This window comes from Hypomesus nipponensis, chromosome 5, assembly GCF_054491055.1.
Source record: "Hypomesus nipponensis isolate SF chromosome 5, ASM5449105v1, whole genome shotgun sequence".
Classification (NCBI taxonomy): domain Eukaryota; kingdom Metazoa; phylum Chordata; class Actinopteri; order Osmeriformes; family Osmeridae; genus Hypomesus; species Hypomesus nipponensis.
The window spans coordinates 14,315,594-14,451,039 of NC_140365.1; the positions used below are offsets into that span (position 1 = coordinate 14,315,594).

Consider the following 135,446-nt stretch of genomic DNA (forward strand, 5'->3'; position numbering starts at 1 on the left):
TCACCAATCCTGTTGCAGGAGAGCTCCCTTTGTGTATAGGTTTCACTCCACACGGCCTTAGCTGCCGTTAGTGAGTGGTTGCACAACTAACTAGCACACAGATGGTGTACTTTTCTCTGTTCCTTTGGGATACAACATTCAAGTACCATACAAAGTCAAATACATTTCAACACCTAACTGCACCTTCTCTTTCTGCATGAAATACTGTATCTTACATATATCCAGATACATGTGTTAGTTATACTACATTCATTTAGGAACTCTGAAATCCAAACAAACATTCATGCACTTAAACTTTGTAAAAAATGTCATTTCTGAAGAAGGGTCATTTCAGGTTTCAAATCAATTTAATTACAGACAAATGAAAAAGGGCAACATGGCGTTAAACTTGGAGCTTTTTTATATACAAACTGTATATGTCAACACTTAATAGGGCAACAAGGAACAGAGAAAAGTACACCATGTGTGTGCTAGTTAGTTGTGCAACCACTCAGTAACGGAAGCTAAGGTCATGTGGAGATAAACCTATACACAAAGGTAGCTCTCCTGCAACAGGATTGGTGACCACTAGTCTAAGGAATAAAAAGGTCTATATCCTTGACCCAGTGAGAGCCCCAACCTATATCCAATGAAAGATGTGTGGCATGTCTTGAAGATTGTTCTCCATCAAAACTACCCATGCAACTTGACACAGCTTTTGTATTATTAATAGTGCAACTTATTTTTGACACTTAAAAGTAACCATTCAATTAGTGGAGTATGGTGTGTAGATGACTGGGGGGAAATTTGAATGCATGAAACTCTGTGTCAGTGACAGACTACAGGGAGGTCAAGTTCAAGTCTTTTATTTGTCAGGTACACAGAACAACACAAGGTTAGACTGGGCACTGAAATTCTTAAGACAAGACAACGCAAACACCTGGCATAACATAACATATAAGTACACGTAACATAATTTACATCTATGCTGAGCTTAAATAAGTGAAACTTCCTAAATATACAGCTAGCAATAAATAATTGACTATACTAATACTAAAACTTCCTCAATTACAGATAACAATAAATAGTACACTATACTAACCCTAAATGCACATAAAACCTGTTTCAACCCTATAACCTATTTTGACCTAAGTGGAGTACAGTACAAAAGTGCAAATTTGCAGATCAGTGACTATGTCAATGACCATACAGGAGCCTGGTGGCGAGGTACAGTGAGGTACAGTAGTGCAATGTTACTGATAGTGCAACCAGTAGCTGAAAGTGACAGAGTATAAGTGACTAGTGTGCAGTAAATCAATGTCCACATCCGTGTCCATTCAGAAGCCTGATGGCCCTTGGGTAGAAACTGTTGTCCGGTCTGCGTGTGCGCAACCGGATGCTGCGGTAATGCCTGCCAGAAGGCAACGGGGTAAAGAGACTGAAGGATGGGTGGGAACAGTCTCTTACAATCCTGCAGGCTTGCCTTAGGCAACGTGTGTGGTAGGTGTCCTGTAGGGCTGGGAGCTTCCTGCCGATGATGAACTCAGCAGAACGGACCACACTTTGTAGGGCCTTGCGGTCCCTGTCTGTGCAGCTCCCATACCACACTGTAATGCAACCGGTCAGAATGCTCTCTATAGTGCATCTGTAAAAGTTAATGAGGATGACTGAGTCCTTACCAAACTTCTTCAGTCTCCTCAGGAAGAAGAGGCGCTTACGGGCCGCTTTGACCACCTTGTCCGTATGAACAGACCAGGTGAGGTCGTTGCTGATGTTCACCCCGAGGAACTAGAAGCAGCTGATCTTCTCCGCTTCCGATCCATTGATGAGTAGGGGTCCATGCTCCTCCTCCTGCCGCCTATAGGTCAAGCGCCTAGCGGCATGCATAAACTGTGTCTGAGCAGGGTGCACAGGATCATCAGTGCATAAGAACCTCACATGCTGCTATCCCTGCATTTCAGTTGCACATTCCATTTTCCTCTGCACATTTATATTTTTACAGTTGTGTGAAAGAAGTTCAATGGAATGTTGAATCTATAAGCACTATCAGTTAGCTAACAATTTACAGCAACACTACCACACTGAGGGGCCAATAAAATTGATTGATGTGATTTTATAATATTACTAATACAAATATAAATGGAAAAACACAACTAAGCCTACAGCATTTTGACATTAGTTTATTTAGCCTGTAGATATCAGTAGGCCCTAAAAAATTAGATGCATTGAATGAAGTTGGAAGGGTGAACTCCCAAGTCAATAAAGATTAATTGGCAAGTTTATAAACGTGAATACCCTAAAATGTAACTGATAGATAACCCATATTAGGCTAATCGAGTTAGATGGGGGAAACTTTTACTTTGAAAGAACAGGTAGTGCTGACAACACATTCGGCCAATGACAGGCATTTCACGCTTACCTCCACCCACGTGAGAAAAATCCAAATATAAAGTTGTTTTATGGTTTGTGTTTAAAAAACGAGAAAACAAAATAACACGTCAAAATCCGTTTTTCCGTTTTTGCAGAAAAACGAAAAAACGGACTGACAAACGTTTTTCGTATTCATGCGTGTTCCGTTATAAGGATATAAGGAATTAAACTCACGTACACGGACCGACAACACAGTTGACAGGTTAGGCTCTCCCTGTCAATACATATGCTAAAAATAGTTTTGGCTTTCTAATGTTGTTGCTTATGTTGCTAATGCTCTGACATTCTGGTTCTGCTTCGGATGCCATCAAGCGGGATCTCTGGTCGTAGTCAGTCCTTCACTAACCAATCAGCATTCGTTAGCAGAATGCTAGCATGTTATGGGCAACAACGACTTACCCGGTAAGAAATCGAAAGGACATAAGCACTCGTTCATTCAATTTTTGACATGTAATCCATATCGAACATGCAAAAATTACAATCAAATCAAATCAAACGACAATCAGGCGAAAGCACTCGACCGCGCGATCATTCCCAGAGGAACTGGTGGAACTGCAACAAAATTCGGTACAATGGAGCTTAATAGGGAGTGGCAAGGCTCTCCTTAAACAGGCTCTGGTTGTACAGGAGGAGAGTACATTACACATTAACGTGTAAGGAAAGTAAACAGGACATTGAAATTATGGAATATATTCAATTATTCAAAGTATAGTTGTGTATATAAACGTCTATTCAGAATACACCGTGTTGTCATTAACACATTGTTTCTCAATTAAATGTTCATATGCCTCTAATTCTGGAAATTGCCTGTGGAGGCTTGTACAACCCTCTGGTTGTTTTTTTGGACCGTTTGCAGTGCGCCAGCCAGGTACTTTCAGTGCACTGAATTCTGCTGTTTTTTTTGAGTGAAGCGCCCTAAGCACTGAAAGTCAGTGCTCGAAGTGCGCAAGTGCGCGGTAGTAGACACAGCTTGTGTTTGTCCAGTAAAGCAGGCTTCAGTCAGTTAGGATTTGTTGTCACGTGACAATTTGTCACATGATCGTAGCAAGGAAGTATCTTTGCGAAGGAAAAGGATTGTCCTGCGATATCTAACCTTAAATATGAGTGCTAGTTTGGATTTGAGACTGAAAAGAGCAAACAAAGTTTATTACGAAGGGGTAAGAGAGCATTCGATTAAAACTATTAACGTGAAAACATTTAAACTGATTATTCAGCTATAAAAATAAAGAAAAAATTCTAGTTAGGAACTGCTTTCTCGCTGTGTTGCAGATACTGTAGTGCTGCAGTAATACGTTAATACTATTAGTGTGCATGCTTCTTGTCACACAGTGACAGTGGCATTGTCTTTGGCGTTTAGCTAGCTAGCTGACCAACTACCTTGTAACGCCTATGTTCATATTTTTCACTACGTAAGATTTAATCTAATATCGGATTTAAAACTTAAATGTTGTCCTTGCTAGCTCTAACTACAAGTAGCAAAAAAATAATCAACTACAGTACCTAAAGCTAGCCTTACGTTGAACACCCTGCAGGAATTTAAAACTGTCTCTGCATCTTATTTTTTCAGAAGGCTATTTCCGACTGATTTTACTTATAAGGCAACACTTTCTACAAATGCGATGACAGTAGGCTACAGTTTGTCATTCTCTCATATATGCAGATTGGGTTTTTTACTCCCCTCTAGTGGGGATCTTCAGTGAATGCACCGCAGTCAGCCGCTGTCTCTCCAATAATGAGCAGGGGTCTCATTTATAAAAAATCTCTAACCCTCCCGTAGGCCTACGCACATTTTGGAAACAGTTGGAATTGGCGACGCAGATGACCGTAGGCCTAGTCAGACTACAGAAATTGAATGTGGGAAGAACATTACTCGTAATATATATTTTGTTTTACACACACACGTTTTTTGCGCTTGTACTGAGTGATTCTTGTTCCATAAACACCTTGTACAATCCAACTCAAATTTTAAATAGGCTAATAATTCAGCGCTTCCTCACCATCAGATTGTCCACTACGGGAGTTCAGGAGAGGGAGATTCCCCGACTGCATGGAATATAGGATAACATCACATAACCTACCTTTAGATAACTGCAGAACACAGCGTATAACTAAATATATTTCTTTAATACTGTGCAAATATCCTCATTTTAAAAACTGGAAATACAGTCGTTAAGCTCCCGTGCAATCGCTACACTCTACGTCCTCGTTATCAGTCCAGACTTTAGGCTAATAGATTACTGTTCACAACAAAACGCTTTTGTTTTCAAATTGTATCTCGACTCGCAATATCACTGCCACAGTTGACGCCACTCGCACAGTTTTTTTAAATTGGTGATCTACCGGCCACCACATTTTCGGAGTTTTCGGGCTCCACCAATAGGCTAACAGTGTCTGAGAAGTTGTCATGCGCTATGATTCACCGTAAAGAACAATCGTATTCCAGGATCATGATGAGATACTAGATTAGCATTCATGAGGTGCTTTGCATTGACTATTTATGGTTAATAATGGGCGTGTTCAGGGCGGGGTACAATGCTGATTCATGTACGCACACTTAATCTGTGATTTATAAAGGGAACATTGCGTACAGGTGTGCGTACGCACGGTTTTATAAATCTGAATTTTTGTGTGCGTACACCATTTTAGGCTTTTGGGCGTACGTACACTTTTAGTAAGAATCCTACGCAGTTTTATAAATGAGACCCCAGGTCGTTAATTTCCCTCTAGTGGGGTTATTGGGGCAAATGCGTTGTAGCCAATCAAGTAACACATCGCCATACAAAGAAATAGCTACATTTCATAACCATAGCTTCTCCATGCATTGTGTGTCATCCTTGGCAGGAGGTCCTAGCAGGTGTTGTTGTGTTAATGAGTAAAGAGGCAGTGCAGCACCAGGGTATCTCTCTCACCATGGAGGGCCTGGTCAATTTACAGCTCAGCTCCAAGAGTGTAGGAGTCTTTGAGGCCTTCTATAACTCTGTCAAGGTAAGGACTTAATGGTATACTTAGCCACTGTTCGCTAGTTGAAACTGTGCTTTCTTGTGACAGTATTATTAAGTTGATCTAATTCATTATAAACGTGTCAAGTCCTTTTATTGGCCTTGCTCAAAGTTGTGCTATTAACAGGCAAACATGCTGCTTGTGTTGTTGGGTTGTATTACTGTTTCTGTGTTGGTTGCTGCATAGAAGCACATGATACATGGTGTCACACTGAAAGATGTTGTGTATGTATATAGCCCATTCAATTGATCACCAGCAACATTGAAGTGGTCAAACCAGGCAAGGTTCCAGGAGGCAAGACAGAGATTCCCTTTGAGTTCCCCCTCCACACAAAGGGCAACAAAGTTCTATATGAGACCTACCATGGCGTTTTTGTCAACATTCAGGTAAAGTCTGTGAGACCATAACCTTCAAGCTTTATTATACATTCTATGTAATGTTTGTTTCTCCTTGGCTTTCTCCTCAGTTAGGCAAGGGCCTGACTAAAATTCACACACTGTGGTGCACACCACACCATTTGGTTACATATGTTGGACAGGAGGGGGTAATGTTACACACCACTGTTTTCTGGGTGTGTGTCCGTGTGCATGTGCTTGGACGAGACCTTCATCAGCAGATGTTATTTCTAAAGTCTGAGAACTTAACAGGGCTATTTTGTTGTCATGCCATCTGGCAAACAAACAGGGATTGTAACCCTTGCTTTATCTGTGGCTAAATTTAGCTATTAAGGGTGTAATTATGGACATTTTACCGTGTTCCATTTGAGCTTTCTTTGAAGCACCTCAGAGAAATTGTAGGGAAAGCGGAGTTGACCATTTAGTGAAAATTAATACAATTTTTTTTACCCTAACTGCAGTATTTCTGAAGAGATCTGTAATGTTTCTATCTTCTTCAAAGAAGGATTATTCCATTGTTGCCTTCCTACCTAAAATGGAAGCCATCTTTTTGCCCCCAGAGTCAAGATGAAATAAAGGGACCGAGACAAATAAAATAAACCTAAATAGATGAGACCAGCAATATATTTTCATCCTTAACGTTAAAATGTATTTGGGATTTGATCTGCCAAAAGAATAGCCATGCTCATGTATTACCATCCTGTTTTCCAGTATACCCTGCGCTGTGACATGAAACGATCCTTATTGGCCAAAGATCTTACCAAGACCTGTGAGTTTATGGTACACTGTCAGGTAAGCTCAACCTGTTTGTCAGTATGTGAGTCAAATATGTTGTGTTTTACACAATACAGCAAACAATGTAGTTTGTAGGCAACATATTTTACTGTATAATTGTAAAAAAAAAAAATCCTATTTCCTTGTTAAAACAGTCCTTGTGTCGTTTCTCTAGCCACAGAAAGCCAAGATAGTTCCCACACCTGTAGACTTCACCATAACTCCTGAGACTTTGCAGAATGTACGCGAGGTACCCAAAAATCCTCTCCAGTCATATCAACATCTTTAAAAGTTGTGATGGCTTTAGCAAAGTCATTAGCCGTTTCCCAACAATTTTCTCTTTTCCAGCGGAGTTCACTGCCTATGTTTCTTATTCGGGGCAACCTCGATGCCACCAATTGTGTGATCACTCAGCCCCTGACTGGAGAGCTGCTGGTGGAGAGCTCAGACGTAGCCATCAAGAGCATGGAGCTCCAGCTGGTCCGGGTAGAGACCTGTGGTGAGCCCCTAGCTGCCAACCTGGAGACACTGCCTCCTCAATCTGTGGATGCACCCTCACTACCAACACGTTCTTTCTTTATAAAAGTTTATTTTAAAGAGACAAAGGTCCCAACCAGAATCTTCTGTGAAAATAAGGGTTTAGTATCGCACACTTGTTTTGTGAATTCTATTGTTTGTAGAAAATGACTCTTGTACTCTAGGCTGTGCCGAGGGTTACGCCAGGGACGCCACAGAGATCCAGAACATCCAGATAGCAGAAGGCGATGTCTGCCACGGTCTCCCCATTCCAATCTATATGGTGTTCCCCCGGCTCTTCACCTGCCCCACCCTGGAGACCACCAACTTCAAAGTTGGTGAGTACAAGCCTCCACTGGCAAGTTCCAGAATTAGGGTCTATGAACATTTAATTGAGGAACAATCTGTTAATGACAACACGGTGTATTCTGAATAGACGTTTATACACACAACTATACTAATTGTATATATTCCATAATTTCTATGTCCTGTTAACTTTCCTTACACGTTAATGTGTAATGTACTCTCCTCCTGTAGAGTTTGAGGTGAACGTGGTGATCGTGCTACACGATGACCACCTGATCACAGAAAACTTCCCTCTCAAGCTGTGTCGGCTGTAAAACCATCCACAAGCGAAATGGAGTGGATAACACCGGAAGCTTAACACAAGACAGTGCTTCAGTGTGCTTAGATACAGATGGGACTACGGACTGTAAATTAGAGATCACTGAGGTACTAGCTGGACGTCAACCGTATCCGAAATGCAAAGCATACATGGAGGACACAGTCTGAAGGACCTGCACCATCAAACCTTTGACATCAAGACCTACACGTAGAGTCGGTCCCATTATGTGGAATGTTTGGTGGAAGAACTTGTTACGGCAAATAATGTTTAACAGCTGCAACTAATCAAGTAAATATTATCAAAAAGGATTGATACCTGTATGTTTGTGTGTGTTATATATGTTACACCTCAGCTGAATGCAGCAACAATGAAGAATAATATGTGTAAAATCCTGCTGGTGTACCCTATTTTGTGTTATAGCCTACGGCTCTAGTGAACTTCACTTCTGAAACACAAGTTGATTCATACACAATTAAGTTTTTAATTAAAAATGAATTTGAATTTAAATGTGAATATAAAACTGATTACATTGAGGAAAAAAAAAAGAGAAAGCCAGTCCGAAACATTAATTTTCTAAAAGCCTACATTAGTCTGGTAGCATTTTCTCAAATACCCAAAACTTAGCACAAAGTAACTAGTCATCAAACTTTATTACTTTGAGCATAATAGCATTAAGACTTTGAAAGTGGGAACAAATCTTGATGAAAGGATAATAAACAATGCCTTTGGTCCAAATTTGTTTGTGTGCAACAAGCATGAGTAAAAAAAACAAAAAAACAGTACTGGCTGTTAGAAGGGACTCCAGTGAACAGAATGTTGAGAATAAGGATTTTCTGGATTAGTTCCAGTATTAGAGAGCTTGGAGGGCAGAGGCAGAGCGGCTGGTTCAGGAGAAGGGAGTGTGGCCTCTGCGGGGCCTGCCAGGAAGACTTGGGAAGTCTTCAGGCAGGAGGGCATGCTCTCTGCAGGTGGGGCAGGTGCTCTGCTCCTTCAGCCAAGACTTGATACACTGGAGGGACAGAACATGAACCATGAGAAGAGCGAGGACAAACCCTCAGCTCAGACACAAGCGTGACAGGCGTCCTGCTTGAGGTGATTTAATGTGTGTTTGTGTTGAGGCAGAGCCTCCGAGCAGGCCTGAGATCCAGTCTTACATGTCTGTGGAAGCTGTGTCTGCACTCCAGCACACACATGTTCTCCTGGGTCATGTCATCGTGACATATGATACACGGGTCCTCCATGTTCAGCTATACAGGAAACACCAACACACATCACTCAATACAAACAATCCTCCTCAACAAGAAGTTAAAAATCCATATTTCAGTCTCCTGTTGGAAAATTCTGAATTTAAGGCACTATTCCCTAAATGAGAAAATCATTGATTAAAATAGGTGTCCTGCTGCCTAAACACATCAAATTGTTTCTTGTTAAAGAAAGGGATGAAGAATGGATGTAACATGAATCAACGTTCACGTGTTAATGATGCCTGACAGGCTGTGCCCAGCGTCTACCCACCGCCTTGGACTGCTGATGTCCGTGTGAGCCCAGGCTCTTCCAGACGGGGGAAGGGGTGTCTGCGGAGCGGGCTGGCACGGGGGAGGCTGAGCTCAGGGCCGTCACACCCAGGCCCTGCCCCCCGAGGAGGTTGCCCCCATCACCACTCACATCCTGGGCAGAGGGTTTAGTAAAACACAGGAGGCTAAGCCGAATGCAGTGTGCGTACGTATCCAAACATATAAAGAAAAGGAAGGGATGAGATTTCAATTCGATGTATGAGTCAGATGACCATAGACTGTGTGTGTGAGTGAGTGTGTGCAGTGTTTCCCACAGAATTTGATTCTATTTGTGGTGGTGGGCAGGGGCAGAGATAGATGTTGTAAACATCTTAGCCCAAACCTAGGTCCTAGTATCTTCTTGATGTAAGTGTAAATAGAGACCTCAACAAGTAATGCGAGCTTGCGCAAGCAACATTTTTTTTGCATGTATTTGAGCGAAAAAAAGTGCACAGAATTATGATACTTAGGCCCAATGTCCCCCCTAAACCTTAACAGGGCGTTCACACTGCAGTGACGCGAATCGCTTGCCATCGCTCGCCTTCCCACAGTGCACCAAGCTCGGGGGTGTCAGACAGATTAATGCAAAGCTGTAGTTCTCTAAAGTCACTGTTGTAGTTTGTATAACGTCAAGTGTCCAAAAAATCCGATATGCTTTAAAGATCTGACATGATATTATCTACTGCACACTATAGATTATTTTTTTCTACACTTTTTTTTGGGCCAAGTGAAAGATAAAATGCCACCCGCACTCTAGGTAACCGGTCTTGCCGGCTGATATAATAATTGTAACTAGAGACTCGTTATTTGTGTAAAACTTGGAATTTGACTGAGACTGTGTCTTGTTTTGACGTTAGCCACAGAGTCACAGACTCTTGTGATTCTAATAGTACCGTCTGCTAACTGAAAATAAGCCCCCCAAAACGTCAATAAGTTAGATATTAACTTAGGGAGACATGGCTAATTCAAAAGCAGTTTGCGAGAGGCAAGCGACTTTGAGCATTATTTAGGCTTTAAATTAGCTGACGTCGCTAAGCAACAGAGTACGCTAGGGTTGAAAAGTTACCGGACTACTTGCGGAGTGCTACGGAAGAGGTGAATCTGAGGCAAAAAGGCCACTTCCCTTGACAGCGGCCAAATATGCATAGCAACGGTCAAATATGAGAAAATTGTTCACCGCAGAACGTTGGGAAGCCCCATTCAAGTGAATGGAGCATTCTACAGCATTAAGAACAGCCGTGTAATAAGACATAATAAAGTTTACCTATAGCTGTGGCATTGAAGACAGTACTGTAGCCTACTACACTGCCAGTGGGCGAGCAGAGTCTGTGACTGTGTGGCTAACGTCAAAACAAGACGAAGTCTCACTCAAATTCCAAGTTTTACACAGATAACAAACTATGCTGACCCGCTGGCTGTCTTCGCAATCGCCATATCTTTAAACCACTGCTGTCCATTTAGATGTAGAATTGACCCTGGTACAAAATTAAGAAAATACTCACCAGACGCATATCGACAGTTGAATGGGCCTCAACACTGTTGTTGCTGCCGCAATCGTCAATGGAGGCTGACAGGCTCTCATGTAGCAAACAAATCAAAGTTTTTACAACAATCTATATTAAAATCTCACCACCTGGCTGTTTTCGCAGTCAAGACCTAAATCAATAATGCGAGATTGCAGTTCCACTCGAAATCGCTTTCCCTTACGCAACGGAACGTAAATCCAAATACAAGCAATGCAATCGAGACCAAGAAACATAACACAACCGTTGTCAGTGTAGTCCAAATATTGACTGAGCCTTAGGGGGGCAAAAATAATAAATAACGAAATAAATAAATATATATGCGAGATAACAATGGTTTGTGCTCGCCGAAGGCAAGCACACCCCAATAACATTATAAAGATGGAAAAAGTAGAGTTGAGGAGGACACAACTACGGCAGCCATATCTCCGGCGCAGATGTCACGCTCCATTGCAACACCAGTGCCCAGTAGCAGCGTTACGTTCCCGCCATTTTGGAGTGAAAGCGACTAGGCAGTCCACTAGCTTGCTGTCGCTTTTGGCAATATCAGCTGCTTAATAAATAAAAAAATAACTCAATGATGACAACACTGAAAAACATTATCACTAGACTAGTGATCATCAAATCCCTTTAAACAGTTTATTTCACAGACAGAAGTCTTCCAAGTCTTTTTTCCACACAAAAAAGCTTCTGGTCTTTCTCCCATAGACCAGAGTTCTGGGGGTAATTTTGTTCAGTGTCTATGCTTTGTGTCATAGTGACGTTTCACGTTAACTCTACCAGTTTCGACAAGGGCAACCGTCTCATTGCAGATTAAACATATCGGTTTTGTGCTCCCCACCGGCAACACAAATGCGTTCTTGTCAGTCCATTTCTGTCTGAAATTTGCGATTTTTCGGAATCAACATTTTGCTGGGTTTTGTCACGCCATTTAACAGGTAGGCTAGCTAACGTGAGCAACTCGATTAGCCTGCATTGTTGCGAATTACAAACACAACCTGCGTGACCCACAGAGGTTGTGGCCAACGTTGAGTGAGTGAGTTGTCATGGTGATTGCTATTACAGCTCCTGATTGGATCTTTGGATTGGACACAGAAGATAGAAACCACATCTAGTAGGAAAACCATAGACATAATAAATAGCGTAAAGGCTATAACAAAATTTGCTGGTTAAAATGGAAACGTTCTGTCAAAATGAATCAATTCCATTGGCTAATAATATATTGACTAAAGGTCCGGGTCCGGATAGGAAGCCGCCTGGGTCCGGACTCGGACCGCCATTTAGTGACCCCTGGCCTATACTATCAATGTTTTAGGCTTTTTAGAACTTTTTAAAATTGCATACAAAATCGGAAATGCAATTACACCAAGGTCCACAAGGGCCTATGCTAGAAACCAAGGAGTGTGGGTGGGGGCGTGGTCAGCCCACCCTTTTCAGAAAAGCTTGGGTATGTGTGTCTTAACAAGCACGCGTGTGGGTCAAGGGGCTCTGGCCCCTTGTGTGTGAGAATGTGGACAGTTTCAAGATGGAAGAGCAACTCATCGTATGTGTGTCTACACACAGTCTTGTTTTATACGCCTCTGTACGATTAAAGAGACGTTAACAAAAAATGTATACCTGGCGCAGGGTTGCCGAGGTTGTCCGTGTCCCTGGTGTGTTAAATTCAGTCTCGTCACTTTAGCTAGCTACAGTACGTAACCTAGCTCTAACTTTCTTCTGTGCTAGCTGCATACTGTACTAGTCTAGCTACAGTAGTCTAGTTTCCCCGGCACACGATTGACATTCAACGTTGAAATGCTGCTTGGCAGTCACTCGCTAACCATACAGTAAATGATAGTGGCCATAACCTAGCGAATGTTACTGAAGTGCTGTACAGTAATGTAGCCTATAGCCTAGTTAACAAGATCATGCAACATCTAGTCAGCGTATCTGATTCCTTGCATCATGCAGTGTAAAAGCTGTATTTTCATCGAGACAGGAGCACCTATATTTATATCAATAATGATCGATATTGTAAGTACATGAACCCAAGTCTGCACACCGTTTTACACAAACAGTGACCTTAGAGAACTACAACTCTGTATTAACTTTTCTAACACGCCCCCGAGCGTGGAGCACTGCGGGAAGGCAAGCGGTGCAGAGCGTTAAAAAACGCTGCAGTGTGAACACACCGTAATTATCTGTTACCTATAACTACCTGGTATGTAACTATCTGTGCTGTTGTCCTGTAACTCCAGTTGGAATATTCACTCCACAACCGCGGCGTGCAACCGAAGCGTCACCTAGTGACTGTTACCAAAAAAGCATCAGAGTTTCGCCTTGTGCTTCTATACTCTTTGCCACAGGTCTTACCCGGCTGCTCTCCTGCTTGTCCAGGATGAGCTGAGCCACTCGGTTGATGACTTCCTGGTAGGATAGGAAGTTGAGGTCCCCTCCATTGGCTGTGCGCGTGTCCTGGACATACTTCATCAGAACCGGTCTGGAGCCAAGTCACACAATATTACTGACACGTGCACAGCCACGCCATAAAAGGCTCTTGTTAGAGCCATAAACAATGGATCTGCTGCCATAACAGCTCTGTTTTAACATAATTTAATTGTTTCTTATAACTAGTTATTTCTTGCACATTTATAGCCCTAGTTCATTGTGTTTGTGAGTATATTACCTGCTGAAATGAGGGAACATGTTGCCAAGGCGCTCCAGGATCTTGTCAAACACAGTGGGCTGAGGGGCCGGGTGCCAGGGTCCCTGGTTGGGCAGGCTGGCCTGGGCGTGGGGCTGGGCGTGGTGCTGGGCATGCCCGCTCTGGCTGCTGCTGCTGGCTCCAGCTCCATCTGGCTGCTCCCCAGGAGCCTGGGACTGGACAGCAGGCAGTCTGGTGGGGCCCTGATGGGGGTACATGGGGACCCTGACGGGTACGGGCCCACCGTAAAAAATCTGTGGGATCAGCTGATAGGGAGGTAGCTGCTGGGTGGGATGCAGCAACTGTTGATAGAGCGACAAGGGAGAGGAAATGTGTGATTGAACGTCTGGTAAACCATGTTGATTTGACTAACAGTTAGCAAGTGGATGGAATTAGGTCGGGGGGTCTTGATCTTAAATATCAGTCACAAAAGAAATGTTGATCACGTCACACACCCTTCCCTGACATGACCCAGCCCTGGGCCCCTGCCTGCTCTACCTGCACTGGTCTCCAGAGGCCTACTCTGACTGGACACCCTGCCTGACTGTGTGCTCCTGGCCTGGGCAGGAAGCCTAGCCCCGGGGGAGGCCTGATGGCCATGAATGGCAGGATGAAGGGGAGGGTGGGGTAGCGCAGGAGCACAGGGAGGGGTAGCTTTAGGAAGAGGTCATTGCGTATCTGAATAAAGGGAAAGCAGAGGGGTTACAATACACAGGCTTGATTTTTTCCTGCTGACTTTTTGACATCAGGCATCAAAAGCTTCAAGCTGTACCGTTGTACAAGTGTATCGTTAGCAAAAGTATGATTCTGTCATTCTATAGGCTTTAGAGGTCTTGAGATAACCAGGTTCCTATGTCGTTATCGTTGCTGAATAAACTTCTTCAATTTCTCCATTTTAAGAATCCGTCTGAAGGGAAGCTGCTTCAGCTGGATGAGGAAAACTGAGCTATAGAACCATGTACCAACTGTACACTAAAACAAACCTTTGTCAACCCTTGTGCTGGTCATGTGACCCGAAGGTTCACAACGAACCACCAATGTGTTGCCACACCTTTACCCAATACAAAAACAAATAAACATAAGAATTTTTCTTTTAACCTTTGCGATGTGGGGGGTCTGAGACAGCCCGACGATTAAAAGAAAATACTTCACTTTTTTGGGGGTATGCGGTAAAGTTGTTGCAATATGACGGTGGGTCACAATTACTGATGGGTCAGAATGACCCAAAGATAACACAAGGGTTAAGAAATAGTACAAAGTAGACACCTGAGGGTTGGGGCGTAGACATATGCAACACTGATCAGATAAAGAATGTAATTGAATTTTAGGTTTAATGTCAAATTAATGTGGTTTGGTTTTTAGGTTTCTGTGTTCATTAGTAACACATGTTGAGTCGCTTACAGGAATGTAGAGGGGGGATCATTTTAATTGTGGTCTTAGGTTAAGTGTTAGACTGTTGGGGGATTGGTTATAGTAGAAAAGATGGCTGCTCAACTAGTAATGAGGTAGATTACCATTAGAAATAGATACTCCTGACAATTTTAGGTGTGGTCTTAGCTGAAAAGGAAGCCCTTGGAGGAAGGATGAGTGAGCTTGGAGACACCAGAGCCCTATACTACTTTATTTTTTATTTAACTTTTATTTAACCAGGAAGGTCCCATTGAGATTAAAAATCTATTTTTCAAGACAGGCCAAGACAGGCAGCAACATAAGAACACATAGCCGGATAAGTCTGGATAAGAGCGTCTGCTAAAACGATTAAATGTAGTTACAGACAGAAGAGACTGACAGAAGATCACACAGAGACAAGTTAAGTCAGGTACATAACCTGGTTAATTTAAAAACATTTACATTTTAGGGAACCGCCTCCATTTCTTTCATTTTAGATTTAAAAGCAGTAAGTGGTATCAGTTCTGGCATTTGGGACAGCGAACATAAAGAAGTCCTGAGAACGCAAGGAGTATTGCCCGGCACTTTTCTGCATAATGAAAACACACAGGTAGTTTGGGAGCAGACCATGGGTTGCCTTATAAATGAAGGTGTACCAATGTTAGAGCCTACGGGTGGCCAAAGCTACCAAAACTACAAAGCTGGATTTAGGGTTAAGTGAGGTAACTTCAGGTTTAATTCTGGATTTTCAGTGTCACAACGGTGGTTCACTTCTTACCAGGATAGATCACCATGGTAACTAATGCTGCACGCATACCTTATTTTTCGGAAAATAATCCGCACCCCACCAGAATGGGAGCTTTGCGTTTATAAATTGGGAGTACAGGCCGCGCCGGAATATAGGCTGCACTTTAAATGGGGCCAACAATACCATAGCGCTGACTAGCATTAAGCGGAACAATGCTCATAACTGTTTGTTTGCTCAAATACACTTTCCCATTGGACAGCTTGGATAGCCATCTAAATAGACAACATTCCCAAACAGAGTGAATACTCAAATTATCTTAACTAAAGACGGTAGCATTACACATCAAAACAAAACGAACACAACAATAGAACTCCAAACAATGATTATCTAACTAAGCTAATGCCCTTAACCTAAGAGTATAGAAGCAATGTAATACAAGTTCTTGGCCTTAACTTAGTAGCTTTTCAGCTTGCCGCAGGGCATTCTGGGTACCAAGAGCATTGTCGCTACAATACCAAAGAATTTATATTGACAAGAAGTGAAAGCCAATAGACCAATTATCACCCTACGTCACACAACGTCAAGCAGGCTCAACTGCGCATGTCGGTGGCAAAAGATGAACTTCTCCCGGGTATATACACTTGGAGTGTCAATCAGGTAATTAAACTGGATTGCAGGGCTTGACATTAACTTTTTGAGGCACTTGTCATTTGGACAAGCACATTTATGTTTCACTTGTCCGTGCACAGAAGTCACTTGTCCCCCCAGACCTTTAAATAGCCTGACGAGTGAAACGGGCAAAACTAGCCTGGCTAACGGAGGTCGCTATCTCAGGCAAATGTTGAATGAAACAGGTTTGGTTAAAGACATGAGAAATGCTGGATATCTTCAGTAGGCTCGTATCTACATAAGGCAGTCCTCCCTGACGTTTCTGGTGTAGAATGGAATGAAATACAACATTGTGCACACTACCGGTGAGTGACCCGAGTCTGACTGAGGCTAACGTCAAAACAGTGTAACGGGGGCGCAGTCTCAGTCAGATTGCCAGTTTTAAACAAACCAAAAAAAAATAATCGGGACCAGCTGGCTTAAAGCAGAATTCCCACATCTCTTGAAAGCTGCCCTGCTCGACTTTTGGTGTAGAATTGACAGTAAAACTGTAAAACTATTAACTTTGAGACATGACGTGAAGACATGGCTGCCGCCTAAGACAATGCGGTCCACCGGGCGACATTCTCATTCAAATTTCAAGACTTGTGACCCAAATAAAAATTCTGATGTGACAGATCAATGGGGAATCGCTTTCTCTCTTTAAGGCTGTCCTCCTCGACCAAATCAAACTATTTGTATAATCTGTGCAATTCTCTAGCCGTTATAAACGCTATCATTTCTCGGTTTTCTGCCCACTAGCTTGCTGTCGGAAGTCCACTAGCTTGCTGTCGCTTTTGGCAATATCAGCTGCTTTGTTTAAAAGAAAAACTGAATGATGACAATGCAGAATAATGTAATCACTAGACTAGTGATCATCGAATCCCTTTTAACTGTTTATTTCACAGACAAGTATTCCACTTCTTTTCCACAAAAAAAGTTGGGTTTTGAATTCTTTAAAACACATTTTCTATTGCGCTGATTTGGCTTTGAGATTCGCTGATTTTGGATGTCCCAAGATATGATGGATTCTGATCTGTATCAAGAGTCTAGCCATGTACAGGGCTCAACATTAAGGCTTGTACGGGACAAGTGGATATTTTATTTTTCATGCAGAATTCTGTCAAATAAATAAAGTAGACGTAATGAGTGGCACATAAGGTGAAGTAAAATTTTATTTTGTTTGAGTTTAAACTTGTCCAGTGGGGCAAGTGATGAAGAAAATTACGTCACCCTGCTGAAAATGATGGAGATGGGTTACATTTATGGAACTATCCGATTGAAAAGTGAATGTCTCAGTTATTCCTTATATTATGCTCTAAGTTGTATTATGGGAAATTTGATGCTAAGCTGTGACTGAGTAAAACCAAATAGAAGTGTGAAACGTTGGTTTTAGCAAAGGAGGGTAGGGAAGTACCACTCCATGGAATGCAGAGGCCTAGCCGTAAATTAGAACGTACACATATGGCCAAGCTGCAGGAAAACTACCAACCAAGTCTGAAGCTGTCACCCAGGTCAGGCCTAGGTCTGTGTCTAGGGGTTTCCTATGTTTATAAAGCACGAGCATCCCATACCAACTAGAAAACAGCCTAAGATGTGTGTGCACCCAACACGAGCCTGGACATGGTCAGATTTATGTAAGGACAGAGATGCCAACGTGACCCAGCTTCTGTAATCAGAAACCCTAGTATAGGGGCCAATTGGGTGACAAAGCGTAGAAATGGTCATCAACAGAAAGGTACCAATAATGTGAGGATGCATAATGTATCTGTGACCAACAGTATTGTACCAATAGCAAAAAATGACACAAATAATAGGCAGATACAGTATATAAGAGGATGTTTGGAGAGAACTTGCCAGTCTGCTCTTGGGAGCTTACTCACTAGGATACCTTTTTTACCCTGTGTTGGAATAAACTTTTGCATCAATACTCTGAGTTTCAGTGCATCTGTTTGGACTTAGCCTGATTTTTGACTGGTTTGGACTTAGAATAATTTTCATCGTTTGGACTTAGTTTATTTTCCACTTGTCAACACTTAGAATAATTTTCAACCTTTGGACTTAGTTTATTTTTGACTTGTACGGACTTAGGATTTTCTTCACTTCGACACTCTGATTTATTTTCACTATACACGGGAACTTGCAAAAATCATTTACGACACAAGTACATTTCTCTTCCAGACTCGCCCTCCCAAAAAATCCACTTGTCCCTGACAAACGGACAAGCCTTACTGTAATGTCGAGCCCTGAATTTTTTCTTGTATTGTATAAACATGACAAACATTTTATTTATAGTTAATGTTTGTTAGCAATTACATCCAATGAATTTCTATATTATCAACGTTCAATGACTAGCGAGTTCAATTATCTCCAGCTTATAGGAATTTGTATAAGATCCTCTAGAAGACGATGGCGCAGCTACAGATTCATCGCGAGACATTTTTTATATTTAAACTTTACTTTTAACACGAGGGAATGTGAATATAAAGTGACTGCTAGGTTCAGTCTGCAGTATTTATACAGAGAAATGTAAATTTAACATTATCGAAGAGTTGAGGTTAAGTGTGGCCCACAAACTTCTTTTGATCTCTATAGCCAAAACTAGCTTATTTCATGTCAGCCTGGAAATGGCAGAGCGAGTGAAACAACGTCTGTATTAATTGGTTCCACCTTTATTTACACGGGCGGTGTAATTCTCCCTTTCAGGCACATGGCTTAAATTCGAATGCGGTTTTGTGAAATTGATTGAATAGGGTTATAAAAGTGTTATAACCCCCTAGAGTGTTTCTGTTTTGTTCTAAACACGGGCTATAAGCCGCTTCAAAATATAAGCCGCACAACCACAAGAAAAGTGGAAAATCGGGGTACAAGCCGCGGCTTTATTTCCCAAAAATATGGTAACCTGTTTAAGAAAACAGAAGAACACGCACAAAAGCACCTCCTATGGACCAACCGAAATCATCTTGGAAAATGGCATCACCATTTGCCAAATATTCCGTGGATCTAATTGGATGGAAAACATTATTGAATTTAGAGTCAGATCTATTACTGCCTTAATGAGTGATAATGAGAAGGCCATTAACTTTTGTATAGTCTGCAATTTTCTCCCAACATTCCTTTCTTTTATTGGAACACAACAGTGTGGCATTTCACTAAAATTATTCTCTTAAACTCGTTTTTGTTTTAGATGAATGTTTGCTCTTTTTTTCTTTTCGGTCATATTTTGCAAACACGCCCCTTTTTATGTGAACGTGCTCATTGCTCAAAAGTGGGGAATCCTGGGAGGAGAGTTGATAACCACCGTGGTGATACTGAACCTGTTGTTACAACTGTGATGATCCTATTTTAGGAATGAGCTGAGGATGGGGAAACAGGAAGCTGCATGACCGTTCTCCAGGAAGGGATCCATTATGGAACTGATTAGTTATTTAGTGATTGACTGATTAGAAAGAACAGATGCTATTAGACTATAAGACACTACATTTAATGATCTTGGTCACTTCTTGAGCAACCCTCCATTTGGTGTCCTCTGACGGACTCAGAGGACTCTTAAAGTATTTTCGGTAATGAATAAAGTTCTTAGGTTCTTAGTTGTATCACAATTAGAATTGCAGGAGCTTGACGAGATCCTTTGGAATGCCTATCCATTGTCACTGGACTTGCAGTATCAATGCACTCAACAAGTGATTGTTTGTTGTTGGTTTTTATACTTTGAATGAAAGGGAATTGTCTTGATGCTGGTGAAACAGGTCATTGGTCAGTTCCTTGACTTGAGTGTTTTCCCAGGTGGTTCCTAGATAAGTGTGAAATGGAATGTAACTTTAGGATTGTGGCCTTAAAATGTTCATACCTTGCATATACTTCATAATGTATCTACACAACACTGCAAAATGGTTTTGTTAGTACATTACAATAAGTGGGCCACTTGGCTGGTCCTTCTCCCCCCCATGGGGATGAGACACCAGGTCTGGTATCAACCCTTTGAAGCTCATCCAGAAAGATAGTGGCATTGTGTGAGACATCATCATTTAATGTTGGGGTTCTTGTGCTAATGTGGTCTGCAGTACTGTGTCTCACTAAGGTGATCAGGTTATCTTCACGTTGAAGGTTTGCCTCTGTGTTACAGTAGACAGTTAGGCTGCCAGCATTTGACATCGAACACAATGAGCGGGTTAAAACATCACTCGCTACAATGTGAACCCACATAATTCTAGGAAGAAATATTTACTTCAGTTAGATCATATCCACCCTACATTCGCTGTTCTCTTCTCTCTCTCTCCTCTTCTTCTGACAAGTCCTGACTAAATATACAGGTATGGTGACATATGATTAGGTTGTAGGTCTTACATTTACAATTCACTTTTTTCTGGGTTGGATGTCAGGGAGGATCATGTTAAAATAAATTCAGCTGAAGACCAACACGGAGGAAAGCAAAAGTGCAAAGTTGTCGTCCACTCACAACACTGATTTAAAACAAATGTATCTTTCTAAAACATGGATTTTTTTATAACCACTAGACCTAATTATAAAACCACTGATACAGTGCACTATAGGCCACTGTCTTTAGAGCCACCTCACAAACAAAGATTCTGTACGACAATCAGGGCTCCAGACTGCATTTGCAACAATATTTTGTAAGTGCGCAAGCAAAGAATTCCTATGGTCGCATTCATGCCAGTCCATGATCAAGGCATCAGATTTATGTTGCTTGAAAGTGTTGTGAGGAAAAGCTAAACGCGTTTAAAGTGTTGAGTGCTACCAGTGGAAACGTTCGTCTGGAGCACTGAACAACACGCAACGTTTCACCAGAAGTTTAGGAGCATGTATGTAGCGAGTTGATGGAACTTCTAACTTTAACTGAAGGTATCCTTCTGATAGTCAGTCAGTGCAGGCATAGTGTAGATAACCTACCGGTATGGGTGGAGGCTGGGGGGTGTATGGGATCGTGATGGGGGGCAGGGTGTTCAGCCTGGCCCCCTTCTTCACCTGCTCCAACTGCTCCTGATACTGAGCCTGTGGGGCACAACCATGAGGCTGGAGACTCACACACCTTCACCTGTGTGTGTGTGTGTGTGCTCACCTCCGTTGTTGAGATCTTCTCCTCAGACTCACGCAAACAGGTGCTCCAGGCCTCAATGGCAGGCTGAAGCAGATGGGGAGGGTACCTGTGTGCGCGCGTGTGTGTGTGTGACCAATGACAGAGGTTTCAGCATGTTCCCCAATAATTAAACACTATCAAAGACATCACGTTGCACTGCATGTTCCAGGTACAATACCTTGCCTTTCAAAATGGTACGATACCCCCATTTTATTAGTACCGGTACTTTAAGAATAACTGTGATAACATCCTAACTGATGTTGACACTATTGAAACAAAAAATAATTCTACATTTTGTGTTGTGTCCTTTTTTATTCAGTTACTTTTCCTGATGTTTGAGGTTTTTGCTGTGGTATAGTTTCAGCAGGGGTATTGAGACAGCAGGCAGTGCAGGCACTGTATCAAAGTCATAATATTGGCATTGTGACAACACTAACTAGGAAATGTGACTAAGAGTTACTGAACAGATTAGTGTGCAATAATAGCCACAGCTAAACTGTGCTCATCATAACTGCCAACTCACCTGGGAGCAACTTCCTGGAGTTTGGCCAGGATGGCCCTGGCATCAGTTACTGATCGAAACAGGCAGCGCAGCCCTCTGCCCTTCTGGCTTTCCAGGATGAAAACCTACAAGGGGAAGAAAGGGGGCCAGGAGATTCAGTGCGTGTGTGTGTATAAATGAGGGCCTTGCATTGCTGAAAGTAACCCAATGGTAAATCTAGATCTAGCTACCAAGCACAGACGAGCCCCAGGTAGTGATTGAACATGAGAAAGCACATTCCATTGACACAATAAACCCTGTTCAGGAATGCTCGTTTTCTCCATTGTACATATGTTCGCCTCCATCCCACACACACCCACAAACCTGTGACGTGTGAGATCTTAGGGCAGTGCTGGAACACAGGTCTCTGCATCTCTTGATCTCATCCTCCAGGCTCATCTTCTCACCTGCTGATTGGTTGCTGTGGGAAGTAAAGTGTCTGTTCATTAAAAACAGGACTAACTTCCTATTCAAAACAATGACATTCATAAGTAACAGGACACAGAAACTTCACAAGGCACTCGGGTTGGGCGATGGGTTAAAATTATTGGTAGGCATAGATTACTTTTTTAATGTAGATGAATCTCACTGTAATCTTGGCATTAATCTAGATTAAAATGGCTCATTTGAATTCCGCTGAAGGGATTCAGAATATGTGTGCTACCCAAATAATGACTAAAAGTAAGTCTGTGGGAACGGGTTTCTCAAGCCAGGTGAGCGAGGAGATTAGTTAGCTTGGCTGATACAACTGTGCTGACGGACTTGCCTCGGTTGCATTCAAACATATAGGTTTGACAACGACTCTTCCCCTGCGCGACATCAGTGCTTGGCTCAGCATCTTCCACATTAGCTAAGGGATGCTTTGCGTTTAGGTTGGATTTGAGACTGGAAGAACTCGTACAGTAAGCTAATTCTGCATTGCACAAGGTGCAAACAACCTTAGTCTTGTCAAGGTTTCCATTGGGAAGCTTCTTAAAAATACATTTTCCCTGAAGCAAACCCGGCAGCTTCATACCTACATCCATGTTAGCACGTCACGTTTGATGTGGTAATTTTATACACAAGGCATACACACAGGTTCAAAGACTCGTTCTCGCCCCCTACAGTACAATTCGGCTAAGTATACGTCCATGCTAAAATGTCAAGGTGAAAGTCATCACAGCTTGCGTAGTATAGACCCAGCTCCCAACCCAACTTTGAGAATAGATTAATGGCGATATCTTTTTTTAATCGCCCAATAAGAGTTTCACATTAACGCAGCATGTTAACGCCGATAACGGCCCACCACTAGTTAAAATATTCATATTTTTATTAACTGGACCACCGAACGACCAAGAGGGCGAGTTAGTTGCACCTAAATTAAAAAGCCGTTGAGTATTGTGTATAGGGCAAGTAAATCTTCAATCAATCTTCAATGCTTTTGAAATGAACATATACTTAAAAAAGGACATATTTACATTTAAATAACCAAAACAAAGAACTTTAAATTGGCAAAATACAGGCAAAAAAACAAAACATGGATTGAGCCCACCGCCGATATTCGGCATATCATCCATCTCTCGAAGACATCACACGTTCGAATAGCGAGATGCATGTACCCAAGACTTATTATCACTTGCCTCAACTCCAAGAAACTGTCCAGTTGTGTCTCATACTCCTTCTTCTTCTCTTTGATGGCTTTGGTTAAACTGTGGGAGACAAAAAGGTCAACACTCATAACCCCAGACACTTGTTCCATTTGAAATTGGTGAAAAGGATCAGGGCACATGAGGAAGTTCCTGGAAAGTTAATGCGAATTTACTTGCATATTCAATTTTTTGAAGAAGTCACTCAATATAATAACCAACATGTTTTGGATCACTAAATACTAAGGTTGGGTATCGAGAACCAGTTCAACATTTCTAAGAATCGTGGATTCGATAAGACACGTGCATCTCGATCCCTCACTTTGGTTCTTAACTTTATTACAAAGGGTATTATGATCCTTTGGTGGTATCTTTCCGTAGATGAAATAGCTAATTTGCGAGAGGTTTCTTCTGCACTGTCGCTTGTACTCTCCCGGTTAAGCCTTTCACATGGCTACAGGCTGATTGGTTGGTTAACATAACCATGGAAAGCCTATTCAAAATACAGTCATCCATGAACTACCACTGGAAACATTGATATGATCCTGAACTCAGCCCTTTCAGATGGCAATATTATCAGTTTTGGTCAGCTCTGACAGGTGGCCTATTTGTTCATTCTCAGCATAAGGAAAATAGGAGAATGTTGAAATCAATTTCCAAAATCTTCCTGGACATTTGACTTTTTCCTCAAATCTTTCCATGTTGTCCATGACTGGAAAATTGGTGAACCGTGTTCCAGGATACCTGGGAACCCATGGTTAATGCTGGACTACTGCCATACCACTGGTGGACATGCACATGTCTTCCACAGTGACTACTCAGGTTTACCAGATGGGACAGACTAAAGCAGAAGTGATTCCACTGCCGTCTAGTCCCATTTCCTGGGACATTCCAAGACGTACAAGCTACCTCTCCTGGGACTCCAGCAGCTCCTTCATTTCACCCTTCATGACCTTCAGGGTCTCCTGGTTGTCCCTCTTCTCCTGTTGATCTTTCTTCACCTCCTCCTCCAGCTGTTTCTGGAACAGGGCTAGCTCTCTGTTAGAGATCTGGCAGAGAGAAACACACAGAAGTTCAGCTCATTAACCTACACGTTGGACTGGCTTTAGTGGTATTTGAAGGTTCTCTGTGGTTACTGATGCAAAATGGAAAAGCAATCCTCACCTTTATGTTTTGGTTGATGTTGTTGTATTCTTCTTTGAGGCCAGAGATTTCCTCTTGGCGTCTTAGCTTCACAAAGCTGTAGTTTTCTGTCATCTGGTGGATTTGTTTCTTGAACTCAGTGTTATCCTTCTCCTTCCTGCTCATCTCCCCCTGAGGAAAAAGATCAGTAAACAATTGTAAGAAGATCTTTTTGGGTTGTATTTCAGTTACATTTAAGAACTTTGTGTGAGGAAGTTAACTTGAGTTATAGACATCTGGGGTTTATAGAGAACTTGACTATAACTGACATTATTTATTTCAAAAGGCTCATATGGCTCTGTATTAACTGCCACATCATTGTTGGAGTCACAGGTTGCCTAGAGAGGAAAAAAGAGATACATTAACAGTGAGATACGCAACAGCCTACAAAATGCGGTGCATTTCAGCTCCGTCTTGATTTCTTGATATTTACCAGAGGTTCTCTGGCTACAGGATACATTATATACCTGTACAGCTGAAGTTTTAACAGACAACGATGTACTTCCAGAAGAGATTAGGGTTTCCCACACACTGTTTTCATCCGCTTCGCTAACAAACTGGTCCAAATTCCCACAGTCACTGACACTGTACTGTTCATGACCTGCTGTACAGGCATTAGTCCCAACATAAAGCATAGCTTCATCTACTCCTTGGGTACTGAACACACCTGCTAAACTGCTGACATATGGGTTAGGCTGAGGTGGACAAGGGTAAAACATATGAGGATTATAAGGAGGCCGGTGATAGCCTGTCAAAACTGGCTCATGCCTCACTGGGGCCGTCATCCCTTTGCCAAAGCTGACAGTCTCGCTAAAATCATCCATTCCCATATCCCCACTACAGGGGTGAAATTCCCCAGCTGAAGGGTTTAAGTCCAGCCTGTACGAGGGGTCTCCTATGTAGTCCAGGTGGTTGAGTTGTTGATGTGCAGTGGCGGTGTACTGCAGGGTTACGGCATGCTTCATCAGACAGATGAGGTCGCCGTTCATGACGAAGCGCAGTGAGCTGAGGAGGAAGGGCTGGAGGCCCCCGGCCTCCTGGATCTTCTGCTGGGCCTCGGGGGGGAAGCTGTCCAGCAGGCCCACCAGCTGGGGGTCCTGGGCCCCCAGAGGGCCATGCTGCACCAGGATCTGGGAAAAGTAGCTGATGGGAGGGAGGGCGAGAAGGGGGATAAAGGGAGGAGGAAGAAACGGATGGGGGACAGAGGGGGGAGACAGAAAAAGAGAAAGGAAGCGAGTGTCCGAATAAAAAAGGATTTTGAGTCTTTGAATACTAATTTTTCATCAGTGTATACATGTTTCAATGGAGAGCCAGCTGAACATACTCGTATAAACTCTCTTTAGTTGGGTCAGGGTTGTTGTCCAGTATCTGTTTATAAAGGGTACTGTGATTACTGCTGTTATACTGGTCCTCAAACTCCGCCACTCGATCTCGAAGGCGATTGGGTACACTAAATGGATCACTAGGGTCAAGTATCATTCTGTAGAGAAAGGTGGACAGGTGAGAATAATTCCAACAGAGCCCCCAATTGGAATTCAGAATTTGTATGTTCTTTGGACCGGGCACTCACAAAGAATTCTCATCGTCAAAGAAATCCTCCTCATCCTCTTCTCTAGTACTTCTGACTCCCATGTAAATGATGTTCTGATGAGGAAGGAGAGTGACTTAGTATGATATTCACAATGTAGAGGGCACACACAAACACACCAAAAGGCAGACTGTTACGTGCACGCCTAGTGGCAGGGTGAGAGGGAGGTTTATGGTCCTTTCTGAAAGTAACTTTTTAAATATAACACTTTAGTGGCGCAGCGGCCTTGCACATGGTGGTGATGGAAAGGGGAGTGGAACGGTGTCCTGATTGGGGCCCGGGTAATTGAGGGGAGGAGTTTATTGTTTTTAAACTCCCGGATGGCGGAAAGGGGGGAACCTCCAGAGTGATGTTGTGAGAGAACGTCACGATCAATGCGACCGGTTGTCTCCCTCGGTTTCCTGTTCCCCACTCCTGATGATCCATCGTGCTGTGGTACAAAGCCGTGCTCAATGTACAGAACATCTCTAAACTAAATACTAGCAACCGCGAACGAGCTGTTCGTCGAGACGAAACGGTGGCTTGGGCTGTCCTGGAGACCGGGGTGGGAGTCTACTTGAATGGGGTGAGTGTTCCCGTCTTCTCTTTCCACTTTCCACCTGTCGGGGCCTGCCGCTGTTTAGTGTAGCATCTGGTCTAGCCTTAATATTTCCCCCTAGACAACGACGACCTAAACAATTGGGGAGCTCGTCCGGGATCGGAATATGAAGCTGTTGGTATAATTATATTAGCTAGTAGGGATCCGTTTTCTGACTTTAGACCAGACTAGTATCGCGGTGTGGAGCTCCGTTTGTTTTGTCGGGCTTGTTGCGGGACTAGGCCGTGAGGTTAGGTAGTCTTGTTAGCCAATTGTTAGTGATTGAGCTTGGTATTTGTGACGGCAGGTTGCGGACTGTGCATGTCGAGTTAGAGTGGTAGCTAATTAGGTGGTAGCTAAGCTAGCCAGCTTTGGGTTGACAGTCTGTGACTGTCGGTTTGGTTTTGTACTGCCTGGCTATTATTGTGCGTAAGTTTTGGGAGAAGCTTGTTTTGTGGTGCAGGTCTCTTTGCCAGTTGGAGATTTTCTCTCGGTTTTGTTGCCGTGATTACCGCTGTCATGTCAAATGATGGGCAGGGAGATGAGCTAGGGGGGAGGATGGAGTTGCCCTCCCGCCGAGAGTTCCAACAGTCTACAGAAGCTCACATGCTGCAGTTAGCGGCAGAACAAGAGGTAGAGGTGCCGGAAGGTACCCTGAAACCCGCTCTGGCTGAACTCCTTATTAGCATGCTGGAGTTGGAGTTGTTGTGGGCTGAGGAGGAGCAAGACAGGGACCGTCGGGTAAAAAGGGAGGAGCGGCAATCTAGGGTACTGGTGGCCCAGTTGGTGCTGGTGGCCGCCCTGACCCAAGGCCTTGTCGGGTTAGGCTATGGGGGACCCAGAGAGGTACCCTTGTCCCTCCTGTCCACCTACAAGCCGGTCACCTCTATGGGGACTGTGTCCGTGACTCCAGGGGGAGAGGAGAGGCCGATCACCATTCGGAAGGATACTGGTACGGCCCAATCTCCCTTGCTTGAAGGGGTGGTGGAGCTATCCAAGGCTGCCTCCACCCGGTTTGCCCTAATTAAAGGCCGAGGGGGGCAGTATGACGGTGTGCCACTGCACCGAGAGTCTTTAAGTTCTGGCATGGTGTCTGGGGAAGTGACTGTGGGGGTGGTGCCCACGCTGCCAGTTCCAGGCATTAGCCTTTTAATATGCCATGATCTGGTAGGTTCCCAGGTATGTGTGACACCCGTTATGGTTTCGCCCTCTGCTGGGGAGGAGGACCTGATTGGGTTGGCGGACACAGTGTTTGCTCAGGCTGCATGTTGTGAGCACCCGTGTTCCATTAAGGAAGACCCTGGTTCCCCTCTTGGGAACGGGATGATGAGTTAGAAGGTTGGGTGATCGCAGAGGGGGTTGGCCCTCTGCCCCGAACCAAGAAGGGGAATGAGTATTGGTTGACCATTAGGGGTGTGGCCACGCAGTTTCCAGAGGTGGTGCCTTTGCCCGATCTCTGGGCGCCGACGAGCAGTGAGACACTGCTGCAGTTTGGTTCACTGGTGGAGCTGCCTAAAGAGGTTCAGTCAGGTAGGGGGACCCATTTTAAATCTGGAGTTTTCCCGAAGGACCGGTGTGAGCTTGGGATCACTCTGGTACGGTCCTCTGCCTATCATCCCGAGTCACGGGGGGCTCTTGAGAGGGGCCATCTGACCCTGAGGGCAATGGTGCAAACCTTTGGGGTGGAGTGTCCCAAGGACTGGGATGTGGCAATGCCTGTCCTTTTGGGTGCTAGAAGTGATAATGTGAACGTGGGAGGTGCCTACCCTGCATTGTTCAAGGATCCTGTGGTGATGCCCATTGATGACAGTGGTTGAGGTGAAGATGGGACTCCCTTGGCCATGGTTTCTGAGATACCCCAGTTACCTGACGTGACTTTTACCCAGCTGTGACAAGTAGGTTTCTACTCTCAAGGTGTAGGGTGGTTAGAGAAAAGAGGTAGACCTGCTACTACTACTGATGATGATGATTATGGTGATAATGGAAATTATTTTATTGGACTCCTCTAGGGTAGGGGAGTGGATATGCGAAAAGTAAAAAAAATATTTGGTGTCTTGGTAGTATTTTTGTTGTCCCTTTCTCTTGAAGGGGGGAGGACTGTTACGTGCACGCCTAGTGGCAGGGTGAGAGGGAGGTTTATGGTCCTTTCTGAAAGTAACTTTTTAAATATAACACTTTAGTGGCGCGGCGGCCTTGCACATGGTGGTGATTGGAAAGGGGAGTGGAACGGTGTCCTGATTGGGGCCCGGGTAATTAAGGGGAGGAGTTTATTGTTTTTAAACTCCCGGATGGCGGAAAGAAGGGGGGAACCTCCAGAGTGATGTTGCGAGAGAACGTCACGATCAATGCGACCGGTTGTCTCCCTGGGTTTCCTGTTCCCCACTCCTGATGATCCATCGTGCTGTGGTACAAAGCCGTGCTCAATGTACAGAACATCTCTAAACTAAATACTAGCAACCGTGAATGAGCTGTTCGCCGAGACGAAACGGTGGCTTGGGCTGTTCTGGAGACCGGGGTGGGAGTCTACTTGAATGGGGTGAGTGTTCCCGTCTTCTCTTTCTACTTTCCACCTGTCGGGGCCTGCCGCTGTTTAGTGTAGCATCTGGTCTAGCCTTAATATTTCCCACTAGACAACGACAACCGTAACACAGACAAACAAACAAACAGACACACAAATGCTCACCTTAGGTTCTTTTTGTTTCCTTTTGCGGTTTCTGTTTTTATTCTTACTAGGAGAATTCTAAAAGGACATAGGAAGTAGGATAGTAGCATCTGGAAAAGTACATTTTAAAAACTATACTTTTAAAAGCTATTTAACCCTTGTGCTGCCTTCGGGTCACATGACCAAAAGGTTCATAACGAACCATCGTTGTGTTTACCCAATTTTACCCAATACAAAAGCATTTTTTTTTTTTACCTTCGCAATGTGGGGGGTCTGAGACAGCCCAACGGTTAAAAGAAAATGCTTCACTTTGTTTTAGTATGCGGTAAAGTTGTTGCGAACAACAGTGGGTCACAATGACTGATGGGTCAGAATGACCCGAGGAGAACTCAAGGGTTAAGTAATACTCACATTTAGATTTTCATTCTCTGTCTTTCTAATGACTACACAAAGGCCATCTGAAATATGAACAGGGAAGTACAAAATCATTTACTGGGAAAAAATACATAAACACAAATAAAATCCACAAATTGAGGATTAAAGTCTTACCCATCATTTCAAAATATTCATCCAATAATGAGTGGCAGGATGCATACTGCTCTCTGTGCTCCTCCAGAGTCCAGATAAACAGTCTCATCTCTTGATGCGGGGCCTGCTTCAGGTACTCTGTTACAGTCAAGCCCCCACGGCTGAAAAACTCGGGCCTACTGCCGAACTTCTCTATGAACATGTCCTGTAGCGGGGGGAACAGTAGCAGGGGGGACAGGTCCAGCTGCTCTAGGTGTTCAGCATGTCGCTCGATGAACATGCACGCTGCTTTCATGCCTGCCAAGGGGATGGGAGGGTTAGCCAGAAGGAAAGTTCATACTAGTGTGATATTGTGGAGACGTTTAAAATAGGGTTGCAACAAACTATTATTTTGATAGTTGACTAATCTAACGATTATTAGAATGACTAATCGTTGAGACATTGTCATTCACCATTTAATTAACTGTATCAAAAATTAACTGAGTGATGCAGCATTCTGCCAAATATCTCCTTTTGTATGGAACAAAATAAAGGTGAGTGATAAGACGTTTTATTTTTGGATAAACTATAAAGAATGTAATTGTTGGAATGCTGCTTCAGCATGCTTCATAATATTATTCTATTTCTTCCGTCGCACCTTTCAGCTCCTTCAGATTTTTGGCTATTAAAACTGTTCATAGTTGCACGCTATGACTTTGCAGCTTTCTACCTCTTATGCTTGAATTTATATAAATCAATATTCATAATATTTTTTACATGGTTTTCCAATTGAGTTCTTTCCAAATCCTTCAGCTTCAAACTTTCAAATCCTTCTTCTTCCTCAATCTTTCAGCTACAGCCACCCTTTAAAATGTTGATTGGTATTGTATGTTATATCGTTGGAAAGCCTGATTAGTCACCTTTACAACGAGGTACAAGTTGTAAGGATCGTCCATTCATGGAATGAGCAAAACGGCTAACCGTGTGGGTAGCGCCCCCCAAAAATGTGCCAAAATCCCCTGCAATATTCTTCTGTTGGTATTCACTCTCGTTTTGAGGTTCAAGTGGGGTCATGGGCGGCACTAGGAAGGGGCTAGCAGGTGCTTCAGCACCCCCAAGAAAGACCGAAGTACCCCGATAGCACCCCCTAAAATATTGCTCATTTAGTATAAGTATTCAGGCCCGGAGTGGCCATCGGGAGAATTCCCGGTGGGCCCTCTGCCCGCTCATAAATTGGGCCAGCATATCGCCTGCTTCCTCTTTGTTTTTTCACACACGGAATAAAATGATGTGTTAAGTTTGTTAAGTTAGCCTACTGTGTGACTGATGAGTAGCCTAAGCTAATAGGCTACACTAGGTTTAATTTAAATAAGCGCATGATCAGACTGTTCATTAAAAAGTGCCCTTTTTGCGCTTCATCTCTTTCTCAAACAAGTGCGTGTACCTAGGTTGTTTTCATGGAGGCCAGGGTTTTTGCTGCAATGCATGTCGGCGAAAATGTTCTGAATAGTATGTCTCAAGTAGGCTACAGCCGAACCCTCGTTTTGATCAATAGTAATCGAGTTGATAAACGTGTCTTCTTGTATGATCAATACACAACTGTGAGGTGCGCGAATGGACAGAGTGGTCACTAAACTGTCGTTCCGCTGCGAGGGCCAGCCCGACGTGCACGAATACACCTGTACAAATGCAAATGAAACTTCCACTCAAAATGCTGACAAAAGTTTGATTTACGATTTCCAACGCAGTCTCCGTTGGTATTCTTAACCTGGAATGATAATATATAGTGCAGTGTTTCCTCTATGGTTACATTTCTGCCATAGGCCGTCTATCGGCAGTGATTGTTAGAGTGCATGTCGGAGAATTTCACGGACTAGGGATGGGAATTCAATTAAATTGTCTTAATCGATTGTCGGGAGAATTTACACTTGATTTTCGATAAATCATTAAAATGTTTATATTAAAATTCACTATTTATAGGCTGTATTAAAATGCAGTGAAAATAGAAAAAACATGTTTCCGCATTGAGATCTGTAGCTATTAAAAGAAGAACAACTATTTCTGTAACTCCTAGAAGCGGAGCCGACAGCTAGAAGCCGGTGCTCAAACACAACTGACCCTTGTTTTTTTTCCGGCTAATTAACAAAGCTTCATTAAAACCTTCGCCCTCAACAATACTTAAGGGTAGCATATCCATCTCGATGGACTTACAGATCCGTTGGGTAACTTTCTCTGCTCGTTGTGCATCACAGCTCCTCCGTGCTAACACCAAGAGCAGGATGCACCGCCACTAACCAGGGTCGGATATATGTTCTTCAAGTGGTAGGCAACATCATTTGAGTCATGGAGGAGTTGTATTTATACTCAGCTTTGCAGTGTTGGCAGGGAACAAAGTAATTTTTAAGTCAAAATGGTCTCACGCTACACTTCACCGTGACCTGTTCATGTTTACTTTTGAAATACATGGAAACTCGCCGGCAACTGAGTAGGCCTGTGGCGTTTTTTTCCCAAACATTGGCTTCGTTTGGTAAAATGTTTAATTGCTGCCACATAGCAAAATCCATTGCATTCCTTCAAGACTCACACTACACAACAGAACACGCATTAGTTTTATCGATGAACAAATAATGTCATTGACTAAATTCTTAATGATCGATAATCATTCATTGATTAATTATGCCCATCTCTAACACGCTTACATTTACATTTAGTCATTTAGCAGACACTCTTATCCAGAGCGACTTACAGTAAGTACAGGGACATTCTCCCTGAGGCAAGTCGGGTGAAGTGTCTAGCCCAAGGACACAATGTCATTTGGCACGGCCGGAAATCAAACCAACAACCTTCTGATTAATAGCCCAACTTCCTAACCACTCAGCCATCTGACCCCGCTTCACACACCGCAGTTGAGATTGGTGTGTGCGTCCTTGCGTGTGTGTGTCCTTGAGAACTGTAAGTTGTATAACTTATGTTGTCAGTTCATTTAAGCCTGTTATTGTATAAGTCTATAGTTCTTGCAAATTGCAAAAAGTTAACTGGTGATTTTCGTTGTTTGTTTTCTTTCCCTGCTAGCTAAATTGCACATTTGTTGATTCGATAGCAATTGCTGCCCTTGCTCAGGTTTGTATTGTAGGTGCATTATTATGCTTATTATGTATTTTTAATTAATAAAAAGTGGGTTTACTGTTATTATTTGCTACAGAATGCTTAGCCTATTGAGATCAAATGAAGCAGGCAGTGTACATGCTTCAGAGTGGCCTACCTTAATCAATAGGCTAGGCTACTGACCATTTACAATAAGTTGTTACGTCAATTATAAATTGGCAGCATTTATGCCATTTAGAACATACTTTATGAGTGTAAGGTGTCTTTAACCTTTAGAGGAGTGAGTTCTAAATGTTACCGACGCTGCCACCAGAGTGAGTTATTTTTTCCAAAAGAAAGCTAGCTAGCTTTAGTTAGCTTCCGTTACCTAGCAACCTAGCATAATACTCGTAGCATTGCTACTACCTGCTAGAGTTACTTATTAGCCTCCTAATTGTACATTTTGAAGCCATACTATAGCGTTTGTCATATAGTTTTTGTCTATCGGAAAATAGTCGGTTGGAATGTTCAGAATCACATGTGTGACGGTACTCTGTGGGGCCCGCTTTCGAACAATCACATATACTTGACGCTACTAATTAACGGGTTAAGTAGCCTAACTATTGCTAGCAGAAATAGGACGAAAATATGTGCTTACATCAGGTTTTAGACTATTACATTAACCTGTTCCGAAATATAGGTTTAGTTTTGGCGGCAGGGGGGGGGGGAAATAAATACCTGGGAATTAATACATTGATTAGAAAAAATTAGGAAAAAAGAATATATATACACTTTTTTTTTTTTTTTGAGCACCGAAGACCCATTTTGACCCAGGAAAAACCCTGGAGACAACCCTAAACCATCATTTATTGTTGTGGAAGGAGTTAGCAAGATTAAGCTGATTCGAAAATAATAAAATGGATGGGAAAAAGATGCCAGGAGGAACTGAAAAGGCCATGTTAAAAAAAGAAAGATCTGTCACTTCATAAATCTAGGTTCCTGCAAGGGTGGGAAAAATATGTTTTCTCAGAAGCCCTGAATCTTTCAGATAAAAATGTGGGTTTTAATTTACGGAAAATGTAACAATACGAGTCCAATGTAATGTTTATATTACATAAAGTTCAAAAAACTATTTTGCACTCACATCAAAACCTTAACTGCGTCCTAGGTTCATATGTTCCATGGCCATTACACTCCCGGGCTGAAAATGTGTCCCACTCTGGCACTCTGGCACGATTAAATCGATTAAAATTATTATTAAAAGCGTTGACAACGAATTTCGTTTTCGATTCGTTGTGTCGCGCGATCTTACACCACTCAATAAGTCGCGGAGATGTTTGAGTATTTAAAAAGTTTAGTTGAGTGCGGAGCAAAGCGGAGGTAGAGGAAAGACCATCGTATAGACGTTGTTGAGTAACGTTGTTCTGAAACACATGGCGGAGAAATCAGTACGACCTAAGTCATCCAAGGTGTGGGAGCATTTCACACTAAATACGTCGAAAAGGTGTGTTAATTGACCAGGGTGAAGTTAGTTTCATATTCGACATTCATCTCACATTCGGAAGACGTTAATTTGCAACGTCGCGCTAGGGACCGGGTGAAAACTACCCATACCATTTTGAAAAATATAGACTTTTATAATATTTGTATGAATATAAAACCTCTGACAGACACCAGAGTATCTTAATGTCTGGTATACTTCCACAGCCTTTACTTTTTCAATTAAGTTTCAAATAAAATGATAGAAAATCACTGATCTTTGAAAATAGTTTAATCCTCGCAAATCTTAAAGGTCACATGACATGAAAACTTAAATTTAGGAGGTTATTTAACATTAATATGAGTTCCCCTAGCCTGCCTTTGGTGCCCCAGTGGCTATAATTTTTGATAGGTGTAAACTAAGCCCAGGGTGTTCTTCTCCGCCTTGGATAAAATGAAGGCTCAAACACTCTGCTCCTTTTGACGTCACAAGGAGCCTGTGCACATATTTTCGCTGGAAATGCGCCGACACAACCTGTTCAAAGTTTTGCATGTCTGCGCCAAACATTTCAGCCACCACTGTTTCCTTAACTTGAGCCAATACAAAGTTAGCCATGCTGACCGTCTGAAATTAAATTCTGGATCAGTAGCCAACTCCTTGGTCCAGATTCAAACCTCGGACAAGTAAGTCAACTAACGCTATATCATTTTGTTGCTTGCGATATGGTTACCTATCTTGCTACCCTTAGAATCTGGCTGTAACATTAGCTCTGCAGCCATCAGCTGAGGTACTTTCGCTAATGTAAAGGTAGATAGCATCAAGTATGTGTGTGAATACACATTCTGTAATGCAGTGTTGTACGCTTCGTTGTTATGTGGATAACGTTCTGCTGTTGGTGTTATGGCGCATGCGATATCCGCCTTTCCCCACATTGAAATGACTGAGTGTGCAGCTCTGCAAACCAGGGTTATTAAATGAGAATGGGCAAATTCGAGGCATCTTACAGCAACGGGTCTACGAGCCATTTTGATACAACCACTGTAAACATTAGCGCATGGTGCCACCTCTCTCCTCCTCATTAGCATTTAAAGCTACAGACACAGAAACAGCGCGTTCTGAGGAAAGCTCATTGTGGGACTACCCATGGTGGCTATAATTCTGCACCAAGGCTGAATTTTGGGAAAAAGACTTCAGATACAGTATTAGGGAACCACTAATTCCTATATAAAAGCCTCCAAAAACAGCATGTCATGTGACCTTTAACTTTTTTCAAATGTATCAAAAAATCATACATACCAGATTATTTTAATAAAGTCTGGCCTACTTCCACAACCTTTCCATTTTCAAAAATGTTTTAAACAAAACTCAAATAAATTGCTCATCTCTGAAAATAGCATTAAATCCACGCTAATATTAATAACTTTTTCAAAATTGTGTGCCTGTTTGTGCACATTCTGAAGATGTTTTGCACTGTGAATTTGCACTGTCAGTTCTGTTTTTGAATAAAAGGGTTGGAAATTAATGCTTTGGTTTTTTTTTATCCGATTCATCAATTAATCAAAAAAAGAATCAACAGATTAATCGATTACTAAAATAATCGTTAGTTGCAGCCCTATATACAACTAGCCTGTTTTAATCAACTGGTGTCGCTAACAACGGCTATCCTGCCTAGTTGTATACAGTTTCCTCTTGTGACTGGATGTTTACACTTTAAATGCTCCAACATGCACATTGTGCTCATATGACAGGCATGTATAACACACGGCAGCATTTCTTGTTTAAAGTGTGGTAAAAAGTTCCCACACCCAGCTAGTTCAGCTTGGTTTGCACTCCAATATTCTCATAATCACTGTGTCGCATCTTCTATTGAATTGCATACGGGAGCGTTACAGTCTAACGCTAAAGCTCCACACTGAGCAAATTGCGTTATTGCAGGCCCTTAAAGTAGGTTATATTATATCAACTTTCTGTTGTGGAAAGTATCCTACGTTTGAGCTGAACAGCTTGCGATGTGAACACACCAGCTGCAGTAACACAAGTGGAGTTGTGCTTACCGGCGCTGTCCAGTTGAAGGGCCCAGTCGTGCAGCCTGGGGCTGGTGTTAGGGCTGCCACTAAGGGAGTGGATAAACACACGGCCCCACACCCGGTTCTTTCTTTCCAGCAGCAGCTCTGCCACCTCCCACAGGCTTTCAGGCTGGGGCCTGTCGCTGGCCCCTGGCACCAGCGCACTGCCCTTCTGGTGGTCCAGGTCTATCCATGGCTTCAGGCTCCTCAGTAGGGCAGCTACGTTGTAGCTGTTCTCGTCCTGGAGAAGCTTGCGGTTGTCATTGATCTGCAGGAGGATGTGGTCCCTGCATAGCAGCCACGTAGAGGAGGGAGCTAGGGAGGTAGAGGGATGATGATGATGTTTTAATTCTACTTTCAGTAAAAAGGCATTCAACAACTGCTGCACGTGGATGAAAGTGATTACAAGTGCGGAATGCAAAGACAACATCTGGCGTGCATTTTACAGGAGCTGGGTTTAAGATACACATACCTTTCTTTTCAGGCTCCACTGCGGTGTTGTCATTCTTCTCCAAAGGTGTTTGGTCATTCTGGTCTGGTTGAGTCTGAGAGTTTGCTTGTTTGTGTTGCTTCCTCCTGAGTTTACGATCCTCTTTGGACTTCAACTTCTTGAGACTGAGGAGTAACAAAAAAAACAATGATGGAGGATACCACAGTGTGAAACCACAAGTTTGGTGAACAGCAATGTAATGACTCCACCCACCTGGTACATGTCTGATTTACTTTGACTTTTACCGGACCCATAGGTTTTGTGACAGGTGCCTCAAACTGGAATGAAAGGGAAGAGATTCACATGAATGCCTGTTTCACGACAATAACAACAGTAAACTACAGTGTTTCCCACAGATTAGAAAGCTGTTTGTGGCGGGTGGGGGGGGTCAAAATAATTCATTTGTTAATAATTCCTTACACAGAATTTTATTATATAAATGTTAATCCAAAATGATTCACACCTTCAACAACAACAAACACATTTCTGCATATGCAGGTAGCAACGCTAGTGCTAAATAACTATTTAACTGGTCGGCTCCATGACACTGGGTAAGTAGCTAGGCTCCTGAGACTTCTCACCAAAAGAACGAAGGGGAACCTTCGATAAAGACATGTTCGTAGTTACCTAGCAAAAAGTAGCCTCAACTTTCCTTGATCTTTAGCTACGGCACTAATGCTGAAGGCAAAAAGCTGTCGGTCTAGAACGGCATAGGTATGCATCGTTGCTAACGTGTGCTGACGTTGTGACTGTGCGTGAGTGACAAAGAGATAGAGGGATAGCAGGGAAAGAAATGCAGCTGAACGAATACGCTGCGTGTTTTAACCTAAATAGTGTTAAATATATTTTTAGGAAACGCAATGTGGCGGCCGGTGTTGATTCTGTGGCGCAACGCCACAAAATTAGTCTGTGTGGCAAACACTGCACTATCCAGTCCAGAGGGACACCTTACCTTACACTTCAAAATGCCTGTTGAACCATAGATTTGAATATTACAGATGACACCCCTGCAGTCAGGTGTAAAGCACATGTCCAGCAGGAATTCCTGTGGATGTTAAAACAATCCCAATGGTGAAAGATGTGCCCCTGCAAGTGAGTTTACTCAATCTGAACTTCCTTGATTCCTGTTGAATGTTTACAACTTCAAAGAGGTAGTACTTTACCTTTTCATTCCTATCAGAGAAGGAGGTGGTTTTCACCGTCTTCCAACAGCTGATATGGTACTCAACAATGCAATTTTGGCAGCAAAAAACACGAATAAAACCCTAGGAAGTAAAGACAGATGTTAAGTGTTGGATGGATTGTTGACTTGAAAACCTTTTTTCATGATTAGAAGTTGGATTGAGCTGTATTCTACTTGGTTAGCCTGTTTACCTTAAAATCTGGATCCGTAAAGAAGATTTCCAGTTTTGAGTGGCCAGCACAATTGGAATACCGGCAAATTGCATCTGGTTTAGGGGGAAACTTGCACATCTCAATATATGTCTCCAGACTACCCTGATGGATCAAACAAAGAAATCAACAAAATAAGTTTATTCTCAAATTGGTGTCTTTCCAACTCCACTGTAATAAAGGTTTTACATGAACTTTCAATCCTTGTACTGTATTTCATCTAATGATGACATTGGGTCTCATTCACAACATTGAGTACACACAAATCTGTGCTTGAACCGTGCAAACATTTGACAAAATCGGGATTCAACAACATTTCCTCATCTGAATTTGTTCAACAGCCTTACAGCACGAGTACACATAAATGATAAAGGCCTTTCATTATGAAAACAAAGACACTCCTTTTTCCCCTCAGTACACCATATTAAAACTACATTTATTAAAAGGCTTAAATCAACAATATAGAAAACGGTAAATGTATTCATGCATTGGCCATTTAAAATAAACATGAAATTGATTTTAGCCTTATCAATTTTGGTCATCATTTAATCAACTAAAAACTGTCCCAGTCCTAGCTTACAATGGAGTATGTGACAATGTCATTAATGAAGTGTAATTGTTTGGTTTTCTACAATTTTAGAGTGCCTTTACTGGCTTCCACCTTGGACATAGTGTTTAAATTTCTTCAGTCATAAATTTTTGTTTGTTGATATTTTGCTTTAGGGGCATGCTTCTCTTCCAAAAATGTTCCCTCTTTTACCATGATACACCTGTAGGCAAACATATTTCTGTCTATGGAGAAATGGGGGCGTGGCAGTTTGCTGGTTGCAAATAAAAGAGTGTGCGTCTATCAACTTAGAACAATTCAGAATCATTAACAAACGCACAGAGGTCAGAGCAAAATTGCCGGTGTGCACCTGTCATGAATCCGACGGTACTTTAGAGTGGACTAACTTTGTGCGCAAGTAAAAACATTTCTCTGGACCCATTAGTAAATGAGGCCCAATGTGAGCCGTTTATCACCAACCTTGAAATAGTCTGGTTGTGTATCTTTCACAATATCCTTTGTTGTGGGCCAAGACAGTTTACCAGGTGTTATCTGCTTTCTTATCATCTGCAAAGAATAAGAAAACTGTTCCAGAGCTTTTGGATATCTGGGAAGGAAAAAACAGAGGGGTTCATGAATTACTATTCACTGCTCCAGCACACCAGTTAACCCTGCATGTGCAGGGTCTCCCGGAGAAAATGTCTTACAGGGTGTCTACAGGTATAAACAAATTAAATTTAAGACTTAAGACCTTTTCATACCACTTCTAAATTAAATGTAAGACCAAATTTATGTAAGAGAGTTAGAACCGCAAAACTCGCTCCTCAGGTATGTAACAGGCCTCCCGCGTCAACGAAGAGCTACCTTTTCTTTGGCGTGATTGGTAGTGGTCACGCTTGGCAAGTCGGAGGTTGTGCGTTCAAGCCCAGTGAGTGGCGAACGAGCCTTGTCGTGATGGAGTGTGGCTACAGCTGTTACATACCAGTCACATAGGTGCCGTGACCCAGATTCACAAGGTTAGCGCAGCTAGCCGCTGGAGTGAGTTTCAGAGGGGTGACGGTAACGGAGTTAGAACCGTGAAACTCAATCCTCAGGTATGTAACAGGACTCCCGCATCAACGAAGGTCTAGTTTTCTTTGGCATAGTTGGTAGTTGTCACGCTTAACAAGTCGGAGGTCGTTTGTTCGAGCCCAGTGAGTGACGAACGAGCCTTATCGTGACGGAGGATGGCTACAGCTGTTACATACCCGTCACACTTACAATGAAAATACAAATCAAAAGTGGAAATATACAGTAATCTTTCCAAATAAACACACTGATGTCTGTTCAAAATGAACAGTATAGTAAAATGACAATAATCGGTTGAGTTTAGGAACATTGACTAAATGTGTGTAATTGCTCAGAGGTCAGATGGCATTGTTGGCTATGGATTTCCTATGGTAACATCTAGCGTTGACATCGTTGCTAGCGGTGGAAATGATGGAGCAGAAACTAGCAACTGCATGGGCTGCTGGCATGCCTTTACGTAGTCTTCGTGTTTTTTGCTCTGCACGTGCAATTCCATCGCTCTGGGCTGCGTTTCCCGAAAGCGTCGCAAGCCTAAGTTGATCGTAGAATCCATCGTGGGACGAATCTTAGTTTTACGGGCCGTTTCCAAAGACATTGTAGCTAAATTGTCAGCGCAGTAACGACGCTCTGACTTAGGGGTGGAACGGTACACTGAAGTCGCGGTTCGGTTCATACATCACGGTTCGGTACGAGTTTGGTACAAAGGAGAGAAAAGCAAAACAAAAATGCAGAAGCAGGGCTCCAGACTAACTACTGTACATGCAAGTCTTAGTTAAATGTCTTAAATGTGTGATGCACTTGTCGATCAGTCAGGGGCGAAGATAGGTTCCCACTCCTACACCACGACACGATAGGCTAGTGCTACTTAGCGCAAACAGGCAGGGATACAGTAGCAGCAACGCTAGTGCTAAATAAGTAGCAACGCTAGTGCTAAATAAGTATTAAGACATGTTCATAGTCTAGGTATAGCGAAAAATAGCCTAACTTTAGACTTTTAGCTGTGATACTAATGATGAGGGCTCGCTGATATCGCTTTTTTACTAGAATGTGCATTATTCATGTATTTAGCAGACGCTCTTATCCAGATCGTCGTATCTATGAATCGTTGCTAACGTGTGCTTTTGTTGTGCACACCCAATAAATTCCACATTTGTAGTTCGCACATGCGCGAGTACGAGTAAAAAATTCTCGCACGGTCAAAAAAAAAAAAATCTGGAGCACTGAGAACTAGAAGGCAATTTTTTTAAATTGTGTATGTCTCAGGCTGTATCACTTACAATCTCTCCCCTGAGCTAGCTGCATATGGAGGACCAAACCTGCCATATTTACAAATGAATGAATGAATAAATAAATGTCCACATCCATGCATTTAGACAGAAATAAAAGAATATATATAGTAATTAATGCACAATTGTCAATCAATAGTTACATATATTTTACATTTATGTATTTATTTATTTTGTATTCATTTATCTATTGACTTATTGATTTATTTATTCATTCATTCATTTATATATTCATTTATTTATTCATTCATTCATTCATTGTTCCCAATATGATAATGAGAGGAGGCCAGTAGGCGTGGAAACTGATGTTCAGACATTGCAATCAATCCAGAGCCATAGATTCAATCTAGCTAACGCCTGGGACACACTGGCTGCGAAGCGCCCTGGAGCGCCACAATATACTACGAATGGCGCGATGCTGTTCACACTAGACGCACATTTCTCCACGCCGGTCACCAAGCCTTTCACCTTCTCTGAGATTTTCTTTTCTACATGTAAAGCTGACATGTACATAAACATGGCATAGGCTACAGGCTATTTAGGCAACTTGTTGCTCCAACAATAACCGTCGCAACGGCATCCCATTCCCAACATAACGTGGCAACGTTTGGCTTTTGTTGCCATAGTCTTTGTAAAATATGTGCTATGGGGCATACAACTCCATTTAGGACTAAGCTACTTTTCATCTTCGATGATTAACTTTGTGTCGTCAATCTTCACAAATTTCTTTTCTGCTTGATTGGGGGCTATATGCCAGATTGTCTAGCTCGCTCTTACACACAGGACAAATATGTTGGTTTGACAATCAACAATCAGGATTTTTATTTTAAAATGTTTACGTTTTTATCGGGGTAAACACATGGTTGGCCGGTCAGCGTAGTGAAGTTGGGTGTTAAGTGATAGCCTACAACTAACGTAGTAAAATCTTTATAACATGTTTGTTTATCCAAATATCATATATGGTGAATTAAATCTTTGTTTTCAACAAGGTCGGCCAGCCTGTCCATGTAGGCTATGTTGTCCATGACAGCAAGGATGGATGTAAGGCTACATAATCGAATACAAAGCGTGGAAAACGATTAGCCAATGGTGTGTCAAATACCGCCTACCTATTTTGATTGACACATCTCATTAACATATTGAGAAGAAGAAATACAGGAATGAATGAATAAATGAATAAATGAATGAATAAACGAATGAACACATGAATTAATAAATGAATGAATACATGAATGAAATATAGCTGCAAGCAGCAATGTGGTGGCCAAGCAGTCAAATGACCCATAAAACACTTTAGAAATCCTCAGAACAGGGTTCCGAGTGCATGCAGCAAGTTTGGTGTGAATCCATCAAAGATTTGCTGAGATACGACCCAACTTCCTGTTGTCTGGTTTAATGGCACATTTTGACTGCCTGTACCGGGCAAACGGTTCTGAAAATCAAAAAATCATGGGAAACCCTGTGTGAGGCTTGGTCTGAAGATACTCTCTGCCAAATTTGGTGAAGATTGGACAACATGTGTGGGAGGAGTAAAGAAAAAACGTTTTTCAATGAATTCAAAATGGCGATCGGATCAATTCGGCTATTATCACAAGTTATCATGTATCACACACGGGACGTCCCAACACGTGTTTCCTTAAAATTCAAAATGGTGGAAAATCTATATAACCGGAAATTGGCGTCATAGGGTGTTGAACTCGTCTTGATCCAGGGAATCCAATGGTACCTCATTTTTGAAAATCGGTCATACGGTTCAAAAGTTACGTGTGTAAACACAAGTCCAACTTTGACCAGTTGGTGGCGCTAGAGTGCTCCAATGAGAGACATGAAACTTGGTGAATATAAAGAGGGGACTGTGCTTAATGAGTGTGCCAAATTTCACAATTTTTTACCATACGGTTCTAGGGGCTGCCATAGACTCCAATGACAGAAGAAGTGTAATAATAATAATAAGAAGAAGAAAAGGTAGAATCACTTATGTGGCTTCGCCGCTTCGCGGCTTGGCCACCAATAATAATAAGAAAAGGTAGAATCACTTATGTGGCTTCGCCGCTTCGCGGCTTGGCCACCAATAATAATAAGAAAAGGTAGAATCACTTATGTGGCTTCGCCGCTTTCGCGGCTTGGCCACCAATAATAATAAGAAAAGGTAGAATCACTTATGTGGCTTGGCCGCTTCGCGGCTTGGCCACCAATAAATAAATGAATAAATAAATGAATACACAAATAAATACATAAATACATGCAAATTATAAGGTAATATTGATTGACAATTGTGCATTAATTAGTACAGGTATTCATTTATTTATGTCTAAATGCATGGATGTGGACATTTATTTATTCATTAATTCATTTTTAAATATGGCAGGTTTGGTCCTAGCTGCAACAGCATGAAGTGTGTAAAGTAGTTAACAGTAATTACCCCACATAATCTCCAGACTCCATATGTAACTTGTAAACAAAATAAGAGTTATAAAACTGAAAATACAGCATCTCTTATTTATTAAGTACATAGAATACCTCCTCACGAAGTCCTTGTCCTATCCACTACTCTCTCGCCTGTACTAGAGTAACGTTAAGTGACTGGAAAACCGAAATCGGCGGGTTCTTTAGCTCGTGTGTGTCGCCAGCACTCGCCATATTTGTCTGTATTGCTGCTGCTAGCTATCTCTGACTCACTCAGGCACAGCTCGGCTACACAGGTGGCGGCGACAATCAGTTTCAGAGCTAAGGCGGGGCTACAGATTAGGTGTTCCTAAAGAACACGAGTATCTAACAGTAGTTCCGCATTACATTAATTAAATTGCACGCGAGTTTTGTTTATTTTTATACCATGTATTCTCCGTGTAATTTCATGCACCGAACCGTGACGCCCGTACCATACGGTTCGGTACGAATACATGTATCGTTCCACCCCTACTCTGATCTTACCATAGATAACACAGCGCATATAGCCTACAAAACCCATCCAATCTGAATTTGAGACAATTTAATTATTTTTAATGCCTTATTTTGAGGAAAAGTGCTTTAAGACTAAGACTTTTTAAGGACCCGCGTCCACCCTGGTGTTAAGGTTGTCAGGGTGGGGTTTGCCGTCAGACCAGGGGGGGCTAGTTTGTGCGATCAACTAATGCAAAAAATAAATAAAATAATGACGTAGTTAAGTCAGCAGGCGTGTGTGTTGCTTAGGCGGCCGCCTTAACTGAAAATTGCCGTGGGAAACCCTGATGTGCATGTGTATGTATGAGGCCTGATTACCTGTTCCACTTCAGATACATCTTTCCAATGCCAAAATACACCAGGCACTGAAACGTTCTCTCTTCAAACAATTTGATCTTCTCAAATTCCCTTTCAGCCTCAGCAAGTTCCTACATTGAACATATTGTGTTGATACAACGCCAGAACATGATTTTCAGAATTGGACATGCACCTTAAATATAATCCCTGAAAGAAAATGTATTTACCTCAGGTTGGCCAATCTCCACAAGCGCTAATGCACGGCCATAAATCAACAATATTTGGTCAATAGTTGACAAACCGAGATCCTGAGGTGGAGAAGGTATAGAAAGTATTAGGACATTCATGATGTGCAAAGTTACAATGTTGCTTGCCATATAAAACAAGCTACAGTATAGACAATATTGTTGTCCACAGGTTCATCATTGAGCAAACTAAAGTTACTGCACTAATGTGCATTGTGTCTCACAGACTTGGCTAGCTTAATACTATGCTAGTGAAGTTGTCCCGATAGATATCTAGTAAACTAGTTGCCTTGCATTGATGAGCTCAATTAACCAGCTGATACAGTTTGTATGAGAGGCTTCTCTCCTTCTGAGGTCAAGGTCATGCTGTGAAATTAACCCCAGTATACATTTAGACAAAGGTCCCAAGGGTAAGAGGAACAGGTTTCACTAAGTTACAATAATGACAGTTATTCCCTTTAAAAGGTCAAACTTGCTGACCACCTGTTGCAACCTTTCAGGAAATACATACAATATTTGTACTTGTCTTTTTGTATGTAAGGCTGTTTGTAACCCATGGCCTGCATTCATCGGACCACTCTGCCCTGAATGGTCACATGATCCAGCATCGTTCTAATAAACAAAGTCAACCTTTGTAATTGTAGAGCATCTTTCTGGCCACCAACTGAAATTATCCATATATCTACCTAGTTAACGAGTTTTACTTAAATTCTTAAGCTAATCGACTGCCTAAACATAAGCGATATGCAATCATTGACGTGTGAATTCACACAAAAAGTTGTCTAATTGCATTCTATGACATACGATCTGGATGTAGCTAACTGATAAGATTTTTGTATCCAAGTCTGGTATGTGGAAACGTCAAGTCAACAAGGAGATGGCTGTGACTCGTGTGTGCAATCTATGTAAACCAAGCTTTTTAATAATGATCTGTTTCAGACCTTTTAATTGCATATCTACTTAGACTAAGGCCAAATCCCAATACTCCCCCTCACCCCTTCCCCTTAGTTTTGCGCGTTCCCGTGAGAGCTAGTGGTGTCCCAATACTCTTTTGGAGCTAGGGGTAGGGCTAAGATGAAGGGGTATACACCCCTTAAAACACAGTAAGATCGGGAGCTTACTTGAAACCTAGGGCTATGTGAATACTGCGCAACCGGCAACAATGGTGGCCAGATCATCCAGAGAATCTGATAAATGTAATATTTTCAGCTTAATTTATTTATAAAAAAATTATGACAGTGTTGTTTTGTGGTATACACAGTCCTGTACATATATATTTGCAACCATTTTCCTAATGGAAACGTTTAAAAAAATTGCTAGTTTGGTACGCTAATGTTACAGTGCTGATTTGCACAACAGTCCCGCATTTTGATATCAGTGCATAACACTACTTGCTTTAGAGATATCGATACGTGCTAGATGACGTACCCGTAACCAAGTGGCGTCCCATTTCTTAAGGATATGTAGCCCTTACCCCTCAGTTGAGGACCAAGGGCTTGGGGTAAATTAAGGGCTAGGGGGAAGGGGAAGGGGTAAGGGGGAGTATTAGGATTCGGCCTAAGTCTTCAATACGAGTTTTATCACAACACTAATAAAAGCGGACTTGATAGGCACCCAACAATTTGCTAGAGCAGTGGGTTTTATGCCAGTTCAAAGTACAAATAAATGCTTTACTAATTGATGTAACATTTTCAAATGGTTCCATAGTTTGTCTCAGGTGTTTGGCTGAGTGGCACCATGTGACAGCATATCATAGCCATGAACGAGCATGGTATCCTTGTTGGCGTACCTTGGCTGTGCTGAGGGCCAGTACGCCCAGGGCCCTGGAGAAGGCCTGCTCAGCGTTGCGGCCGCGCTGGTCAGTCAGGGCAGTGCAGGCGTCCTGCACTGCAGACCGCACTGCCTCGTACTGGCTGCTGCTGCTGCCCACCGCCTGAGGGGACAGCTGAAGGAAGGCCAGAAAGTTACTTGTGTGACTTTTAAATTGTTATTTTATATCCACACAAACGTGTATATTTATCTTTATATACACATATATATCAGAAATATTCAATCCCCCCCAGATTTTCATAAATTACAGTTTTTCAAAATGCAAGATTCAGCTTCAGATGTCTTCTTTATGAGTTGAGTGATAGACAAAATCAACACATAAAATGCAGGATGTAGTATGTGTGTAACAGTATATTTTGTTAAGATAGTCATGTCACAAATCTTCAACCCCTATATACTAATGTTGTTTTTAAAGCTGTCTGACAGTTTTTATGGCCTAAAGTGGAGTTGAAACATGAAAATGTATAGTTTTGCGTCGACGTTAACCTGTTTGAGGTGTGGATTCCAGCTAAATTTCTGTTAGTCTCTGCCCTCAGCGCGTTAGCAATCATAGCTGCACCATCACCATGGCAACGACAGACACGCACTACTCAGTCTCTCACACAGGTGATTGCTGATTAGTGGAGTCACAAGACAGTAGAATAGTGTCTGTTTATCAATCCGGAGACATAAGTACATTCTTTTGAAGAACATTCTTGCAAGCGTCCTTGCGAGAATGGTCTTGCGAGGACGCAAGGACAGAGAATGAATTGAGATGGTTAGGGTTTTCCTGGACTTGCAGCATTATGATAATACTGACGAACTACAAAAACTAAATAACAAAGCTAAAAAATGGTCCCCCTACCTGTAATTTTACATTTTCTGTAGCCCTTGCTAACTTACAGTACCTAATGTTAACTAGGTTATCGAAAAGTTGGAGCAAATTTACAAATTAGCCGTTTCATCAATAAAATAAGAACATTTTCAGCGACTACACTGCCTATTTCTCGTCACATTTTAATTCAGATGCTGATTTACAAGTACCGTTTAGCTGAAATATGAAAAGTAAAAAATTACAGTTGTGAGGTTTGTCCGCCTCGCTTGACATCTTGCAATGACTTCTGGGGAATCAGAAGCATTTTCGCTGGCCAAGTCACCATCTGATGCATCCTCGATAAAAGGGGCGGATCAAGAACATTTCCGGGTATTTTTGGCGTTCTTGGTGACTTGTGTTCTTTGGATTGGAACCATACTTGGGCAATGAAAGATTACGTCAAACGAGTTTGCAAGAACACAAGAACGGAAAAAAACGTGGATTGATAAACAGACAGTATTTCACCCTGATACAATTTACAAGAGGTGACTCTGCAGGTGCTGCTAATATCTATTTTACAACTATTGCTAATGGAACTGTTTTATTCTACTACGCCACTGAGTGCATTTACTTGACCATGAGAAATCTGATTACTAGCAATTGTCAGTTTATGCAAATAATACGATTACATGTGTCTTTTTATTAACCGTTGTATGCTCCACGGACAAAACTTGCAGCACCGTCATCCTTCTGCAACAAAGTGTCGCCGTGTCTTCTTGTATCGGCCCTACTGCTGTATGTTTCATTCAATCAACACATCGAATCCTACTAAGAAAGCCGAATAAACGCACTCAATGATAGGCTACATCTGCTACTGCTATTACTATCCCAACTATAATAACTCTTATATCTCTTAATAATTATTGTTACAACGATCTAACCTACTTCTGTTTAACAGCTCAGCTTTCAGCCCTTCCAGCATTGTAGGCTATTTGAGCTCTTAGCTTTATTAGATGATGCAGTTCAGCTTCCACACTGCCTCTTGAAATTCAACTACTTCTTCGATTCCTTCACATCGTTCAAAAATATTCTCTCGCATTGTATTTGAGCACTTAGCTTTGCTAGATGATGCAGTACAGCTTCCACACTGCCTCTTTTTTTTGTGACTCACATTTTTGAAATTCATTTCAGCTTGCGGGTATTTTTTAATTTCTGTATTTTCATCAATTAAAAATCAATAAATTCATCATTCCAACACATTTTCTGCAGGAAATGCACGTTCTAGTTATTATTAGGATTCCTCCTTATGGAGAAAACCTATTGCTATTGTTAGTTTTATTATTATTAGTTTTATTGTCCGAGCACTCCACCCAGCTGCTTGTCTAAGCACTTGTCCTCTCCAAGTTGGACTACTGCAACTCGCTGCTCGCCAGTCTCCCAGCATGCGCAACCCGCCCTCTTTAGAGGATTCAGAACGCAGCGGCCCGCCTGGTCTACAATCTACCCAGACACTCCCATGTTACCCCGTTCCTCATCTCCCTCCACTGGCTACCCATCGCGGCCCACATCAGATTCAAGACCCTGGTACTCCTTTTGTATGAAAATATGCAAATGATTAAGACAAAGACAAAAAGAGTAGCTCTTTGCATATAACGGGGTGTAAAGATGTATTGAAAATATATGAACTAAAGAGAATTTATTTTTGACACAACAACCAATTTATTTAATATTATTTTATCCAGTTAAATATTTAGAAACAATTATTTTAGTCTCCATTTTCGGTTTCACTTTCATCACCAGTTTCTCTTTTTTGTCTGCCCTCCGGGTTTTCCTACACCTGTTATGTAACCTCCCGCAAAATCTTTGCCTTGCACTGAGCAGGGTCCTCAAGTTTGATCAAAAGCCCCACAAGACGAGCTTTCGGGTGTGTTCCCGCGTCTATGTTGCTTAGCAACGAACGTACAGTGGCCGAGACTGTTTAACACAGGGGGAATTGATACGTGCTGGTTGAAATGTGTGCGTCTCAGTCACGGTCAATGCGTGAAGCTTGAGAACCCTGCAATGAGTTTATTATTTGGTTTTGAGAAGACTACAATAAAAAAAATTACAGCGAGAGATATGTAGAATTCCACCTGCCAAAGTGGCAAGTAAGAGTGACTGCTTTACCCACCACAGCCGAATTCTATCCGCATTTGGCGGGTGCCAATGTCATGCCCTGTTTGCAATGTTTTGGAGGAATCCGCCTTTGCTGCTTGTAGCTATATTTACGGTTTCTCCGGTAGGAGGTAACCTATTGTTTTTGTTAGTATTATTATTATTATTATTATTCAGGCATGAAAACGGGTCAAGGGTGAAAAAGGTGAGAAGGATATTAAGACTCTATTGACTAAGGGGGTCTGGGTGCATGCTCCCCCATAAGAACAATTTAAATGTTCCATATTTTAAAGCATCAATCTGATGAATTTTTTGATACTTTTTTGCAAACCTGGGGAGAGCTGGAGAAACGTAACTTAAGCCATAGTCAAAAATTATTATGGCCGCCTTACCAAGTATTATGCAAGCCATTTCATGCCAGCCTGTCACTGGGTCAAAAATTTACAGTATATGAGGCACAATGTGGTAAGGGCACCACAAATTGCTTAATGCATAACCCCCACAAGAGATGGTGGACATGCTGTAACGTAACTCGTCTACTCTTCCATCATGATTGACAGCCAATACAAGTACCAGCGTACTTTGAAGTCAAAATGCGTCTCCGCTACACAAATTGCGTACAGGTTGGCAGGGCTGGGAGTAAAAATAGGCCCTGGACTTTGATCCAGACCGGCCCCCCAGAACCGGCCCCGTATACGCCACCACAGCGAGCGTCCTCCTAATGCATGCAATTTCTGTGCCTGATGTGATGCTAGTTTAGGGACTTGAATGGTCTAATGTGAGCGTGCGTATAATTTTTTGGGCTGATTTGACTGAAAAATAGTTTTTGGTAGCCTGACGTTGTCATACTCAGAATACTCGTCAGAATATGAGTCTGATCACTCTCCGTTGGGCTGTGACTATAGGGCATGTTTCAACTGAACTCGTAAAACAAATGCTTCTTCGCTCAATTGGATAGACCTACAACCAATCAGAGCAACGTAATATGTGGTTTGTTGAAAACAAATTCAACCCAAGCGCTCTTTTGTGACGTTGTTGATTACGTAACTGTTGGTCATCTGTCCATCATCATATAAAGCCCGCCCTGACAATTTCATTGGTCCAAACAGCTCCTGTTCGGACATAGTTTTTCCCCAAACGTGCCCCACCAGTTTTTGGAGCTTGAAACAAACATAGCCATTTGTCCAATTGGTAAAACGTTGTCTGGTGAAGGTAATTACGTTTACGTTTCTTAGCCTGGTTTTTCATCTTTATATTGTCTCAAATTAGCACTAAGGGCTGCATACGTTAATTTGGAAATTTCCACCGGAGCTTAAGCTAGCTGGCTAACGTTGCGTTCTCTCCTGCTCGATGACTCAATTCATCAAGCTGTAGCTAACGTTAGCTAAATCTATGTCAACAAAGCTCCTGGGTAACTTAATTTATTTTAAAATATTAAAATGATTGAAACCATCATTCACCGAGGCCAGGAGTGCTTTCAGCTTCTGATGGTGGTTTAAACTGGTGATGCAAGGCCCTTCGCGTTAATATTTCCATGCACTCGCGCTCCCTTCTGACACATGGCGAATTTCGCCGAAAGGTGAGGGATTTTCATGTCTGATTATTATTAGTAGGGTTCCTCCGGTAGGAGGAAACCTATTGTTTTTGTTAGTATTCTTATTATTATTAGGGTTCCTCCGGTAGGAGGTATTAGTATTCTTATTATTAGGGTTCCTCGGGTAGGAGGAAACATATTGTTTTTGTTAGTATTCTTATTCTTATTATTATATTTCTCCGCTAAATGGCCCAATAGCTCAAAAAGTCCTGGACCCGATTTTTTTTCAATTTGGCCCAATGATACAAATCAAATCAAATCAAATCAAATTTATTTGTATAGCCCTTTTTACACGCAAGCATGTCACAGAGGGCTTCACATACTGCCCCTCAACCAACCTAAACCCTCAAGGACCTGATACAACAGGTCACTCATTACTCCCAGACGGCTAGTGGCCCATGTGCGCCCATAGGTGGCGCTATAAAACACGCCCAAAGTCTACGTGATTTCCCCAGCGCCCCATTACTCCAAAATGCCTGAAAATTGGTATACATGCCTTATTTCTCATGGGGGGGAAAAAAGCCTCATGGACCCATATTGTCAGACTTATACATTTTCTTGTACTGTCCAAATTTGGTACAACCTTCAAAACCCTTCTCCTCATAAACCATAGATCCAATCGACTTGAAATTTGTTACAGATGTGTAGAATACATGTTTTTATAAAGGGTCAAATTGAATAAGAAATGCAATACAAAATGGCTGAAAGAAGTGTATTTATGTAATTGTCCAAATTGACTCAATATTTTTTTTGTTAATAAATAAAATATAATTTTGACTGATTGTATTTCAAACCTAATAGGGTTCAAGACGACATCAATCTCTAGTACCATCTAGTACCATTTCACCTTGGTATGTCAATATCTGATTGAACTCAATTGAATTGCTCCATAGTGCGCGCGCTCCAAATTCTCACAGACTCATCCTGCTCCTTGTCACTAGGGTGACCACCTGCTGCTTTGCGTTGTGTCGCACAGAATTTTCACTCCTTGTTCTGCACGTCGCATATTGAAAATGCTGTGCTATACAGCACAAAGAGGAACAGGTGGTCAACCTACTGACACGCGCGAGCTTGGCGAGACGCACACACATCCTTTCTGGAAATGGTGTGCTGACCAAGCCCCACCCTCTTTTCGCTTCCAATCGCAGGTCGCCATTACAAATATAAATTCTTTTTCGGCGGCCATTGTTGTTTTCAACTGGAATCGCATGATAGCCGGTTTGGAGGCAGCCACGTTCGGTAAGTCCTATTTTTACACATTTTAACCTAGAATCAATGATTGGGTTCGTGAAAGTACACTACTCTTGAATTATGGTGAAGGTTTGAGCACTTTGAGACCTTTAAATCGTGAGTTTGAAGTGACGGAAAACCGAACTCCAAAAGTAGCTAGCTTTTTCCCTCTGTGTAATTACTGAATCATGTAGCATCTCGGCGATTTAATCCAAAAGGTAGAGGGCAGCTTTTAGGAAAACAAGCGATTCCCCACAGACCTGTCGGCTCAGAATTTTGATTTGGGTCGAGAAAGTCTTTGTAATATGCCTATGCGCATAGGCTCAGGTGGCAGCCATGTTTTGGTCGCGTCATGTTCACAAGTTCACCATTTCACAGTTCGATCGCCACCAAAAATGTCGAGGAGGGCAGCCTTTTAGGAGATGTGGGAATTGTGCTTTTAGCCAGATGCTCCGATTATTTTTGTGATTTGTGGAAATCTTGCAAGTGGAGTGAGACTGCGTCCCGGGGGTACATACTAAATTCTAGTCCTAAAACGTCAGGGAGGGCTGCTTTTTGTAGACAAGTGTCTACTGAAGATAGCCAGTATATAGGATCCTTCAAAACAAGCCTATTTCATTTGTCATTTTCCTGAGGAAGCGAACTACCTTAGCCAGGCTAGTTTCACTCGGTCAGCCTATAGGTCTCTGACAGACAGAATCACTGTTTACAGGCAAAGGTCGAGCTGGTCTTTGGTCAGATGTGTATATTGACCAGTTCGGAGCTCAATACTCTTGCTAGAGCCTGGAATCGAGCCAAATGTTTGGAGTGACTTTGCTTGGCCGGGTCTCCATCAGTTCAACACATTTGGATTCAAGTTCAAGTAATGCCACTGCATTTCACAGTCAACTGTAGTTTATGTCAAGTGTAGATGTAAAAAGGTTCATTTTTCACAACTGACATGGATCCTTTCTTCACTTTTACAGGTCTGGAGGGTCATGCAGAGGCCTGCTCAACAGAGGATGCTGAGAGAAAAACAGATCCCTTGCTGGACTACCCCCCTCTAGTTGGACAGCTTTTCTTCAGCCCTGACTCCAAGACAGCTTAATCCAGCTGGCCTGCCCTGACTGCCTGCCTGCAGGCCCTGCTTGCCCCTGCCTGCAGGCCCTGCTTGCCCCTGCCTGCAGGCCCTGCTTGCCCCTGCCTGCAGGCCCTGCTTGCCCCTGCCTGCAGGCCCTGCTTGCCCCTGCCTGCAGGCCCTGCTTGCCCCTGCCTGCAGGCCCTGCTTGCCCCTGCCTGCAGGCCCTGCTTGCCCCTGCCTGCAGGCCCTGCTTGCCCCTGCCTGCAGGCCCTGCTTGCCCCTGCCTGCTGGCCCTGCTTGCCCCTGCCTGCTGGCCCTGCTTGCCCCTGCCTGCTGGCCCTGCTTGCCCCTGCCTGCAGGCCCTGCTTGCCCCTCCAGAGACACAGTCACCTCACAGACACAGTAGCTCTACAGACTGCTTTTTTGAGGACATTGATGAAAAAAGGACAAACCAGCATTTTTTACTTTGATGAAAGTCTAAATGTTAAATCCTTTCCATGTCCCAGCATGCCAACCTGCTGACTTTTAGTGTCTTAAGTAATTAAACCAGTTCAAGTTATAGACTTTTGACCTGAATCCAATGATTAGTCATCTAAAAACCACTCAAGAGAAGTACTGCTTCTTGGATGATTTGTGCTCCACATCATTACATCTCACACATTTGCGTTCGTTTCCATGGGATTCCTGGAACTTCTAGTTTCTGCTCCACCATTGGGTAATAAAAAATATAATTTAGTACAGCACATTTTTGTGTTATCCTTTCGCATTACACACATGTTCTTAAACTCAACCGATTGTTGTCATTTTACCATATTGTTCATATTGATTGGACATCAGTGTTTGGGAAGATTACTTCCACTTTTGATTTGTATTTCCACTTTTGATTTGTATTTCCATCGTAAATTTGGTCTTTAATTTCAATTGGAAGTGGTATTAAAAGGTCTTAAAGTCTGAAATGTATCTTGTTTACATCGGTAGACACCCTGTGAAGCCCCCAGCTCCAGAGACAGTTGGTGACAGAGAGGTGCAGACATTAAGTTTAACATAGTTATGCCATAAGAGTAGAGTAAAAAATAGAGAATACATGTGTAAATGGATGTTGAAACTCAGTTCTCTGAGTTGGTGCATGTCAGTTTAGGCAAAGGTTGTCTTTTAAACCTCTAGGTTTAAAAATAATTCAGATTTGATTGGAACTCTCTCTTTTATACATTTATAGTTAGATTTTACATTTAACAGCCATTTAATTCATTAAGCAAGTTGTTTAACTCAAACAACCAAAACACAGTACATATGGTATACAAAGCTGCAGTCAGATCTGGCAAAATTGTTAGCTTGGATGTTATTTTGACATATACATGGGGTCTCGATGATGATGCGCATGCAGCTTCAAGGCAAAAAGAGGCGTTCCATTTCAGGAGACTCCGAGACCTTAGCGCATTCACTAGCATCTCGTCATATCACGCAGTCGGAGCACAGCTAAATCATCAGCGTCAGCGCTCTTGGGTACCCAGCATGCAGTGCGGCATGTCAGAAAATGCTAAGATTTGTGGAAAATTGTTTGGTTACAACAGCTATGCAAGGGATTTCAGTTGTTGCGTTTGTTCAGTTAGATGTTTGTAATATTGTTGTTTGTTAGTTAAAATAATCTTGTTGGTCACCCTGAGAGTGCATGTTGTATGGTTTAATGGGAAATGAGTCGGCCATTGTATATTAATACTTGCAAGGAGTTGACTATGGGCTGTGCCATAGACCTATTGCCTATGAGACTAAAGTTGATTGTAAATTGACTGTGATTATGGAAAGTGGTTTTAGAAGCCATCTTTGACAATGTGTTCTATTGTGGGAGGCAATGTTTGGTCGACATCTAAACCTCATGATTGAAATTGTTGATGGAAGTACCATCAACAATTTCACCTTGCTATGTCAAAATATGATTGAATTTGAGTAGTTTAAACTTTAGCTGAATCTAACTCGTACCACAGAAGAAACAACTTACTTTTTTATACAGTAACTGAACATAACATTTTCAACACTGAGAATCGCTCAATGGACTGGGACAGTGACCTGCAAAGTATACGGTTGTAGGCTTGAATCCAGCCGCAGTCTTTTAGCCTGTCTTAAATTTGAATATCAGTTTAGTTAAACAGGATGACATCATTATGAAATACCATGCGCAATTTCATGCAATTCCACTTTGAAATGTTAACCGTTTCTTAACCTTTGTCCCAAAGCTGACCAAAGGTAATACTAAGGTAATGCCCTTTCTACTCATACATTCTCAACAGTTGGTGTGTAAGCAGAGAGGATAGAGAGGCTGCCTTGTAACCTTATCCTCATACTTGGGCACTCTAGCACCACCAACAGGTCAAAGTTGGAGTTGCTTTACACAAGTAACTTTTGAACCGCATGTCTGATTGTCAAAAATGAAGTACCGTTGGATTCCTTGGATCAAGCAGAGTTCAACGCATATTATGGTGTCAATTTAAGGTTATATAGATTTTCCGCTATTTCCGGTTTTAACAAAAACCTTTGAAAGCCTTAAACTCCTATAATTTTTTTATAATCTTCTTGAAAATGACCAGATTGCTCTTCAGACCAAGCCTCACAAAAGTTATGGTAAAGAATTTTGATCCCCACAACCGTTTGTCGATGACAGACAATCAAATTCAGCAGAAAAGCCGCGTAACCGGAAGTGAGGTCCTATCTCAGCAGTTCTTTGAGGCAGTAACACCAAATTTGGTACACCAACTCAAAACCTTATTGTGAGGATGTCCCTCAAAAATTGTGTCATGTAACCAAAAGGTGGCGTGGCCGGAAGCATAAAGCGTGTTTTGGCTAATAACTGTTGAAGTACCTTAATAAAGTAATTTTTGTCTTTTTGTGTTGTGAGATTCTAAGCCTGACTATTGATAATATGACATAACCGAATTGATGCGGCCGCCATTTTGTATTTCATGGAAAAGTGTAAAAATATTTTGCACTCCCCAAATTGTTTACCAAATTTGGCACAGATGATCTTCCGACCAAGCTTCACGTTATCTGATGGATTTTCTATTTTCAAACAGTTTGTTCGGTAGAGCCGATCAACGGAGGCGGCCGCCATTTTGGATTTCATGTAAAAGTGTAAAAACCTTTTGCACACCCCACATTTTGTCCAATGTTTACCAAATTTGGCACAGATGATCTTCACACCAGCTTCACAAAAGGTATCAGATAGATTTTCCATTTTCAAAACAGTTTGTTCGGTAGAGCCGATCAAAGGCAGCGGCAAAGCCGCCAAATAAGACATATATAAGACAGGCATATCTCAGCAACCATTTGTCAGATTGTCTCCAAACTTGGGTTCACTGGTATGTTGGTAACTTGGTGTGTTGCATGAGTGCAACAGGTTGTTGTGACAATTAATTGTTGCACAAGTGCTATAGAGGCTATGGTGCTATGTCATGCTCTGGACTGCTTGGCCCCTCCATTGCTGCTTGCAGCTATATTTCTGATAGCAACTGTATCAGGGTATGCAGGAATCCTGAAATTCAATTCAATACCTTTTTAAGACTTTTTGAAGGCCTTCTAAAAATATATTTACTTAAATAATAAGACCTCATCGCCACTTCAAGTTCTAATCTGCAAAAAACCTTCAACTTAATAAACAGTTGCAGTTTGCAAATAAATCTATAGAGCACAACAGAACTCATAAGCTCGGAAGAAACAAAGCTTGAAGGAATAAATGTAATAAAAGGCAAGGTGTATTTAAATATGTGAGTTCAGTGGGTGGTGATTCACTGCAGTATTGAGACACCAGAGGCCTGTTCCATAAAGCAAGTTCACCGAATAAGCCAGACATATGTCTGTTAGTCGGACTCATTTCTAGTTCATTCGGTTCCATAAAGCGAGCTCAACATAGTTCGAACACGGTTACTATGGAAACTTTGGCTGCAAAACTAGTCTGGCCAGGGTCAGGCTGAGTGTGACTTGGTGCTTAACCAGACCTTCCTGTAACACTGACCCAACGGGAAAACAATGATTTACCACGTATATTCAAATTTTCTTATCCTCATCAGTTCAATATGTTCAACATTGATAGAAAATAAATAGCCTACATAGGTTACAACATTTAGCCTCATCCATTAAACGATGATGAACAATGATTTGATACACGCCACATTAAACATATGGCTATATAGCCTAGTTTGTAATTTCAAATGTTTAGGCATCAAGCATAGGCCTATCTAAATCTAAATTATCCAAGTATAATTATCATGGCTATATAGGCCTAGTTGTTAACAGTAGTCTACAATTGGAAAACTAACCTAAATCCATAAGCTACATCTATATCCTCCATTTTCCTGACACAACAACCATGTTATAAAGTTAGGCTAGGCCTACTGGGTAATGTATTGATTATTCGTAGGCTATTTATGTAACCCTTGTGCTGCCTTCGGGTCACATGACCAAAAGGTTCATAACGAACCATCGTTGTGTATACCCAATTTTACCCAATACAAAAGCAAATAAAAATAATTTTCTTTTAACCTTCGCAATGTGGGGGGTCTGAGACAGCCCAACGGTTAAGAGAAAATGCTTCACTTTGTTTCTGTATGTGGTAAAGTTGTCGTAACCGAAGGTGGGTCACAATGACTGATGGGTCAGAATGACCCAAGGAGAACACAAGGGTTAAAACAATCTCAAAAAAGTCAATTTACATTTGTTTAGAGAGTGCCTGTTTTTTAATCAACGACGTAAAGGTCTAAAAAGGACCTCGACCTACGATCGTTCACGTCAATCATGGCGTGTTGTTTCGTTTTGATGAAGCGGTGGATGAGGGAGCAGTCATAGTACAAAGCTTAAAGGGAACGTTCTTTTTGGAAGAAGTCGCTTGACTACTTAAATCAGACCTGAATTAGTAGGACTGCGTGAGCTGAAATTGGCCTTTATGGAACCGCTTTCGCCCCGCTTGACTTGTTAAGTTAATTCAAGTCTGGTTTGGGACTGAAAGTCCAACTTATTTGAGCAGCCTTTATGGAACAGGCCCCAGATAACCTCCACGTGCATCATTGATGTGCCGCCTATAGGCACCATGATGTCGGCCAATGATGGGGCAGAGATTGCTGTCGTAGCTGTTTTGACAAGTTCAGCTGTCCTGTTGGGTAGTGGTATTGCTGGTGGAGCACAGAAACTGGCGATGGACAGCTGTGGCTGCTCTCTGCAGCCAACAGCGGCCTTGTGGCTAGCACCATACATGTGGGACTTGACAACGTTGATGCCCATTGAGGCTACGCTAATCTTTTTACAATATGTACAGTAAGCCTCATGGTTGTTTTCAGCAAAAAGGTTCAGCCATTGTACAAACTCATCCTTCTCCATCCAGGAGTCCGCAAATTGAAATTTCGCAATTTTGGAGTCTGTTTCGCGACATCACCTGACCGCGCATTTCTCAAAATACGTGACTCGCTGACCGAGCAAGTTGTTGTTTAAGTCATGGGGAGGAAAATAAATATATTTATGCATACTTTTTGGAGTCAAACTCTTTGGACAAAGCTTGAACAAAATGTAATACCTCATAAAATCGGGATGGATTTATCAACTTTTAGTACTTTTTAAGACCCCGCGGATACCCTGTGTATATACAAACACAAGAAGAATTCGCTCATTAAAAACATTTGAGTTTTTGTATGAGAGGCTTCTTTCCTGAGGTCAATAGGTCATGCTGTGGAAATCACCCCAGTACACACACAGGTGCATCTCAGTAAATTACAATATTGTGGAAAAGTTTGTTTATTTTGATAAAGTAATTTCAAAAGGTGAGTCATATTATACAGCGGCATTACACACAGTGAAACACTTCGTGTTTATTTCTTTAAAATGTTGATGATTATGGTTTACATCTAATAAAAACCCAAAATTCAGTATCTGAGAAAATTCAAATATAACATAAGACCAATAAAATGAGAAATAAAACAAAGGATTTTTAATACTGAAAAGTATGTTCATATACATATGCACTCAATACTTGGTCGGGGCTCCTTTTGCATGAATTACTGCATCAAGCGGCATGGCATGGAGGCGGTCAGCCTGTGGTACTACTGAGGTGTTATGGAAGACTAGGTTGCTTTTATAGCGGCCTTCAGATCGTCTCAATTGTTGGGTCTGGTGTCTCATCTTCCTCTTAACAATACTCAGATTCTCTATGGGGTTCAGGTGGGTCGAGTTTGCTGACCAATCAAGCACAGTGATTCCAGGGAGGGAAGGGAGTCAGGTGGCTGAGCGGTTAGGGAATCGGATTACTAGTAATCAGAAGGTTGCCGGATCGATTCTTCGCTGTGCTAGATGACGTTGTGTCCTTGTGCAAAGCACTTCACCCTACTTGCCTAGGGGGAATGTCGCTGTACTTACTGAAAGTCGCTCTGGATATGAGCGTCTGCTAAATGACTAAATGTAAATGTAATGTAAACCATGGTCATTAAACCAGGTTCTGCTACTTCTGGCAGTGTGGGCAGGTGCCAAGTCCTTCTAGAAAATTAAATCAGCATCTCCCTAAAGCTTGTCAGTGGAAGGAAGCATGAAGTACTCTAAAATGTCCTGGTAGATGGCTGCATTGACTTTGGATAAAACAGTGGACCTACACCAGTAGATGACACGGCTCCCCAAATCATCTCTGTGGAAACTTCACACTGGACTTCAAGCAACTTGGATTCTGTGCCTCTCCACCTTTTTCCCCAGACTCTGGGACCTTAATTTCCAAATGAAATGCAACATTTACTTTCATCTGAAAAGAGGACTTTGGACCACTGAGCAACAGTTCAGTTATTTTTCTCCTTCGCCCAGGTAAGACGCTTCTGACGTTGTCTCTGGTTTAGGAGTAGCTTGACATGAGGAATGCGACAGTTGTAGCCTATGTCCTGGATACATCTGTGCGTGGTGGCTTTTGATATAATTACTCCAGCCTCTGTCCACTCCTTGTGAATTTTCCACAAATTCTTGAATGGCCTTTGCTTCACAATCCTCTCAAGGCTGCGGCTATCCCTGTTGCTTGTGCACCTTCTTCTACCACACTTTTTCCTTACACTCAACTTTCTATTAATATGCTTGGATACAGCACTCTGGGAACAGCTAGCATCTTTAGCAATGACCTTTTGTGGCTTACCTTCCTTGTGGAGGGTGTCAATGATTGTCTTCTGGACAACTGTCAGGTCAGCAGTCTCCCCCATGATTGTGTGGCCTACTGAACCAGCCTTAGAGACCATTTAAAGGCTCGTGAAGGTGTTTTGAGTTAATACTAAGTCAAAACACCTTATCATGCTAAATAGCTGATTAAAGTGGAACATCATGAGTCTACAATATTGAACTTTTTCAGAATATTCAAATTTCCTGAGATACTGAATTCATTAGATGTAAGCCATAAATCATTCAAATTAAAAGAATAAACACTTGAAATGTTTCACTCTATGTGTAGTGCCTCTGTATAATATGAGTTTCACCTTTTGAATTTACTTATCGAAATAAACGTACTTTTCCATGATATTCGAATTTACTGAGATGCACCTGTAAACAAGGGTCTCAATTGTTGAGGATTAGGCTTCAGTGAGTTACGACAATGACACATATACCCTTTAAAGAGTACAAACATGCATATCATCTGCTGTGCCATGTAGGGAAATATTTTGTGGAAACTATATTTGAAGTTCTTTACTCCAGGCTGTTTGTAACCCATGGCCTGCATTCATCTGACCACTCTGCCTTGAATGGTTCCATGATCTGGCATCGTTCTAATAAGGTCAATAGGTCATTTTGTAAACTTCCTCATATTATGTACACACACACACGAGGGCTGTCAAAACTGCAGGAAAAAAAACACATGTAATCGAATTTCTGGTTGCGCATTAGGTACGTCAATAACAGGACAAAATATAGCTGCAAGCAGAGATGCGGGTTCCTCCGCAAAATGGCAAAATATTATAAACATATACACTGTAGAAGATCGAGACTTGGACAACAAGAGAGCAAAACTACTACAGGTTTGGCCAACAACAATAGGCTGAACGGGGATTTGTACTCTGGAGAATAAGGTTACAAGTCAGCCTCTCTGCTACACACCAACTGCTGAGATTTTATGATTAGTAAGGGCTGAGTATTAACTTTTCATAGGATATTGAAACTTCTTAAGTTGATCTCTTTCCAGACTCAGTCAATGCACAACTAACAATAGTCGTGTGGGTAACTGGGCTAGGGCAGAGCTCATATTCAGCTCCTTGCGAGAATAGCCTGTGACAGCACAGCAGCCCACTCTGGTCCCATTAAACTACACAACATGCACAATCAGGGTGACCAACAAGATTATATTAACTAACCAACAATAACATTACAAACATCTTACTGAACGAACACAACTGAAATCCCTCAAACGGCTGTTGTAACCAAACTATTTTCCACAAGTCTTTGCGTTTTTTGACATGCCGCACTGCATGCTGGGTACCCAAGGGTGCTGCCGCTGATTATCTAGCTGTGCTCCGACTGTGTGATATGAGTATAACTTTTTGGTCAGCTTTGGGACAAAGGTTAAGAAACGGTTGACATTTCAAGGTGAAATTGCATGAAATTGTGCATGGCATTTCAGAATGATGTCATCCTGTTTAACTAAACAGATAATCAAAATGATGACAGGCCAATTACCAGCCCATTGAGCTATTCTCAGTGTTGTTGAATTTTGTCAGGATCAGTTACTAAATCAATCATATTTTGACATACCAAGGTGAAATTGTGGTACTTCAGAATGATGTCATCCTGTTGAACAAAACCGATAATCAAAATGATGACAGGACAAAAGACTATGGCTGGATTCCAACCTACAACCTTATACTTTACAGGTCACCATCCCAGCCCATTGAGCTATTCTCAGTGTTGAATATTGTCATGTTCAGTTACTGTATAAAAAAGAAAGCTGTTTCTCCTGTGGTAAGCGTTGTGAGATTCAGCCAAAGTTGAAACTGCTTATACATTTCCTATAAAAACGGGACAACGGGATGACTGGGTTGCGCTGCTGTAAAGAATAACTTACTCAGTTAAAAAAAAAAGGTTGTTTGGAGTGCATTAACATTTCATGGAAGGGAATTTCAAATCATGCCTAGAATCAGTGGGGATGTGTCCTGGCTTAGGTTACTGAAGTGAATTTGTGCAACAGGCAAGGGATCCACCTGAACAATCAATTTACTTCATTAGAGATAACCATTAGTGTTATCTCTACCATGCGGAGACTACAAGTAGCTAGCTACTGTGGTGAACCTGGCTTGTTTTGCAGTGGTTTACACAGTCTCGCTAAACAGATGATTGGAGTGTTGTGATGGGCTCAAATAAACACGCATTGCTATGTTTTACAACCGGAGGATTGATCGGAAGATTAGAAACCGTTTTGTCAGAATAAAATAAAAATAAAAACTATGCCTCCGACTGGTTTTGAATTTACAACCCTTTGCTTAACAGCACAACATCTCAGCCAATTGTGCCATTCCCAGACATGGATTACACAGCAGTAACTAGATAATTTAAAAAAAAGCTGTTTCTCCACTGGCGAGCATTGTCAGATTTGGTCCGAGTTCAAACAGCTGTAATTCAGTCATATTTTGACATATCAAGGTGAAACTTTGCATGGTACATCAGAGGCGTGTCACCTTAAAGCCTATTAGGTTTGAACCATCCTAAATCAAAAATACATTTGATTTAGTGAGGCAACTTGGACATTTACATAAATACACCCCTTTCAGCCATTTTGTATTTGATTCAATTGTCTTAAGTAACGTATTTAAATACGTCAATGAAACATGTCTGAACAAAATGTCAAGTCAATTAGACCTTTGGTTCAAGAGAAGAGGAATTTTTAAGGTTTTCCAATATTATCACTGTAAAGGAAAATCCATCATGTGGAACCTTATGGATCCTTGAGGCTTTTTAGTTCCTCATGAAAAATGAGGCATGCACACCAAGTTTCAGAAGAATTGGAGCAATGGGGTGGAAATGCCATCACTTTGAAAATCAGAGTTTTGGGGCGTGGCCTGTGGCGCCCCGTACTGTCGAATGTGTCCCATATTTAGTGTGGGTGTACCCACTTGGATGTAGTATCAATGTGCCAAATTAGAGAATTTATGACCAAGGACTTTGAGATATAGGGGCGCAAAGAGAAGAACATTTAAAAAAGAATACTAACAAAAACAATAGGGTTCCTCCTACTGGAGGAACCCTAATTAATACAACAAAACATAACTAATTGTAGACTGTAGGTAGGTAGGCCTAATTTATTTAAGCTAAAACATATTTGACTAATTATCTACACAAAAATAAGTAAATGAACTATTGGCCAAGACCGCAGACCTTGGCCGCTCGCTCGCACACACGCACTCTTTCTCTCTCTAGAAATTTAAGGTCGCAATTCTTGTCCCAAATATGGCAGGCTTCATTCAGTGATTGAACAAATATTATTAACATTAAAGTTTTACAGTATAGAACCGACATTGAACGCTCCGAGCAAGCTGTGCTGTGGTAAACATGGAGATGCAACCTCAAGTTGCTAGTTGTTGAATGGTAAGCTAACTCCAACTTACATAGTTTAGACATTACTTTAGCTAGTTTACCATCAACTGACCAAAACCCGAAATATTTCCAGACATCACTCTTTAGATTTTTGGGGGTTACAATCACTTTCTCTGCTGCGGTCAAGCTGGGTTTGGCACCTTCTGCCATCTTCCACACAAATCAACTGTCAGCAGTGACGCTGAGGCGCGCGCCCTCCCGCAAAGCAGACAGACGCGCTGCCGCTGCGGTTTTGTTAGATTTTCTTTTTTACATTCAAATATTCATTTTCTAGCCTGGCTGCCAGCCCAACTTCTCCCCGCCCACAATAAAAATGTGGTCGGGAAGTTAGGTCTGGAGGGTCTCGTGTTGGGAACAACTACATAAAACCAGGATCGGGACGGACCAATGAAATTGCCAGGGCAGGCTTTATACGATGATGGACAGATGATCAACAGTAACCTAATAAACAACGTCACAAAAGAGCCCTTGGGTTGAATTTGTTTTCAACAAACAACATATTACGTTGCTCTGATTGGTTGTAGGTCTATCCAATTGAGCGAAGAGGCATTTGTTTTACGAGTTCAGTTGAAACACGCCCCGTAGTCACAGCCCAACGGAGAGTTTTCAGACTCATATTCTGACTATAATTATGAGTATGACAACGTCAGGCTATTAATTTTCGTATTTGAAATTTGGTTTTAACCACTATTCTAATATACATTCAAATTTAGAATATTTGTCGACAGCCCTAACACACGTGACTAAATTGTAACTATGACATGAGGCCTCGAGAGAGCAAGGAGAAAGTAGGACCTTGAGGTACATGATTAGTTACAATTTGGTCACATATCTCTTTGAAGGATAGAAGACACTTCCACTTGTTTACCCCATTGTATTAAAGTCACTCTGTAACCTAACCTCTTCATTCATTAGACTCACCTGTACCATGATTTTGTAAAGCAAGTTTAGGCTTTACATTTAGATTTCAAATGGTATGATGCATGCTATGGTTAACTGGACAAACAATCTGTACCTTGTCCTTTGGCTTCTGGCTTCTGCCCTTAGATTTGTGTTTCTCTGTGGTGTTGTGCTCCAATCTGTTACTCTTTTTTTCAGCAGAAACCCTGAGAAGATACAAAAGATGAGACTTCAGACATCACAACTTTTTCTTACAAGCCAAACTAAATGTTGACAGTCAACACTTACGTTTTGGTTTTAAGCCCATTAGTTGTATCTGCTGAATATGTATCCCCTTCATTCTTGACTGTGGAGGAAAACAACTTTTGACATCCCTGTGGCAAAAGCATCCCGATCATTGACAGCTTGGTGACCATATTTCAGCGTATTACTTAAGAATGTTCCTACTGGAGGCTCAAGTCAAATGAAATGAGGTTCTCAGTTTGCTCTTGCTTTATCTAGGCTGCTGGTCACATTCCTGACGTCAGTCCCACAAGACGGCAGAAAACCTGAGCTTTAACAGAAACCAGACGCGTGTCCTGGAACTTTAGGACTGACGGGTCTAATAACTGGAGAACCAAACAACTCACTTTAAAATACATACAGACACATATGTCCATTGGTTGTCAGACATGTTTTTCACAGACAAATGTTCACTGAAGCAGCTAGCTTAAACACAGTGAGAAACATTCTTGTGAAGCCATCCTGAGGCAAGTTGTTAACATTAGCAAGTAGGGGTGTAACGATATACTCAGCTAACGATTCAATACGTATCCCGATACTGGGTTCACAATACGATATGTTTATAGATATGTTGAACCTCCAAAATATCTACTGAAATTTAACAACTTCAAGAATGTGCAATATTTCTGGATTTTATTTAAACTTCTGTAAGTAACAACATTTGTAGGGCTGTCCCCGACTAGGATTTTCTTTGGTCGACCAAGACTCAACTAAAACGTCTAAAAATCAACTAATCGGAAAAAAAAGAAAAGAAAACTTACAAACATTTTCGTGATCTGAGTCAATGGCTGCTGGACATTGCAGATTCAGCTGCTAATAGCCTACTAATAAGACTCGTATCACCAGTCCTGTTGTAACCGAATGCCGATGTTATTTAGTATCTCTTACAATGTACTACAAATTCAAAATATTGTTTGTTTAACATGCAAATCATCAGAGCGCGCTCATCATTGCCTGAAAACTTGCAGCATGCAAATTTACGTAGAAGCTGAGTGGGGAACGGTGCAACAGAGACAGATTTTGTTGTCTTGGACGGAGAATATGATGTCATTCGCACCCATTGCAAGACTTTTTTGTTGTGGTATGGTTTTAAATGAGACAAAATGAGGTAGCCTGAAACTGACATACAAGATTCCCCGTCCACTAATAAATCCGACGTCTGGCAGCATTTCGGTTTTCCAGTCACTCGACAAGAGGACAGTAAAAAAACAAGACGTCGGAAGCTAGACTTATAAGTGGACAGGGCATCTTTTATTTCAGTTTCAGCCAAACTCATTTTGCCCTGCTAGGCTATTGCGCAGTTCAAGCTCTGAATGCTCAATACTGTGACCACCAGTGACACAGGTGCAAGAGGTTGCGTGTTGGTAGCTCAACGACGATAAGATAAAGCGATAAGATAAAGCTCAACCGCGACAAGATAAAACGGATGACATCTAAAAAAAGTCGCCATGAATCTCCATATTGTTAAATTTTTGCACTGTGATGTATTTTACCACGATATATTGTTACACCCCTATTAGCTAGCAAATACTTTTACATGCAGAACTTTGACAAAATACTTATCAGCACTTTAAATATTTTTTTTATTTTTTATTGACTAAGTGTTTATAAGACTATTTATATAGGGATGCACCGATCCATCGGCATCGAACAACATTTATCTTGTTACCGGGTGACATGCGCACCTGTTTGACGAGTGTGAATTACTGCATTTCAACACCAATATCAATCCCAGAAAACCCTGACATTAAGACTTGCTTTTATACAGCACTCAGACCAAATGGTCCAGATCAGAAGGTTAACACATCCCTCTCTAATCTAACAGTAAATGTATCCTTCAACAGGCCTCCTCACAAACAAATAGTACTAAGAAACCACTCACCTGTATGTGTCCGAGTGTCCCTCTCAACTCCCAGACTCTGAATTTGGAGATATGGGAGATTGGCTGACAAATGAATGCATTATATGACAAATGCATAGACAAATAGACTCATTCCAAGCATCAGTTCAGGTTGGAGGTAGCTGTCGTAGTCTAACCTTTTTCTGTAGGGCTTTAGTGGTGCTCTGAGGTTCTGTCTTGCTCGTAGATTTCACACCCTGTGATTTATCTTCTTCCAAATCTGTTCTGGTGGCACTATGTGGTCTACAAAAAAGCAAAAACACAATGAATGAACACAATGAAATATCAGAATGTTCGTTGTAGGTTGACATGACGCACAAAATACAAAGTCAATACCTACCTGTTACTTGGGGACTTTTTGATTTGTTGTTTTTTCTCAGCTGAAAACAAGCACAGGGAGAAAATATGAACATGAAGTCAGATTGCACTAACCTGGTGAGATTGTAAAACAACAGGGAGAACACATTTACATTGTGTATAGGCAGTCCTGGTAATCGGTGCTTCTGACAGTGTCACTTGTTTCCCTGCATGTTGTCATGCTAGTTAGTACCATGAAAACCAATAGTTCACAATAATTGCATATTTTTATGGACTTGTCACCAAATGGTGGGTGTTGCAAGATATGTTCGTCATTTGTTCCACGTGAAAATAATGTCCCTAATCATGATTATGGCGTCAGATTTATGTTGCTTGAAAGTGCTGAGGCGCATTACAAGTGACTAATCCCTTGGTTTCCGCCCCCAAATTGTAATGTTACCCAAGTATGTTGACTTGCGCTAGCAGACATGAACTGGGTGTGTTAACCTGAGAGCGTGGCAGCCCTCTCCAAGCAGTCTCTCTTGCAAGGTGCCTTCTGTCTCTCATTGTTTGTTTCTCGCTCAGGGCTGCCTGGTAAACTCCTGGTTGTTTTATTTGTACACAATAGGGCTGTCCCCAATTAAGACTTTTTTTGGTCGACCAAGACTCAACTAAAACATCTGAAAATCGACTAATTGAAATTTGACACTTTTTCCACACAAAAAAAAACAAAAAAACATTTTCCCAATCTGACTCAATGGCTGCTGGACATTATAGATTCAGACGCTAATAGCTTACTAATAAATAAGACTCGTATTACCAGTCCTGTTGTAACCGAATGCCAATGGTATTTAGTTCACTTACAATATACTACAAATTAAAAATATTTTTGTTTAACATGCAATTTTGACTAATAACACAGAACTCATGGTCTTCAGGTGGTAGGCTACATCATATTCAACGTTGAACTATAAAAAATAAACCGTTGTTGGCAGAGTTTGCATACAACGTTTGAGTCACCCAGTACTTTGTAAATGTACTGTAAATTAAATGCTGCCATACCACAGATTTATTTGCCATTTTGCCTAATAACACCGACAAAGTAGGCTATGGCAGAGTTTGTAGTTCGGCAGCCAATTGTGCTCATGCCGTGTGCAAAAAACAAACAAAACACAGATTAACAAAAGGGAAAACAATAACACCTTTTCTTTTAACTATATATTTTTTTAAGTTGCTTTCTTTGTCTTAAATAATATAATCTACAATTTCTGTAGAACATTTCTTTAATTCTGCCATGGTGACACAAGCGGGAATCAGATCTCACACTGCCATATGGCAGCTCGACTAAATTCTTAGTCGACCAAGAGCATATCGACCAGAAAATCGACTAGTCGACCGAGTGGGGACAGCCCTAGTACACAAGGACTTCTATTGTGCGAGTGGCAGTTCATATTGGCGCATGTGAAATAATACATTTTACTAATGGGGAGCATGTTTTATGACGTTTACAACTTCTGACAAATCTGACACCATAGGTCAATCTTCATCAATTCAATGTAGGGTATGCAAATGAACAACTGTGCATCAGCATGCAAAGTTATTGTTTAATACCATGTTGTACCACAACAAAAGGGTGCAACTAAATCAGGTACTGGTGCGACCAACTGCGAAAGCAAAACTTGATTAACAGGGTGATGAAGAGCTTAGGAAGAACAATCTTGAAGGAGGAAGGAAGGGCCAGGGTGACTAACCATTATCTGTGACTTATGTATTCTTATGTCTTAAAAGGGTTGTGTGTCTGGGAGTGAACAACATCTTACCAAGAACAGACAGGGATGCAAACACATGTATGGTCAAAAAAGAGAGAAGTAATTTCATCCCTCGCCCCGCAGCAAATATCCATATCCTTACTTTGCCACCAACCCCCTGACATCCCTGGCCCACCCCTACATGCAAATTGAGTAAAATGACATTCTGAAGATCAAAATACACCAACACTTATTTGGAATATTCTATTTCATTTTTTATTCCGATACATAAACTCTTATTAAACTATCTAGCACTTCTTCTGGTTTTACTCCTTCCTCTTCTTCCTGGCCACCTAAGGGCACTAAATGTTGATGATCCAAGCCAACTCCTTCAGCTGAGTAGCCTGGGAATGGCCCCTCACCACAGGATCAATGGAGGACAAGGCCTGTAGGGTCTTACTTTTGAGAGGTAGTTTATTCTACTTGCCACAAGCTGTGTATGGTCACCCCAATAAAATCCATGACAGTAGGCGATTTCTTTAAGACTGCAAGGGAAACTCGGCTTCCCCTAAAATGTCAAAAAAAATGTATGGACAAATATTTACTATTGTGTTAACATTTTGAATGTGTTAGAACACGTTCATCTCGAAGACGAGTTCGTTCAGAATCAGATACATTATAGTAGCAGGTCGACTGACTCGATTTCCTTGTCATACTTTCCCATAGCGTCACAGTGCATTTCTCTGTTGAAGCCCAGCATCCAGGGACTTGAATGGAGCTGCTTTGAACAGTTTTTTTGGTGCTTCAAAACTATACGGTCACTGGATAAATGCTGCAATTATCTCCCGGAAATGAGTTTCTGCATTTCGGGATGTCTGGATTTTGTACTATAAAAAGTCGCCGAAGCTATTCGAGCTCAGTCCTATTAGCGGATTTTGCAAGTGTATTCAAAAGAAAAACTGCTGCAACCTATTTCTTGGTATTTGTTGACGAAATTGCTAGCCATTGCTAGCCAAATTGATGAGCCTGCGTTGTTGCCAATGACACACACGACCTGCGTGACCCAGAAAGGTTGCGGCCAATGTTGAGTGAGTGAGTTGTCATGGTGATTACAGTTATTACAGCTCCTGATGGAGCTTTAGATTGGACACGCACCAATGAAAACTTGCTTGTATTGCGTCTAGGTCCGGATCTGCCTATTGAGTCACCTCGCCATAGACAGTAAAAGATACGCAGCAATAAGACACACGAGTAGGCTTGCGCACATACTGCTGATTTGCTTATTTCCTATTTACTTGTTTGGTGGAGGCAATCCAGAATTACTGTTGGTGCAATTATAATCAGCCCCCCTCCCCCCCTCTTAAAAAAAAACTCTTCGGATCTGCACGATTCACACAAGTCACCCAAACTGACCTGAAAAAAGCGGGAGGCGCCGAACAGTGCGCCGTTTGCATCCCTGAACAGAGGAAAGGGAAGCAGCTATGGGGTAACAGCTGAGAAAGCTCAGATTTGAAGGCCCTGTGTTTGGGTTACTACTGTTCTGAGAAACTATGTAGCTCGTCTGGAGCCCTGACCCTACCTAGACATGACCATCCAACGCCGCAATTGCATGCAATTCAGTTAAAAGCAATTCCTTTGTCACACAAATCAAATACATGCTACTGTAAACAGGAAAGCAATTGCAAAGATAAGCATTTGTTGATAAGCATTTGTTCATAAGCATCGAATGGTTGCATCTGTCATTTGTCCAAGGTAGTCAGTGAGTTTACCTTTGATTTCTTCAATCTCAATAGAAAACTTGGCATATTGCTGTTGGAGGTCTCTCATCCCATCTGTGTCCTCCCTACACAGACCTTGGGCCAATATATTGCTGTCCAAGGCCCGTCTGTGCTCCTCAAGGTTGAACAGGGCCTCACAGAAGCGGTAGTGACCCTAAAACACACAGACCCAGAGTGATGAGTGTTGAGAGCAGTGCAGGAGCAGACACGGCCGTGCACTGTGTCTGAGGTGTCTGCTGACTCCTGACAGACCTCATTCATTAAGCGTGCACTACTATCATCTCATTCATTATCATTATTCCCACCCTAACTAGTCTACTACAAATCTTTCACATGATATCGTTGGTTTGATTTGGCTGTTAACTGTTGAACGAGGACAAAAGTGGGCCTCTGAGACTCTTTTCAGTGGAGCTTTCCATGCTCCAGGCAGGTCAGTAGACTCTGGGGGTCAGTCTTCTATTATTTATTGCTTAGTCTCGGTTAAACAGTTGAAACTGTCGTTTAGTGAGCATGCTTGCATTTGAGATCGGTGCCTTGATCAAGCATAAATTATTCTCACCTATGTTGAAGATATTGTTGTTCGACTGTTTAGGACTTAAGGTTACAGTTAACAACATACGCACTTTCAGCTATGAGTTGATTCCCGATCATCATATCCCTATCATCATATCAGTCATCCAGTCAGAGAAGAGCAAGCACAAGTGTCCCAAGCCTTATAGTAGTACTCCAAAATGGGTTTGTATTTGCTTTATGTTTAACAGGATTTGCAGATATTTGACCCGAAACCGATGCCTGGACTTTATGTATCTGTCGATACCCGATACCGTTGTTGAATTTATAATAATCTGTATACCTTCCACCTTATACCTTCCTTCCACCATGTGGAAGAGACTAAAGCAGTTGCGTGGTCCGTGGCCCCCGTAGTGGTCCGCAACGGCCACAAGTAAATTATTGCAACATTTCTAACATACAACTCAGAACGAAGAAAACAGTCAGTAGTCGCCTATTAAAATGGGCTACACACGTTCCGTAGCGGAAATTATAATTAGCAGAAGAGCCTACATTATCCGTTAGAAGATCATGTGCCGCTAACAATTATATGGCGCCAGGTCTGGAGGCCTGTTGTTCCGGGGATATAGCTTACTATTTAGTTAAATGGTCCGCAAGTTTTTATTTATTGGCCAAGTGGTCCTTGGTCTGAAAGTTTGAGAAACACTGGACAAAAGGCATCTGACTTTCCTAACTAAACATTACTTTCCTAACTTAAATAATATCCGAAGACTTCAGAGAGTATTAGGGGACCACTAAGGCCTATATAAAAGCATCCAAAAACAGCATGCCATGGGACCATTAATTACTTGCCATCTTTTAAACCACAAGACATTTCTTCAACATTGGGATGGATTTACTGCAATAGAAAGTACAGTAGGCCTACATTATGAAGTACAAAATTAATTTATTTTTGTCTTCAACATACTATGGTTGGGGCACAGATGGGCAGACCTGAACTCTTAAGGAAAAATAACACTAAAATGCAGTCGGGAGTGCTGCTGCGTTACGGGATATGTAGGCCCTAACCGTCTCTACACTTCACTTGCTTCATACAGTCATTGTGAAGCTTCAATGTTTTGTGTTTGAATTGTTTTGACGCTGTTACAAATTTGGAATTTACAGTAGGCTAATTTAGAATTTACAGTAGGCTACACAGTGCATTGCTCCGTCTTGGTACCTCTTAACCATTGCCGCCGCCGTTAGTATTGCCATGGAAATACTACTTTTGAAACAAGTATTGACTCAGTTTATTTAATTTATAAGACTTAAGTAAACTGTAATGACTAACATTTGATGTAGTGAGGAATCTGAAGCGATACGAAAACAGACTTTCCAATAAGCTACTCGTTGCGCCTTGCGCTGGCGAAAAGGTTTGGCAATACTGCTTATACTGTGGTAATGGCACCTATGACCACTGGTATTCGAGCCACTGGTGTCGAAATTCATACGTCCATATCATTGTCACTCACATGCTCCGTGCATGGTGAATTGTTCGCTTCATTTTAACACGTTAGATTGAATATCCTATATGCGATTGCTGCGTGCATCTTGACAAGAGGTTGATTTTCTTTTTAAATCAACGTTAGGCTACACCATTCGGGGAGGGAGGCAGGGGGTCGCGGGGCTAAAGCCAACTTGATGTGTTGAATGCATAGAGCACGTTTTAAAATATAATAAAATACACATTACTGTTTTAACAAATGCTCATAATATATCATACTCTTACTAGAACTTTGTATGAATGCATTTCATACAACGTGTTGTTTTTTTTTCATACAAATTGTTGCTAACGTGTGCTGACGTTGTGACGTAAGGCTAGCAATGAGTTTCCTTGTGCGACACAAGGCACTTTGCCACAAAAAATTAATTCAAGTCTAAGCGAACATTTTGACACCTATGTTGTCTATGGAGTCCAAATATTGAAGGATCCTTAGGGGTGGGAAAATTATAATATATGTGAGAGAGAACAACGACCCCAATGACACTGGGAGAAGATACAACATCATACAACTCTTCCAGCATGCGACACACGTGCTGCTGACAAATGACGTAGGATGTGCTGCGATGGAGAAAAAATAAATAATAATCGGCCCGTGGATCTGTATTTTTCAGATCCCCGATCCAGCCATTTTGTCAATATCGGGGCCGATATCCGATCTTAATATCGGATTGGTGCACCCCTAATTGTGACTATACTTTGTTAATGAGAAAATATCAATACACAAGGCTTTTTCCAATTATATTGTTTATGTTTGAAATGATCATTGTCTGCCTAGTGCAAAATTTGACTGGACTGGATATTGTTAACTACGTCCCCTTTTCGGCTATTTTATCAGCTTAGGGGCCCGTTTTCCGTACATCGCTAACTCAGTTAGCTGGATTTGATTGTTGACGATTTGTCATTATCTTGGATTGTTCGGTTCTTCGAAGCTCATCCTGGACATGCTGTCATAGCAACAGGTCCGTAAGCTTAAACCTGCTCGGGAGCAGGTTTATTTTATGTAAACACGATTAGATTGAGGCTTTACAAGCAGAGGGGATACAGGAAGTCTGTCACCAACATGTCTTGTCCGTTTTTACTACAGGACCCTGTTGCAGAAGGTGCAAGAATAATTAGCAGAATTTAACATGAAACCAAATTAACTGCTCATTGCGTGATAAATAGGTTCCTCAAGCACAGCACGATATGCTAGCCTATACTTTTTGAGAGGATAGCCTATCTTTTTTGTGAGGGTGTCATTTACATCAAATGTGTTGAAACCACATCATATGACATTAAAGATGGTAAATGAAAAAAATAATAATAAGCAATAAAACGCGTGGTCACTACTCTACATTTAATTTTGGTCTGCTAATTTTTGCCAGCCCTCTTTCTTGGATTTTGCGGACTTCCCTGGCGTTCTGATTAAATCATCAAGTTCGGAGTAACCTTTGAGCAAGCTGTTGCTCTGTAGGCTCTGTTGCGGAAAAAACAGGGTGCTCATTTTGGCCACGGTGAGCAGCCATAGACTTATGTAAGCAGCCAATAGCAGCGTTGCTGATCAAGGTTTCTACTATTGATACATACCCCCTTTTAGACCAACGCATAACTCAATCCAGCTATACTAATTATAAACAACATGGATGTTCGAAGAACCAAATTAGCCAGATCATAATTAGCAAGATGAAGTTGTCTTGGATTTGTCATTTGATCTCTGATGTAATAAGCGACGTATGGAGAACGGGCCCCAGTATTGAATGGTTTCCAGAACAACATAGGTGAGGCACTGGGGGTTGTTCATCTAAATGCACTGTGATTGTGCTTTTGTAAAGTTTTCAATTACGCCAAAGTCAACCAGTCAAATATAGAGTTTTACCTTTGACCATCCCGGTTTAATCAATGTAGCCCTTTTCCCATCACCAACAGCCTTCCTGCAAATAAAAAATAAAAAAGTTAATAAACCTACTATTACTACCTAAATCTTAAATAGTATTTGAACTTGTAGAACTTGTTGATCTTACAGGTATTTCTCACTGCGTATATAGCACAATGCTCTGTTTCCATAGATTATATGGTTTTCAGGACTGTAGAAAATAAGACAGTACAAGATTAGGAAGCCCATGTAAAACGGATGGAAGTTTTAACATCTTTTAACACGCAACAAAAACCTAACCCCTCCATTCAATTCAGGTTGAATAAGATTTTGTCACACACATGCTCATCAGATACACACTTACTGATATTTAAGGGCTTTGGTGTAATACTTGATAGCGGACTCATATTTCTTCTTTTGAAAGTGATCATTTCCTTTACTTTTCATGTCTTCACTTTTCTGTAGAAGACATTTGAAAGAAGTTATTCATCTCTCTGTCAAGAATACAAGCGAGCACACAGACAGTTTCTTACCTCAATAAAGCATTGACTTGGACCACTGCTAAGCTCCTTGATCATGTTCTTCTTATCATCCCCCATGGCTTGTGTATGGTGGGCATCTGATGTTTGGGAAAATAATAATAAAAAGATAAATCAATTCAAGATCTTTCTCAAGTGCTGCAGCATTTCCAAATAAGTAACCACTTGTGGTGACCATTCGGTCTAAAACCACACTGCCCCTCCCATGTGCTGCCTTAAACAAGAGGGTGCTTGTGGAGTCATGCTCTATAAAGTGTGTCAGTGGATGACTGACAAGAGAGGCCTACATGTGCTACTCAACAAGCTCGGATTTTATGCAAATCCTTCATTTGGCGCGACTGACGTGACATCTTACACTCTGAGAAGACCATCTGCAGGGCAGTGTAGACAATGCCTTGGTGGCCCAGCTCCAGGACTCTCTGGCGGATGCGGGGCTCACCCGTGCGCTCCAGCCATAACAGCGCGTCGTTAAGGACGTCCGGCGAGTGCTGGTGGGTCAGTGGGATATTTAATCATGGCTTGGTAGACAACAAAGCTGCTAGCATCTTTAGGTTCTCTATTGATTACAGTGGACTGGACGCATCAGGTCAGTGACTTGTACGCCAGGATTAGAACTGCTTGAGAGGTTACCTATAAGCTATCTTCTTTATCTTAAGGATTCCACAAAGAAATCAGTCTTTAAAGGCAGGGTAGGTAATGTTATTGAGAAGCACTTTTTGTCACATTTGTTGAAATAAATCACATCCAAATAGCAATCAATAAATCTAAAGGATGATCATGAGCTCTGTCTGTCTGCCTGCCTGCCTGCAGGGACAATAAGTTGCTCAATATGTATGACATGTTTATAATAGAGCCTTGGATGACATGCAGAGTTCCTTCATACCAAATTGAACTTGTTGCTTATCCAGACCATGTGCCTCGTTTGGTCATCTCGTAGCTGGGAAGGCAAACATCTATTAATAACGATAACAATGCTTCTAGTGTGAAATACATCGGTAGAACAATCATGAACAACTCATGTGAATTTAAGAAGTACGTCTGTTACGGCCAGCACTACTTACACATCCTTTCTCCATTGCTCTGAGGACTGCTTCCAATATCTCTATTTTAAGCAATTTCTTCAGACTCAAGTCATTGCTGACACTGGAAAGATAAAACGAATAAACCATAAAATGTAATTCTTCCATCTAAAGACAAACTGTAAAGATTTGACAAATATAAAACATTAATTGATTACAATTTGTATTATTATACTTACTTGGAGTCTATAAAGCCCACTTGCACAGCCCAACGGGTGATTCTGTGACATTCCTGGCGTGATAGTACAATATGGTACCAGAAAGCGGCCACATTCATCAACTCGGCAACTTTCTTCTTCACGCTGATGGGAATTTTATTCCACCTCTCATAAATGACATCTGTGAGAAACATATGACAATACACAAGCAAGTACTTACTTTGGTTCTGCATTTGTACCACTAAATAAAACAATCAGAAAAACTAAGAAATTTGTCGCATTGCTCTTTACCAGGTGGCTGAAGCGCCACAAAGGGACCGTCTCTCTCGTAGATCTGATTAAAAAAAACATGTGGTTACGCCATTAAAGAACATGTTAGCTACCGCAGCAATCACTTTGACTTTACTGAGTTACTTGAAGCCTGTTCCATAAAGCGAGTTTACCAAATAAGCCAGACTTATGTCAGTTAGTCAGACTCATTTCTTGTTCATTCGGTTCCATAAAGCTAGCTCAACGTAGTTCGAACTAGGTTACTATGGCAACTTAGGCTACGAAACTAGTCTGGTCAGGGTCAGACTAACTGTCAGGCTTAGCGTGACTTGGTGCTTAACCAGACATCCCTGTAACACTGACCCAAGGGGAAGACGATGATTTACCACGTATATTCTCATTTTCTTATCCTCATCCGTTCAACATTGATAGAAAATCAACGTAAATAGCCTACATAGGCTACAACATTTAGCCTAATGCATTAAACAATGATGAACAATGCTTTGATAGGCTACGCACCATAGCCGTTAAATGTATGGATGTTAGTTTGTGATTTAAAATGTTTAGGCATCAGGCATAGGCCTACATCAATCTAAATTATCCAAGTATAATTATCATAGCAATATAATTTTTAACAGTAGCCAACAATTGCAAAACAAACCTAAATCCGACCCCCACTTCCCCGACACAAAACCCATGTTAAAAAGTTAGCACTAGGCTACTGGATAATGTTTTAATTAATAGTAGGCTATTTATTTTAAACAATGTCAAAAAAGTCAATTTAGATTAGTTTAGAGGGTATTTTTTAATTAACGAAGGTCTACGTTCACGACGTCAATCATGGCGTGTCACTTTACTTTGATTGAAGCGGTGGATGAGGAAGCTGTCATTGTACACGATTTAAAGGGGACGTTCTTTCTGGAAGAAGTCATGTGGCCGTGTGCATTGCTTTTGCCGTGGTGGATTGTATGATCCATGTTTTACCTCTCGGGCTGTTAAAAAATAGGGTGCACGCGCAATTAGCTTGACTACGTAAATCTGACTTGAATTAGTAGGACTGCGTGAGCTGAAATTGGCCTTTATGGAACCGCTTAAACCCCGCTTGACTAATTAAACTTATTAAAGTCTGGTTTAGGACTTTAATTCTAGCTTTTTTGAGCGGCCTTTATGGAATAGGCCCTTGGTCTGCATAAAATATTTTCTAAATACTGAATTACTAGCTACATCTATTACAATACCGACAGTCAAAAATATTGAATTTATCGACTTCAAAACAGGTGAACTAGGAATTAAGGCCACATCCTCAAACGTTCGCAGACAACTTACAAGTTTTGCCCCGCGCTGTATGTCCGAGCATTCCAAAATCTCCGAACCGGAGTCCTCTGAATCTGACATTTTGTTAGAAAAGCCTGCAACACATTTTAGAAGATAGTTTTTAGTCAACAGAAAGTATAATTTGTGAGGCTAAGTTATGAACGTAGCTCTTAGTTTCCTGGTTGAGCATTTTTTACACATTCTTTAATAAACTTTGTCATACCACCACTCATACTACCTGTAACTTTACCAAGCTGACATTCATTTACCAGTAGCCAAATTCACTGCTACTTGTCGTTCTAAACAACGTTATCGTCTAGTAAACTTGGCTAGTACGACGACGTACCAACATTGTTAGCTTGCTAACAAGGAGCGGGCTCGCTACCACTCCTCATGCTTTCCTCGCTATGTTTTGCATTAGAACACTATTCCATTCAAATGAAGCATATAGCTAGGTATCTAGCTGACCAGTATAAATTATCGAAATCCTTACTAACAAAGGAATCAAACTAGCAGCGAAGACACCCTGAAGCGCAAACAAATCACTCAAATTGCGGGCTTGAGGTAAAACTATGACGTAGCGCAAACAAAACAAACCTAGTTGCTCACTTACACTTTTTTGATGAGTTCCTAAAGAATCATTCAGTCGTAGAGTTTTGTATCATGCTCTATTGACCAGAGATCATACGGACGAGTTGTGTCTTTGATTGCTAGTCTAAAAGCACGTAACTACACTACTAGAGCACACGTTCAATAAGCTAGCCTTGTAAACCATGATAACAAACGTCTCTTCCATAAATTACCCCGAACCGCCCCACGGTGTCTCAGGATACAAGCAGTGTAGTTTATTTTCAACGACTGAAAATGCACAAAGATTTGTTTTTAAAAGATACTAGTATACTGGTCTTTCGATATGAGTAGGCAGGCGACCACAACAAACAGACATGAGTGCGTCTGCAACATGCTTCGACATGTATTGTTCAATAAACCCAATTACCCACCCACCCGCTACCATTTCCGGAAATACGAAACGACACAGATTAGACAAATCTACTAAAGTTGCCACACTTGCACATGGTTAACAATTACTTTGGAGTCACATGGCATCTCAACTCAACAACCAATTCGAAAAATAACCTAAATAAGAAAATACCAAAATTATAACTGATGAGCAAACGACTATGGAAGGGTCCGTGTACGTGAGTTTAATTCCTTATATCATTATAACGGAACACGCATGAATACGAAAAACATTTGTGAGTCCGTTTTTTTCGTTTTTTGCAAAAACGGAAAAACGGATTTTGACGTATTATTTTGTTTTCTCGTTTTTTAAACACAAACCATAAAACAACTTTATATTTGGATTTTTCTCACGTGGGTGGAGGTAAGTGTGAAATGCCTGTCATTGGCCGAATGTGTCGTCAGCACTACCTGTTCCTTCAAAGTAAAAGTTTCCCCCATCCAACTCGATTAGCCTAATATGGGTTATCTATCAGTTACATTTTAGGGTATTCACGTTTATAAACTTGCCAATTAATCTTTATTGACTTGTGAGTTCGCCCTTCCAACTTCATTCAATGCATCTAATTTTTTAGGGCCTACTGATATCTACAGGCTAAATAAACTAATGTCAAAATGCTGTAGGCTTAGTTGTGTTTTTCCATTTATATTTGTATTAGTAATATTATAAGATCACATCAATCAATTTTATTGGCCCCTTAGTGTGGTGGTGTTGCTGTAAATTGTTAGCTAACTGATAGTGCTTATAGATTCAACATTCCATTGAACTTCTTTCACACAACTGTAAAAATATATACATCATGGCAATTCTAAATGTGCAGAGGAAAATGGAATGTGCAACTGAAATGCAGGGATAGCAGCATGTGAGGTTCTTATGCACTGATGATCCTTGGTACCCTGCTCAGACACAGCTTGTGCATGTGAGGGTCTTATGCACTGATGATCCTGTGCACCCTGCTCAGACACAACTTGTGCATGCTGCTAGGCGCTTGACCTCCTCCCTGTAGTCTGTCACTGACACAGAGTTTGATGCATTCAAATTTCCCCCCAGTCATCTACACACCATACTCCACTAAATGAATGGTTACTTTTAAGTGTCAAAAATAAGTTGCACTATTAATAATACAAAAGCTGTGTCAAGTTGCATGGGTAGTTTTGATGGAGAGCAATCTTCAAGACATGCCACACATCTTTCATTGGATATAGGTTGGAGCTGTCACTGGGTCACTCAAGGATATTGACCTTTTTATTCCTTAGACTAGTGTTCACCAATCCTGTTGCAGGAGAGCTCCCTTTGTGTATAGGTTTCACTCCACACGGCCTTAGCTGCCGTTAGTGAATGGTTGCACAACTAACTAGCACACAGATGGTGTACTTTTCTCTGTTCCTTTGGGATACAACATTCAAGTACCATACAAAGTCAAATACATTTCAACACCTAACTGCACCTTCTCTTTCTGCATGAAATACTGTATCTTAAATATATCCAGATACATGTGTTAGTTATACTACATTCATTTAAGAACTCTGAAATCCAAACAAACATTCATGCACTTAAACTTTATAAAAAATGTCATTTCTGAAGGAGGGTCATTTCAGGTTTCAAATCAATTTTATTACAGACAAATGCAAAAGGGCAACATGGCGTTAAACTTGGAGCTTTTTTTATATACAAGCTGTATGTCAACACTTAATAGGGCAACAAGGAACAGAGAAAAGTACACCATGTGTGTGCTAGTTAGTTGTGCAACCACTCACTAACGGCAGCTAAGGTCGTGTGGAGTGAAACCTATACACAAAGGGAGCTCTCCTGCAACAGGATTGGTGACCACTAGTCTAAGGAATAAAAAGGTAAATATCCTTGAGTGACCCAGTGAGAGCCAACCTATATCCAATGAAAGATGTGTGGCATGTCTTGAAGATTGTTCTCCATCAAAACTACCCATGCAACTTGACACAGCTTTTGTATTATTAATAGTGCAACTTATTTTTGACACTTAAAAGTAACCATTCAATTAGTGGAGTATGGTGTGTAGATGACTTTGGGGAAATTTGAATGCATGAAACTCTGTGTCAGTGACAGACTACAGGGAGGTCAAGTTCAAGTCTTTTATTTGTCAGGTAAACAGAACAACACAAGGTTAGACTGGGCACTGAAATTCTTAAGACAAGACAACGCAAGCACCTGGCATAACATAACATATAAGTACACGTAACATAATTTACATCTATGCTGAGCTTAAATAAGTGAAACTTCCTAAATATACAGATAGCAATAAATAGTCGACTATACTAATCCAATACTAAAACTTCTTAAATTACAGATAACAATAAATAGTACACTATACTAACCCTAAATGCACATAAAACCTGTTTCAACCCTATAACCTATTTTGACCTAAGTGGAGTACAGTACAATAGTGCAAATTTGCAGATCAGTGACTAAGTCAATGACCATACAGGAGCCTGGTGGCGAGGTACAGTAAGGTACCGTAGTGCAATGTTACTGATAGTGCAACCAGTAGCTGAAAGTGACAGAGTATAAGTGACTAGTGTGCAGTAAATCTATGTCCATATCAGTGTCCATTCAGAAGCCTGATGGCCCTTGGGTAGAAACTGTTGTCCAGCCTGCATGTGCGCGACCGGATGCTGCGGTAACGCCTGCCAGAAGGCAACGGGGTAAAGAGACTGAAGGATGGGTGGGAACAGTCTCTTAGAATCCTGCCGGCTTTCCTTAGGCAACGTGTGTGGTAGGTGTCCTGTAGGGCTGGGAGCTTCCTGCCGATGATGAACTCAGCAGAACGGACCACACTTCGTAGGGCCTTGCAGTCCCTGTCTGTGCAGCTCCCATACCACACTGTAATACAACCAGTCAGAATGCTCTCGATAGTGCATCTGTAAAAGTTAATGAGGATGAGTCCATACCAAACTTCTTCAGTCTCCTCAGGAAGAAGAGGCGCTTACGGGCCGCTTTGACCACCTTGTCCGTGTGAACAGACCAGGTGAGGTCATTGCTGATGTTCACCCCGAGGAACTTGAAAAAGTTGATCTTCTCCGCTTCCGATCCATTGATGAGTAGGGGTGCATGCTCCTCCTCCTGCCGCCTATAGGTCAAGCGCCTAGCGGCATGCATAAACTGTGTCTGAGCAGGGTGCACAGGATCATCAGTGCATAAGAACCTCATATGCTGCTATCCCTGCATTCCAGTTGCACATTTATATTTTTACAGTTGTGTGAAAGAAGTTCAATGGAATGTTGAATCTATAAGCACTATCAGTTAGCTAACAATTTACAGCAACACTACCACACTAAGGGGCCAATACAATTGATTGATGTGATCTTATAATATTACTAATACAAATATAAATGGAAAAACACGACTAAGCCTACAGCATTTTGACATTAGTTTATTTAGCCTGTAGATATCAGTAGGCCCTAAAAAATTTGATGCATTGAATGAAGTTGGAAGGGCGAACTCACAAGTCAATAAGATTAATTGGCAAGTTTATAAACGTAAATACCCTAAAATGTAACTGATAGATAACCCATATTAGGCTAATCGAGTTAGATGGGGGAAACTTTTACTTTGAAAGAACAGGTAGTGCTGACGACACATTTGGCCAATGACAGGCATTTCACGCTTACCTCCACCCACGTGAGAAAAATCCAAATATAAAGTTGTTTTATGGTTTGTGTTTAAAAAACGAGAAAACAAAATAACACGTCAAAATCCGTTTTTCCGTTTTTGCAAAAAAAAACGTTATAATGATATAAGGAATTAAACTCACGTACACGGACCTGGAAGCAAATCGTGACCAAAATTCAAATGAAAATCATTTCTGGAAATGCATTTTTCATTTTAAGAATGTGGCTGCATTATTTGACTAATAAATAAAATAGTAATCAATCATCCTATTTGCATTTTAATTTTCTTCTTTAAGACTGCTCATTCTTTCACTTAATTAAAATGAAAACGAAAAAGACATTTGAAATTTAATTTTCAAAATATGCCCGAGCAAATATATACCAAAATTCAATTGGAAATGTAAAATTCGAAAATGAAAATGCATTTCCAGAAATACGTTTTCATTTTAAGAACGTGGCGGCAAAATCGTGACTACAATTCAAATTCAAATGCATTTATAGAAATGCATTTTCATTTTCAAGAACATGGCTGCAAAATCGTGACCACAATTCAAATTCAAATGCATTTCCAGAAATGCATTTTCATTTTCGTGTTCTGCCCGCAAAGAACTGCCCATAATTCTAAAACGAAAATGCATTCTGAGCGGCGCAGCAGAGTGACGTCAGTAGCCTCTCTTCATCAGCTCCCTGCTGACCCATAGACATAACAGAGAATGTGTAATATAGAGAGAACTGCCACTCTCGGGAAACTTCCGGGTTCTGAACTGGTTTAAGTTCCATGTGAGGGCGCTAACGAGCGAGTGCAAAATGAATGGAGGTCTATGGAGCGGTACCCCTCAAAATACACTTTTCTCAGGATATAATTTTTTGTCTAGTGATTTGAATTCTGAATTCGAAAGGGGAGGCAAAAAAAATACACACTGCTGGCTGTTGGATTGTTTTAAAGTCGCCTTTCTGTTCTAAAAAGCTTTTGAAAATGTCATTGACGTCATGCACATCGTACGACCAGAGCTACTGCTTTACGGCAAGCTCTGGTCACTTACTTTTTTCTCTCAGGGCATCGACAACACAGCTGACAGGTTCTTCCTGTCAATACACATGCTAGAAAGAGTTTTGGCTTGCTAATGTTGTTGCTAATGCTCCGACATTCTGATTCCGCTTCGGATGCCATCAAGCTGGAGCTCTGGTCGTATCAGTCCTTCACTAACCAATCAGCATTCATTAGCAGAATGCTAGCTTGTTATGTGCAAAAACGACTCACGGTGTAAGAAATCAAAAGGACATAAGTACTCGTTCATTCAACTTTTGACCTATAATCCATGTTGAACATGCACAAACTACAATCAAATCGGAGATTTTTCAACGACAATCAGGCGAAAGAGACAAATTTAGCCGTTTAGCTCCATAGACTCCCATTCAACATGCACTCGCTCGCGATCACCCCAAGTGGAACTCTGGTGGAACTGCAGCCAAATTCGGTACAATGGGGCTTAATAGGGAGTGGCAAGGCTCTCCTTAAACAAGTTTGGTTGGGGCAATGAGCTGTCAGCGCATTTAATTAATCATACCGCACTGAATACCAAACGGATTTTCTGCAAAGGTCATACATGTAGCTATGATACAGGCCACATGTTTCGGCGTATTTTAATATTCATAGTGGGCCTTTCCTTTAAACCCTTTCCTGCCGGACCATTCAAATATGGGCATTAAAATGCCCATGGTTCCCGTGTCAATATCTTTGCGTCCAATTGCCATTTTATTTCTGAAAACTGCCAGATACTCATGACAACTTAAGGTCAATGTCTCATGTCATTGGTTAGGGGTTACTGGGAGGGGGAAATATGTGTATCGTCAGCAACGGGGGCCATTGTTTTCCGAGGCGGAGTCAGAGCGGAGACCATGCGAGATTGTGTGAAGGAATGATAACATACTGCTAATTGATGCTGCTATACAAATCGATACCTCATATATGTATGTACACCCATTTGTCACGTAATGCTTACTACTAAAACATGTACCCAATTATAATCAATTGAATTAACAGAGAACTAATGAGATCATGCAACAGGATGCATTTCTGTGCAAGTGAGGCCTGGCTGAGATTGGAATGTGTGCGGCAAGGTGTGTGCGTCAAAGTAACACTGGATTGTGCAAACACATCAAGGTCAGACAGGAGGAGAGTTTGGGCCGCTCAGAGACTGGTGCGAGTACAATAGGGCTTCTCAGCTATGGGGAGTAAAAGTGTCAACTTGGGAGATAAGGTGATGCTGGGACTGTAACTCTTCTTCGTTTAAGGACGGCTTAGACCAGCTGGTCTGAGCACCTTTGGATATTCTGTTTAAGGCCCCTTTCCATGGAGACCCTGCCTCACCTTTCCCCATACATCATCGACCCTGGCCTGGTCTGCCTCACCCCCCTCTCCTGGAGACACGACCCCCCCCCTCTTTCCTGGAGGCGCAGCTCCCATCTCCCTGTACGCCATCAGGACCTTGGGGCGATCTACTCCCTTCCCTGGAGCCCCCCCCCCTTTCCCTGAGATTACCTCAGACCTGTGGGTCTTGTCTACCCCCTTCCTGAGGAGACCTGTGGGTATTCTCCGCCCCCTCCCCCTCCAACATCACCAGATCTGTGGACTGCCCACCCTGTGCCACCGTGAACGCCCTGGACATTTAATTGGACTATCTCATCCCCACCCTATGGTCTTCTGGCCAATCACCCATCAAAGGCACTCCCTCTCTGGGGGGTACAAGACCTGTCTCCCGAGGACAGGGAGACAGAACTTGGACTGGGCAGAACTCTCTCTGATCTCTGTCACGACCACTTTCTCAACAAAGGCCTTCGTTTGTTCTATTCTGAGACTCTGTTTCTGTGAGGCTACGATTGCATCATCTGATTCATTGTATTGGATTACGAACATCCTGGTGTGTTGTTTTCATTGTGTATCTTGTGATTGCATCATTACTTATATTAAACTACAAGTAACCTGGTCCGATGTTTAACCTTGTATTATTCTCCATTACCCAGCGACACATATTCCTTAACAATTGCCTTCGGTGTTAGATTCACAGCTTCGAATTGAAATCGGAGACGATATTATGAGTAAAGACAAATTTCTTAATATGTGTTGTCAGTATTGTCAATTAAAAGTCTAAACTTTTTACTTACGAAGAATTTGTTCGTGGGAGTGATGTGAGTTATTTGAGCAAAGAATTACTTGTCCGGCTTGGCCATTTTTAATAGGCAGCTATGACAGTAGTAGCACTGTTTAGCCTCGATTTTAGCAGCTTTCTGTGAAATTTGGAAAAACAACATGAAGTTGCTAGATTCTATAAACTATAAGCTAAATGTACGTGCCTTGTTTGGCCAATTTGGTCGATTGTGGAAGAAGTACAAGTAGCCTCCTATAGCGACTGCCCTGATGCCTACAGCCGGTACCACTTGTGTAAAATTCGCTGGCCAATGTTTTCCAGTAATATCTGTTTTATTTCTACAATAGCATTTTTGTGTCAGTTGTGTAATCTAAGTCAGTGTTATGGAATATGACATATCAAGTCTCAGTTCATAGCCAGGTATACACCTGCCGGTGCAGTAAACATAGGGGGCTAGGCTAGCTTGCTAGCTACAATTTCAGTACAGTAATATCAAAGATTCTTGCTCAAAATTTCTCAACGTTGGTAAGATTCTATTTACAAAATGCAACAAATAGGACTGTAATGGTAAATATTACTTGTGAAAAGTAATCCCCTGAGCCCTATTTAAGATGGTTCGCCGATTACAGCATGAATATGCTGCACAGTGTTGCGGCATCTTGTTTATTCTGCTGCTACGCAACTGGGAATTTGACCTTTCCAAGATGGCGGCCGCATTTCTCGCGCCCAGCAGCCAATGCAGCATCTACTCTTTATTATGTCTTTGTGCTGATCGAGCTACCCATCTTGTTCGATAGGGGGCGGTGTGCACATACATACATGACTGAATTGCCGGGTCTTTAGAGGACGCATCACAGATTATGGCGCTCCCTCAAATTGTGCAGATATTTGTAAGGTATTTTCTTGTGGGCTTTTATTGTGACAGGGGTGTGTGGTTCTGACGTTGGAAGAAAGTGAGTGGAGTGAAATGCTATGTGTGGGGGAGATACAGTAAAGATGTACAAAGTGTGCCCGAAGACCGTGTCCGTCTCTAATGATTAATGCAACATAAACAAACCCAATCAGTCGGCTACATACTGATAGAATTAGCTGAGCTGGTAGAAACTAATAATATATCTGAGTCTGATGCCCGTGACTGAGTAGAACAAGTCACAGAGAGCTTGGCTGCATACTCTGCCGTCACAGACATAGACATATATATGTCTATGGTCACAGACGTACACATTAATGAGGTTGCCATAGTAAACCTCTCTTCAGTCCTGGAACGGCTGGATGCTGTGGAGCCTCGAATGGGACGGGGACGACCAACCATCCGCATCCTGTTCGAGTCCATCGAAAACTGTTTATTAAATGGTTTAAAAATAAAGGACATAGCGGAGTTGTTCGGCGTAGGCCACCAGACCATCCGTCGGAGGATGCAAAGCAACGGATTTATGGAGCTAGAAAGCTGACAAAAGTATCTGAGTTTGAATATGAAAGATCTGAAATATTTGTGTGTCGAATTTCATAAAACGGAAATATTTTGCTGTTTAATATATAATATCTGAATTATTTGTATGCCAAATTTAATTAAACTGAATTATTTTGATCCAAAAATACACATTTCAAAAATTCAGATTGCAGGAATTCTGATTCTTGAAATTCAGATTGCGGGAATTCTGATTCTTGAAATTCAGATTTTGTCTGAAATAGGCCAAAGGTGAAACAGCTTGCTTTCACAGGGAAAAGTAGACGATTTCAGAACGACCGAACTTTACCTCAGAACAAAAGCTCAGTTGCTCGTTGGAGGAACAGTATGGTAGCCTGGCTGCCAGCCCAACTTCTCTCCGCCCACAAAAAAAATTTGGTTGGGAAGTTGGATCTGGAGGGTCTCGTATTGGGAACAACTACATAAAACCAGGATCTGGGCGGACCAATGAAAATGCCAGGGCGGGCTTTATACGATGATGGACAGATGATCAACAGTAACGTAATCAACAACGTCACGAAAGAGCCCTTGGGTTGAATTGGTTTTCAACAAACAACATATTACGTTGCTCTGATTGGTTGTAGGTCTATCCAATTGAGCGTAGAGGCATTTGTTTTACGAGTTCGGTTGAAACACGCCCCGTAGTCACAGCCCAACGGAGAGTTTTCACACTCATATTCTGACTAGAATTATGAGTATGACAACGTCAGGCTAACAGTATGGAGCAAGTGCTCATGAAATTTGTAAAAACTTGTGTCTTCTCCTTTGTCAAAATTGGCAGTTACTGTTACCAAGTGAGTCGAGACAGACTCGGAGGGCGGCGGAGACCGATGGAAGACGAGGAACAACTGGCAAAGCTATAGCCTATATATTTATGTTTTGTTGTTTTCTTTTCTGTGTTGGAGTTATTTTAAAAGCTTGATGCCATCAACATCCAGCCTGATATAAAATCATGAACTTCAATTGTGTCTCTTAATTATAATACCCACACAGAAAATCCAGGTTGAATCAAGTCACGCTAGCTAGCTACTGTATTGCTAATAGCCAATTTTGGATGGTCAAGGATATTTTTCATTGACTTTGATAGGAATAAGGAGACAATGTTCAGCCTATAGGCTATGTTCATTTGCTAAGTGACATTTCATATCGGTTATGGATAGTGAAATATTTGCTTTCTGAGAGATCGGACATAGCCTAGTATTTAACAGCATATAAGGAGTTATCTATCAGAATATATCTGTAGTGCGGCCGGGTGTGGTTTGATTCATCGTCCACACATCGTCTGGAAGTCAGTTTCGATCAAATACCAACTATCTCCATACTACGTCTTGCCGACATATCGTCTACACATCGGGCCGACGTCGGCAAGACGTATGTGTGCTATCCCAGATGATCTGGGTCTTCCTCAAGCAACTAGCAACTCAGTTTGTTCTACTCGGTCACGGGCATCAGACTCAGATATATTATTAGTTTCTACCAGCTCAGCTCAGTGTCTGCACAATTTGAGGGAGCGCCATGATCTGTGATGCGTCCTCTAAAGACCCGGCAATTCAATCAATTTCCCGTCAAATTTTGCCATGTCATGCAATGCGTATGTGCACACCGCCCCCTACCGAACAAGATGGGTAGCTCGGTCAGCAGGGAGCTGAAGAAGAGAGGCTACTGACGTCACTCTGCTGCGCCGCTCAGAATGCAATTTTGTTTTTGAATTATGGGCAGTTCTTTGCTTGCCTGGTCCTAACCAGACCCTCGTACATTACATTTGTACAGAGGGTCTGGGATCCCTCCATTGACAAAAGTTAACTTCCTTGAAGGCGGGTCCTCTGTTGAAGTTTAAAACTATTGGATCCGCCCAGAGCCACTCTGATTTGACATAACCAATCGCAAGCGTTCGCATTAGCCAACTCCTTCACCACTACTGTAACGGAGCTAGCTACCGTAGCTGGAAAATCAAACTTTTCCCGAACCCCGTGGGGAGGAGGGCCACAACATCATGGCCACCAACAGAACTCAGCAAGGAATGTTCTTGCTCTGGCTTTAACCTATGGATATTCTGCAGCGTTGCTGCCACAACCGCAGAATAGTTTCGCTCACATCTTTCTCCGCCGCCATTACTGAACTACTCAAACTAGTGCACGACATTAACGTCATCGTTCTCAGCCACTCCCTCTGTTCGTTGATTGGACCTACAAAAAATGCGTTTCTAGAAACCGACTTCAGAGCCTAGCTCCCAGACCTAGTACAGAAGCAAAATCCAAATTGAGCGGAAGTACGTAGGAGGGCAGAGCCAGGCTAGTTCTTTGCGGGCAGAACACAAAACGAAATTGAATTGTGGTCACGATTTTGCAGCCACGTTCTTAAAATGAAAACGCATTTCTGGAAATGCATTTTCATTTTCGAATTTTACATTTCAAATTGAATTTTGGTATCTATTTGCTCGGGCATATTTTGAAAATTAAATTTCAAATTAAGTGAAAGAATGAGCAGTCTTAAAGAAGAAAATTAAAATGCAAATAGGATGATTGATTACTAATTTTATTTATGAGTCAAATAATGCAGCCACATTCTTAAAATGAAAAAGCATTTCTGGAAATGCGTTTTCATTTGAATTTTGGTCACGATTTGCTTCCATAAACGATAGCCTACAATTAAGGAAAATTCCAAAGCATTCCCATTCAACATAATATTTGCGTTCGACATGGACTGCGGCTGCAAATGACTGGCGAGAAGCCGCTTGCAATCGGGGAGGAGTTAAAATAACGGGAATAAACTATATTAACAACATTTCATGTATGTGTGACAACCATTTACTAAACTTGCTACAACAGGACAGGCAACTCAAGCCATTTCTCCCTGTGCTCATTCAATATAGCTAAGTCTATGGCTCATTCAGCTCCAGGTAAATCGGCAATCGGCCAATGTGAACTTTTGTCCTCGTGCCCTGTTCGTATCCGCGGGTATATTTGCAGGCAACTTTTATTGACGTAAGCAAATAAATGGTGTGCAAGTTTGCCCATTTCGGATTGGTTTCAAACTTAGCAAAAATCTGAACAAATTCTTCCATGAAAAAGATAGTGGTATGAGCAGACATCCCAACCTGCAGAGACTCATTTCCGGGAGGTGACCCCGGGAGGTAACCCAAAAAACCCAGTCAAGCACCCCTCTAAAGCAGAGCCTAAGCAGAGCTTCAAAGTCCACATGACCGGTCCTGGGTTTTAGTTTCATCGTCAGGTGAACTACAAATGGCTGGGTGCTTGCTTGTGTGTTGCTGGACCAGGGCACTAAGTTTACCCACAAAAATTCCTATATGAACACTTGCATCCCACCTTTACTGGCAGTGCTGCAAATAAATCTGTGGAGGTCTTTTGTAGCCCAAACACAAAGTAGGATGCAGATTTCCTCCGTCGGCTTTTTGTCCATAAAATGAAAGTACACATACGATAGTGTTTTGGGTGGTCTCTTCAAGGCCAGGTTTTTCAGCTAAATTATTTTGTAGTTGTCATCTGTTGGCAGGGGATGGTCACAAGAACAATCCCTTTTTGTTGTGGGTGTGTGTTTAACACACTGTCGTTGAAGCCACAGATTTAGCTTAGCCTGGTTGTTAGTAAAGCCGCGAACAGCACAGGTAGCCTACCAGAGCTCCGCAATGACATTTTATAACAATAATAATAACAATATAAATGACATATGTTTAAAAACAAACCAGTTTTAGTTAAATTACAGTTGAAATTACTTTAGAAGGCTAGTTCTCCTGCTATTGTTATAATAGATAGCATAATAATAGTTGGAGTCGTAGATCTTCTGTAAAACTTCTGTAGGGCTCGTTCCCTTCATGTTCTTCCAAACACATCTCATCCGCTTTTCCGGGACAAGTGGATTTTTTTGTAGGGCAAGTGGAAATGTATTTGCCCCACTGGACAAGTTATACCTCAAACATAATAAAATGCCATATTACTTAACGTTTGTAACTGCCACTCATTACGTCTATTTAACCGATTTTAAAGTAGCTTTTTTCCTCTGTGTTTCGGTGAAGTTCATCTCATGAATTCTGCTCCAAAAAGGTCGACGAGAACAGCCATAAAGAGAGAACGTGATTCCCCATTGATCTGTAGCATCAGAATTGTTAATTGGGTCACGAAAGTCTTGAAAATTGAGTGAGAACGTGTTGCCCGCATAGTAGTAGGCGGCAGTAATGCCTTGGTCCCCTGGTTTTGACATTAGCCTCAGACTCGGGCACTCACTGGCAGTGTTAACAATGTTGTATTTCACTCCATTCTACACCACAAACGTCAGGGAGGACTGCTTTTGGTAGATACGAGCCTACCGAAGATAGCCAGTATATTGGATTTCTTTAACCGAGCCTGTTTCATTTGTCACTTGCCTGAGAAAGCGACCTCTGTTAGCCAGGCTAGTTTCCGGAAATGAGTTTCTGTGAGTTGGGATGTCTGCTCTCTCAAACCATTCAAATAGCCTATCTTGATATAGTGACAATATACTCACTAGTATATTTTGTCATCCAATTCGCTAGGTGGCGCTGTCAGATAAAACAAGGGTCCTAGAACTGCGGTCCTGAAACTGCAGTCCTGAAACTGCAGCTCTCCGGTTCTGCAGGTTCATTCTCATATTCATGTTTTTTTGTTCTAAAAAGCCTTTTAAAATATCAATGATGTCATACAATCAGCATTCATTAGCAGAATGACAGCCTGTTATGGGCAACAATGACTCACCCTGTAAGAAACCAAAAGTACATAAGTACTCATTCATTCAACTTTTGACCTATAATCCATGTTGAACTACAATCAATGAAAAACCACAATCAAATCTGAGATTTCTCAACAACAATCAAGCGAAAGAGACTTATTTAGCCGTCTTGCTCCATAGACTCCCATTCATTTTGCAGTCATTGCCTCATGCCGGCGATTGTCCCCGGTGGAACTCTGGTGGAACTGCAGCCAAATTCGGTACAATGGGGCTTAAAGATGCTGTAAAGTGGAATAAAAAACTAGTAGCCAGCCCAACTTGGCCCCGCCCACAAAAAAATTGGTCTGGAAGTTGGGTCTGGAGGGGCTCGTATTGGGGACAAACTATATAAAACCAGGAGCTGGGCGGACCAATGAAATTGCCAGGGCGGGCTTTATACGATGGTGGACAGATGATCAACAGTAACGTAATCAACGTCACAAAAGAGCGCTTGGGTTGAATTTGTTTTCAACAAACAACATATTACGTTGCTCTGGTTGTAGGTCTATCCAATTGAGCGAGGAGGCATTTGTTTTATGAGTTCGGTTGAAACACGCCCCATAGTCACAGCCCAACGGAGAGTTATCAGACTCATATTCTGACTAGAATTATGAGTATGACAACGTCAGGCTAAGTTTCAAGTTCACCACACCACAGAATAATGTGTTATTAACTACCCATCAAAATTTGAATGAAAAAAACACAGATAAGTATGTTAAATTAGGCTTTGAAATCGAAGAAAATGAGCAATCTTCTCTGCTCAAGACTGGGGGGGCATGTCGCTTGAAGGAACTGAAGCTCGGCCCCCTCGCTGGAAGGTGCCGCCTCTCTCAAGTAAGCTACCTACGATCCAGATAGTGGACGCTACGTCAAGCCGAACAAAACGGGGAAAAAATAGGGGCTAGAATGTTTAATATATATAGGCTTGAAAAGGTATAACCAATTACCCAATTAGAATGTATTTGTTCAATGAGTGAAACATGCAGATGCATATAATTAAATGTTCCCCTGAGCTATAACACAGGTAGGGTGACCAGACGTCCGGATTTCGGCCGGACAGTCCTGCTTTCCAGCCTTTTGTCCGGACCGCTGTTGCGTGTCCCTCTTTTCGCCCTTTTGTCCTCCTTTTTGACCCTTCCTGCCCACCATCGCAATTTACCACTCGCGTAAGTTTTCCGATGCTAACCTACGTGGAGTTCAGAACTCCACTTTGCCATAAGAGCAGCAAAGATCAATATCATACTGTCTGTAAGTTCTGTCGCATTGACATTGACGTGAGTAGTAGGGGGAAAGGGGCTTTACGCATGCCTGCAATACACAACTGCACAAGGACACAATGCTAGGTCTGCCGGACAATGCTAGGTCTCCCCCCCTGACTGATAGGTGCATGCACCACTGGGAAACCAGTTAGCTCGGAAACCAGTAGGGACGTAACACCGGGCACTCTTCTTTACTCCCACCCCCCCCCCCCCCTCAACACATTTTGGGGTTGTCCTCCTTTTTGACCCTTTGTCCTCCTTTTTGGACCCAAGTGTCCTCCTTTTCAGGGTTGTGCTTCTGGTCACCCTAAACACAGGAGTAAACATTTACAGCAGAAACAGCAGACAGTGAGCTCTCCAACTAGCGTCAGTACGTTAGCTACCATTTCACCAAAATACTGACATTCTACACCGAGTAGCCTAATATCAAGTTTGCGGTTTGCACTATCTCATCGCAGAGATACCTCTGGAACAGTTATCTAGTATAATTATAACAAGCACTTAGAACTGAGTGATGAACTGCTGGCGGTGGTGGATGGTCCAGGTGCGACCGGGGGATGAACGGCCGGGGGGGCGATACTCGGTACGGCTCCGCGCTGCAAGAGAAGCTGTGTGTTGGTGAACCCCGTCTGTCTCTGGTCCATGTTAAAACTGTCTGCCATTAAATGGTCAGTGGCGCAGAGGCGGCTGTTGGCTAGCTAGCTAGCTGATGTAAGCTACAATAACAGTAAAGGAGGAGCCATTCAGTGATCTGACGTAGATGGGGAGGAATGACGTAGTTGGGGAGTTTTTTGTCTCCGCCCATTAAAACCTGATCTAAAAACGGAAGAGAAACTGTTCTTTGGTCTAACTCCACATTTCAGAGCGAAAAAGTTTTAGCGCTTTGTATATGCTTTCAGGAACTAATTTCACACGTATTTAATGTACTTAAAAGCAAAACATGGAATTTACTTTACAGGATCTTTGATAGGGAGTGGATAGGCACTCGACGGGCTCTGAATATACCAAGTCAAGCGATGAAAATGACAATTTGTCTCGTGACTTTTATTTTGAAAACAATTTGAACTAATCAACCGGAAATGTTAAAGTTGACTTCCTGACAATATTTTTTATTTCAGCGAGAAATTCCAAACCATCGTTATGGTATTTGCACAAGTAGTGTCTTCCTTGCTTTGTAACCTGCCGACGAAAATTGTGCGCCATCTATTCTGGTGAATATTTTCCGTTGTTGACTGGTTACAATGCTAATGCTTGTCTTACTAGTAGCCTACTGCTGGTGATATGAATATAGCCAATGTATTTTCAACGTGTTTTCAGATTATGGTTGTAAATTCTCCCTCACCTCTGCCGGAGAGAGCTATCTACGGTTTTGTTCTTTTTCTTGGATCACAATTCGGCTTTTGTAAGTTTGCCAAAATCATTCACGATCAAAACATACTATAGACATTGAAGTTCATTCATTGACTGCAAGCCCCTTCACATTTGCATCATTGCTATTTTATTAATATTAGAGAAGACATTATGACTAACGAAAGATGCCATCATGTTTGCTTGTCCGATTCTGTTTCCTTAGTTTTGTATTTGGTATGGGCGTACATTCCTGATGAATGGCTTTATTCAGTAGGGCTGACATACTGGCCTCAAAAGTAAGTGTGAAGATGTATAGTTTGGTGTTGTTCATTGAAAAGAGTATAATAAACGTAAATACTTTCCATTATATTGAATTTCCCCAATATTGTATTGATATTCCCTTCTCATAGATATTGGGCCCTTGCTATGCCTATCTATCTGCTAGTTGCACTGACTATTGCAATTGTGATGTTGTTTGGGGTGAACATGATCAATACCGCTCCACTCAACTCAGTGGACAACATTACAGGTGATTATCTGACCGCCACTTTTCATGACTACAGAAAACAGTCTTAATATTTGTAAAGATGCTTTTCCTAACTGAGCATTATAGGACAAGTCAGACCAGCCAGCAATGTACTTCTTATTTCTCATGCTCAGTTTTTCATAGCATTGGGGTTCTTCTAGTTCCTCATTAGAACACAATTTGAGGATATATATGAGAATATATAGTATAAAGTATTTTTTCTCTGGATACCCTGTGTAATTTAAAGAGAGACTTCATATTGCATTAGATGATGAAATTGCATGCATGTCCTTTCATCTCCCAGACTGCTTCCAACTGACTTTAGAATAAAATTCAATTGTAAAAATGTGAATACAATTTCAGGGGGTCCACTTTTACCTTGCATATCCTCTCGTACAGAGAAGGTTATAATTATCTTGAGTCTTTTCAGATATCTACACCAAAGGACAGCATATGGATGATTGCCAGAAAATGGGTTTGCCCAGATTAAAGGATGTCTCCATCAGTGAAGTCAACAAAATGTTCTATTTATCAAAACAGAGTTGAAAGAAATACAAATACAATGTTGTTGTTTTTAAAAGTTTGTATTATTTATTTTTTTCTATCTGTTTAAGTCATCACATGCATGGTTAAGCCTAATTCACCATACAGTGCTTGCATGTACAGTTGCCGACCTTTGCAATGTGCGGGCAGTTTTGACATCAGTAAACACATTAATTTCTGTAACAAAATTCAGTGATTTATACTAGAAGCACATATTGTTGTTCTGTTAGCTAGCTAGCATTTCATCCATAAAGACACCCCTTTGACAGCAGAGATTGTTATGCCAGCAGTCAGCACTAACATTTACATTATTAACATTTACATACTAATTAGTATCTGCCCAAATCGGTTGTACAATGGGCAAATTGGCATTTTCAACCTGCCCATATCGGTTGTAAATGCAAATTTGTTTCTAAATAACAAAATAGAAATTCCAGACTGTACTTAATATGTACTCCAGTGCCTTAGTCACTTAGTATCATTTCATTGCAAATGCCTTTGTTAATCGCATTAGTGCATTAACTAAACAAGTCAGAGTCAGATGGCTGATTGGTTAGGGAATCGGGCTATTGCCGTTGTTGTACAATGGTACTTAGGAATGATTTGCTGGACGTGATGTTAGTTTCCTCACAATGACTCTTATTGAGAGACTTGTTGGTTGGTTGAAGCCTAACTGATAAAAAATTATTGTACTCGCTGTGAAATATTTTACTGTTGCTTGTGTAGCCGACTGGAGTTCATTTGAGGTTACTTTATGTTGTGTAAAAATGATAGAAGGACACGGTCTTCGAGCACCAGTTGAATTTACTTTACTGAATCTCTCACACAAGAATACCAACAGCTTACTTAAACCCAACACTTGCCTTAGCAACACGCCTACGGCAACCCCTGAAGGACAAAACACCCCCTTTACCGTTACACCAAGAAAGGTCTGTCACATACGTCCCCCCCTCAACATGGAACGTCCCTGTTCCAACAGAACAGGCAGACAAGCAGATCACATATCCAGGGAACATATGCAACAGCAAGCAGTCCCCCCCCCAAAAAACAAACAAACAATAAACAATTGACTCAGACACCCATGGCCACTCCAACACATACAGATGACAAGTCACGCACTCCCCAAACATACCAGATAACACCAGGGCCGGATGCAGCCTGCTTTGACTGGGGGGGCAGTGAACATTTCTGGGGGGGCATCATGATTACGGAAGAGGGTCGTATAATTTTTTATATAACCATTATGTTATCATTTTTTAGTCTGCTTAATGATCCAAGTGTTAATCGGGCGAGGAGCCAGATTCCCCCCACATATTCGGGGCTTAACCCAAACCCATGACATATCCTGGGGTTGATGTGATGCTGAATAGGATCCTCCACAGAGCGAAATTTTGGGCATTCATTTGAGCGGAAAATAGTTTTATGAGTCTATGTCAAATAAACCGCCGCCGTTTTCCAATTGGTAAAAACCTTGTCTAGTGAAGGTGATGTCTTTATAATTTCTGACTCCAAATTGTCAACAGGGGAAGCAGAAACATGCTCTGTCTGGTGTATGATCTTAATATCCCTTGTCGCAGGGGCAGTAGTATATGGTTTGGGGATCTGAAATCAATGCTTGATAAAAGGTTTTTAATTGTAGGTAGGCCTACAAACACGCACGCAAAGAACAATCGATGGCTAACGAAGCTAAAAGACTACTGTTAACGTCTTTAACCCGTGTATCTTCTATTAAAAGAAATAAAGATTACAAATGAAACAGAAGTATGAAATTCCAGAGTCTAACATTAAACACCAATGCTACACTTTACTATTCGTCAAAAGCCCTCCACTAAAGACCAATATACAATAACTTCTAGAACAAGTGAGAGGCAAGGATTTCGAGGTTCATTTCACTTTTATCGGTAAACGTGGATGCGGAGCTCTAACCTACGTTGCCCATTATCAACCAGACAATCACTGGGGAATCTCTTAAAAAGATCGGTTAAAAAAGCATTATCTATTACTGAAAGCACTGACAGACTTTTTCATAGCTTCAACATGTAACCCTTTTGGCTGAAGTCAGAAGGAGCTTGGGGGGGCCCGGCTGAAAACTGGGGGGGCGCTCGGTCCGAGTCATCACCCGAGCCGACTCGTCAGCGACAGCAGGCATTGTACACATCCCACCTTCGACCACCAGGTCAACGGACTCAACGTCTGCGCGGCAGGAGGAGCAAAGCCTGGGGAAGAAACAGGCGCCATCTGCTGGAGTTACGGGCAAGGTGTATCTCCTCAATCTGTAGTAGTGCACCACCTGCTCCCAGTCCTCAGGTTCCAAAGGATTTTCAATTCGATAGGTAAGCCCACGCTCACCGCGTGAGTCAAGCACCTGAATAACCCTATAAGGTCCCTTCCAAGGAGAGGCCAGCTTCATGCTACTCTCTGTCGAATTGTTCAGCCACAACATGTCACCCCTCTCATATGGGCAATGACGCACCCCCACGTCATAGTAAAGTTTCTGTCTTTCCTGGGCCATTGCACTGTTCAGTCTTGCATCACCGAAGACGCTCTCCAGCTCCTTCATCATCAAGGACACGAACCCCGCCTGCGTCCCGTGTACCTGAGAGTCGAACAGTCTCAGTGGCACCAACACATCTGCTGGAACCCGTGCTTCTCTTCCATGCACAAGGTAAAAAGGGGGTGAACTGTGTATTGCCATATTTTGAAGTGTTATAAGCAAAAGCCACTTGCCTCAGAAAATAGTCCCACTCACCCCCATGTGACAACAGCCTTTTGGCCAGCTGGTCAATCCACCATAACACCTGATTGTAGACGGTGGTGCGTGTTTTTTTAAATCCTCAGTAGACGACAGAGGCTCTGGATGACCTCTGCTTCAAACTGCCGACCCTGGTCACTGTGTAAAGTCTCAGGAATCCTGTGCACCAGCACATAATCTTCAAACAGACACTGTGCGACGGACTGCCATCTGGTTGGGAAGAGCATACAAGTTAACAAACTTTGTGAAATAGTCTTCCTAAGACACACAGACGACCCCCTCAGAAGGCCGCAGGGTGGTTTCAGCGCAACCCTTTCAACCCAGCCCACGTGGACATATCTGGTTCAGCCTGCTGCAACTCCTGCAGGTCCACTGGTTCCAAGTCCACTGACCAGTCTACAGTTGGTTGCAACTGGCCTATGGGCAGAGAGGTAGGGAAGTCATCCAGAACTTCCTGTTGGGTATGGAAAGTCCCCGGATGGTCAGGTACGTCCCCTGAGTAAACGGCATTCACGTGAGTCACACTGTTGTCCTCCCCGGCGTGCATCGACACTGGTCAGCGGGATAAAGCATCCGTGTTACCATGACGCACCCCCTCTCGGTGTTCGATGACCCAGTGCAGGGGTTCCAGCTCCAGTACCCAACTACACCTCCAACCAGATGGATCATTGTCAATAGACATACGACGCAGACCCAGTAACGGCCGAGGATCCGTGATGATGGTGAAAGACGTCAGTCCCACATAGTGTTTGAACTCGCGCACAGCCCACACCACAGCCCAGAACTCTCTATCAAAGGTGGACCAGCGCTTCTGCGTGGGACTGAGGGCCGAAGGGCCAACATACTCAAGTCCATCCCTGACCTGGGCCAGCACAGCCCCGACTGACTCCTTAGAGGCATCAGTATAGACTTTGAATGCACGCTAAAGTCAGGCAGAGCCACTACAGGGGCTGTCGACAGTACCCCTTTTAAATGGTTGAAGGCTAAGTCACAGTCAGCTGTCCATTCAAACGGCACATCTTTCCCCATCAGGTGATTCAAAGGGGCCGCATCCTGGGCAAAATTCTGAACAAACCGTCTGTAGTAAGAACACAGCCCTACAAAGGCTCTCACTTCTGATGGAGTCTTGGGAGGAGGCCATTGTTCTACTTTGTCTGTGTTTCTTGGGTCTGGCTGCAGACCCCGCCGAGAGACAACATGGCCCAGGAATGTCACTTGATCTCTGGCAAAGTGGCATTTATTTGGATTTAACCCAAGGCCCGCAGCTTGGATCCTGGTAAACACCTCTTCTAGATTAGAGAGATGGGCCTCAATCGTGTTGCTGTATATCAAAATATTGTCTAGGTATATCATACATATCTGCCATGGTAGGCCTCTCAGGACAAGTTTCATCATCCGTTGGAATGTTGCAGGTGAGTTGGTCAACCCCATGGGCATAGGTAAAGGCCTCGGCCAGTGGAAAAAGCTGTCTTCTCCCTGTCGCATTCTTCCACCTCCATCTGCCAGTACCCGTTCGAAAAGTCCAACGTGCTGAACCAGGAGGAGCCCGCAAGAGCGTCCAGAGTGTCATCCACCCGGGGAAGTGGGTGGGAATCCTTTATCGTGACTGCGTTGAGTCTGCGATAATCCACGCAGAATCTCCATTCTTCTCCCCCTTCTTTCTCACTCAATTTTTGCAGATGTCACAGTGTGCGCCACCACCAGCCCATCTGTCTCATGCACATTGGGTTCCAAGTAGCCCACAGTCACTACCGTTCAAATCAGCAGACCCAGACGGACTGATCTTTATAGACACTATTGTCTCACTCAGAGCAGGAATAGTAAATCCAGAAACCAGTGACACATTACAGCACCTGGGGATCATGTCCTTATCCGTCAGCAGGGGAACACTGATGCACCACAGTTGCAGCCGGGCCTGTCCAACATCAATAAGAGCGTGATTTTTACAAAGAAAATCCCAGCCCAGCAGGACGGCCTGTGTAGCGTCCCGGAGCACATGAAACACATGCTGCCATGTTCCTGAGCCCAGTCAAAGGGTTAATGTGAGGGTTCCTAATGTGTCAAGCGTCTGACCATTTACAGCCCGAGCTGCAACAAAGTCCTTGTTCAATGGGCGGCCACGCAGAGCCGGTACAGACATACGAAAGTCAGCGCTAATCAAGGACACACTAGACCCTGAGTCCACTAACATTGATACCTCTGACCCTTCAATTACACCACTGACATAGGAAGTAGGAATTTCATCAGTGTCATTACTCTTCTTTTCAAAGGAACGTACAGAGCAGTCCCTTGTCGATTCTGACATGCATGGATTACAGGTAAACGGGCCCTCCTCAGGACAAGCTGGCATTTGGGCCATAACACCAGCTACATCTAGTTTCCCTGCTGACTTTGTTGGTCCTCCCTTCCAGGAGATCTGAAGCACACTCCACGGCTCTTTGGGTCTTCATCATAATAAGTCTGTCTTCCCGGACTCGGGCTGCGCCCTCTGGCCCCTCCCCTGGGGTAAAACTCACGCCATTGGTCACCAGCTTGCTGGTCGTCCCTTGCGGAAAAGGACCGACCTTCTCGGGAGCTTCCTCTTTGAGTACCCTGGTTACCCCGCGACTGACAACCGTATTCCCCGCATTTGCACTGACAGCGACCTCTCGCAGTGGGGCGGAAACACTGCCACTTGCCCTCAGCTTGGCCGTCACCAGCTCTCAGCCTTTGATTCTCCCCTGCCATCTGTCATCTCCATCCTCATAACTTTCATCTCCTCCGATAGCTTGTTTTGGATACGCTATCCACCCCCGACACGGACTGCATTGCAGCCACAGCCCAATTCGCTTGTGTCTTGTAGCCGAGCATATGAGTCCACAAGAGTCCATATGTAAGCCCTCATCTTCCTGCAATAACCAGGGCTTCTTCCAGATCAGTCGCTCCCTGTTCATGGCACTTTGCTCTCAAAACGGGATCGAGACCAGCAATAAACCTCCTACATTTCTCCTCTCTTTGGGCCCTGTCGCCGTAGTCTGGAAACGCCTCAAGAACTAACTTGTTAATCCCCGCAGCATACACCTCCAAACTCTCCTGTTGCACTCACGGGCGGGCCAACAGGCTAGCTCTAAAACGCTTCATAAACTGTTGGTGTCTACATGCCTCTTTAAGTCTGTCGTTGACAGCTACATACTCCGTCTGGACGGCCTCTGGAAGACTGTGCCATAACAGAAAAGCTGCCTTATTCTGTCGAGTTGGTAGAATTCTCACCAGTTTACAATGATAGTTGTCACCATCGGTAAGCGCTCTGACTGCAACTTCAAATAGTCTGACCAGCTATGGAAGCTGTCACTCCCCTCACCACTAAAAAAGGGTGGCAAATCAATCTTCACTTTCACTCCTGATGCGCGGCTTCTGCTTCTCTCCAATTTGCACATGAGGGGATCCTCGTCTCCATACCACATTTTGTCTTCAACGCAACTCATTAATGCTATGTGCAAACTCTTCTCTTCGCATCAGCACGCCAGACTCGGCAAACGTGTCACCAACTAAGCTGACACTAGTAGCTAACACTATTTACTTCACACATAATAAAAATAAAAAAAAATATCTAGAAATAAATCAATTCATTCCGGACGCACCACCGCTGTCACCAATGTAGCCGACTGTTTGGAGTTCATTTGAGGTTACTTTATGTTGTGTAAATAATGATAGAAGGACACGGTCTTTGAGCACCAGTTGAATTTACTTTACTGAATCTCTCTCACACAATAGTGATGTGTCGTTCGTGAACGATCCGTTCATTTTGAACGAATCCTTACAAGGACTAGGGAGTAACGAGTCCTTTCAAAGAGTGATTCGTTCATTTTCTCGTGGCCGCGTATCGGGACCGTTGCATAGGCTTGTCCAAGTAAACAGAAATTATTCGTTCATATCCCGACTTGGTCTTCGGGTACGAGTCTTTGGATCATTTTTCACGTGACCTGCATAGGCTCTGTAGCTACACTCTTAAAACAAATGTGTTGTTAGCTGACACAATTTGTGTTATTATCAATCAGACACATATTGTTTTGTTTTCTACAAATAGTGTATTGTTTGAATTTACGATTGGATTCACAAAACATGTGTTAAAACATTGACCAATCACATCACTACTTCAACATCTTTGCGCGCCCAAAAAGAAAATTCAGTTTTGAAAGACGCACTGACACGACAGCGGAAGACTCAAGGTAAATGTATTTTTTACTTTACTTGAGTTTGCAAATATAAAAAGTAAATACCCTGGGATATTTATTTGATGATGAGAGGCTCGTTTTCTGTAGGTTGTGACTGTCATGCTGGTGTGCTGAATGGGAACCGTTATTTGAGTGTATCTAACATCAGAGCCGTAATGAGGCTCGGGCTAACATCTACTGTACTAGCTTGCACTGACAACCTTCAGTTGGTAGCTAACGTCGTTAGCTAATGTAAGCTAGTAGCTAGCTAGCTAAGGTAACTAACGTTAACGGTTCAAGTTAGCTAGCTAGTCAACCTGGATAAATTAATATGTGCAATTGGTTAGCATTTTGTATTCGCTATTGAAACATGGAGAGTGAAAGTGAACCTGGCTAGTAACAGCTTGCGTTTTCTTACGAAGGCTCTTTTAAGCACTTTACTCTTTTGTCATAGCTTTAGCTAGCCATTTTACATGTGGTGTTGGCTAGTTCGCGCCCGTATTAGTCTAGCTAACTATAACCATAGAGCATGTGCAACGCTTGTGGTGTACTGTAAATCAGTTTTTCCCCCCATCCTTTTTCTCTCGCAGCACAATAGGAAAAAATCTCACGGCAAACCAGCATGACATTTTATTTCTGTGTAATGAGTTGTTTGGTTGTGTAATGCCTTTTAAGTTTAGCTATTTTTTTGTTTTTTTCCCCCACAGACAAGGCACAATGGAATCGGGACAGAGCAATCGCATATGAACTAGAATGCATAGGAGTACTGTAATTGGTGATTGTATTGTCTGTTCCTCACCATAATTTTATTTTTCTGTTCAGCGCTACAAGAGAGTGATGGGCCTTTAATGGTTTAATTAAAACACAGTTTGGTAAGTTTCATTACTCAAATACGGCACTATCTATATATAATCTTACATTTTGACCCGTGCTATATGGTTTGATTATCTAGCAAAACAAATGGTAAGTGGTAGGAGGGGTTTTGTGTTATTTTACTGTAGTGAATAATGACTACAACCTTTTTGTCTTTTCTTTATCAGCAAATGGACGCTAACTAAAAAAAAATACTGGCATCGATCTACCTAGATGTCAGAAAGATCTGCAAGAAAGTTTATCACCTAAGCAATGCTAGGGAATTAATCAATGAAAGCAAATCTCAAGATGGCCTACCTTCTGCTGTAGATTTAGATCAATTCCTCAAGTATAATGCCGACTTCAATGAGTTTATTGATACAGACATCAAATAACTGGATAAATTCCAGTTATTTTTCCGGTCGGGCTCTGAGATAGCGGATGCAGAATTTGAACTGATATGTCCGGTAAGGCTGTGAGAATTAATGCAAGTAGTTGTTCCAAATTTTTCAAGTAATTGTGCAGTCCTGTTGATAATATTGTGTTTTATCAACAGGACTGCACAATAATGTTTGTTTGGGAATTTTAAACTGCACCAATGGCTAATACATTTTTGCTTTTGCTTGTGTTTTTCTCCGGCCTGCTCCCCTGCCAGGACAGACACAATCTCTACCTGTCCATGACAGGCTGGATGACAGTGGATTGGAGGCACTCAAATTACTAAAAAAAAAAAAAGCTCCAAACATACTCACAGAATATGAGGAATCTGGCACCTTATGCACAAAAAACAGGATGCTACTTGTGAGGGTTGCTGTCAGCAATCTTGTGGAGAGACAAGGATTGTAAGTTGACACTGTATTAAGTGTGAGATGCAAAAGTATTGATAATGGAGTGAAATTTGTTCTCATATCATACTTGAAATTAGTATTTTAGTCAGTAATTGTGAAGTGTGAGTATAACTGATGGCAATACATGTTACTAATTGAAAGGTTTAGATGCTCTAAAAAAACACTTCTGTGAAAAATTAGATAATGATATAAAGGGAAAGGTCTCAGTGCCTACTATACGATAATCAAATAGGCTACTTTTAAATCCCACGCTCCCACCATTACAAAACTAGAGTTATTGGTGGAAACCCTTTAAATGTCAGCTGTGTTTTTGCCAATTTACCACAAAAATAGTTTGAGTGGACTTCTGAACTCACCCATCCAGTGATGACAAGGTGCGTCTTGCCAAGAATGTTGTCACCCCGTTTTCTAAATTTGGTGTCAAAATCCAGGAACACAATGAAGCAGGGGCGGTTTTAGGCACGGGCGGCATTTTTTCATGTCACGTGGGGGGCGGGGTGCACGAGCATAAAAAAAAAAAAAATCTCTGCGCGGTTTTCTCTTATCGATCATTTCAGTTTGTGGGGAATTGGCATATTGGCGCGGTGCAAGTGATAAACTTGCCCTGGGCACACAATGTGCTAGAACCGCCATTGCAATGAAGGATATGTAAGTTAAAAAATAAAATAATGTTTACCTTCCCACCCCACATTTTACTGATGTACCAAATGTTAATGGTTTCAGAAATGAGGGCTATTGTATTGTTGGTATTATTGACTGACGCCTCATGTCCACTCTCTACCTTCAACCCATGCAAAGGAACACTACTATGATCCAGCCTCACACAGCGGCTTCATTGAAATGAAACTACGAAACCTTAGCAGGGATATGGAAGAAAGCCAGAGAAGGTATTGGCGGAAGAATAAATCAGGGGCCACTGTAACTCTGACTCTGACCTCGTCTGTGGCAAACACAGATGAGGACGTGACCTGAGGACCTTGGCAAAGAGAATTAAGCCCTCACCTGAAAACCTCTCAACAATCAAGCATGCAATGGACCAGACCTACACTCACAGAAGAATATGGATTACAACACAATCTCCAACATTAGCTGAGATATTTAATCAGTATCCGCGATTCATTGACATGCCACACCTGGTAATCAAATTCTTAGAGTTTATCTGTCCTTTAAAGCAACCCTGCATACTTCAGTAAATATAGCCTGTTAATTCAAATGAATAAATTGGATTGAATTTTTATCTTTGTACATCTTAGTTTGATTTAGACTTTGATAAACAGTTCGAGGGGAAGGTTGATCTTTTCCTTCGCAAATGGGAGACAAACATCATCCCTAAGCTAATGAAGGTTGCTGCGTTGGAGATGTCTGAGGATCTGGAAAATCCTTCAACCACCGGGAACAACAATGATGGTATGTTGGTTCGCATTCAAGAAGATGTGGGGAACATGCACTTATAACTTTTAAGTAGTGCTGTCAAACGATTAAAATATTTAATCGCGATTAATCACATTAATGTCATAGTTAACTCACGATTAATCACAATTAATCTCACATTTTTATCTATTCTAAATGTCCCTGATTTATTTTTGTCCCAAACTTTTTTCGATTTTTAATGCTCTTATCAACATAGAAAAGTGGTTCGGATTGCTTTGTGCAAATATTTTTTTTATTGAAAACAACATTGCAATCGCCTGACTTTGACGAGGGGGCAGAGAATTCGCATCAGCTGTGTGCTTGGCCATCAAGTGGTATTTCAGACTGGACGTGCTGCGATGATAGCTCAGTTTACAACGACAAAACACACAGATCACTGGTCTTGTCAATAGAACCATTTGGCAACTTTTTAAAAGCAAACTTTCCATTCAGAATCTTATTGGCATCCATTTCGGCATCTCGCGCTCGTCATCCACTCAAAACGTAACGTTAGCCTACTACCAGAGAATGTCTAATATCCGTAAACGGGCTCTGCTACTACTCTTTAGCCAGCTCGCAAGCCAAACGAGTGTTTGGCGTGCCTGTTGTTTTGTTTCCGGTCTAGCTAGATCCGGTGTGGTGTTGTAGTTTTTCTAACGTCGGTAGTTGTTGCAACAGCATGTGAAAAAAACTACAAAGTTTGCTAGGCCAAAAAGAGCGTTAATCGCGCGATAAAATAATTGACGCCGTTAATTTGGGTTTGCGTTAACGCCGTTAATAACGCGTTAAACTGACAGCACTACTTTTATGCAATGGATAATTACTTAAGCCAATTTAATTGTTCAAGATGACTTAACCTTAAGTAAGGGTAGATATCTAATTTGGAATCTACTATTTTCTTGTAGACTTGCTTTGCTTCAAAGCACTTCAGGTGCTCACGCATCTTCTTCCACCAACTGCATCAGGACGAGGGGCTGGATGGAGTCGCTGCAGTGTGAAATCAGCCATTTCCTACCTCATGGACTTTGTGCAAGTATGTTTGTGTCTTATGACTTTTTGGTTGCATCACTGTTCACTGAACCTCCTGATGTTGTGCCGTGGTCTCCTCCCCATGTTGGTTTACTAATGTAGTATTTCAAACGTTTTGTGTTACAGCCTGGAACAAGCATCTCATCATTGCTTGAGAATCCTGATTCATCTAGAGCCCACCAGCCTTGCATTGTGTGCATTGGACACCCAAGTGGAGCTGCCCAGCAGTATTTGATCGTCGCGAGAAGTGACAAGATTGCTGTGCCACTTGGAAATGAAGGGCTGACCTGTGCAATTGACAAGCTCTTCAAGATGTATTGGGTTTGCAATCTACCTCTTTGCAATCTATCAAAGTACCCTGTCCAATTGCAGTCTGTCTTCTCCTTCCTGGAGCATATTTATGAAATACCCCTTTCTGTTAACAAAAGATCCAAAGTTGTTGAGCTTATCTCCAAGCTCCAGGCTATATCATAAGTAAGCCATGTATGTGTGCCCAAAGTGCAAGCGTGTCATTGATGGAAATCTTGCCATTTTAAGCACGGTTCATGTTGCACACACAGTTAGCGTGTTTGGTCAGACATATAGAACAGGCAGTGTAGTCCCCCTTAAATATGATACAAGAGGTGAATGGCAGTTTGGTGAAATAATTCACATCCTTCCAGAATCTGACAAAGAATTATTAATGTTTGTCTGAATTTTATCAGTTCAGTTTTTTTGATGATCATTACTATGCTTATGTGTTTGAAGCGGTTAGCATTAATGACCTCGCAGATGTCAGACCATTGATGTCAAGTTTCAGGGGAGATATGGTTTACTTAAATCCTACAAGATTGTGTAAGTTTAAATGAATGTTATATTCTTAAAAAGTATTGATTGATTGTATGGAAATGTATTAATTGTATGGAAATGTATTGATTATATGGAAATGTTTTGATTATATGGAAATGTATTGATTGTATGGAAATTTATTGATTACCATGATTGTAAAATAAAGTAACATTTTGCTACATTGGGTGTATCATTATTATGAACATTTAGTAACACATTTATTAACACACTAATGTGTTTATATAGGGACCACACATATTGTGTTATATTTGACACAATTACTGTGTGAACATTTTAACATATATTATGTGTGTGCGTATTTAACACAGTAGATGTGTTAAAAGTAACACAATATGTGTGGTCCCTATATAGACACATTAGTGTGTTGGGAATTGACACAACTTGTGTTGATATTAACACATCTATTTTAAGAGTGTATGTAACCTGCGTTGTGTTTGTTCTTCAAGGACTGCAACCCTCAGGATGGACGAAGATGCTTTTTATTTCTGCACAATGGATCATCAAATATAAAGTTGTGGCATTACTTTGGTCTGCCTGCAGCAGTTATCTTTTATTCTGCTATATTAATAACTGTGTTCTAATTAATTCCTAATTACTAAAACATGCAATCTTCATCCAACATTGTATCACACAGAACAGCGCATATCACCCAGTAGACACTCCACTCTTGTGGTGAAAAAAGAGTACTGCATGTAGCATGCACAAAGACGTTACTGGCTAGTTATTCTAAAACGGGGAATGCTAGCCACGTCACCAGTACGATAACCTGTAATAAAAATTTTACCACACAAAATAGAACACTTCAAATCAAAACAACAAATTGATTTTGTTACCTGCACAATGGATCATGAAATATAAAGTTGTGGGCATTACTTTGGTCCGCCTAGACAAAATACATGGGAACATTACAACCGCCAATGTGCTTGAAAGTCAAACGAAAATAGAAAATAAAATACAATTCTACATCTCATTGAAATGTGATTTATATGATTGCTTATTGACAACACAAAATAGGCATTTAATTGGTATTTGAAATACAAATATATATGAAATTATTCTAAAGATTTTAATGCGAACACTTTTTGCCCAACCTACCTGCAGCAGTTATCTTTTCTTCTGCTGCAAGGCCGGATATGCTACTAACATGTGAACAATATTTCAAAATAAAAGTCTTGACCCAATGATGCAGGATTTAACAACCGCTAACAAGGACTGTATATACAACTCCGTTACATACACCCCCCTTAAATTCTGCTAAATTGGAGACCTACCGGAGAAGTACTAACAGACAAGAAAAGAGAGAAGGAAAGAAAAAGAGAAAATAATTTGACCAAGATGGCACTAAAAAGTATCACAAGCCGTCGATTAAACCAATCCTCCAACTAAGGAGTACTTAAAGAATGGAATGGCGCCTTACCCCAGACTGAAAGTAGACCCAAGAGATGCCTGTTACACCTCAAATTCTGCTATTCTATATCTGATACTCATCTCTAACTGTTTCTTAGTCAGGTCAGACTGACTGGAATGACATCTGTTACTACAATAAGAATGTCAAAATAAGCTCTTAACTAGAAAAAAAAGAGGTCACTGTGGACTCTGAAGTGTCAAGCACCTGCTCATTCATCTCACAAACGAGTCTCTGTGGTGGATTGATAACTCTGCCTCGTCTCGTTCGGGCAACTGTGTTCTCAAAGCCCCGAGGTTGAATGCACACAACAAGCTCATCCGAACCTCTATCTTCATACGGGAGCACTACTTGTTGGGACTCAACATCGGATGGGTCACTGTTTGCAGAAGGAACATCACTGTTCTGCTTCCTCGCTTCACTCATGACGCCACTGGCTGAATCAAATGGCCCGGGCACACAATCAGCTACCTCACGCACTTCAGAGAGACAAGTCTGATGATCCTCCATCTCAAAATGGTCATGGCTAGAGAGCACCCAGTGCGCAGTTCGGTCACCGCTGCCATCCACCTCGGCTGGAGGGTTGACTTCAGGAACCATCTCGTCACTGCCATCCATTTCGACTGGAGGGTTAACGGGGACAACCTCATCACTGTCACCGGTCTGGGTTTCCTGGCCATTGTCAATCGGTAAGAAGTTCACAGGAAGCAGTAGATTTCGATGGATTACTCTCAGTTTGTCTGAGTTGATGTCTTTGATCTCGTAGACATGGATGTCAGGCTTAACAGCTACAACTTCATACAGAGCAGACTCCCATTTGTCAACTACCTTCCTTTTACCTCTTTCACCTCTGTTTGCAACGAGTACTCTGTCACCAATGGCAAGTGGCGAACCCTTGATCTTCCTGTTGTAAAGCCTGGCGTGTCGAGTCTGCTCTTTCTGACTGTGTTTCTGTGCGATCTGAACCGCCTCAAGTAAGTCTTTCCTTAGGCGTGACACAAACTCATTGTGATCCACCACTACGCCATCAGAAAGCACATGTTGGAACATAATGTCAACTGGGAGACGAGGGACTCTGCCAAACATTAGATAGAACGGAGCAAAGCCTGTTGTCTCGTGCTCTGTGCAATTGTAGCAAAGGGTAAGTAGTTGCAGCATCTGAGGCCATTTGGCTTTGGACTTGGGTGGCAACATTCTTATCATGGATCCGAGGGTCCTGTTGAATCTTTCAACCACACCATTGCCCATGGGGTGATACGGTGTTGTGTGAGACTTTTCAACACCTGAAAGAGTCAAGCTCCTTGATCAGCTTGCTCTCAAAATTCGCTCCCTGATCAAATGAATTCTCTTCGGAAAACCATAGACGAGAAATAAGTCATTCCAGAGTCTTCAGGCCACTTGCTTGGCAGATTGATTCTTGCATGGGAATGCATGAGCCATTTTGGAAAAATGATCAGTCACCACGAGCACATCCATGGACTTCCCATCACTGACCTCTGCAGACCAAAAGTCGATGCAGACCAGCTCCATCGGCTCTGATGTGCGGATGTTTTCAAGTGGAGCGCAAGTATTTGGCTCCGGTGTCTTCCCGACAACACAGTGATGACAGTTCCTCACATGATCGTCAAAGTCTCTTTTCATGCCAACCCAGAAGAATCTCTGCCTCGCCAGAGACAGCGTTCGGCTCTTCCCTTGATGACCAGCTGCATCATGAATCCCATCGAGCGCTTGAGCCTTGAGAGAGTTGGGCACCACAAAGAGAAAAAACGGCCTGTTTGTGTTTTGGTCTCTTCTCGTCTTGCAAAGTAAACCATCGTGAACAACCAGCTTGTCCCAGTATTTTAGCAGCTGACACACACTGGAGGGCTCGTCTGCTCTTTCATTCTTAGATGGCTTTCGTTGTCTCTCGATGTAATAGAGGACTCGGCCGATGGTGTCATCCTGCCCTTGCTGCTCGACGAGGCTGCTGTGGGGAAAGGGGGAGTTAACCTGCTGCAGTTGAGGAGTAGCTTGACTCGCACCCATGACTTCACTCAGGCCACCAGAGGCATGAGCATCCAGAACAGCTGAAATATCTGGAGCTTCAATTAAACCAGTGTCTGAGGCTTTGTTGGTAGATATATTGTGTGGATCTTTGCCCGATCTCAGGACCATCTGATGATTGTTGGTGTACTTGAAGGCATGTTGCACTGTGTCATCCACAACACCACTGACATTCCTCAAGAGCGACAGATATGGCTCTGTGACAAGGCGATGGCCTATGCAAGACTGGACGAATGGCTCTCTGCTCAAAGCATCGGCAACAATGTTTCTGGGTCCTGGAACATACTTAATATCAAAGCTGTAGGATGCAAGCTTGGCCACCCACCGCTGCCCACAGGCATCCAGTCTGGGCTTTGTCAAACTGTATGTCAAAGGGTTGTTGTCAGTCCACGCTGTGAAGTGGCGTCCCTTTAGCCAATGGCTTAACTTTTCACAGACAGCCCACTTCAATGCAAATAATTCCAGTCTGTGAGCAGGGTAGTTCATCTGTGAACGAGACAGCGTCCTGCTGGCAAAGGCTACTGGTCTTGGTATCTCTTCACCAGGTGGGACTTGAGAAAGAACTGCTCCAACTCCATCAAAAGACGCGTCTACAGTCAAAATGAAAGGTTGGTCGAAGACTGGGTGCGACAAAGTAACGCTGTGCAACAGACCTGTTTTCAGGGCTTCGAAAGCCTTCTGACATGCAGGTGTCCAGTCAGTAGGAGCGAGTGTTGTGACGCTGAGCTTGTTCTTCGACTTCCTCCCCTTCCTCCCACGAGTCTGCTTTCTGGAGGAGCCTGCTGTCAACTGGAAGAGTGGCTTGGCCTTTGCAGAACATCCCTCAATAAAGTGTACATACCAAGGAACGACCTGATCTTCTTTGAACACGGTGTCTGCCCGTCAGCCTCCATTAGATCAACCTTCTGGACTTTGCTGATGGCCTCGACTTTGCCTGGATCCGTCCTAATGCCTTTTTCACAGACAATGTGGCCAAGGAACTTGACGGATCGTCTTAAGAAGAAGCATTTCTTCGGGGCCAGCTTTAAGTTGTGATTGGACAGACGGGAGAAGACCATTTCAAGGCGTTGAAGACCCACAGCCTCGGATGGGGCAAACACCATCAGGTCATCCAGGTAACACAGGACACTGCTGAAATTCTCATCTCCAAAGATGGACATCATCATTCTCATGAATGTGCCTGGACTGTTGGAGAGACCCTGAGGAAGTCTGTTGTATTCGTGCAGGCCAAAAGGTGAAGTAAAAGCTGTGTATTTCTTATGCTCTTCCTGCAGAGGCACGTTATAATAGCCCAACGTCAGATCCATGGTAGAGAAGAAAGCGTTTCCGCCCAGTGCGGCCAACACATCAGACTGGTGAGGCAACGGGTAGGCATCTCTGACAGTCCGAGCATTTAACCACCTGAAATCCGTACAGATACGTAAGTCGCCATTCTTCTTCCAGACCAGCACGAGGGGAGACGCATAATCACTGTGCGACTTGTGGATGATTCCTTTCTCCTCCATCTCGTTCAAAGCCAGTCTTAGTTTATCATACTGGCTTGGTGGTATACGCCTGTACGGCAAACGAAAAGGTCTGTCATCAGTCAGGTGAATGCGGTGGACAAAGCTTTTCGCTTCTCCACAGTCCATTGTGTCTCTTGAGAAGGTAGACTCATATTTCTCGATTATCTGTAGAAGCTTGTCTTTCCAGTGTGCTGACACCTCACAAGACTCCAGGTCGATGTCCGGAAGGTTCAGACTGCACAGGGCTTGCTTCATTTCCTCACTTGATCTGGGTGTTGAAGAAGGGCCGCTGTCAGTGCACTGTACATTTAACTTGATCTGTTCAGGCAACGGCAGATCATCCATCGCAATACAAGGCGACACATCAGCTATTTTAGTGTTTCTTCTCAACACGACTCTGTGGTTGGTTGGATTAATGATTTTCAATTGGATAGAACCATCTCCCCAAAGTGGTGTGATCACTGTACCAACCATTATTTGTCTTGGTCTTGATCTAGACATTGTTGGCTCAATGATGACTGTGCTGCCCACCGACAGGACTGAAGACACGGGTAGCTTTCCCCAAACCAGGTGCTCTGTTGTCTCTCTAATGTCACACTCCTCTGGAGCTTCACAGTACCTACTCTGTCTGGCACAGACTCACCTCTCTACCTCTCAGTGTTGGAGAAAAGGGACAAGAACTCACATTATTCATCACTCTGGTTGTGGCTGGGCATGGACTTAAGTCTCCAGTAACCACTCGTCTCTCTCAGCTGCGTCAACAGCCTTTTGATGATGTTGGTGCCCAGGATCATCTCCTCAGTCCGACCTGTCACAACTAATGTGGGGACAGTCATTGAACAGCCGTACACAGTGACTGGGAGGCCATAAATTGCCGTTGGAGTAACACGATGGCCTCCACAGCCAACAATCACAATGTCTCGAGCCGACTGCTTAGCCATGCCTGGACTGTATTTCAATAACCTTTGTTCAGCAGACTCACTAAGAGTACATGCCATAGACCCACTATCAAGGAGAGCTTTGAAGTGAGTCCACTCACAATTGCAGCTGACTTGTAAAATAAACTATCTGACCTTGGAACTGTCTGCAAATTCGGAAAAATAACAGTTTTTTCTGAAGAAATATCGCTACTGTACAATTGACTTAAAGAGTCATAATCTGAAAAAGATTGAAAGCCAGAGGTGGGAGGTATACTCTCAAGATCACGCAGATCAGTTAGTTTAACGCCTGGCCAGCAGGTGCTGCACTCTTTCCTTTGAGTGGACATCTGTCCCTCGCGTGGTCAGGTGAAAAACACTGGAAACACAGCATGTTATCTCTACAGTGTTTCAATGCAGAATGAGAGGGGTCTTTGCAGACTAAGCATGGTAAGTCATTAAGGCCTTTAATACGGGGTAGGTCACGCATCCTCCCACTTGTCGGTCTGGACTGGTTATTACTTACAATAACTTTTTCCAGCATTCCAATCAACCTCTCCATAGCAGAGTGATCTGTGGACGCAAGCTGTGGCGGAGACTGTACGTTACACAGAGGCACAGGACTACTGTTCACCTCCATCCTGTTCACAGCTACGGCCCTCTCCATAACAGCCCCATCTCTCTTTGTCAACACTGTTCTGATAGATGTCTCTGAGTGGTATTCAGTCAAGATTTCTTGCACCTCTGAAGCCACCCACTTGTCAATGGTCTTAGAACAAAAAGGGAGAGCTAATTCTGAATTTGGGCAGTTCCTTATGAACATGCGTGTGACCTCAACAGACAGACTGTCTTGCTGCTTACCCTGTTCCTTGAGACACTCAGCAGCGACATCAGCAGCACGGTTTAGACGAAGCCAGTAGTCATAAGGATCCTCCTGTGGCTCAGGGAGGGTTGTGTAGAAGTCTTGCAGAGGCAGGGGTGAAAACTGCTTACAACTGAAACGTTTCCTCAAAAGGCTGTATATGGAATCTGGGCTACGTCTGATGTCAACCCCACTAGATTTCACACCCACTTTCACGACATCCTTGGCCTTGCCCCTTAAATGAATGAGGATCTCTTCACCTTGCTCCTCAGTAGATAGGCCTCCCCTCCTAATGAAAGTTTGCGTGATCTCAATCCACTCTTCCAGTGTAACAGAATCCGAATTGTCACCTCTAAAAGTAGGGGGATCCCTCAGTTTTCTCTGACTCACTATGTGACGCTGAGATGAGGAACTTTCCATGAGCCATGAACTGGAGTGTGGCTACCACTGTGAGCACTAGGAGCAGACAAAGGTGCTACTGGACTAGGCCTACTCAAGTGTTTGAGAATGCTGTCTGCCAGCTGCTGACCTATGTGTTGCACCATGTCACCCATCTGACCTAGAATGTCTACAGTATTGACAGGAGTGGAAGTACAGGAGCCCTGGTGGGTGGAGGGACTACCCTGTTGTGTGTGATAAGTGCGTAAATCACCAACTAGCGAACGTGAAGCATGTGCCGCCATCCCTTCAGCACTACCTACAGATGAACTAAGCTCTGGGAAAGAGATGGGCACCCCTAATAAACCCCTACCTCGACTAACACTAACTGGGGTTTGAAAGCACTGGGCTCCAGTAAACTGTGCGCCAGCCATGGCAATCAAAGCGATAGAAAGAGAAGAGAGAAAAAAAAAAGAGAAGTAGAAACTTCCTATATATATATACACAACTACTGTTATATACACTAAAGTTGATACATCAATAACAGTTATTTACATGCCGCGGCGACCATAACCCATACATATGTGTACATTTGTGTATGCAGAAGTCTTTGCTCAGCTGATCTTAGGAGCCGTAGGACGAAAACAGGTCCACGGGTCCGAAGAGTTGTTGGTCAGCGACCAATTTGTAGAAAACGGGATCACGGCACCACTGTAACCTGCGTTGTGTTTGTTCTTCAAGGACTGCAACCCTCAGGATGGACGAAGATGCTTTTTATTTCTGCACAATGAATCATCAAATATAAAGTTGTGGGCATTACTTTGGTCCGCCTGCAGCAGTTATCTTTTCTTCTGCTATATTAATAACTGTGTTCTAATTATTTCCTAATTACTAAAACATGCAATCTTCATCCAACATTGTATCACACAGAACAGCGCATATCACCCAGTAGACACTCCACTCTTGTGGTGAAAAAAGAGTACTGCATGTAGCATGCACAAAGACGTTACTGGCTAGTTATTCTAAAACGGGGAATGCTAGCCACGTCACCAGTACGATAACCTGTAATAAAAATTTTACCACACAAAATAGAACACTTCAAATCAAAACAACAAATTGATTTTGTTACCTGCACAATGGATCATCAAATATAAAGTTGTGGGCATTACTTTGGTCCGCCTAGACAAAATACATGGGAACATTACAAACCCCATTAGCCAACCGCCAATGTGCTTGAAAGTCAAACGAAAATAGAAAATAAAATACAATTCTACATCTCATGAAATGTGATTTATATGATTGCTTATTGACAACACAAAATAAGCATTTAATTGGTATTTGTAATACAAATATATATGAAATTATTCTAAAGATTTTAATGCGAACACTTTTTACCCAACTTACCTGTAGCAGTTATCTGTTCTTCTGTTGCAAGGCCGGATATGCTACTAAAGATGTGAACAATATTTCAAAATAAGTCTTGACTCAATGATGCAGGATTTAACAACCGCTAACAAGGACTGTATACAACTCCGTTACATAGCCTATAGAAGTAACTAACGATTCGTTAATTTCCCAACGCGGTCTTACTACGAGTCTCAGGATCATTTTTCACGTGACCTGCATAGGCTCTGTAGCTTCTCCGCTAAGACTATACACCCCTTAAAACCAAGTGAGATCGGGAGCTTACTTGAAACCTAGGGCTATGTGAATACTGCACGACCGGGGCAACAATGGCCCCAATAATATTTTCGTCTTAATTAATTGATAAAAAAAATTACGACAGTCTTGTTTTGTGTTATACTCAGTCCTGAACATATATATTTGCAACCATTTTCCTAATTGAAACGTTTTTTTTAAATCGCTAGTTTGGTATGCTACGCTAATGTTAGATTTACCTTTAACCAAGTGGCGTCCCATTTCTTAGGGATGTGTAGCCCTTACAAATCGAGATGCCATTCTGTGTACTATCCCTAAAGAGCTAGTATAACTTTATAATCTAAAAATGCACTCTCCAAAAAAAGAGGCTGTGATGATGAGACTGTAATACTGAACAACAAAATGTTTTATTATCATAAACCTCACCTGAAGCCCTGATGCTGTTTCCTCAGCCTGCTCTACATCTGGAGTGTTTTCATGCTGTCTTTCCTGCATACAAAATGGTTCATTCATTTTGTAGCCTATCCTATGGCTAGCAAGTTTAACCCCCCTACCATATTGTATACAGTGTTATTTGGACATTAATAATCAAATAATGATTCATTATATTTGAATAACCAACAGTGTTAACTTATTCACATTGCCAACTGTTTTTTCCAGCATCTGTCTAGCAATTCAGTGACAGTCCATCAACTGTGAATTTGTCCTAGGCTAGACTCCTAACCTTGGTTGAAAGATTAGCTACAGAAGCTAGGTTTAGCTGTAACAATATCCTGGATAACATATAATATCACCAGTTAATACCTTTCCACAGTAGAATTTGCATTTGAAAGCCTGGTCACTACCACTGCTAGTGAGGCTATTTAGCCTGACTTACACTGCTTTCTCAAAAAGCTTCGTATGTCCCCTTTCTTCTTCTTGGGTGGAGGCATATCTAATCTACAAAGCACAAAAATGGGCAAACATGTACATGCTGAAGGGAATATTAAAATGTGTTACTCTGGCCTTTTAATATTGGTGGGGACAATTTTGTCATTTTTAAATTGTTGGTGGGGACAAGTACCTAGCGTCCCCCCATAAATCTACGCCCATGACTGATCATAACAACGAGATAGCCCGACGAGGGTATTCCGCAATGTTGGGGGCTATCATTTAAATGACTAAATGTAAATGTATCCAAAACATGAAGCATACATTGTGAAAAAACAGTCCCAAAGGGAAGAACCATAAGAGCATGTAGTTAAACAAGTTACAATTAAACAACATGAACCTCAATCTTCCCATCGAAAAATATTATTTGATCCTTTACAAAACATTTCAATAAATAATATTAATGTTACTGTTTAATTTAAAGTTTTTTTTTTGAGTACTTCACACTGTTCCTTAAGGTCTCCAAATAGGGTATGTAACATTGGTTGGGTTGAAAATGGCCCGGGTGCTGTTCTATGCCCACTGACAGATCCTCTGAAATGTTCCCGGGAAAAAACACTAGCTTTCCTCCTTTTATGGTATGCTCATTAATATTTAGATAAGCTGCGCGCTGATTGATTGGTTTTCAAGGAGTGAAGCTGGGGAGCACTGTTTTCAACAGATTGACTATATATAATTTGAAATGATAACATGTTAACTTGTTTCCACTTCTGTTGTTGAAGCAAACTGGATTGACTTGGGTGGGTAGAACGTTAGGCTACAGCTTAGCAACCAAACCATATCCTGATTCTACTCGGCTTCAGTTAGCTAGCTAGCTCTAAATAACTTGCTGAAAAATAACATGACCAAGATCTGGACAAACATGCATCTTGAATTGTAGATTTACATTACACAGGTTATTTATTTGAATGAAACACAGTTAGGAACATGAATCAACGTTAGCCCCATTGCCAATAAACTAGGCTAAATTATCACACATTCTACCTATGCTCCTGCGTTGGCAAGCTAAACTTGTTTACATGCCTACAGTCTAGGTGTTACTAGTAACAATTACTAGCAATGCTACCGTATCCTGTATCAAGCACCTGCCTTTCTCCAGTTCTTTCAAATAGATTATCTAGACAGGCGTTAGCAATAAGCCAGACTGCTGTTCGTTTTCTGGCTATTTTTCGGAAGCTTCCCTTCTAATGCCGACTACAGCTAGTCTAGCTAGAGTCATTTGATGTGTGTAGAAACTTATTTAGCATTCTACCTGGTATGCTATATTATACAGGAAACGTTAGCATTGCTAATAACTGTTAGCACAACATCATACTTTCCTTATAGGCGGTTGCAATGAGCATACGGTCGGAACAGCACCTCTTTCCAGGTTCAGCTTCCTAGCAAATCCTGCTTGCAATTGTCCAAGGTTGTCAAAACTGTCTTGGGTGAAATGTTCAGAGCAAATGAATGATTGAGTGTCGAACTTCGCCGGGATCTTCTCGTAAGACAACAGCTGTGAGTGTTAGCCTTCCCTGTAGGCTACAGCCTGGAACACAGCATTTACGACCGTGGTCCATTTTCAATATCCTTGTTATAATTCAAAACGTTCTTCTTTGTAATTCCTTATAAGTAGCTTACACAGAGCAGCGCGCAGCTAAACTAGTATCGGAGATAGACGCTACCTCGGGCTGGTCTGGATGTAAATTCTGGGCCGTGACAAAGATACAGACCAGAGCCAATAAGAGGGCGATCACCGGTCCTACGTAGGACCGGTAGCTTTGTTGAAAAGCTAGCGTTTTACAGCCAAATTTTTTCTTTTTGAGATTTGAATAGGAAAGAGGTGTCAATGGACTTTGATATTCACGGTATGTTCATTTTACCCACCGGACTGTCGTTATTCAACTATGACAAGGTAAAATCGGTTTTGCAGTCAATTGCCCCTTTAAACTATAATATTCTAGCCTAATCATTTACCATAGAAAGTTCTGTACCCCCCTACTCTGGGTTTGATTCGCCTCCAGGAGGCCACCCAACAACTTCCTTCTGCCACCCCATTGCCACCCCAAATGAAAATCTCTAGATCCGCCCCTGCTCCTCAGGCCCCGGATGTGTATCCGAGGTATTAGCACCACTGCTGGTCGGAGGATACTGTAGGCTATTTATATTAATAGGCTAACTTACATTGAACTTCGGTTTTAGCATAAGTCAATAGTGTTTAACATAGCGGAAATTAGCATTGCGGCTAGCATTACGTACAGGGTTCTAAATTAACACCCGCCAACCCGCCAAATGCAGACTAAATTTCATTTTGGCGGGTGTTAATAAAAACTTGCTAGCCAGTTTGGCTGGGGTAGGCTGACTAAAACCCTTTCTTCAACACATTTTTAATTCAATTAAACTTTTTTGAGCGTTGGCGAAACTGAAGGTGTCCGAATATCACAAAACATGCGTCAAAGTTGTCGTGTGTGAGTCTGGCCAATCATGAAATAGCTGTGTCGTCACTTGAACCTGTGCAGTTGCTCTTGAGAAAATGGGCTCGGCTACACAGCCGGCAGTTCTCGTATTGATCTCACGGTACTTTGATGGCGACGTCACAGTGACGTATGCTCGGCGCCGTCTCAAGTCGGACAAAAAGTCAAACCAGAATTCACTGTTTCAAGTCAGCCGCCTGCAGCCGGCTGCAGCGCCGCATGAAGTCGGGTCATGTCGAACGCACCTATTTGGTGATTCGACTTCATGCAGCACCGGCGGCGCCGACAGCCGGCTGCCTTGAACTGAGAATGCCATTGGCTGGTTCAACTCAGCCGGGCTGCAGGCGGCTGCAGGCGACGCCAGCGCTGCATGAAGTTAAATGACCTATTCTCTGGTTCGTGCAACTTTGGCTCTTTATCAGGAAATGACGTACCCAAATGAAGAGAGTTTGTGTAACTTCGGCCAGAGCCTGTTTAAGAACAGCCTTCCCACTCCCTATTAAGCCCCATAGTTCCACTGGGAGTGATCGCGGTCGAGTGCTAAATGAATGGGAGTCTATGGAGCTAAACGGCTAAATTTGTCTCTTTTTCCTGATTGTCATTGATAAATCTCAGATTTGATTGTAGTTTTGGCATGTTCAACGTCAAAAGTTGAATGAACGAGTACTTATGTCCTTTCAATTTCTTACAGGGTAAGTCGTGCCCAAAACACGCTAGCACTCTGCTAACGAATGCTGATTGGTTAGTGAAGGACTGACTATGACCAGAGATCCCGCTTGATGGCATCCGAAGCAGAACCAGAATGTCAGAGCATTAGCAACATTAGCCACAACATTAGCAAGCCAATACTCTTTCTAGCATGTGTATTGACAGGGAGAGCCTAACCTGTCAGCTGTGTTGTCTATGCCTCGAGAGAAAAGTGGAAGGAACCAGAGCTTGCCGTCAAGCTGTAACGCTAGCTCTGGTCGTACGATGGTCGGCTTTTTAGAATGGAAAGGCTACTTAAAAAAAATCTAACACCCAGCGGTGTGTATTTTTTTGCCTCCCCTTTCGAATTCAGAATTCAAATTACTAGACAAAAAATTATATCCTGAGAAAAGTGGATTTTGAGGGGTATAGCTCCATAGACCTCCATTCATTCTGCACTTGACCGTTAGTGCCCTCATATGGAACTTGAGTGGAACTGCAACCAGTTCAGAACCCGAAAGTTTCCCGAGAGTGGGAGTTCTCCCTTTATTAGACATTCTCTGCTTTGGCTCTTTAAGTCAATTGTCAGGACCGTTTCCATGGCATTCAGAAATATACAACGCGCAATGCATGAGCAGTCATCAAACAAAACTGGTACTTTATGTAGCATTATTTTATGACAAGAATTTGGTAGTTTTTGAAGTCAGAAGTTTTTTGCAAAGCAATTTGTTTTGCGAGTTTTTAATTAATGACTGATAAGGCCGAAAGAGTTGTCCTTGATGCTAGCTAACGTTGTTAGTTAGTGGATTGATGCTAACGTTGTTAGTCTCTTTTTTGCATTTAGTTACATGTAGGAGCATCTATCTGTATTACATGCTTAGACATATCCAATGTTTATCAGTGTTTATTATGACCAGACCATCCTCAAATCTCAAAGCAGAACAGCTATTTATCAGCATGCCTTTCAGGTCCACAACCCCTGGTACCCTGAGTGTGCTTCCTGCCTACCAGCCTCCTAGCCCTACCTGCATCCAGTATTGGTCCCAGTCTCCTGCTCTGCATCAAGCGCTGGTCCCACCCTCCTACCACTAACCCCTGCTCAGGATCCAGCGCTGGTGCTAGCAGCCTCCTACGACTAACCCATGCTCTGCATCCAGCGCTGGGCCCGGCCTCCTAGCCCTACCTCCAGCCATACCACTAGCTCCACTGGCACATACCACTAGTTGCCAGTGGAGGCACTGGCACGTACCACGAGCCACTGTCATGTGCCAGTGGAGGCACTGACACGTACCACTCGCTCCACTGGCACGTACCACTAGCAACAGTACAGTACTGTTTCGGTTCTAACCGCTACTGAAAAAAATAAGGTACTTTACTCTACTACACACTACAGTACAGCAAATGTATACCAGTACACTGAAGGCTGAATTAATGAAGGGGCTTAGAAAGTAACTTCAAATATCCAAATATCCAATTTCAGCAAATGTTTATTTTTAAAGTAAGCTTTAAATGCATTGCTACAAGTATTATTTTTAGCATGCATTTTAAAATATACTAGTAATATGTTTGAAAACAAAGTTCCCAGCTGTACACTTTAGAAATTACATATACGTTTTACTTAAAGTATATTTTTTTATAATATATTTACAAAAGGTGTACCATAGTAAAAAAATGTAAAAGTGTGTTCAAAGTATTAACGTTAAAATTGCTAAAAGCATGATGGTAGTATAATTTTTATATGTTCACAGATAGTGCACTTTTTCTTAGTATATTTCAAATGTACTATTGAAAATGTGAATATGCTTGAAGTACTCTAAAGCAGTGTTTCCCAAAGACTGGGTCGCGACCCTCGGGTGGGTCGCAAAATATTTTTTTGGGGTCGTCTTGTGACGATCTGAATCTCTGCCAGTGGCGATTTCTTAAACTAATTAATGGTCAAATATTTACTATTGTGTTAACATTTTAAATGCGTTAGAACACGTTCATATCGAATACCAGTTCGTTCAGAATCAGCTACATATATTAGCAGGTCAACTGACTGATTTCCTTCTCATACATTCCCGTAACGCCGCATTGCATTTCCCTGTTGAAGCTCAGCATCTATAAAAAAATGTGGTTGGGAAGTTGGGTCTGGAGGGTCTCGTATTGGGAACAACTACATAAAACCAGGATCTGGGCGGACCAATGAAATTGCCAGGGCGGGCTTTATATGATGATGGACAGATAAACAACAGTAACGGAATCAACAACGTCACGAAAGAGCCCTTGGGTTGAATTTGTTTTCAACAAACAACATATTACGTTGCTCTGATTGGTTGTAGGTCTATCCAATTAGCGTGGAGGCATTTGTTTTACGAGTTCGGTTGAAACACGCCCTGTAGTCACAGCCCAACGGAGAGTTTTCAGACTCATATTCTAACTAGAATTATGAGTATGACAACGTCAGGCTACAGCTTCTATGGACTTCAATGAGGCTGCTTTGAACAGTTTTTTTCAGTGCTTCGAAACTATACGGTCATTGGATAAATGTTGCGATTATGTCCCGCCCATGGACGCTCAGCAGGGGGTTGTGGAAGAAATTTAGATTTCCTGTGTGCTTACATTATTCACTAATCAAGAGAACTAGTCATTGGATAATAGTTAGTATGTTCTCATGTAAGCTTGCTATTAATAAGAGTAGATTGTGTCTATGTGTCAGGGTTAATAGATGTTTGAGATCAGGAGAAATTACTGGCTAAATGGTCCTTGTCATGACAACAAGGAGAGCTCCAACTATGTGTTGGGAGCTGTGAATCTCTTTCTCTGAGACTGTTGTAACGTCATTTCTGCCTGACTGTCACTATCTATGTTTACATTCTTGTGCCCTATAAAAGATGGTCCTCTGTCCTTCAGAGCGGAGAGAGACTTGATTGAGACCTAAGCCTGGTGTTGTGTTGTCATTTATTGTCAGAGGTCTGGTTTTCTCTCCCAATCTGCAGATTGATAAATACTTATTAAAATCCAGAACTCAACTGAACTTAGTCACTCCGTTTATGAAGAGACGAACAAAACACTTTCTTCATCAGGGTGAATGGAGGAGTGGGCTGGCCTGGATGCAGGGCTTCCGCGTGATGATAGGAGGGTCTGTCAAAAGACATCTCCTTTTGATTGACAGTAATTTTGTACTTTAAAAAGTCATCGAAGCCATTCAAGCTCAGTCCCATAGAAAGAGCTACTGCAACCTATTTCTTGGTAGGCTATTTACTTGGCGAAGTTGCTAGCAAGTTTTCATCATACATTTCATACAATTATACACATGCGTTGTTTTAGTTGAACCTAATTCCCACATTTTCCTCAAGTTTAATATTGTTTCGTTGATCGTTCCTTCATTAATTCATTCATTCATTCATACATACTACATACATACAGTAGGCTAAGCTAGTCTCGTAAGGGTGAACTAATAATGAAATAATGTAAAATATATATGTTTTAGGCCGAAAATGAACTTCCCCCATTTGAAAGACCAGCAGCCGTCTGCGCTTAATCAACCTCATTTGGTTGCCCTTATTGAGAACTTTGATCGCTATTTTCCAACAGAGAGGTATGCCACTCTGAATGATAAAAGGTGGATGCAAAATCCCTTCGAATTTGAGAATCCTCCTCAGGCTTTGCTTGAGTTGACGCTTAGTATGGTTCTGTGACCTTATCATCATGCTGGATAAGCATTTCGTCAGAATATCTTGTCCTCAGCAGGGCCAGTATTTCTAATTCTATGCTTATTCCTTTCACTACCACGTACCTGTGCGAATTGGGATTTTCTGTGCTCACAAAAATGAAGACAAGCACAGAAACTGACAGAATGCTGCGCCTGATATGCGTGTTGCGCTCTCCTCCTGCACCATGGACTGAAACACACTACAAAAAGGCAGACAGGCCCAGCTATCCCATTAGCAATGTTGAAATGGTACAACATATTTTGTATAATTTGTAATCTTTTTGTAATTATTTCATATTTTGTTCCAATTTTGCTGGTTCAATTGAATGTTGAAAATAAAAAGAAATGCTATATGTTTTTTTTATAGCCTACGTTTAATGTCCAATTAGGTACTTATTGGATACCTTCTTTAAACATTGCTGGTTCAATTGTTCAGAGAGAAGTGATCACTCAGTCTGAGATAGCTTATTAACAATGGCAGTAGGCGTACAAGTTCTGAAATAACAATAAAATAACAGTAAAATATCTTCATTATTGTTTAATAATGTTCAAATCCACCTTTATTTTGTGATTTACGAATAATCTCTATTGTCTTGGGTCGCGAAGGCTTGTGACTTTTAAAATATGGGTCCCCAGAAAAAAGGTTTGGGAAACACTGCTCAAAAGTATACATTTTTTAATGTAGTTAATATATAAGTTAAGAGTTAATATATAATGACACTAACAATTTGCTGGGACCTCATTCCCATAATTGTCTTGTTTTTTTCATTTAATTTACCCCAATGTTAAATAATTCACCATAATAATACTCCATGCACAAACTACACTTGCAAATGATACTGGCCGGGTTTCCCAGATTCGTTAAGAAGCTCTTAACACTAAGAGCTTGAGCGTTCTAAGAACGCTCTAGAACGCTCTTAGAACACTCTTAAGATGCTCTTAGGGTTAAGAGCTTCTTAACGAATCTGGGAAACCCGGCCACTGTTGTTCCACAGAATGTTATTGCCCCACAGACTGGTTTGATGTAACCTAAAGTAAACACCCTCGACCTATCCACCATTACAGATGTTGAAGCCCAGCAACCCTGGCAGGTTGGGCAAGGTCATCCAGGACCATCAGGAGGCGCATGCATCCCAGTGCAACAAGACCGCACATGCTCACTTCAACAAGAGCAACAGAAAGCAGAATGGACAGGTGTGTGTGTGAGAGAGAGAGAGACAGAGAGCGAGAGCATGTATGGTTGGATTGTGATTAGGTTTTTGTGTGTTTGTGTAGAAGAGAGACTGTCTGTATGTGAAATATTGCATTTGTTTTGATTATTTGTGTATGTGTGTTTGTGTTGAGGACAGGGAGGGAGAGAGGGCAGCAGATGCCCCTTTAGAGTGCCCTCTGGAAGACAAGCCCTGGATGCCAGCAGACAGTCAGAGAGAAGCACAGATGACAAGGACCTAAAGCCTAAAGCAAGGCCTCTGACAGCGAGTGGACAGACCCTTCATTGGGACAAACCCAAGAATAAAAATAGAAATTCTCTAATAATCTAGACATAAAAAATAATTGTTTGAATAACTAATGATACATTATTGAATAATAATTTGATTACATAAATAAATAATAATTAAGCAATAAGGTACGAGAGGCAGTACTTTATTGACGATATATTGCTTTCATAATACGGTTACCAGCGACTGAGCGACATTATAAATAGTAAATAAATAGTAAGCTGCCTTTCAGCAAAAAATAGTTAGAGCCAACAAACGTTGTGTATCGCATTTTAGTAGCCGAGAAAAAATAGTCCCGTACGTGTGGTTGTTGCTATGCAACGGACAAACAGCATTGTGAACTTCACGTTTGTTAACCTAGCTAGATCTTGCAGCATCTCATTCATTCTCAATAGTCATTTTATAAAAGTTGCCTTTAAACTAACAACGACAAGGGGACACTTCAAATAATAAAATAATATTTAATTTAAACATTAGGCCTAAACATTCTAAATCATAAATGTTTCGTAGACACTGGGTGTGCTAGCTAGCCTACATATGCTGTAAACTAGTGACGAGTGACTTGGGACTCGATAGACTAACATTAGGCTGTTTGTAAGGTTAGCTTATGTTGATTTGGATATCTCCAGTACAGTACCAGTAACTGGATCCGTGGAAAAAGTAGTTTTAAGAAGCCAAGACCAGGTCATGTAATTGCGTGGCTACAAAGCTAAAATTAAATAAGTGGATATCTAGTGAGCAACTTGGTTAATGGCTAGACCTGAGCTTCCGTCCAACGTTTCAGTAGCTACGGTAGACCAGCTAGTTACTACTGATAGCACGGGACAGTGCAATATTATTGCTCAAAAATCAACCGAATGTTGCTAGTCTAGCTTGCGAACCAATAAACTGCTTAACACTTGTACTGTAGACAGTCTTTTTCTTCGGCAACCTTTTAGGCTAGTTATTTTGAGTGCGCACTAATATGGAACGCTCCCCTTTTAAGGTGAATTTAAAAAGGCGTACAGTACTTTATGTAAGGGATAATGTATAGAACGGCGGTCATTATCGGGAAAATAAGCCCCGACAGGGCGAACAGCACCCCGACGCGAATGACCGGCGTTCTATACATGATCCCGCTTATTAGCCTACACGGCTACTTGCCAACAAAATGACTTAGGTTAACACAGTGTGTCTTTTTACAATTTATTTGTTACCATTCGTAGTGTTGATCAGCAGAGAAATAGTTCGCCAAAGACGTTGAACTTCATAGACGTTTAACATTCTTTAGGCTTCAAATCAGCTGACGTCGCTAAGCAACGGAGTACGCTGGGGTTGAAAAGTTACCGGACTACTTGCGGAATGCTACGAAAAACGTGAATCAGAAGCAAAAAGGCCACTTTCCTTGACAGCGGTCTGTTATTCATAGCAACGATCTGTTATCAGAAGATATCAGACCGCAGAACGTTGGGAAGCACCATTCAAGTGAATGGAGCTTTCTACAGCGTTAAGAACAGCCGTGTAATAATGCTCAATAATGCACACCCCGGAACTCCCTCTCAACCAATCAGAATACTTGAGTTCATCCACCCGTATTATAATGAACAATAAAGTATTGTCATAGCCTATATTAGACATTCTCTGTTATAGTCCTATGATCCGCTATGCTTCATTATACTTCTTCATTGTGTTTTCCGAAGGCGGGGGCCTTGGCGGTCCGATCCTTGGCTGCAGAAGCTAGCTCTAGGGACGTGGAACATCACCTCGCTGGCGGGAAAGGAGCCTGAGCTGGTGCGCGAGGTAGAGAGATTCCGGCTAGATTTAGTCAGCCTCATCTAAAGTGACCAAAACAGCTTTGTTTCACCTGAGGAATATAGCAAAGGTACGACCATTCATAAACCAAAATTATGCAGAGAAGTTAATTCATGCTTTTATAACCAGCCGGCTGGATTACTGTAACGCAATTTTCACTGGTCTTCCCAAGAAAACCACTGAAAGACTACAGCTCATCCAAAACTAAAAGGAGAGAACACATTAGTCAGTGCCGCCGCTCCCATAACGCGCACTACGCGCTGTGCATAGGGCACGAAGTACTGAGGGGGCACCAAAAATTTGCCAACTGAAAAATCATCATAGTTATTATAATTATAATGCCGATATTATTTCAGTAGGCCTATATAAATATTACGCACCTTTTAGGCATGTTTATCACAGAACAACAAGAGATATATTTAATTGCTCAAACGTTACGATGGTGCCCCCCCCCCCCACCACCCCCACCCCCCAAAAAAACAAATACACACTCAACCTTCAAAGCTCGCTCAGTGGCCTGACGAACTTTGACAGTAGGCTAGGTAAACTTTTCGAAAATGGCCTCAAAAAGACAACAGGACTCAGGGGCAGAAAAAGAAATAAACTGCAAGATGATGCCCGTGCATCACTTTCAGGTAAGTCCATGTTTAATTATTGTTAAATACGGGAAATATGCTGCTAACTTATAGTTAGCCTATGCATACACCTCGAACTAGCTGACGTTGTTGCTAATTTTAGCACACTCAAATATGTTAGGTGCAAACTAAATTTAGATTTTACTGTTAAACATTATCTATGCATTTGAAATAACTGACGCTAGCTAGATGTTACTTTACTGTACATTCTATGATGCTTTTATATTCGATTGATCAAATCGTTTTTAAATGAGTAATAAAGGTGGAGAGCTCCTTGGCTGCATGCTTTCAGTTTTAAATGTTTATAATTAATTTGGAAAACCATGCTAAGAAACGTAAGGGTGGGGCTGAAAAATTAAGAGACAAAAATATATCATGCACTCAAATAAAGGCCCCTAATTTTTTTAATTGCGCACTCGCATTAACTCCGTAACCAGCATCATATCAAACACAGAATGTCGATGCATTGACAGGGCAGCTGTGGTGGTGGTGGTGGTGGTGGGGGGGGGCATCATAAAGGAATTATGCGTAGAGTACCAAAATGGCTAGCGGCGGCACTGACAATAGTCCTGTCCTAGCTACTTTACACTGGCTCCCTGTCACTTTCAGAAATGACTATAGGGTCCTTTTCCTCACATATAAAGCTCTACACGGGCAAGGACCTAGCTACATTGCTAACTCCCTTATAAACTACACACCAGCTATAACACTGCGATCATCAAATGCAGGCCTATTAGAGGTCACCAGAAGCAGTCATAAGATTGGTCATTCGGTCTTTGCTAATTACGCCCCAAAACTATGGAACAAATTACCCATAAATATTAGGGAAGCAAACACGCTAGACATTTTTTAAAGACAGCTTAAAACCTACCTTTTTACCGAAGCATTTAAGTAATTTTATCTCAGAAGGGTTTTACTACTTTTATTAGTTATATTATTGTTGCTATTTTAATTATGACTTTTATCACTTGTATTATCGTTTTTATTGTTTTTATTGGTTTTATGTAAAGCACTTTGAGCTACAATTCTTGTATGAAATGTGCTATATAAATAAAGTCTTACTTACTTACTTACTCACCTCGACACACAGCATAGGCTCCGGAACCAGTCTCGTTGAGAGGGGCTGGACTCTCTTCCACTCTGGAGTTGGTGAGAGGGAAACAAGAGATACTTGTTTCCCCTCGGTTCGGCACCTGTACATTGGGGTTCACCCCGGTGGACGAGAGCGTAGCCTCCCTCCGCCTTCGGGTGGACGGACGGGTCCTCTCTGTTGTTTGTGCTTACGCACCAAGCGGCAGCTCAGAGTACCCACCCTTTTTGGAGTGTCTGGGGGGGGGTGCTGGAAAGCGCTCCTCCCGGAGATTCCCTCATCCTCCTGGGGGACTTCAATGCTCATGTGGGCAATGACAGTGAGACCTGGAGGGGCGTGATTGGGAGGAACGGCCCCCCCGATCTGAACCCGAGCGGTGTTTTGTAGTTGGACTTCTGTGCTAGACACGGCTTGTCCATAACGAACATCATGTTCAAGCATAAGGGTGTCCATATGTGCACCTGGCACCAGGACACCCGAGGTCTCAGTTCGACGATCGACTTTGTAGTCGTGTCGTCGGACTTGGGGCCGCATGTCTTGGACATTCGGGTGAGGAGAGGGGGGAGCTGTCAACTGATCACCACCTGGTGGTGAGTTGGCTCCGATGGTGGGGGAGGACACCGGTCCTGGCAGGCCCAAACGTAATGTGAGGGTCTGCTGGGAACGGCTGGGAGAACCCTCGGTCAGAAGGAGCTTCAACTTCCACCTCCGGGAGAGCTTCGATCATGTCTCGGGGGGGGCCGGGGACATTGAGTCCGAATGGGCCATGTTCCGGGCCTCCATTGTTGAAGCGGCTGATTGGAGCTGCGGCCGCAAGGCGGTCGGTGCATGTTGCGGCGGTAACCCTCAAACCCGGTGGTGGACTCCGGAGGTGAGGGATGCCGTCAAGCTGAAGAAGGAGGCCTATTGGACTTTATTGGCTGTTAGGACTCCTGAGGCAGCTGATGTGTACCGGCAGGCCAAGCGGAACGCGGCTTTGGCGGTCGCGGAGGCAAAAACCCGGGCATGGGAGGAGTTTGGCCAGGCCCGAACGGCTTCAAAAAGGTTCTGGACCACCATCCGGCGACTCAGGAGGGGGAAGTAGTGCTCTGTCAACACTGTATATGGTGGGGATGGTGCGCTGCTGACCTCAACGGGGGACGTCCTGGATCGGTTGAAGGAGTACTTCGAAGACCTCCTTAATTCCACCAACACGCTTTCCGACGTGGAGGCAGAGTCTGGAGACATCGGGGGGGGACCTTCTATCTCTGGGGCTGAGGTTGCCGAGGTGGTTGAATAGCTCCGCGGTGGCAGGGCCCCTGGGGTGGATGAAGTCCGCCCGGAGTTCCTTAAGGCTCTGGATGTTGTAGGGCTGTCTTGGTTGACACGACTCTGCAACATCGCGTGGACATCGGGGACAGTGCCTCTGGACTGGCAGACCGGGTGGTGGTTCCCCTCTTTAAAAAGGGGGACCAGAGGGTGTGCTCTAACTTTAGGGGCATCACACTCCTCAGCCTCCCTGGGAAAGTCTATTCAGGGGTCCTGGAAAGGAGGGTCCGTCGGATTGTCGAACCTCAGATTCAGGAGGAGCAATGTGGTTTTCGTCCTGGGCGTGGAACAGTGGACCAGCTCTACACCCTCCGCGGAGTCCTGGAGGGTACATGGGAGTTCGCCCAACCAGTCTACACGTTTTGTGGATTTGAAGGCGTTCGACCGTGTCCCTCAGGGGCTCATGTGGGGGGTGCTCCAAGAGTACGGGGTACCAGATTCCCTGATTGGGGCTGTCCGGTCCCTGTACGACCGGTGCCAGAGTTTGGTCTGCATTGCCGGTCGAACTTGTTTCCGGTGAGGGTTGGACTCCGCCAGGGCTGCCCGTTGTCACTGATTGTGTTCATTACTTATATGGACAGAATTTCTAGGCGCAGCCAGGGCGTTGAGGGGGTCCGGTTTGGTGACCTCAGGATCGGGTCGCTGCTTTTTGCAGATGATGTGGTCCTGTTGGCTTCATCGGGCCGCGACCTTCAGTTCTCACTGGAGCGGTTCGCAACCGAATGTGAAGCGGCTGGGATGCGAATCAGCACCTCCAAATCTGAGGCCATGGTTATCGATCGGAAAAGGGTGGAGTGCCATCTCTGGGTCGGGGAGGAGATCTTGACCCAAGCGGAGGAGTTCAAGTATCTCGGGGTCTTGTTCACGAGTGAGGGAAGAATGGAGCGCGAGATTGACAGGCGGATTGGTGCGGCGTCTGCAGTGATGCAGGCTCTGCATCGGCCCGTCGTGGTGAAGAAGGAGCTCAGTTGAAAGGCGAAGCTCTTTTTTTACCAGTCGATCTACGTTCCTACCCTCACCTATGGTCACGAACTATGGGTAGTGACCGAAAGAACGAGATTGCGAATACAAGCAGCCGAAATGAGCTTTCTCCGTAGGGTTTCCGGGCTCTCCCTTAGAGATAGGGTGAGAAGCTCGGTCATCCGAGAGGGCCTCAGAGTAAAACCGCTGCTCCTCTGCGTTGAGAGGAGCCAGCTGAGGTGGCTCGGGCATCTGATCAGGATGCCTCCTGGACGCCTCCCTGGTGAGGTGTTCTGGGCATGTCCCACTGGGAAGAGGCCCCAGGGGAGACCCAGGACACGCTGGAGGGACTATGTCTCTCGGCTGGCTTGGGAACGCCTCGGGGTCCCCTAGGAAGAGCTGGTGGAAGTGGCCGGGGAGAGAGAAGTCTGGGCCTCCCTGCTTAGATTGCTGCCCCCGCGACCCGACCACCGGATAAGCGGTAGATGATGGGAGACGGGAGAACCCACATTTAGCGGGTTGGCGGTTGTTAATTTAGAACCCTGATGATAACATGTGCCCATTCTGTGAATGTGACGTGGAGACCACAGACCATATATTTTCTCATGCAGGGTAATACAGAAATTTTGGCTCGACATCCACATATGGATACAATAACATTTCTCACTATTCCCAGCTTCTATCTCTTGAGGCGATGTTACATTTGGTGTGATACTGCAAAACTAAAATTATGAATTATATTGCAATGTTATATTATGTATGGCACAGTTTTTTATCTATAAAAATAGATCCTTGAAATCATCGTTATTTTCCTTTTCACTTCCTTTGTAATCCATTATTAATCCTGTATTATAAAATGTGTATTTTTGATTACAATGTTATTATGCCATTTAGCAAATGTTCTGTACCTTTCATGTACTAAAAGAGTATCAATGTTGCAATGTATGGTTACATTGCAATGAACATTACGTGTACATTTTCAATAAAAAAATATATTTTTTAACTCCCAGACTGCAAGCGGCAACTCTTGCCGGTCTTTTCATGCAGCCGCAGCCGATGTCGAACACACCTAAAATTCACAGAAGTTATAATACAAACTCCTAGTGCATGCGATAGTGAATCCTGTAAGTAATGAACAGAGGACTAATCAGAGTGAAGGGGCTGGGATGAGTTCCCATGATGCTCATGGAGGCACATGAAAGATGGGGATTGTTTTTAAAAGTGTCAAAATGCGGATCCAAACAGTCAATCAAACTGAACTGCACTCCATTATAAAAAGTACACCTGCGAATTTATGAGTTCCCGGTCCTCCAGATAATCATAAGAAACTAACGCTGTCACACACAAAGATTCCTGGCATGATTAGAGAGATAATGCATACTGTAAATTACTTTTATGAATTTATTCTTCAGCATACCTCTAAAAAATATAATCTGTATCCCATTGACCTTATTTGGATGACTAGGGCAAACAGAGGACAATGTTGTCGCCATAACTGGCATACACACACTCCACACAGTGGGAGTTTGCAGAGGTTTTAGATGCACCTATTCAATCACTTCTGTGTGAAAGCACAAAGATTTGACTTGCAGATGAACCCTGTGCAGATGAGCATCTTGGCTCACACATGTTCTACTCCTCAGCCCCGTGGCCTTTACCCTTGACAGGTGGACATGCCCCAGTAGTGTTTCACCTGTGTTTGAGATGGGAAGAGAGGGTACATTATGCCATGTTGTATTGGTGATAAAGGTTACGTTTATGTTTTTGATGGTCAGCTAAAGAATAACCATTTAACCAGTATTTTCTCTGATAAAATCTTCCAGGTAGGGCCAGGTGTGTAGATATTTGACCTGTTGAACCTGTCAGACGACAAGTGAAACGGTCACCGTACTATCTCTTTATCTTCAGGGGTTCACCGAGACTCTTCAATCAGTCTACCGGCCACTTAAGTGACCATTAACCCCTCCTCTTCTAACAAGTCATCCACCCTGGCTGCTCAGTCATTCCATTCCCCAATATCCCCCTCCACCTCCCCCTCTTAGCTCTGGCCTGTCCCAGCCAGTCCTCCAGACAGGTCAGTCGTCCACTACAGCCACACACACACACAGATAAACCATCATAAACAAACACAAGGTGAGATCAGATGGCTATCCAGCATTTAACCTCAGGCAGGCCAACAGGCCTTGCTGCCCTGCTTGTAAACCAAGCAGGACCTGATGATGGAGGACCCAGAACCATACCCAGTTCCCAGTATGTGTTGAGGAAAGGGACTTGGGGGCAGGCAGCCAGCCAAGCTGAGTTGTCCAGGGGCTAAACTTGCCCCCAGGCTCACCCCAAGCTTTGATAAGTGCTCTCAGAGTCAGAAGTGGTGGTAGCATAGCAATCTGTCCATCTTTAACTTACAATGTGGAGAAATAGTAGTTAATTTATACAATGTTAGATTTGTTTTTTGAAGAAGAAGACTGGCCTGAAGTCATCAATGTTTTAATAGATTTCTAGTTATTTTCCTGCCCTTGTCCAGTTTGTCCTCAATATGTGGTTGATGGTAATGTTGTGCTGTGAGTATGCAAAGGCACGTCAGTGTGGTCTTATGCTAAGACCCTTGGACCCTGATGGGTTCAAACAACCTCACTCCATTTAACCTGATGCAGTGGAAAGCTAGAAATATCGACATTAACATTTGTGACATGCTCCCAACATTTGACATGTGTTCCACACTTCATTTGCATAAAGTCAGAGCAACTACCACACCTGCTTGCCATTTTTCAAATCCAATTGGTTATTTTGGTACTACTCCACTGCACATAGCACAAATGATCCAAGGGTTTTTTTTGAAGAAGAAATTGTAAAAAAGAGGTTCAACTAACAAAAAGGTTTTGAATAAAATTAATGCTTTTTATTAGTACAAAACGGATTATAAACAATACAGAGTATATTATTTACTGTAAAATTGTTTTAATATTGTTACATTTGAAGATCCACCCACTGACTATAAATAACTGTTCTTTCCACATTAAAAACACCCACTGAAATAGGATAGTGTAGAACTTAAAAAAGTGCATATCATGCTTGATATACAGTTAAAAAAGGAAGTTGTTTAGACACAAAAGGTTAACAAAACGATATAGGTTCACAAGGTTTAACTCAGGGCATTGTTGGGGAGTAGTGGCCGAAGATCCAGGTTCAAGGTTTGTTGGCATTGTCCAGTAGTAAACATGATCACTTCAGCAGAGCCACATGTATGACTTGGGCCCAGCCCCTTCACAACTCCATCCACCAGTCCATACTTCTTGTATCCAAATCAGCCAGGCTTCACAGCTATTTTTATGAACTAAGGGGATGAGATGGGTGTATCCTATGGTACAGTCCATGCAAATACGTTTGGTGCTCTTCTATGTCTTCATCTTCTTCCTCAGAACTGGAGTCATCATTATAAAAATGAAGAGTGGCTTGGACAGGGAAACTGGCCAGGACCTTCTTCCCTAAACTTAACATATATTCATGAGTCCTGGATTTGGGCATGTAGAGCCTGTAGATGACATGAATGAAGGTAGTAAACATTTTAGTGGATTAAACAAACACACATCAAATGGAAATAATCTTTCCCTGTCAGCATTGCTACAAACCTGACTGGGTGCTGGAATCCATGG

The 135,446-nt window shown here is 42.3% G+C and overlaps 3 protein-coding genes, 1 long non-coding RNA gene and 1 pseudogene across 12 annotated transcripts; 3 read left to right on the plus strand and 2 right to left on the minus strand.

Moving 5' to 3' along the window:
• Positions 1 to 829: 829 nt before the first annotated feature.
• On the minus strand, positions 830 to 2,812 carry LOC146288799 (uncharacterized). Its single transcript, XR_014755173.1, has 2 exons — positions 2,399 to 2,812; positions 830 to 1,852 (listed from the first exon to the last, which is right to left on the minus strand). It is a non-coding gene; the product is annotated as an uncharacterized LOC146288799 (long non-coding RNA).
• Positions 2,522 to 8,112, plus strand: vps26c (VPS26 endosomal protein sorting factor C). Of its 3 annotated transcripts, none has more exons than XM_084698256.1 (8): positions 2,522 to 2,611; positions 5,251 to 5,394; positions 5,646 to 5,795; positions 6,516 to 6,596; positions 6,754 to 6,828; positions 6,927 to 7,077; positions 7,280 to 7,432; positions 7,632 to 8,112. In XM_084698256.1, the coding sequence occupies exons 2-8, from the start codon at positions 5,278 to 5,280 to the stop codon at positions 7,712 to 7,714; spliced, it is 810 nt and encodes a 269-aa protein (XP_084554382.1). In that variant the 5' UTR covers positions 2,522 to 2,611; positions 5,251 to 5,277; the 3' UTR covers positions 7,715 to 8,112. The 3 variants fall into 3 exon arrangements, with proteins under 3 accessions (XP_084554382.1, XP_084554381.1, XP_084554379.1); XM_084698255.1 differs by lacking the exon at positions 2,522 to 2,611 and adding an exon at positions 2,717 to 2,811; XM_084698253.1 differs by lacking the exon at positions 2,522 to 2,611 and adding an exon at positions 3,425 to 3,566.
• A 64-nt stretch (positions 8,113 to 8,176) lies between these two features.
• On the minus strand, positions 8,177 to 79,310 carry ttc3 (tetratricopeptide repeat domain 3). Of its 6 annotated transcripts, none has more exons than XM_084698247.1 (47): positions 78,961 to 79,301; positions 78,360 to 78,442; positions 77,055 to 77,097; positions 76,785 to 76,944; positions 76,588 to 76,669; positions 76,410 to 76,463; positions 75,882 to 76,014; positions 75,521 to 75,606; positions 75,352 to 75,446; positions 75,136 to 75,198; positions 74,991 to 75,045; positions 71,074 to 71,236; positions 67,600 to 67,639; positions 67,397 to 67,502; positions 67,242 to 67,304; positions 65,366 to 65,451; positions 65,193 to 65,283; positions 46,728 to 46,883; positions 44,921 to 45,001; positions 44,715 to 44,824; positions 39,583 to 39,709; positions 38,538 to 38,660; positions 38,327 to 38,428; positions 38,116 to 38,208; positions 37,377 to 37,441; positions 37,146 to 37,288; positions 36,662 to 36,988; positions 30,086 to 30,361; positions 29,948 to 29,994; positions 29,558 to 29,614; positions 26,280 to 26,353; positions 26,034 to 26,189; positions 25,177 to 25,852; positions 24,979 to 25,047; positions 24,692 to 24,841; positions 24,437 to 24,576; positions 23,522 to 23,590; positions 22,227 to 22,323; positions 21,885 to 21,988; positions 21,344 to 21,428; positions 21,175 to 21,276; positions 13,977 to 14,156; positions 13,461 to 13,780; positions 13,148 to 13,274; positions 9,235 to 9,387; positions 8,874 to 8,966; positions 8,177 to 8,728 (listed from the first exon to the last, which is right to left on the minus strand). In XM_084698247.1, the coding sequence occupies exons 2-47, from the start codon at positions 78,426 to 78,428 to the stop codon at positions 8,606 to 8,608; spliced, it is 5,814 nt and encodes a 1,937-aa protein (XP_084554373.1). In that variant the 5' UTR covers positions 78,429 to 78,442; positions 78,961 to 79,301; the 3' UTR covers positions 8,177 to 8,605. The 6 variants fall into 6 exon arrangements, with proteins under 6 accessions (XP_084554373.1, XP_084554375.1, XP_084554374.1 ...); XM_084698249.1 differs by having other exon boundaries at positions 65,366 to 65,423; positions 67,242 to 67,278; positions 78,961 to 79,300; XM_084698248.1 differs by lacking the exon at positions 78,961 to 79,301 and adding an exon at positions 78,694 to 78,711.
• A 15,399-nt stretch (positions 79,311 to 94,709) lies between these two features.
• pigp (phosphatidylinositol glycan anchor biosynthesis, class P) lies at positions 94,710 to 96,084 on the plus strand. The gene is made up of 5 exons (XM_084698299.1): positions 94,710 to 94,839; positions 94,946 to 95,030; positions 95,202 to 95,274; positions 95,389 to 95,507; positions 95,935 to 96,084. The coding sequence occupies exons 2-5, from the start codon at positions 94,949 to 94,951 to the stop codon at positions 96,048 to 96,050; spliced, it is 390 nt and encodes a 129-aa protein (XP_084554425.1). The 5' UTR covers positions 94,710 to 94,839; positions 94,946 to 94,948; the 3' UTR covers positions 96,051 to 96,084.
• A 9,427-nt stretch (positions 96,085 to 105,511) lies between these two features.
• On the plus strand, positions 105,512 to 108,103 carry LOC146288803 (uncharacterized; annotated as a pseudogene). Its single transcript, XR_014755203.1, has 4 exons — positions 105,512 to 105,828; positions 105,946 to 106,099; positions 107,008 to 107,135; positions 107,258 to 108,103. The product of XR_014755203.1 is annotated as an uncharacterized LOC146288803 (transcript).
• The last annotated feature ends 27,343 nt before the right edge of the window (positions 108,104 to 135,446 follow it).

What these genes read in the sequence shown, in the direction of transcription:
- vps26c (XM_084698253.1), top strand. Translation starts at nt 3,510, where the DNA reads ATGAGTGCTAGTTTGGATTTGAGACTGAAAAGAGCAAACAAAGTTTAT. An exon ending in CCTTCTATAACTCTGTCAAG is followed by an intron (nt 5,395 to 5,645) that starts GTAAGGACTTAA and finishes GTATGTATATAG; the next exon opens with CCCATTCAATTGATCACCAG. An exon ending in GGTCCGGGTAGAGACCTGTG is followed by an intron (nt 7,078 to 7,279) that starts GTGAGCCCCTAG and finishes CTTGTACTCTAG; the next exon opens with GCTGTGCCGAGGGTTACGCC.
- pigp (XM_084698299.1), top strand. Translation starts at nt 94,949, where the DNA reads ATGGTTGTAAATTCTCCCTCACCTCTGCCGGAGAGAGCTATCTACGGT. An exon ending in TGGATCACAATTCGGCTTTT is followed by an intron (nt 95,031 to 95,201) that starts GTAAGTTTGCCA and finishes CTGTTTCCTTAG; the next exon opens with TTTTGTATTTGGTATGGGCG. An exon ending in CTGACATACTGGCCTCAAAA is followed by an intron (nt 95,275 to 95,388) that starts GTAAGTGTGAAG and finishes CCCTTCTCATAG; the next exon opens with ATATTGGGCCCTTGCTATGC.
- ttc3 (XM_084698247.1), bottom strand. Translation starts at nt 78,428, where the DNA reads ATGTCAGATTCAGAGGACTCCGGTTCGGAGATTTTGGAATGCTCGGAC. An exon ending in ACATCAACCAAAACATAAAG is followed by an intron (nt 24,577 to 24,691) that starts GTGAGGATTGCT and finishes TCTCTCTGCCAG; the next exon opens with ATCTCTAACAGAGAGCTAGC. An exon ending in TAAGATCTCACACGTCACAG is followed by an intron (nt 21,989 to 22,226) that starts GTTTGTGGGTGT and finishes TTCCCCTTGTAG; the next exon opens with GTTTTCATCCTGGAAAGCCA.